Here is a 109,652-nt window from a genome sequence, read left to right on the forward strand (position 1 = left end):
CGAACTGTAATAACAATCAAGAGCCCATGCATTTGTTCGAATGTGGTGGGAAACTCCATGATAAGTCAAGATTTAACCGATAAAATACCAAAAATAATGTAAGATTAAGAATAAGTATTGTCTTGATATAACTAACCAACAACAGACTATATTTCAGCATAATAAGTTTCGAATAAACTATATAGAAATTTTCTACACTCTCTCTATCTATGGACAGAGAAGGTGGGTTGCTCTAGTGGTGAGATTGAGCCTCCCATCCAAACAAGAAGTTGTGAGGTTCTAGTCATCCCAAGAGCAAGGTGGGAGTTTTGAGGGACGGAGCCGAGATGGTACTATAGCTCGATAACAGCACTTATTCTGTCTCATCCAGGGTAAGGTAAGGCCCTATGCGTAACACATACCATCCTCACAGACCCCACTCAGAATGGGTGGCGGAGTTTCTTGGAATGGGAGGGAGCCGAGATTATCGGAACAAGCCTCTCTATCCCCAGATAGGGGTAAGGTCTGCCGTACACACTGGTGCTAATCGAAAACCTCTTCCTACATAAGGTAGGGGTAATATGTGGTACCATACATACCTTCCACAAACCACACTAGTGGCGATTATACTACGTCTATGCTTTGTTGTTTCTCTATACATGTAATCAAAAATAGTGAATATACGCAGGGCGGCTAGGCCAGTTTTCGATTAGTAATTGAAAAATTAGGCGCAGCGTTTTGCAAAGTCATTAACGAAATAGTGATTGTTATTACAAGTCAAATACCAGTCCAAGAGGTGGTGTGAGGGTCATTTGTGTGGTAGTACCATAATTTTCGCGAGAGTTAAGAAAGACTCTGGGTTCTTTCTAAGAGTATTACTACAGCAGTTGCGGAAATAATAAATACTAAAGTAAAGGTTGACAGGAGGATTTTCTACCGTGGAAAACAACCTTGGCATCAAAAAGGTGCAAAACCACGAACTACTACTCAGTAGGATTTTCCCCACTCCACTAAATCACTGAGTGTCTCAAAACTGCATTTACAACACTCTTTGTATAACCAAGGATCTAACTCTAGATCCCAGTAGTAGCACCAGCAACACTGATTGCGACATCTTTCAAGTTAACTCTAACTTGAATACTCAATGCACCAAACTACAATTGCTTCTAGAAAGCTGGAAAGGTAACATTGTTAAAACACCTACTACAATTGAACTAGAAATAAAGAAAAGACACACAGAATGATATGGTTTTCACACTTAGGTTCTTGTTAGCTTTCAGAAGTTTATGCCACATTGTATCGACATCACAAATTGTCTTGCAACAATCGCCTAGCTCTTTTGCTCGCTCAATTCTGGTTTAACTTCAGCTTATGTGCAATCACCTGTAAAGAGAGCAACATTGCGTTTAATTTATAGGAGTTACGAATCTATGCATGAATTTGAATAAAGCAATCGAATTGTGGTCCTTTGACAATTCGACGTCAGGAGCAACAATCTACTCTAATCATATTCTTGATACCGGATGTAATTCTCTTTTCATAAGGAGACTTCAACTCCTATCCTATATGCAATCTTTTCGATCAGTTCAGAAGATATTCATCAAGAATTGCCGCTTGATTCCAGGACTTCATTTCTTCCGTGCATCTATGTGTTATGGCCCATACAACTGTGTCTCCTATAGATAACCTGGTCCTTCAAGCTGATTCGTTTGTCCATTCTTCAAAAACTTCAACCCGATCTTGGCCAACAAATTCCACCTTTTTGATGATGACAACTTCTGTGCTTCTTACTGATTATAGACTGGAACTCAGCTAAAATCATCATATCCAAATTTTACTTATCATTAAGGGCGATTTACATTAGTATAAACATCACTGTTAGAAAAAATAGACACAATTCTTTATAAAGCACATATCCTCCCCCTTTTGGCATCAATCCAAAAGTTGCATAATATGTGAATCCAGAATATTAATCATTACTCTTGGCCACTGGGGCAACTGCAAGTGAAAGCAATGCTTTAGATATATCAAAAATCACTTGACAAAAATACTATCTAAAGGAAGCAGAATCATTCACAAAACAGAGAAATGCAAATTGTCATTTGATAAAGGCATTGCTTTCTAACACGTCAACAGTACAAAGAAAAGAACAAAAACTCCACACAGAGCAACAACAAGAAAAATAATATGGTCAGACTTGGCGCTAACTGATAATCGTTCCGGACTAGGACAACAAGATGCTAAGGCTTAGAGAACTGGAGGGTTGGATTCGGAGTAGGTTGAGTCATTGTTTGTAGCTCCACTTCACTCTTTTCCTTTTTTTTGCAAGTTTCTGCCTTCAGCCATTCTTTCTTCTGTGCCAATTCGGAAACTCGAGCCTGAAGCCTAGATTAAGCATCTTTGGTCCCACATTCTTGCTCATACGCTGTCTAACTTTTGCTATTCACTTGGAGTTTTTACGGATGAACTCAGGTCAAAGGGGCAACACTTAGCAGATAATCACAGGCCGTGGAGAGTCCTTGATTCCAAAAGTGCCTCCTTACTGGAGGGGTCATTTTCCACTTCTTCAAAGGGCATCTGCATCCTGTCCAGTACTAGTTGTCAAAAAGACATCCCAAAGGAGTAAACATGAGACTTTTGAATACCATTTATGACTCTGTCCAGCATTTGAACTATGAAAGCAGGCCAATTGATTTGTTTTACCCTCACAACAGACACTCAGCAGAGAACCAGGTCCATATATTTTTGCAGTGTGCCTCCTCTCTGTCTAGGCAACAGACATTGTTCATCAAACTCAAAGAGCCTTTATGCTCTGGCTTCTATTTACTCTTTTGAACAAATCGTGCTTCACGGCCACCTCTTCAGCATCCTTTATGTGTCACAGAGTTCTGGTAATTGGAAGTGCTGTGGGCCAGATCATCTAGACAAGGCCACCTTTGCCTAGTGGTAATCATTCTATAGGCCCTCACTTTGGTGATGTCTAGAACTCCTGCCCAGCTCTGTTGCATCAAACTCCATCCTTCACACCTTTACTATATCTCGGTTACATCGCTTCATTGTTCCACAGAGCCATGTCGCCATAAATTCATCAAACTCTCTTCTGGTAGTCTCCCATCCATCTGAAGGACCTGTCCTTGCCAGCCCTGTGCGCTAAAGCATCATCTACCAGCCTTAACCATGCCTGGCTCCTCCAGGTCTTTTCACAGCCTTCCCGCTTCAATATCTTCCTGCCTGCAAACATAACAAAGCGATCTTGCTCTTGTTCAGAGTCCTCTTTTTTCTTTCTCCACTACCACTCTATCTTCCTTCCTCAGTAATTTTCACTTTGTTTTTCCCTTTACAAAGCAAGACCTTGTTCTTTCCACAAGAAGTTGCGCAGGCACAGACTTTGAAGACTTCTTTGGCAGAGTCTTGGTTTTTTTGGTTTTGACAGTCGGGAACCACTTCTTCAGTTCGTGCCTCTCTCTTGATGGACCAGGTCCCATCTCCTCCTCCTCTTCTAACAGCAGCCTCCAAACTTTCTACTAACCTTTTCCTTTTCCTTTTCCTTCTTCTTTTCTTACTCTTCTCTAATGCTTTCATTGTAGTTCGCCTTCACTTTGCCTTACTTTACTCCTTGTAGTTCTCCCCTAGGTAAGAATGCAGCAGTCTTTGGGAGATGTTACTTTTTTTCTTTCTTTGAGTGGTTTGTCAGCGAGACTGAGGGTCTTTTTGTGAAAGACGCCTTGCGCTTCTTTGGGTCATAACTGAGCCCGTCACTTTCTTTAGAATTATCTGCCTAAAGTTCCTCCAAGAAGAACAAGTTCTTCTTGTTGCTGCATCAATCTTACAAGTCCTGAAGCTTGCTCCTGATCCGCTTCCCCTGACTTCAAAGAATTTCTCTCCAACCACATATAGCAATGAACCTCCCCTTTCTTTTTCTTTCTGCTCCTACTAGTCTCAGCCCTTCACATTTTTTCACAGACTCCACAAGCACAAACCTATTATCTACCTCTCAGCTATATCAGAAAACTACATAACAAGGTGTTTACCTCTCTTGGGTTTTCTTGATCTTGTCATTGTCACATGACCCAGGTTCTTCTCCTTCATGTAGAAGATTAACTTTCAGATTCAGAGCTTGAGTGAAATTCTTACAGATGAAGCTCTTTTTCTTGACTGGCCTTTAATTTCTCCGTTCAAGGCCTTTTTTGAGGGGCGGAAATGCCTACAGTTTTTCTGGCTAACAATCTTTTGCCTGCGTAACAATCTGGGTTTTGGACTTTCCTACTGGAGGTGTTGACTGGTATGAAGTGTATTAGTAGGAAATAGGCATGCCGGGGAGTTCCAGGATTTGTCTGAGGATTAGTCCATGGCGGATAATTTCTGGAAATCCTATTTGGGGGATTTTTGGAGAAGAAAAGGGTTTATGCAGAAGGATAGAGAAGTGAAATGACGGTTATGAGTGTATGAGTAGAGGGTTTGGAGTGTATTTAAATGAGGGATCATGAATTAAGCCTAGTTAACTGGACAGCTTTTTTCTCAGGGTCTATATAAGAAGTCCTCAAAATCTCAGAGTTCCGGTTCTTTAGTAGAAATGAGTGACCTAGTTTTTAGGAAAATAAAATCGGTTTTTAGTTAGACTCATAGGATAATGAAACTGGTTCAATGCTCAACGGATAGAATTTATGAAAGTTTGGGTGTAATTAGGACTTCTGCTCATGGTTATAATTTTCTTTATAATTGTGCAAAATAATAGAACATACCCTGAACTTTCTTATGAGCATCATACTGATGAACCAGGTTTCTTCAAGTAAAACTTCCCTTGATCAATAGTCTCAAATGTCAGAATAGAAAAACTTTATAAGAGATTAAGGATTCACATAAACACATGTCACAGGAGTATACTAATCAAAGTAATGAGACTGAGTAAGATTAGTCTAGATATTTACATTGAATTAAGAACTCTCTAACCAAAAAAAAAAAAATTTCATCTTTTTCATCATTTTTTTTTTCATTGTGCATTCTGAAATTGGACCTTTTAGTGAGTTCTTAATCATCCCTAATTTTAACCTGTTCCTTCAAACCGTTTTCTCTACTACTCAGTGCTTTAGTGAAGATGTCCAGCTATTTGTTTATCAGTTAGCAACAAATCTATGGAGATTAACCCCTTTTCTCAAGTATCTCTTAAGAAGTGGTGTCTAACATCTATGTGCTTGGTCCGCTTTTATGATGAACAAGGTTCTTTGTCATACCTTATAGCACTATGTTTATCACAGAATATTGGTATGCCATCCACTTCTATACCAAAGTCTACTAATTGTTGTTTGAATCCACAGTAGTCGAGCACAACAAGAAAGCTACAGTCACATACTCAGCTTCAGCAGTAGATAGGTCTACTGACTTTTGTTTCTTGGTTAGCTCCATGATACAAGAACATGAACCAAGAAAGTTGAGTCATACCTGAGGTGCTTTTTCTATTCCACTAGGAAACTGCCATAGTCAACATCAGCATAACCTACTAGATCGAAATATACCTTTAGGGTACCATAGGCAACAATTCAGTAGTCCCCTTCAGATAAATCTCAATATCCCTTGACGCAGTCAAGTGAGACTTTTAGGATTAGCTTTGAAAACGAGCACAAAGTCTACTACACTGAAACAATGTCAGGTCCTGATGGCAGTAAGATAGAAGAGTGAACCAATCATACCCCCTATAGCAACTTTTGATCACTGGATGAACCAGGGTTTCATCAGCATCTAATTTAGTGGCAGTTGCAATAGGTGTATCTATTTCTTTAGAGTCCCTCCATTTAAGCTTTTGATTAGTTCCTTTGTAGTATTTCTGTTGATGAATCAGTGGTTCCATTTGAGCTTTGTTTTATTTTGTAAGCCTAGGAGGGATAAGTTTGTAACGTGTTCGAGTAACCCATCATAACTGCATTTCAAACTCACTTTCCCATTTATTCAGCAAATTCCTTCGCTCAACCTATCTGTAGTGGCCCCAAATATTATATCATCAACATATATTTGTACAACAAGAAGATCTTTACCTTTTTCCCTTAGGAACAAAGTGCTGTCAATTTTACCTCTTTTGTACCCATGCTCCAGAAGGAATTTTGACAATCTTTCATACCAAGCTCTTGGGGCCTGCTTGAGACCATAGAGAGCTTTATCTAGCTTGTATACATGATCAGGACATTCTTTACTTTCGAATCCTGGAGGTTGTCTTACAAACACTTCTTCTTTGAGATAGCCATTTAGGAAGGCACTTTTGACATCCATTTGATGAAGAGTGAATTCCATATGTGCTGCAAAGGCTATGAGGAGTCTAATTGCTTCAAGTCTAGCCACTGGAGCAAAAGTCTCATCATAATCAATGCCTTCCTCTTGACTATAGCCTTGAACCACCAACCTTGCCTTATTTCTTGTAACTGTTCCATCTTCATCTAGTTTGTTCCTGAAGACCCATTTTGTCCCAATGACTGACCTGTCTTTTGGTTTTGGAACTAAGTGCCAGACTTGGCTTCTTTCAAACTGATTGAGCTCATCTTGCATAGCATTGACCCAATCTGCATCTTGTAGAGCTTCACTCACATTTTTAGTTTCAATGAGGGACAGAAAAGCATCAAATGCACACAGGTTCTTCAGTTGTGATCTTGTCTTGACCCCAGATGTTGGATCATTGATGATGTTCTTAATGGGGTGAGAACTCAGGTACTTGTAAGATTTCCCCACCATCTGGTTCCTGCTAGTTTCTCCTTCATAGTTATGCTGCAGAGGAACAGGTTCGGGTACAGGATCCTTCAGATTGGTTCCCCCTGTCAGGTTGCCCTGGGTGAGAGGACATGTTCCATCACCTACTCCTTCCTTTGATGCCACTTTGACTTGTGTTGTTGGCTTCAGTCAATTGTGTCACCGGTCCAATGGCTTCATCTTCATGTTCCTGTCTCTCAGAAAGAGTGTTAGATTCATCAAACACAACATGTACACTCTCTTCAACACATAGAGTTCTTTTATTAAACACTTTATATGCTTTGCTATGTGAAGAATATCCCAAGAATACTCCCTCATCACTTCTGGGATCAAACATACCTAGGGAGTCTTTGCCATTATTGTGCACATAGCACTTACCCCCAAAAGCCCTAAGATGGGATATGTTTGGTTTTCTCCCTTTAAGTAACTCATAGGGAGTTTTCTCTACAAGAGCTCTAGTCATGCATCTATTTATTGTATAACAAGCAGTGTTTATTGCCTCTGCCCAGAAGCTATGAGGTAGTTTACTGGAAAGTAGCATGGTCCTTGCCATATCCTCAAGGGTCCTGTTCTTCCTTTCAACAACCCCATTTTGCTGAGGAGTCCTAGGGGCAAAAAAATTATGATCTATTCCATTTTCATCACAAAATTTAGCAAACTTTGCATTTTCAAATTCAGTTCCATGATCAGACCTAATGGATGCAAGTTGATTTCCTAATTGTTTCTGGATTTTTCTAATAAAAGCGAACATTTCAAATGCTTCATCTTTAGAACTTAGAAACAATACCCAGGTAAATCTACAATAATCATCAACAGGCACCATTACATATCTTTTACCACCTCTGCTCATGGTTCTCATTGGACCACAAAGATCCATATGAACCAGTTCCAACGTCTTGGACGTACTTACCATTTTCTTAGGTTTGAAGGATGACCTTACTTGCTTCCCCCTTGCACATGCCTCACAAACTTTGTCTTCCTTGAACTTGATATTAGGTAACCCTATCACCAAGTCCTTGGAGACTAATTTGTTCAATTGATTTAGACTGGCATGGCCAAGTCTTTTGTGCCAAAGGAGGGGATCATTAATTAACACACTCAAGCAAGTTAGTTCATTTTCAGAGAGAGTTGACAGATCTACAATGTAAATATTGTTAACTCTCCTTCCCTGCAAAACAATCTTGTCAGTAGTAAGGCTAATCACAAAACATTTTGTGGAAGTGAAAGCCACAAGGTTACCTCTGTCACACAGTTGTGACACACTTATCAGGCTATATTTTAAGCCATCTATCAAATAGACATTCTCAATGGAATGAGAGTCTGTCTTTCCTACCTTTCCAACACCAATGATCTCACCTTTCTTTCCATTTCCAAAGGAGACATTACCTCCTTTTAGGTTCTCAAGTGAAAGGAACTGGTTCTTGTTACCAGTCATATGTTTTGAGCAGCCACTATCCATGTACCATATTTGGCTACTTCCCTTCACTTGGTCCTGCAAAAAGAAATCATGGGTTAGTCTTAGGAACCCAAACTAGTTTGGGTCCCTTTCTATGGGCAAAAGGATGAATTAAATTTTTCTTTGCCCAACCAGGCAGTTTGTGCTTTTCTTGAACAAAGGCTTTGTTCTTTTGACTGGTTTTCTTTTGCAATACATTCACTTTTATAGTAACCAGTTTTACCACAATGTGTGCAAATTTTGTTCTCAGGAAGTGTGAGGTACTTGCTTTTAGGGTCCCACTTTGGTGCTTGAGTCCCATAGCCAAGTCCTCTTTTGTTGCTACTGTGATGCTCTTGCAACCAAGAGAGTGCATCAGAGGCCTTGTTCCATTTGCAAGTTCTGTCTAATTCATGTTTCACCTTTCCTAGATCTTCTTTTAGGACTTTAATCTGCTCATCTCTTTTGTACAACTCATCTTTCATTTTTCCTACATTTTCTTCTAAAGTGAGTTGTGTGTGATCAGATTTCTTTTTACCAGTTCCTAATTTCAATTTTAGATTTTCAGATTTAAGCTCTAGGACTGTGGTGTCAAGTTCATGAACCTGGTTCTTCAACTCAGCATTTTGCCTATCACTCTCATTAGCCCTAAGTTTTAGGTTTTTGCACTTAGCTTTTAGAATCACACACTCCTTAGACAGTTGTTCCTTTTCATTGTTTATAACTTCAAATTCATCAATGAAATCTAGAAGTAATTCAGATAGACTTTCTTTAGACAAAAACTTAATCTTGTCTTTGAGATGAATTATACTTACCTCAGATTCCTCATCGGATTTCCCAATTGCCATAAGTGCTTGTTCATCTCCATCTTCGTCTTCTGAGTCATCATCTGAGCTTTCACCCAGCAGCAACCATAGCCTTTGNTCAGGAAGTGTGAGATACTTGTTTTTAGGGTCCCATTTTGGAGCTTGTGTCCCAAATCCAAGTCCTCTCTTGTTGCTACTATGATGTTCTTGCAGCCAGGAGAGTGCATCAGAAGCCTTGTTCCATTTGCATGTTCTGTCTAGTTCATGCTTTACCTTTCCTAAATCTTCTTTTAGGACTTTAATCAATTCATCTTTCTTGTACAGTTCATCTTTCATTTTTCCTAGATTTTCTTCTAGGTTGAGAAATGATTGATCAGCCCTTTTCTTTCCTGTCCCTAATTTCAGTTTAATATTTTCAAATCTAAGTTCTAGAATCTTATTTTCAAGTTGATGAACCTGGTTCTTCAACTCAGTATTTGTGTTGTCACTCTCATCAGCCCTAGACTCTAACCTTTTACATTTTTCTTCTAGGATAACACATTCCTTAGACAGAACATCCTTCTCACTGTTTATTATTTCAGACTCATCTATGAAGTCCATCAGCAGATCAGCCAGTTTTTCTTTAGACAAGAACTTAATCTTTTCTTTAAGGTGTAGAATACTTACCTCCTGTTCATCTTCTGATTCTCCGATGGCCATAAGAGCATGCTCATCTTCAGCTTCATTTTCTGAGTCCTCATCTGATGTTTCTCCCCATGCAGCAACCATAGCTTTAGTTGATCCCTTGTTCCTTTTTGGTTGAACATGTTCCTTCTTCCTGTTTCTTCTTTCTGCTCTTTCTTTCTTCCATTCAATCTCCTATTGAGGGCAGTTTCTGATGTGGTGATCAGTCTTACCACACTTGTAACACCCCTCATTGGTTTGTTTCTCAGGAGCCCTAGGTTTGCTGAATGTTGTTCCTTTTGAAGCACCCTTTCCTCTCATAAGATATTTCTTGAAATCTCTGGTTATCATAGCCATTTCATCATCTTCAAGATCTGATCCTTCTGAAATTCTGAGAGCCAGACTTCTTTCTTTCTTTGGAGCATCCATCTTCATTGTTTGCCTTCTCAATTCATAGGCAGTGAGATTTCCAATCAGTTCATCCAACTTTAAAGTAGCAATGTTCTTGGTTTCCTGAATGGCAGTGATTTTGCCTTCCCAGGAGATTGGCAGAACTCTAGTTAGAATCTTCTCCACCTTGTCTTCTTCCAAGAGACTCAAGTTCATTTGTCAGTGTAGTGAACCTGGTATACATTTCTTGGATAGTTTCTCCATCCTTCATAGTAAAATTCTCATATTGAGAATACAGCAGTGTTCCTCTTGACCTCTTCACCTGAGGTGTTCCTTCATGAGCCACTTGTAAAGTGTCCCAATTCTCCTTGGCTGTAGTACAGCCTTGAATCCTGCTGTACTCATCAGGACCAAGTCCACACACTAACCATTTCTTGGCTTTTGCATTTTTCTCCCATTTCCTTAGATCTTCAGTAGTACAATCTACTCTTGTCTTTGGAACATCCACTCCTTCAGCATTCTTCTTGGTTGTGGCTAAAGGACCATCAGTGATGATATCCCAAAGCTCATAGTCTTCGCCCATTATATGGTCCCTCATTCTGTTTTTCCACCAGGAGTAGTAGAGGCCATTGAAAAGAGGAGGCCTGGCAGTGGATTGCCCTTCCCAGTTCCCACGTGGTACACTCATGTTGATCTTTTCCTAAGGTGTTAGCCTCTTCAAGGATAACCCGCTCTGATACCAATTGATGTTATAAACGTCAATACCTCACAAGAGGGGGGGGGGTGATTTGTGTGGTACCTAATTTTCGCGTTAGAAGAACCTGGTTCTTCTAAGTGTTCTAACTACAGCAGTTTGCGGAATAATAAATACTGAAAGTAAAGTGCACAGAGATTTTTACGTGGAAAACACCTGGCTCAAAAGGTGAAAAAACCACGACCTACTACTCAGTAGGATTTTCCCAAACTCCACTAAAATCACTGAGCCAAAAACTGCATTTACAAAACTCTTTGTAAACCTAAGGATTAACTCTAATCCCAGTGTAGCACACAGCCTCAACTGTTGCGACACTTTCAAGTTAACTCTAACTTGAATACTCAATGCACCTAATACAATTGCTTCTGAGAAAGCTGGAAAGGTACAATGTTAAAACACCTACTACAATTGAACAAGAAATAAAGAAAGACAAAATGGAATTGGTTCTTCACACTTAGTTCTTGTAGCTTCAGATTTGCACACTTGTATCACACACAAATTGCTTGCAACAATCGCCTAGCTCTTTTGCTCTCAATTTGGTTTAACTTCAGCTTATGTGCAATCACCTGTAAAAGAGAACAATCGTTATATTTATAGAGTTAGTAATCAGAGTTTGATAAGAACTCGAATTGTGGATCCTTTGACAATTCGAGTCCAAGAACAACTCTAACTCCTAATCCATATTCTTGATCCAGATGTAATTCTCTTTTCATAAGGAGACTTCAACTCCTTATCCTATATGCAATCTTTTCGATCAGTTCAGAAGATATTCATCAAGATATTGCTGCTTGATCTCAAGGACTTATCTTCTTCACGTGCATCTCATGTGTATGGGCCATAACAACTGTGTCTCCTTAGATGAACCTGGTCCTTCACTGAGTTCGTTTGTCATTCTTCAAAACTTCAACTGATCTTGGGCCAACAAATAGCCACTATTTTACTGCAACACGGAAAGTTCCAGCATAATATACTGGACTTCCAGCATAATATGCGGAAGTTCATACAAAGGTGCTCCAATCTCAAGTATATTATGTTGGAATTTTATGTGTGCTGGAATTCCAGCATAATATGCTGGAAGTTCGTTCACGTGTAAAAAATTAGAATTCCAGTATATTATGCTGGAAGTTTACATATAAAAAATACGAACTCCAGCATATTATGCTAGAATATTTTCCAGATTTTGAACAGTATTTTCGTTCAGATTTATCTTTACATGAAAAGTGGCTAAATTTTAATTACTTTTAAAATTATGGCTATTTTTCAATTACCACTTGTAAATCTGGCTATTTTTTAATTTCACTCTAAATATAAGGGTGGACTTGCAAATAGTTATTGGGCACGTGGAAGAGGATTCAACATAGAAAACAGAAACTAACAAAACTTTTTTGTTTTCTTCTTAACAACCAACAATCTTCCATGTTAGCCTAACTCTTTTGTTCCATCAATCTGAATATTTATATTAAATAAATCATAGTTGATTAAATTAATAAATGGATCTTAGAGTTGAATATTATAACAGAGAGAAAATATTCCAACGCCAAACAAGTATGTAGGACTGTGGATCCATTTGTTTTATTAAAAGGTAGAAACAGAATTTTTCTTTAAACACGATAATCCAATACCCAACACTACACAATATATTAGTATATTTTTCGAAAATGACACTAAATTAGAATAATGTACTATGTGGTCACGTGTCTTCCTTTTTTTATTTGTGGCACCACGGAGTCAAAGATGTAGTCACGTGCCCCAGATTTTTTCAGATATGCTTTAAATTGCGGGACTTGCCCCCTCAATAATCGCTAATTATTAACTGACTTTTATACAATGTTCATTTTATTATGATTAATTAATATATATATATATATATATATATATGTATGTATATATATATATTTCTATATCAATTTATTACTCAAAATTATAATTTAATATGAATATCGAGTGTGAATAAATATTTTTTCTTTCTCCGCAACCATTGGTTAAGTTTGGAATGTTAGTTGTTCCTTTTTTATTTAAATTTCTTAACTTCTCATGGAATGGGCTAGACACGAACTTTAGTTTTAGACAAGTTGAAATGGGAAAGATTCAAATTTCTCAATCATTTGAATAACTTATGATAAGCTACGTTTTTTTTTTGTCTTTATATAGAATTATAGAACACTTTGACCAAAAAGAAATGGAAAAGCTATAGAACCAACGAGTAGTAACGCTAGAAAACTAAATGTGAGCAAAGGAAAAGTAGCGCACAATTGTGAGGATCATAATTAGATTTAAATAGGGTGACTAGGCGACAATAGAAAGTGAAACAATGAGTATAGATTTGTTTATATTATCGTAAACACCCTTTCGTTACATGATAATCGCACTAATAATTTGTTCATCAGGTACAGAAGAGGAAGAATATTATAGTAATATTTAAACTTAAGAAATAAGTAAAACTTCAAAGTATTACAATAGTAATATTTTTTTAACTTCATCGCTTTTAGGTATAGAGTAATAGCATGTCATAAAATACACAAGGGGAATTCCTTTCTTGTCCAATACAAAATTTAATATAAGAAAATACTTTCCAGAAAAACAAAAAAAAAAACAATTTATTTTTCTGGCTACGGATTTATGAAACCTCACTTACTAGTTTGAAGTTGAAAAATAGATTTCATGTAGGGACCGGAGGACTGACAGGATGCACTGCTAGATTTTAGATACGAGATATTCATCTTAGTCACTATGGACATATTTGCTCAATTGACACATATGAAGGAATTAATATTGGACTTATTGGATCCTTAGCAATTCATGCGAAGATTGATCATTGGGGATCTCTAGAAAGCCCTTTTTATGAAATTTTTTAGAAGTCAACGAGGGTAGCGACAGGAAATTCTTTACCCTTAAATCGGGATATTCAGGAAGAACAAGTTGTTCCCTTAAATGGTAGTAACATTTTTCTATTGAATACTAGTATTTTCGTGTACTTTCGATTTATCGGATTTCTAAAATGAAAATTTTGAGTAACCTTAGAAAAAAAACTTGTTTCTACTCACTCCGAAAGAAAAAAGAAAAAGGAGGTGACTTGGTGATAGGTTGATATAATTATATTGCGTAATTACTTTGTTACATCAATCCAATTACAAAGTGTCCTTCCAAACATGTTCTAAGTGAATTATGAAGAACAAAAGGGACAAAGGCATCCATTCGGCCATTTTCGGGAGTAAAACCTTACCAATATCGGGTATTTATACCAATTCAAAATATACATGATACAGATTTGCACAAATACAATTATTACTAAATCATAATTAATTAATAATATATTTTCACGTTAAAGGGTATATCTAATAAATGAAGGGCGAGGCAATGAAGAACTTGAAAGTTGAAACACGTGGATTTGCTTAAGAAAAATATCATCTGACAAAGTAAAAGCAGTAAACCACTTTGTTGACACTTTGGTTGCTTTCTTGATGACAATAATATGGACATAAGAACTATTGAATGGCTGAAATAAAATATACTCATGGAATAGGAAGAAAAATATGAAAAGAAATTGCTGGTAGATTTGCTGGGACTTAATATTAGAATTGGGTGCCCCCTTTTTTCATGCCACATTTTCAACAGGGCTACTAGATAAACCATCTCTATTTAGCGGCACAGTCAGGATTTCGAATTTTGGATTGTGAATTTGCTGCGGAACTTATAGCTCGTCTTGATTACAGATTCAACATTGAACGGAGAAGCATTCAATGGCCTATCGACATGGACGGAGCTAGAGGAATGTTTGACTCAAAAGTTATTAAACACTTTTTAAGCAAATCAATCAAAAAGAAATGAAGGGGTAAATCGTAATCGAAAATAATAAACCCTAGGATGATCTTGATAATCGGTTCTTGCAACAGTATTGTATATGAGAGAGAGCAAAAGAGATAATCTTAGAGAGATGAGAGAGAGATAATCTTAGAGAGATGAGAGAGTAAGAGAAAAGTTTATATCCAAAAAAAAAATGAATCCCTTTTTACAGAGCTCGGATCCCCTTTATATAGTAGGGGATCCTTATTTAAATATTAAAAGGTAAAACCAAAGTACATTCTATAGAGGGCCAACGAGGTTATGAAGTCGTTTCTCCCGTTACTCCTAAGTCGTCCTTCTGTCGGAGCTCACATATGTTCAGCGGTTGGTCGTGCTGACTTAGGGACGCTATCGGTCAAATTCGACCACATACAGTTAGTCCCTCCGCTCGTCGGGGTCGCAGCGAGATACGTCCTCGATGGGCGGAATCGATGCCTCCGTTCAGGGAGAGTTTGACTTTGTCAAAGGACTGTGACGTGACAGGTAGGAGACACTAATCATAACTGTCAGAGCGTCGAAACGAAACGCCTTTCTCTGTATGACGTCAGCGTTCGCATGCGTCATCATTGCGCGTATTCTCGAGGCAGGAAATCAGATGCTTTTGGCGCTTGGTTTCCCGCGCTGACTCGAAGCCTGCCTCTTCGATTCTGGCGCCACCCAACCCTATAAATAGGGGAAAGATTTAACCTGATTCGAACTTTGGCCATTTGTAAGAGTATTCCAACCCTTCAGTGTATATTTTCGCATTCTGGTACTTTTTCCTTCGATCGAAAATTTCCTTCTTCTTCGTTGTGCTGTGTGCAATTCTTTCTCAACCGAAATCATGCCTAAACCTCACCGAAACGATGAGAGGATCCCGGCGGCTGCTCCATCGAACGTGCCGCCGCCTTCCGATGGTGGAGAGGTGGAGGAAGAAGAGGACATCAGTCCTCTTACGGTGGAAGCGCTACTGCCAAAGCATCCTTCGTCTCGAAGCGATTTCAGCAAGGACTCTCCCACTCCGACTCCGGTGCTTTCCTAGTCGCTGCAAAATCACTTAGACGATCTCCGTATGAAGTACGGCATACCTGCCCACATAGGGACGGTTCCAGCGGGGAGAGATCACGTAGATGTTCACAGGCCAGGGTACTGTGCCTTTTATGAATACCCCTTTTTGATTGGTTATGGCCTTCCTGTTTTTCCTTTGGCGGAGGAGCTTTGCCGATTCAATAACGTGTGTCCGGCTCAATTTACGCCGTATACACTGAAGGTGCTTCGGCTACTGACCAAGTATGCGGAGTTGGTCGGATGTGAGGTCACGATTCATCACCTCTTACAACTGTTCAGTGTTGGTTATATGAGATGGACCATGGTGCATTTAAGAAGCCGTGGTACGAAAGGGTTGGTGGTCAAAACTGACGACCGAGTGAGTCGCGGATTCTGGCGTAAATATTTCTTCATTAGGACCGAGCATGTGGTCTCTAATCCTGCCGGATTCCCAGAGAGGTGGAATTCGAAACGTAAGTATTGCAGTTTGTTAAGTTCCTTGTTACTGTTGCAATTCTAACTTTTATATTGTAGCCATGGCTCGTCCGCCCCAGCCCGTCCCCAATCTCAGGAGATGGGTCGCCGGCTTGCTTCCCCATGCGGAAGAGACCCGTACGTGGCCTGCCTTCATGCAGCGGTATGGCCCCAAAGTCCCTTCAGGTAGATTTCTAATTTTTATCTTGTAAATTTTGCAACCCTGCTTACTTCTTTTTATGGCAACAGGTCAAGGTGCTTCTAGGAAGAGGGCGCCAGTCCCTACTCTCAAGCGATCCGATGTTGCCTCGGATGCTCATGATATATTAATCGAGTCTGTCCGAGAGGGTCTCCCTCCAGCTCCTTTACAGGGGGCTACGTCTGCGACCATGGTTATGGGGGAGTCGGCATCGTTGGCACCGGCCCTGCAACCCGTGGACGAGTCTTCCAATGGCGAGGAATCGTTAGAAAGAAAACGGAGGAGGCTTGAGAAGGGCAAGGGGGTGGCCACCGAAGCCGGAGGAAGTGGGGCACCTCGAACGACGCACAGACCTGCATTTATGGCCGACGCCATTCTATCTGGGAGGTCGGCTCGACAGAGGAGTGTCGCTCCCGGTACTAGTTCTGTGCGTGCCGTTGAGGGGGGGTCATCGACCAACGTCGAAGGACCTGGCGAGGAAGCCGAGAAGTCGGATTCTGACATCGCCCAGGGGGATGTTGATGAGTTTGTGGGTGGTCTTACCCATGTGGAGATGACGACGGATGGGTCCGACCGTCGTATTATGATTCCGGGGCTTACAGCTTGTTGCTGAACAGTGAGCAGGCTGTTTCGGCCCTTACCCTGCTATGTGTCGCCCCTGAGAGAAAGACGCTCAGTAATGTGAAAGATGCGGAGCTGTCACGAAGGGTTGCCGGCATGGCTTTACAGGTAATCTTTATCCCCTTTCTCTCTTCTGCGTATTGTAAGACTGACCTGAGGCGTGCTTATTTTTGCTTTTCTTTTTAGACCCTCGTTTTGGAGGTGGAGAGGGGACGCCGTGAGCAAAAAAGGACAGCCCTCTACAAAAAGATGCTGAAGAAGTATCGAAAATATCGCTCTAAGCACCGAGCGGTGGTCGACCCCTATCACCAGGACCCCGAATTCCAAGTGTTTCGCGAGGGGCTTGAACAGAGGCAGGCCCAGTTGGAGCGCAGGGGGGTTGAGCTGGAAGAGACGAATAGTGAGCTGATGAAGGTTGTGGCCCGTAACAACGAGTTAGAGGAGCTCCTTAGGGCGAAAGATGACGAGCTCGAACTGAGTCGTGGGGTGGCAGCAGAGAACGTCGACCTGCAGCGGAGGGTGGCGGATCTGACCGCCGAGCTCGACGCCAGGATGGTGGAAATTAATGGACTTTCTCAGCCTTCCCCATCTCGTCCCTCGTTTGGCCAGAATACGCGTCGTAGTGCGCATGAGATATGGATTTTTGCAGAGGCTAAACTCGACGTGTATAGAGAGCTTCATGCTGAGGGTCGGGCGACGGAGGAGGAAGTTCAAGCACGGCAAAACGAGGCTCGCACTGCTCGTGAAGCTTGTGGGTATTACCCTGACTCTCCCGATGGGGAGGGTCCTGCTTCTAAAGACGTCAATCACCTCGACTCAGGTTCTTGGTATAATGACGTTTATCTCCCAGAGGGTGACGAGTAGTTACAAATTTGTATAACGTATATTTTTGGCTTGTGGAATGTATTGGAGCCCGTCCGTGGGGGCGAATGTAAATATATTTTTGCTGTAATATAAACTTTACTTTTGCTACTTCGTCCATTTGTTACCTTTCCCTTCTTGGGTTTTCTTTTATATTGCTTAGCCTCCGTAGATGTTGCTTTTGTTGTTCGTTAAAAAGGTCGTGTCGTGGTTCGAGCGAGGTCGAACTGACATTGATGGTCTTAGCCAGTAGGATGTTGCTTCGACTGTCGTCGAAGTAGTATCCGTCGTAGTTTGAACGAGGTCGAACCGATGTCAATGGCCTTAGCCATTAGGATTTTGCTTCGATTGTCGTTGAAGCGGTATCCGTCGTGGTTCCAACGAGGTCGAAATACCAATGGCCTTGTCCATTAGGATGTTGCTTCGACTGTCGTCGAAGTGATATCCGTCGTGGTTCGAACGAGGTCGAACTGATGTCGATGGCCTTGGCCATTAGGATGTTGCTTCGACTGTCGTCGAAGTGATATCCGTCGTGGTTCGAACGAGGTCGAACTAATGTCGATGGCCTTGGCCATTAGGATGTTGCTTCGACTGTCGTAGAAGTGTTATCCGTCGTGGTTCGAACGAGGTCGAACTGATGTCGATGGCCTTGGCCATTAGGATGTTGCTTCGACTGTCGTCGAAGTGATATCCGTCGTAGAATGGAGATTAACTCTTGTTCGTGTAATGGAGATTAACTCTTGTTCGTGCAATGGAGATTTCCGCTCGTACAATGGAGGATTTTGTTCATTCAATGGAGATTTCTGTTCATTCAATGGAGATTTTTGTTCATTTAATGGAGAATTCTGTTCATTCAATGGAGAATTCTATACATACAATGGGGACCTGTTCATACAATGGAGAATAACTAGTATAGTCCCTTCATTATATTGGCCTACGGACCGTGTCGATTGGCCGGTATGATGAATCTGCGCTCTGGTGCCACCGGGTATCCCCTTTGCCGCCTCGTTAAAAACCTCCCCGAGAAAACCCAATTGGGACAAAACTCGGGTCAGGGAAAAAGAGTACGACTTAGGATATGCCTTTCAGAAGTGGAAATGTTTGAGGTGGGCGACGTTCCAATTGTTTTGGAGTGGTTTTCTCTCCATTGTTTCTAGTTGGAACGCTCCTTTGTTCGCCGCTGCTACGATTTTGTATGGTCCGTCCCAGTTGGTCCCCAATTTTCCCTCATNTCGCCGCCACCGACGATCATCTGTATGGTGCGTGCTGGAGAAGGTGGTTTTGGTGGTCCTTGGGATTGGTCGCGTCCTCTGGCGAAATTAGCCCTTCCTTTATCGCTGAGCAGCTCCTTCAGGTATCCCTGGTTCAGCATTCTGACCACCTCCTGTCGTGGACCTATGCAATCTTTGGTCTTGTGTCCTCTTTCCTAATGGAATTCGCATAGGACGTTCGACCTCCTTGCACTAGGGTCTGATTTCATTTTTTGTGGCCACTGCACCTTCGTGCCCGGCTTCTCCAGTGCGTACACTATTTCTGAAGGGGAGACATAAAAGTTATGAGCAGATAATAATGGGGGCATACCTCTTTCATTTCGAAACGGGGCGACATGTCGCGGCACGACATCTGGATGCCTTGGAGGAGGCGGATTGAGAGTTCTAACGTAGGGCAGATGCCTTTCTCTGTTGAAGCGTGGGAGCTGTTCCCATCGCCCGTCGTTGCGTCGATCCCTCCTTACCTCTGACTGTATTGACGTTAGTCATTGGGTTGGACCGTTTAGATCGTCTTCATCCGCTCTTACTTCGGCGTAGTAGGCATTGTGAATCTCTTCCCACGTGGTGGGAGGATACTTCATGAGTCTGTTGAGCAGCTTCTTGGTTGCTTTTGATCCGTCTCTGTTCAACCCGTTTTGGAAAGTTGCGACCGCCATTCCTTCTGATACATTTGGCAGTCCCATTCTTACCCTGTTGAATCGGGCCAGGAAGTCCCGGAGTCCTTCACATGTTGTTTGCTTGATGGCGAAGATATCATTGACCCTAGCTTCGGCCTTCTTCGCTCCTGCATGAGCGGTGGCGAATTTATCCGCCATCTCCTCGAACGTTGATATCGATCTAGCTGGTAGTTGAGAGTACCATGTTAACGCCCCTCCTGTCAAAGTTTCACCAAACTTTTTCAGCAACACGGATGACACTTGTTCTTTCGATAAGTCGTTGCCTTTTACAACGGTTACATAATGGATCAGATGGTCTTCCGGATCCGTGGTCCCGTCGTATATTTTCAAGTACGGTGGCATCTTGAAGGTTTTTGGGATTGGGTGAGGAGCAGCTTCCTCACTATATGGTTGGTCGACAAATCTTCCCACATCGCGTTTCAGCAATAGCTTAGGGGCGCCAAGTATCTTGTCCACCCTTTCCTGGTGCTCTTTCATTTGATCGCGAAGCACTTTATTCTCGTTCTCCATTTCTTCCATTTTCTTAAGGATGGTTGTGAGTGTACCATCACTTGCATTGATAGCGGCGTGGGCGTTGCTCGTTCGTACAACGCTAGGTTCACCGGCGGCAGCAGCGATTTCTGCCGTTGACGAATCTTTGGTATTTCCCTGAGGGGGTTTCTCGAGCATGTTGCTTAGAGCGCTCGTCAACCATTCCTCTAGCAGCTTTTTGACTGCTGGGGGTGTTTCCTTTACCGCAGATGTAGAAGCCCCTCTTTCATGCAAAATCGTTAGATCTTCGAGTGAAGAGGGTGAGATCTCCCCCTCTGGTACATTACTTGGTGTTACATTCGCGGTATTTTCCCTACCGGCTTCGTTGAGGGAGCCTATGAGGTTATTTGAGACATCTGCTATCATTTTCAACCTTGCTTCTTTCTCTGCCATTGTTAGTTTCTATATAGTATGAAGGACAATCTTCGAGTGAAGAGGGTGAGATCTCCCCCTCTGGTACATTACTTGGTGTTACATTCGCGGTATTTTCCCTACCGGCTTCGTTGAGGGAGCCTATGAGGTTATTTGAGACATCTGCTATCATTTTCAACCTTGCTTCTTTCTCTGCCATTGTTAGTTTCTATGGAGTATGAAGGACAGTGATTGTTGTTTTTCATATCCTAGGTGTGAACTACGATTTCGGCTACCGAAATCCCACAGACGGCGCCAAATTGTTTGACTCAAAAGTTATTAAACACTTTTTAAGCAAATCAATCAAAAAGAAATGAAGGAGTAAATCATAATCGAAAATAATAAACCCTAGGATGATCTTGATAATCGGTTCTTGCAACAGTATTGTATATGAGAGAGAGGAAAAGAGATAATCTTAGAGAGATGAGAGAGAGATAATCTTAGAGGGATGAGAGAGTAAGAGAAAAGTTTATATCCAAAAAAAATGAATCCCCTTTTACAGAGCTCGGATCCCCTTTGTATAGTAGGAGATCCTTATTGAAATATTAAAAGGTAAAACCAAAGTACATTCTATAGAGGGGCCGACGAGGTTATGAAGTCGTTTCTCCCGTTACTCCTAAGTCGTCCTTCTGTCGGAGCTCACATATGTTCAGCGGTTGGTCGTGCTGACTTAGGGACGCTATCGGTCAAATTCGACCCCATACAAGGACCGGAAGGGGATCATTCGAACTACTTTTATAGAAAAATTACATTGTATATATAAAGATAATATATTTTGATGTATTAGACGTTAAATGCTTTTGCCTTCTTCGCATATTTTTTAAAAATTCCCTAGATAACAATCATATTTCTTATTACCAAAAAACAATCATATTTCTTGCACTACCTATAGGTTACAATTCGAACTATATTGTCATGGGTTTAATATATTAATGACTCTGCCACCTTCCCTTCCAAAAATCGTTTCTAATACTTAATTACCTTCGGGAAAATATTTGTATTTTTAATTTCCCTATCGTGTATTGCATTTTCAGCATTAATGATTATTTTCTGGCCATGTGCAATTAGTGTGTGTTCCCATTACTTTCGTCCTCTGGAACCGCGTCCTACATCCAAAAGTCTCCTTTATAATAATGTAGTCTCAGATATGATTTAATATATAACATTATCTTTTTAGATTTATTTTTTTTAATTTTAAAAAGGACTTCCTCTGCACTCAAAGGCACGAGCCATTTTCCTTGACAATATATTTTAGGCGGCTACGTACGTCTGTTTGGTTGGGGGCAATATGTTCATTTAATACAAGAATTTAAAATTTTGCCATAATTTTTACTTGCAAATACATGCAACTGCTTAAGTAAATGATAGGAGCTAATAACTATACAATCATTAAAACTTAAGTTAATATATATTTGAACTATAATACTATGAGCTTGCATTTTAGTTTTAATCTAAGATAAAAAAAATAAAATAATAAGAGTTGTAATAGCTAGTAACGAGCGTAAACGTATGATTAATTGAGTAAATGCGATTTTCAAAATAAACAAACAAGCAGGATTTAGAATCAATACTAGTACCAATTTGGTACTATGAAGAGTACTTTTGATAAAAAATGTGCATCTAAATTATTCTTATTCTTTTTCTTTTTCTTACTTTAATTATTCTTTTCCTGTCTTTAACCAAAGTGGGAAAGCTAGTAGTAGCAAACTGGGACATGTGAACTGTGATAGTGACGACCAGAAAAAGATTGTGAACATTGGTGAGTTGTTTCCCCTTTTTTGTTTGTCATAAATTTCAGAACTCGACAACGGAAATTCAAAAAGTACTCAGCTATTTTTTTTTTTTACAAAATAAGTGTTCATTTATATAATTAAAATAATATTTAATTTATTTTTTCAAAATTATCTATTCCTAAAAATTCTTTTACTCCTCACATTAAATTATGCTGCAATATTTAATTAAGGGTCGTTTAGTTACACTAATTATTTTTATCTAGATTTTAGTATTTCCTTAATGGTGTGCCAAAAGCAAATTGATCACTTATTGAGACCGGAGGGAGTATATACTAACACGATGAGACATCCATAAATATACATTTATAGCTAGTGTTTGAATATAGATTTGGTTGAAACTTAAAAAAAAAAAAGTTTTTGAAGATGAGATGAAAAATAATTTTTTAAAGTTAAAATTATGTTTGAACATGCATTTTACTTGAAAAAAATTTAAAATTTTGCAAGTAGAAAAATTCAAAAACCACTCTAGAGCTGTTTTGGAATTCGAAGATTTTGTTTTCGTGTATGCGAAAACAAAATCAACCAAGTAATACTTCTTATAATTATTTTTATTGCGCGCGCGCGCGCGCACACACATATATATATATATATATATACCTTCAGTAAACCTTCTCAAATACTCCTTCCATACACTATTACTTGTCCACGTTGAGCTTTGCACGCCCCTTAAGAAATAATAAATAAAGCGTATAATTTACTATGATACCCATAATAATTGGTGTATAGTCTTAATGGATTTGAAAAATGATTTGGAATGAGTAAAAGTTCTAAGGGCAAATTATTTTTCTCTTGATATACGAAAAGCGACAAGTAAAAATAAAAATTTATTTTTAGAATACTTGACAGCTAAAAATTAAATGAACCGAGGGAGTTATATCAATTCGTGGGAAATTAATAATGCTACCTAACAATTAATATAAAATATATATATATATATATATAAGTGAGACTTTTAACTTTAATATTTTTCACGTTCTTATTAATCAAGTTGTTAAGTGTTAACCAATTAACTAATACATCAACAAATAGTTGGTTAGTTTTTGTTAATCCACTATTTGGGAACCCAATCTTGTCTAGTCCTACAATAATTAACTTTGCTTTCTTCATTTCTTATTAATGAATGAATACTTTACGTACGATTAGGTTAACCTAATAACATTTGGTTTTATCTACGAAAAGAAAAGATTCGATTTATACTATGGAAATCCTAGGTGGCTTGGGCTAGCCATCAGAAAACGAAATTTCACCCAAATTATTAAGGTTTTCTCTAATCTTAAAGTTATTTACGGCCTCTAACACATCTTGCTCAATATATATAATAGCGCTGACTCTTCACAAAATCCTCAGCATTCACGCAACTCCCGCTTCTTTCTCTCTTTTCAGCATCCCCAACATAATACAATATTATTATAGCACAGAAAATTGAGAGAATTCAAAGAAAATTGATTTCTTGGAAGTGGGGTTTATGTATAGATTCATGTACAGTAATATATAGAGAGAAAGAGGGTAATAATGGAAGATCAAGGTGATATAGAGAATGAAGGAGGAGGAATTGGGGTGATGATAATGGAGAATGGCAAAGATTTGGAGAGGAATATTTCAGCGGTTTCTGAGAGCGGTATTAGACAGCCATTGCTTAGTTCTAAAAGCAGAGTCAATAATACCTCACAAATTGCTATTATAGGAGCCAATGTTTGCCCCATTGAAAGTCTTGATTATGAGTATGATTCTGTTTTCTTCTATCTTTATCTGCTAATTTGTTATTTATTCCCAGTGTAAATAGTTATGGGGTTGTTTTTTTGCCCTCTAATTCTTCAATCTTTCTTGCATGTTGCATCTTTTTTTTTTTTTTTTGTTAAGTCAAAGATAAGTAGTACTTTGCATGGTGTTGTGTATTTTTGTTGAATGTCTGATTATTTTGTTCAAAATCATGGCCTTTTCTATTCAATTCTCTATCTCTTTTGCTATTTGGTTCTCCAAGTTTTTTTCCTTTTTGTTTAACTAGATCAGGGAATCCGACGTTGATAAAAGAATTTTGTAGCTTGGTGATGGCAGAGAAGAAAAAAAAGGGCAGCCCGGTGCACTAAGCTCCGGCTATGCGCGGGTCTGGGAAGGGCCGAACCACAAGGGAAAAATTAAATGCTTGCATTAGGGTAGATTGTCTACATCACACCCTTAGGTGTCGCCTTTCCTCGGGCCCGCGTGAACGCGCTATGCCTTGTGCACTGGACTACCTTTTTTAGTAGAGCTATAGCAAATTAAGAACCTTTATGCCTAAATCATAGTCTTACAAACCGGAGGGTTTGCTTATAGTTGGTCATCCTCATTGCTCTAACAAGGTAGTACTCTGTAAAATTTGAGGGTTGAAATTCTTGGTGAAGTGTGGTAACAGACACAGTCTCATTATGCATAGAGCTTTTGCTTTGAGGTCGTGCTGTCAAACATTCTGTTTGGATGGTATTGTCCCTCAGATACTGCTTGTAATTAACAAGTCGCTGATTCAGAGAAGAAAAATATCAACTTTCTAATAGCTTCACCCATTTTAACTAGGAAAAACCAAAATGCATAGAGCAGTAGCTTGCTAGGTAGAAATATACTTTAACTCAAGTTGTTTGCTTCTGTTATTGGTCAAAGAAGGTACAAAGTATCCGGCATTGATGTTTCCTAATTAAATATACAGTACCGTCAAAAGATCATTGTTCATATTCTAGTCAAGGGTTTTAACTAAATTTTTATCGGAGTTCTCTGATTTTGGCATTGCTAATTCATCGTTTTGCAGGATTATTGAAAATGACCTTTTCAAGCAAGATTGGAGATCTAGGAAAAAGGTCCAGATATTTCAATATATATTCTTAAAGTGGACACTTGTGCTTCTTATTGGATTGAGTGTAGGGCTTGTTGGTTTCTTTTTAAACATAGCAGTGGAAAATATTGCTGGCTTCAAGCTTCTGCTCATTAGTGACTTAATGCTTCAGGACAAGTATGTACAATTTCCATTCATGATAATAGCTTCTGTGGTAACTTTGAACTGAATTATCCTGAATTTCCGTAATATCAAAAGTTCAAAACTTGCAACCAACATTGTTCAAGTTATTTTACCAAACGGTGAAAGATACAGTTGAAGCTTTTTCAAGATTGAGTTGCAACGTTTGAGTGATGATGTCAATTGTAAGGTGTCTTAGGAACCTCGACCATCTATAAACTGCGCAATTGTTTCTGAGGCATGACACATTTATCAGTATGCAAACTTCACAACAAAACATTTAAGTAGTCCTGCACACTTTCTTAACTACTTTTAAAAAATAGTGGTGCATTAGGAATATGAGACTGATGAAAGAACGTGAAAAGAAAGCAAAAGTAGTTACCAATTGTAAGGTAGGATATTTACTTTTTGTCAAACTTTTCTTTGTCGTGCTTTTCATTTGAATCTTTAGGTGTTAATGAGTCTTTTATACTAGTAGTTCAGTTTTTTTTAAAAATTCGCGTCTGGATGGAAACTGGGTTTTGCTTTATTCCAGTTTTGTTATTAAGGTTAAAAAAGTAAAATGAAGTCATGGACTTGATGCCTGAAAAATTTGAGCTAATACAGATATCATGGATACTTTTGCTCATTGTTATGTGGGTGAAGTCCGAGCAACTTTTCTAGTTAGTAAGGATAGTGACTGGTTTAGTTCCTTTACTTTCAAGTAACTATAAGGTGATTTTAATTCCACTGCAGGTATTTCCGTGGATTTGCTGCTTATGCGTGTTGCAATCTGGTTCTTGCGACTTGTGCTGGAATCCTATGTGCATTTATTGCACCAGCAGCTGCAGGGTCAGGAATACCTGAAGTGAAAGCATATCTCAATGGTATCGATGCTCATTCCATTTTAGCTCCAAGTACTTTATTTGTGAAGGTCGGTCTCTCTCTCTCTCTCTCTCTCTCTCTCTCTCTCTCTCTCACACACACACACACACACACACACACACACACACACACACACACACACATCATGTTTCCATATTTGAGCACATTGTTGATATGGCATTCTTATCAAACTGAAGTAAGGCTTTTGACCTTACTAGTCACAATTCTGATATCTATGCTAAGTTTCTAGGCATGACAGACGAAAATTTAATGCACATAACTAAATTGGGATGGTTGCATGGGAGGATGCTGCAGAATATTATGCGATAGAAAGATATATATTCTTTAACATGGTAGCAATACGAACAGTGCTATATGATAGTGAATGATGTGCTGCTAAACTCAAGCATGTCCACAAAATGAGCATGGTAAAAATGCAGATTCTTTTTGATAAAGAGAAATGCAGATGTCAAAAGAAAACAATTGATGGAGCTAAAGGAGATGGGATGGCTGCGCCAGGTTGAGAGGCCAGAGGCTTGTGGTGGTTAGGCTCTGCATTGGAAAATCAGGGCCTCCAAATAATTGTTTTTCATCATTCATAAAAGCATTATATTCTAACACTCTATAAGCAGGCATATTTTTGTATGCTGCACTCCAGTCTATTCTTTGTTGTTTTGCCTAACTACGGCATCATGGCAGCAAATCAGCAATAATAGAATGACCCTCTGAAGAGAAAAAGTGATTGATTTACATTACATGTTTTTTATATTCATCAGTCAAACTGTTCCTTTGATTTCATAAACCCTCCATGATAGCATTTCATTTTTTTTCTTTTGGTTACGATGTCTGTTGTATTACATTGAACTATCAAAAATTTAAGGGTCGATGCTTTAATACCTTTGCTGTATATAAGCCAACTGTCATTCCTCTAGCAAACTCAAATGAACTTCTGCTTGTGGTTCTGTGGTTGGGAAGGCTTTAAATGCTGTTATGCTTTATGTTAGCATTAATTATCTCAGTTGCTGAAAATCATTCCTGGAAATGCTAATTCTTAAACATCTGACAGATATTTGGTTCTGCTTTGGGTGTTTCTGCTGGATTTGTTGTTGGCAAGGAAGGACCCATGGTCCATACTGGCGCTTGCATAGCAAACTTACTTGGACAGGGCGGCTCCCGCAAGTATCATCTGACTTGGAAGTGGCTGAAGTATTTCAAAAATGACCGTGACCGTAGAGATTTGATCACTTGTGGTGCTGCAGCTGGTGTTGCAGCTGCTTTCCGAGCCCCAGTCGGTGGTGTTCTTTTTGCTCTTGAAGAAGTAGCCTCATGGTCTCTTTCTCTCTCTCTCTCTCTCTCTCTCTCTCTCTCTCCCCCTCCCTCCCCCTCTCTCTCCCTGTGTGTGTGTATTTGATTTCTGAATGAGGTTAAATTGAAAAAGCTTGGTACTGCTAGTATCTTATTATATTTAATGGATGATCCAATAAATTGGCGCTAACTAGGAAGAATTTGTGACGTATCAAATTCTGCTTCAGAGGGGTTTTGCTTGGAATACTGTAAATTTAATGTCTCTCTCGACCCACTCAGGAAGAATGGGAGTTACCGTGTCAATAAGGTCTGAACTTAGGATTGCAGGAATTGTTTGCAACTATGGACCCCAAACTCATTCCCAAGGATACTGTCTTTAGATGAACCCGAAACTTAGATTGACGAATGTGTAAGGTGGTAGATGTTATGTGTCCTCAGGAGTGTCAAAAGGTTCAACATCATGTGGTTCTGTGGCTCTCATGAACCTTCTAAGGAAAACATACCTACCAATAATCCATTCGATGATGCTATTGTTTTCAAGTTCATTTGCTTATTGATTACTGGCTTGTAATTGTTGTAAGAAGGCTTGCAGTCTTAAATATTCAACTATTCTATTTCCTGTTTTAGGTGGCGAAGTGCTCTTCTTTGGAGGACCTTCTTCTCGACTGCTGTAGTAGCTATGGTGCTCAGATCTTTCATTGTATTCTGTCGGAGCGGGAAATGTGGACTATTTGGTCAAGGAGGTTTGATAATGTATGATGTGAATTCAGGAGCACCTAATTATAACACTATAGATGTACTGGCAGTGTTGTTAATTGGAGTTCTTGGAGGCCTTCTCGGAAGCCTTTATAATTATCTTGTGGACAAGGTCCTCCGGACTTACAGCATCATTAATGAGTAAGTATCTTAATTCTGCTACAAAATATGTTTAGTTACTTCAGCTTCTGTTACTAGTTATTACTACTAAACAACTCATCTTTGTGCATACACAATGTTTTCCTGAAGCATGTCTTGAGCTTCTTTAACGCTGCTACTTTACCCCTCCCTTTCATGCCATTATTTTTCAGATGGGATTTGGAGTAGATAAACGCAACTGTTATAAAAGCGTAACTTATGACATATAATCAGATCTCACGAACATTTGTCTGAAAAAGCTAATTTTAAAGGGATCCTTTGCTATTTCCATCAAAACCTATTTCTCAATGTTCTTCCCTTCCCAAGTAATTTGATGCTTGTCAAATATATGCTTTATTTACGAATTACCTCCATATTTTATCTATTTTTCTCTGGTTTTATCTACTTTTACTTCTACTATTTGAATTTTCTTGGGTGAATTAGTTTGGATTTCTCCTGTTTGCTTTTCCTTTCCAATAAGGAATGTGAGAATTTGAATATTCTTTGTGCTTGGGTTGCAGGAGGGGTCCTGCTTTCAAAGTCTTGCTCGTAATGACCATTTCAATCCTGAGTTCTCTTTGCTCGTATGGTCTACCGTGGTTTGCAACTTGCACACCATGTCCTGTAGGCTTGGAGGACAAGTGCCCTACTATAGGTCGCTCTGGAAACTATAAGAATTTCCAGTGTCCAGCGGGGCATTACAATGATCTAGCCTCCCTGTTTATGAATACCAACGACGATGCCATCCGCAATTTGTTTAGCTCAGATAATTCCAGCGAATTCCACCTCTCTTCGCTTTTTGTCTTCTTTGCTGGGGTATATTGCCTTGGCGTCGTTACTTATGGAATTGCTATTCCCTCTGGGCTATTCATTCCCGTCATACTTGCTGGTGCCTCCTATGGACGTTTTGTTGGGACTGTCTTGGGTTCGATATCCAATCTTAATAACGGCCTCTTTGCTCTCCTTGGTGCTGCTTCCTTCCTCGGGGGTACTATGAGGATGACTGTATCCATCTGTGTCATACTACTTGAGCTCACCGATGACCTGCTAATGCTTCCATTGGTGATGCTTGTGCTCCTTATTTCAAAGACTGTGGCTGATTGTTTTAACCATGGTGTCTACGACCAGATAGTGAAAATGAAAGGCTTGCCTTATTTGGAAGCACATGCGGAACCATATATGAGGCAATTGGTTGCAGGAGATGTTTGTTCAGGGCCTTTAATTACATTTTCAGGTGTTGAGAAGGTAGGGAACATAATACATGCTTTGAAGTTTACCAGACACAACGGGTTTCCCGTGATTGATGCACCGCCATTCTCAGACGCACCAGAGTTCTGTGGACTTGCTCTAAGATCGCACCTACTTGTTTTACTCAAAGCAAAGAAATTCACGAAACTAAGTGTATTGTGCGGCTCCAATATTTTGAGGAGTTTTCATGCGTTTGATTTCGCTAAGCCAGGATCGGGGAAGGGGCCTAAGCTCGAGGATTTGTCCTTCACCGATGAGGAGATGGAAATGTATGTAGATCTCCATCCTGTCACAAATACATCTCCATACACAGTAGTGGAAACCATGTCTCTGGCCAAAGCTGCAATCCTTTTTCGACAACTTGGTCTTAGACACTTGTGTGTTGTACCAAAAAAGACTACCGGGGTAAGTCGTTCTTTGCCCTTCTCATCCCCTGTCCTCCAAGATAATTATATGTAAATGTTCATAATAAGTAGGATTAGAATCTAAATAATAAGATAACTTACTTGCTACAACAGGTTAAGATTCTTAAGTTAAATCCGAAAAAATGACAATACAATCAGACTTCTCTATAGCAGCATCCCCATAAAACAGCCATTCATTATAAAAGCCAAATTTTATCGGAACTAATGTTTTATGTTATGTTATAATATATATCCTCTATAACAACACTTCACTATAGCATCCAGAAAATATTGGAACTAACACGGCTGTTATAGAGAAGTTTGACTGTACTTCCATAGCATAACAAAATTACCATATGATTGTTTTGACGGCCCATATAGTTTGATGTTTCTGATGTTTGTTTCTGCATTCAAATTCATAACACTGGTTCTAAAGATTTAGCTCTTTTGAATTTGCAGAGGGATCCAATAGTTGGAATTTTGACAAGGCATGACTTTATGCCAGAGCATATAAAGGGACTGTACCCACATTTGGTCCATCACAAGTAGCCAGAGAGAAACTAGCTCTTTTAACACAGGCAATGGGGCAACCATTATTTAGGGAGTGTTATACATCACTCCACATTGAGCTCTGTACACTATCTTGCCAAATTTTCTCATTGACAAAATTAAATTTAGTGGTCTCAATTAGAGCAAAAGTTCTCCTTTACTTTGAATTATTGAACTTTCTTGTTTTGATGGTTTAACATATAGTATTGCATAGATGATCTCAATAACACATCAAGTAATACAATGGTCTGTTTCTGATACATTAAATCAGTTTATGGCGGCTTACTTTCGTACATTCAAGAACAGTTGTGACTCCAAAAGAGGTGAACACAACTCCAAAAGAGGTGAACTTGAGAAGAGCAGTAAGAGTAAGCGTTCAAGTACTGGTGCTATGACCAACGAGGTGGAAGACCCTCATATGTTATAATAAACTTTCATGCATTCAATAGTTTGAGTGAGACAAAGATATACTAAGCTAAAGATAGTGTCGTGCTAACATATTGACCATTTGATGTCATATCAATTAGGAAGAATTCTAGTACATTTATTTGAGTTAATATAGAAAAGAAATCATTATTGAATTGAAGTATTAATAAATTGAAATTCGATTTAACGGTCTTATGTCAAGGTGTAGGTATGATCAAGAACATAAGCATCTTAAAAGGTGACGGCTAATTCTTTCCCGAACCACAATTCCACGAACATAGTACTAAATTTTGTTGGTGGAAACAAATAGTCAATAAAAGAAATATCAACGCTAAAATTTAAAAAACTTAGTCCTTGCGACGAAGCAAAAAGGGTTCTTCTTCGTTTCCCTTAATCTTTTTTTTTTTTTAATTTGTCATCCGACTTTTGCAAATTTTAATTTTTCCATCATCATGTTCAAGTAACATTGGTCCAACGGTCCTGAATTTCTAAGCAAAATTTGATGACGAAGCGATATTTAGTGAATCTAATATTAGCATGGGGTACTAATAAACGATACATTATTCGTGATAACAATGAATAGTAGGATTGATGCTTATAATAAAATTCAAAATATTTTTACAAACATCTACACTGTATTCAAAGTTTTCTGGGGTTGATAAAGTGAAATGGGATCACTCTAGCTCATTGAGCGTCTACTCTATTGGGGAAAAATAAACATTACACGTGGAATTAATTGTGTGGCTGACATGGCAAGACACGTGGATCATTAGAAAAGTGACAGCTGGAGAAGAGTACTTAAAAAGACGTGAGTCTTAATATGAACGAGCAAAACGTCTGAGGGACGTGAAGGAACGGCTGCTCGAGTCTCTCACTAATCTGGAAAGACACTGGTGGAATGAACCAAGACAGGAAAAAGGACAGATTCATTGGTCTTCAATTAATGGGCATGAATGATTACAAACGTCACAGAATCTTCACGAAACAGTTACGATTACCAATTATAACGTTCCATTAATATCATTAATGCTCATAATGACTTAGTCATAAAGGGGAAAAGACGTTGTACTTAGAAATGTCTATATAAGGAATAGAAATGTCATTTGTATGGACACGTTCTGATTATTATTGGAATACAATTATTTACTTCTGCTTTATATTGATTACTTTGCTATTTCATACTCTAATTTTCCTTTCTTATTACAAGAAAATTCTTTTTCTTGATTATCAGTAACCCGAGTGCTTCTAAAAATAGGCTTTGACCGAAATTCTTATTTTCTGGTTAAATAAATTGGTTCTGTTACCGGAATCTGATAATCTTTTCACTTTCCAAATCCATTCTTCTGCCAAAAAATCATGTCAAACGCCAACGACAACAACCAACAAAACTTGCAAAACCCACAAAATCAGCATAATCAACAGGGAAATGGAACTCCAGTCCACTCACCACGAAACTCTCCTCGACAATCACGAGAAGGGACACCTGATAGATCTGAATCGCATGTGAATGATCAATATGGGGACGATCAAGATATCGATGCAGCATTGAAACAGTTAATTGCAGAACAAGTCAGCAATGCTCTGCAAGCTTTTGTTAGTGGGTTGCCAACCGTACAATCGACTCCTCCTCCAAACAACACCGCTACCATAGAGAATCCACGCCCAGGGCTTGCTAATTCGGGCAGCGGAGGAACTCCCAACGAATCTCGTGATGGAGGGTCAAGTATCCTAGTTAGTTCTGATTTACAAACTCTAGTACTAACTTTGCAGAAACAGCTCAAGGAGCAAAACGAACGCATAGAACAGATACCTGGTGTTCCACTTATAATCAAAGGAGTGGATATGGACAAATACTCTCAACAACCTTGGAAGCCAAGTGTCGCTCCTTTGCCTATTCCGAAGAAGTTTAAAATTCCCGATATCCCAAAGTACGATGGGACAACCGATCCCCGAGATCATGTGACTGCATTTACAATTGGCGTAAAGGGCAACGATCTGACCAAGCAAGAGATTGAATCAGTACTAGTCAAAAAATTCGGTGAAACGCTCACAGAGGGAGCATTAACATGGTATTCTCTTTTAACTGAAAACTCTATTGATTCTTTTGCTGAGCTTGCAGATTCACACTCGGGAGCTCAGAAAGTTGAGAAGAAGATGGAAGACATCTTCAATATAAAATAAGGAGATACGGAGTTACTTAGGGAATTCGTAGAAAGGTTCCAACGTGAAAGGATGATGCTACCACGCGTACTTGACAATTGGGGGGCTATGGCATTTGCAAGCAATTTAAATGAAAAAAGATCAGAAGCCACAAGGAGACTCAAAGAAAGCTTACGAGAATTCCCTGCAACAACTTGGAATGATGTTTACAACAGGTACAACACGAAGTTGTGGATAGAAGAAGACACTATAACTCAGTCCCGGAGAGATGAAAGAGTAAGTTCAAGGCGGCCAGAAACTGAAGAAAGGTCTGGTAAAAACAGGTATAAACCTTATATGGGACCAACATGTAGGGATTCACGTTCAAAACAAGAAAACCCCAGGTATGATTCCAGATCAAGGGACAAAGATTCGGGTTCGTCGTCCAGGTTCGGAAAGGAGCGGGATATGCGAGATACGGGAGATAATGACAGAAGCTCAAAAGCAAAGATTGGTGGTTACAGCTTCAATGAACGTCTGAGTTGGCTATTTTAAGAAGCATGGGAGATAAAGTGCGGTGGCCAAAAGAAATGAGATCAAACCCGAACAGGAGAAACCCCGATTTCTGGTGCGAGTTTCACAATGATCACGGTCACGAAACAGCAGATTGCAGACTGCTACAAGGTGATGTTGAGCATTTATTAAAGCAAGGCTACTTAACCGAATTGATTAGTGAGAAAGGTAAGCAAGCATATATGAAGAATAGGCAGGAGCCACCAAAACCTCCATCACCAAAAAGAACAGTTAATGTCATAAGCGGAGGAGAGGAGGTCAACGACGTAACATATACGACAGCAAAAAAATATGTCAAAAATCACGGTTACCCATGGGAAGCGAGTTTGCCAAGTTTTGGAAGAAGACAATATAACATTTGATGATGCAGAGGCAGATGGCGTGTTGATCCCACACAATGATGCACTGGTAATATCTTTACTTGTACATGATACTAACGTAAAACGAGTTTTGATTGATCCAGGTAGCTCTGTAAATATCATTCTGCTAAGAGTGGTAAACGAGATGCAAGCCGATGGTAAATTGGTACCCAAAGGACGTACCTTGTCTGGTTTTGATAATTCGAGCGTTGTTACAAAATGGGAGATAATACTCACCACATTCACGGAAGGAGTAGTCAAAGATACTAAATTTCAAGTAACAGATATGGACATGGCGTACAATATGATTCTTGGCAGACCTTGGATTCATGAGATGAATGTTGTTCCATCTACCTTACATCAAGTAATCAAGTTCCCTTTGCAATGGGGAATAAGGAAAATCCGTGGAGATCAACAGACTTCCCGAAGCATTAACTCAGTGGCAGATTCAAGCGAAAAAATGATGTTGCATGTGAAAAATAACAATTATAGAATTCAGTTGATGGTTTAGCAATACAAGCCTCAATTGCTGATGGACAAACGGATGTAGACTCGAGGCCTGATACTATTCAAGAACCAGAAGAAAATAAAAACATCAAAACATCAATAGAGGAACTGGAAGCAGTGGTGTTGTTTGTGTATTGTCCTGACAGAAAAGTCTACATCGGAACCAACCTCAGCCTAGAGATGAAAAGTAAGTTAATTGAATTTTTAAAAGCTAACGCAGATTGCTTTGCCTGGTCCCATTCAGATATGACAGGTATACCACTGGAGGTAACGATCCATAAATAAATGAAGATCCGACGTATCCGCCTGTCAAATAGAAGAAAAGGAAGCAAGGATCCTTCAAAAACCAGGTGATTCAGGATAAAGTACAAAAGCTTTTAAATATTGGGTCTATCCGCGAGGTAAAGTATCCTAATTGGCTAGCTAACACTGTAGTGGTGCCCAAAAAGAATGGTAAGTAGCGATTTTGCGTAGACTATACTGATTTGAATAAAAGCTTGCCCTAAAGATTCTTTTCCATTACCGCACATAGATCAACTAATTAATGCTACTGCAGGGCACGAACAATTAAGTTTTTTTTAGACACCTATTCAGGTTATAATCAAATAAAAATGGACCCTTCAGAATGCTGGAGCCACGTACTAGAGGTTAGTAACTAAGATGTTTCAAGAACATCTGGGAAAAACCATAGTGGTTTATATTGATGATATGTTGGTAAAATCACAACAAGCGGAGGATCATATTCAATATATGTCAGATACGTTTCAGATTCTCCGCAAATTCAATATGAAGTTAAATCCCGAGAAATGTGCATTTGATGTATCGTCAAGTAAGTTCTTAGGTTTCCTTGTTTCTAAATTCTAATCGTGGAATTGAAGTAAATCCAGCGCAGATTAAAGCTATTGAAGAGATGCCGGATATACTTACGAGCAAAAAAGAAGTGCAGAGGTTAAGAGGTAGGATAGCAGCATTGGGGAGATTTATTTCTAAATCTTCGGAGAAAAGTGCTAAGCAGTGTTGAAAAATAAAAATCAATTTGAATGGACTGGAGAATGTCAACAAGCGCTCAAAAACTTAAAAGCGTACTTGTCAAATCCACCGTTGCTGGCTAAACCAAAGGATGGAGAAAGGCTACTCATCTACCTTGCTATTTCAGAAGTGGCGGTAAGTGTCGTATTAGTTCGGGAGGACAAAGGAAAACAATCTCCGATTTATTATGTTAGTAAGTCTTTATTAGATGCCGAAACTCGATATCCTCATTTAGAAAAACTTGCTTTAGCATTAATCATGGCATCTAGAAAACTAAGGCCTTATTTCAGTGTCACCCTATTTTTGTACTGACCGCCTACCCCTTACGTAATATATTGCATAAGCAAGAGTTATCATATAGGTTAGCCAAATGGGACATAGAACTAAGTGAATATGACATCACTTATCAACCTAGAACTGCAATAAAATCACAAGTTTTAGCAGATTTTGTGGCAGATTTTAGCCCAGGGATGGCAACAGAAGCAGAAAAAGAACTGCAGGTATTTAACGGGTCTAATCCAGGAACTTGGACCCTATTCACCGATGGCTCTTCAAATGTAAAAGGAGCGGGTTTAGGCATTGTCCTAATCCCACATGCGGTAGAGACTATACGGAAAGCCATAAAATGCCATCCTATTGCTAATATTGAAGCAGAATATGAAGCTGTGATTGCAGGTTTAGAATTGGCACGAGAGCTCGGAATAGAGCATGTCATAATCAAAAGCGACTCGCAGCTAGTGGTTAATCAAATGCAGGGGACTTATATAGCTAGAGAGGCGAGGATGCAGCAGTATTTGGAAAAGGCACGGAATTTGATTAGACAGTTCCAAACTTGGAAAATCGTGCAGATACCGAGAGACGAGAACGTCGAAGCAAGCGCGTTGGCTAACCTCGCATTCGCTGCAGAAGTGACAAATGCATCTGTAATACATTTGTTTCATTCGGCACTCGACCAAGATAAAAACGAGGTAAATTTCAATAATTTGACCTGGGATTGGAGAAACGAGATCGTCAATTTTTTGCAGTATGGAATAATACCTGAAGATAAGAAAAAGGCTCAGGCATTCCGTCAAAAGGCTGCCCGTTATTGTTGGACCGAGGTAATCTATATCGGAAAATGTTCGGCGGTCCTTTAGCAAGGTGTCTCGGACCTTCTCAAACGGATTATGTCATGAGAGAAGTACATGAAGGACATTGCAGAAATTACGCCGGAGGAAGATCCCTGGTAAAAACTCTAATTAGAGCAGGATATTTGGCCGAAAATGGAGGAAGAAGACGAATATTTTGTGGCCAAATGTGACAAGTGCCAAAGATATGGTAACAACATGCATCGACCAGCGGAGTTACTACATCCGGTTATTGCACCATGGCCTTTTATGAAATGGGGGGATGGATATCATGGGTCCATTACCACAAGCCAAAGGAAAGGTACGATTTTTGTTAGTGCTCACTGATTATTTTACTAAGTGGGTAGAAGCAGGTGCCTTCAAACAAGTACGAAAAAAAGAGGTCAGAGACTTCATTTGGCGAAACATCATATGCCAGTTTGGGGTTCCAAAAGAAATCGTGTGTGATAATGGCCCGCAGTTCATAGGTGCGCAAATTAAAGAATTCTTTTAGAGTTGGCAAATTAAAAGGATTACTGCAACACCTTATTATCCTATGGCCAATGGACAAGCTGAATAAACAAATAAAGTTATTATTAATATCTTGAAGAAAAGACTAGAGGAGTCAAAAGGTAAGTGGCCAGAAGTGCTACCTGGAGTCTTGTGGGCTTACCGAACAGCAACAAAAACAAGTATAGGAGAGATACCATTTTCACTTGTGCACGGTGCTGAAGCCTTAATTCCAGTTGAAATAGGAGAGCCAAGTACGAGATACACCCAAGCAACCGAAGACTCAAATGAGGAGGAGATGCGAGTAAATCTCGATTTGCTTGAAGAAAGGAGAGAACCAACTTTAATAAGGGTAGCTGCGCAGAAACAAATTAGTGAGCGATATTACAATCGGAAAGCACATCATAGGTATTTCAAGATTGAGGACTACGTACTCAAGAAAGTTTTCCAATCCAAGAGAGCAGCCAATGCAGGGAAGTTGAGTCCAAATTGGGAAGGACCTTACAGGGTTCGAGGTATCGCTGGGAAAGGAGCATATGAGTTGGAAACCATGGATGGCAAAGTTCTACCCTCGAGTTGGAATGTTGTTCATATGAAGAAGTACTATTTCTAAGAAAAGGAAATACCCACGGTCAGATACCCCTTACCTACGATTTTTATTTTGTATAGTTAAAATTATATTAACGATTTTAGATGATAGGCAAAAAAGCTAGCCCGTACCAAATGATGATATTATACCTGAAAGACACGTGGAAGCAACATAATTCCCGGCTAGGGTTACAACTTTTCTGATGGAAATATAAGGGCTTAAGCAGTCATCATCTAAATTATATCTGCCTTCGAGTCCCGCACGTTTTTCCTTTTTTAGGAAAAGGACCATATGAAAGGAATAATCAAGTGCTCGAGATTTCATGCTTCAAAGCTCGAACACTTGGGGTACTATATATATATATGAGAAAGACAAAGAAGACTGGAAAAAACAGAATTCAAGTCAAGCTTAAAGTCCACCCAACAACAAATTGAAAGTTCAGAGCAAAGCTAACGAGCAGTCAAAAATGCAAGCCTGATCCAAACCTATGAAGAATACACTCGTGGATGTAAATTTCAAAATCTTATGATTGTATAGGTCAAAAGCAATATTTAGTCATGGGTCTCCAAGATATACCCTTGAATTTTTCACAAATCTGTTGCAAAGAAAACAGTTACGAAAAAGTTAGGGATGATACTTAAATACATGTAAAGTATTATTTAAAGTACGGATAAAATACAAGACTTTCTTCAAAGTTATTCAAAGAAACATGTGTATTCCCATTTCTTCTTTCGTATGTTTACACCATTATGAAGTTGAGACGTCTTCTTTATTTAGTGTCATATATAAAAGGGACCTTTTTTTATAATTCGTGCTTGTTAAAAAAAAAGTCACAAAATTAACAAAGCATTTTTAATGCAGAAGTTAAAATAGCAAAGGGGAAAGCAAAAACCCAAACATTAGAGTTAAGTGGAAAATAAAGCCCCAAACTTATATAGAAAAAGGCAAGGGCAAACCATTAAGAGAGTAAAAAAGAAACTCGAAATAAGGATATCATAAAGGTTGGACAAAAAACTTTATAATATTTTAGTTAAAACTAAGTATGAACTTAGTTTCAACCTAATTGTCTTTACGAAAAAATCCGAACAAACTAGGGGCAAGATCTTCCAAAACATCACCCCAAATGAGACCAAGGGTAAAACTTCCAAGTGTTCCACCAATAAAAAAAACACAACAAAATAACACTTCACAAACTTTCACTAAGGGGCAGAATCTGAACCAGGAGGAACAACATCATCAGAAGCAGGAAGAGTAACTTGAGCGGAAGGAGATTGAACAACAGCCTCACCAGGAGTAATTTCATCACCCTCGGTAGTGTCAGTCCCGCGTGAAGAAAATCTTTGACTTTGTTGCGTTTTCTCAATGGTCTCCTTGATCTTTGTAATCTCAGCAGCCAAGTTAAAGCCTTCATGGCTTGCTTTCGTTAAAGTATCATAGCGTGCGTTCAAAAAAGCCCAATTTACTTTAACGATAGTCTTGTCCTCAAGGGCTTCATATTCTCTTTCCCAATGCTCAATCTCATTCGTAAGTTTTTCCTTCTCAGTTAAGGCAGCATCATAAGAAGCCTGCTCAGAAGACATTCGAAGATCCTCTTGAGCTTTGGGTGAGCGTTTGAACAAGCTCGCTAGCATAAACTTCTTTTTGATTCAATAGGTCTTTAAGACCTCTGATCTCTTCAGTAGCTCTAGAAAGCTGTTCAGCAAATGAAGATTCAAGAAGACTCTTGTCTTTGCTCGCCTGATTAGAAGAGGCTTTTTCAACCGCTAGTTCTGCTGCCAAAACCTTAACTTGCTGCTCCAAGGTACACTTGTTTTCCTCTAAAACCTCCATTTCAAGTTGAAGACTCTCGTACTGCTCTTTCCAATTATCTGCCTCAGTATGATAGTCATGCATCAGCTGCTTCGTATGAACGATCCTTTTCATCATCTCCGTACCGATGAGATTGATCTACAAGTAAGAAAAAGAAATGAGATACTGATAGAAGAAAAATCACATAAGATGAAAAAGCGAGGTTTATACCTTGAAGGAAAAATGCACAATATCATTCATCCAAGTTAGAGAGCTATGACTTTCCAGTTTTGACTTCTCAACTGGGCCTATCAGTGGTTTCAACCACACGTCAGCCTGGCCTGATTTCTTCAAAAGGTTACCATATGAGGGAATCTCAATGGTAACTTGTTTCATTGTCATACTTCCACTAGAGGAACCAATTTCAACGCGAGATGTTGTGGCAACAGGAACGTTTGAAGAAGTCAAAATAGCCACGGGCGGAGCAGTAGCGACAACAGTAGGAATAGGCAACTGAGTTTCCATTGGAGCAGACACAGAAAAAGAGGCAAGAGGCGCCTCCTCAGAAATTAAGCCAAAGTTTTCATCATCTAATTCACGAGAAAAGAGGTGTTCAGTAGAGTCACGGGGTGCTGCAGGCGTCTCTTCATCAGAACTCACTAAAGTAGCACTCTCAGGCTCAAACACAGAAATAGGATGAGGAGGAGGAGTAGCTTCATCATCAGATATGACCTGTCTTCTGGCTCGAGCTTACGAATCAAAGAGCCCTCATCCTTCTCCTCTTCATCCTCAGAATCCCGTGGCCTATCAGCTTTTGTTTTTGATGAGGAACTCAAAATTATTTCCTGAGCTTTTGCTAAAGAGAGCCTTGAGGCAGTAGTTGATTCATCACTCACACCCCGAATGGGAAACCCGAATAAAGAAAAAGGGTTAACAAGTTCTAGGATAAGAACAAAAATAAGAAAGAAAGTAAAAGAAATAGTTATCGTGAGTCTTAACCTTCTATCCAAATCTATTTGAAAGATACTTCCAAGACCTTACTTCAATAGGAGTAATTGTTAACAATTTTTCTACCCAACCACGGAAATCGGGTATCTCCTCAACGGTTTCCATAGTTGCTGAAAGAGGAAGCTAAAATAGTTATGAGAAGTACAAGCTCTATACAAAAAAGAGGAGAAATAAAGATTGAAAGAAAAACTTACGTGCAAAGTTCCACTTCTCAGGGAAGGGCATGTTCTCTTCACCTACTAACCCACTTGTGGGGGCAGCAACCAATCGGGCATACCAGCCACGATCTTTATCATCCTAACTCTCTTACTTCTTGCCACGAGAGTAAAAATCCCATGACGGAATAACTTGGGAGAGTAGAGATGGATTAGATGGTAAAAGATGAAGGGTAACTGAGCCAGATTTGCCAAATACCTAAGGCATGGCACAACCCTCCATACAATAGGGCCAATCTGTCCTAAACACACATCAAAGACACGGCAAAATTCAATGATGACCAGGTCAATAGGAGGCCTAAAACCTAATGTGAAGGGATACGTATACACAAAAGAAAAATCAGCTTTAAAGGAAGTGATTCTTTGATTTTCATTGGGAACCAAAATTGGGAAGTCAAATTTCCAATGGCAGTCTCTACGCACAACAGAAATTAAACCTTCAGTAATCTGAGAAGGGTAAACATCAGCACGATCATGAGAAGTCATGGAAGTGTCTTGATTCCTAATCGATTCCCTATCAGAATAGAAAGAAAGTTCAGCAGGGATGATCTCATCAACAGAAGGTTCACGAATTGGTTCATTGGAATCTCTACCTCTAACAGAAGATCTATGAGAAAAAGAGGCCCTAGTTCTAGAAGATGGTGGGGGAGTAGGACTAGGTTGAGAAGAAGAACCACGTACTTAAACTGACCCTAAACTACGTAGCCTACCACCTCTCCTACTGCTCGTGGGAGCAGAAGAAGGGGGGAGTTCGTCCACAATAAAAAATTTTCAGGGATCAAGATTTGAAGAAGACATGGTTGTATGAAGAAGTAGAATGTATTGAAGAGCAGGATATGGATAAAGAACTTTAAGGAAATTTTTTTCGTGAAAGTAAAGACAAAGGATGTATTTATATGCAGAAGCAACCGTCATGCAAAAAAGGTAATGATGGAAATGTCATCATGAAAACTGTCACTTCGTGATTGATGCAGCCGTAAAAAAATCCTAGAAATCGCTGAAAAGTTGCAGAACCAATCGATGACCGCCATGTGTCACGTGCATTAAATAGAAGTGACATGCGACGCGTCAGTTCAGAAGAAGGTATAATGGTATGTGAGAAACGGCGGGCAAAAGTTCTCGCTTTAAATGAGACCTACTTCCAAAATATTCAATTGTTAAATAATTGGAAAGTGGGGGCACTATCTGTATTGGGGAAAAATAAATATTACACGTGGAATTAATTGTGTGGCTGACATGGCAAGACACGTGGATCATTAGAAAAGTGACAGCTGGAGAAGAGTACTTAAAAAGACGTGAGTCTTAATAGGTACGAGCAAAACGTCTGAGGGACGTGAAGGAACGGTTGCTCGAGTCTCTTAGTAATTTGGAAAGACACCTGTGGAATGAACCAAGACAGGAAAAAGGATAGATTCATTGGTCTTCAATTAATGGGCATGAATGATTACAAACGTTACAGAATCTTCACGAAACAGTTACGATTACCAATTATAACGTTCCGTTAATATCATTAATACTCATAATGAGTTAGTCATAAAGGGAAAAGACGTTGTACTTAGAAATGTCTATATAAGGAATAGAAATGTCATTTGTATGGACACGTTCTGATTATCATTGGAATACAATTATTTACTTCCGCTTTATATTGATTACTTTGATATTTCATACTCTAATTTTCCTTTCTTATTACAAGAATATTCCTTTTCTTGATTACCACTAACCCGAGTACTTCTAAAAATATGCTCTGACTGAAATTCTTATTTTCTGGTTAAACATCTACCTCGAGCCATCGATATCATAGTTCTGTTGATATATATTTCACGAAACATCAACTATTTGATGTTGGTTGGCCTTTCACATGTGGGACTATTCATATTTACTGGAGGGGATTTAAACTAGCTCCTCCTTATCTGATTTTTCTCGAATAAAAGAAAAGTCTGGCTGATTTACTTCATATCCCAAAACGACTTAGGAGTAATCAGAAAGACGAAAATGTTGGGGTAAGCCAGAAAAGTTTGATCAAATCGGATTGAGCGTTGACTAGATAAACGCCCAATAGCAAGAGAAGTAATTATGAACCTTGTAGACTATCACTATAAATTTACGCGTTATAATTTGTATCATAATAATGCTACTCCCTCCGTTTCATATTGTTTGAGGTAGTTTGACTCGGCACGGAGTTTAAGAAAAAAGAAGAAGACTTTTGAAAGTTGTGGTCTTAAAAGCTTAAGGGGTAAAAGGTTTGTGGGGCCATGCCATTTGTGTGGCTATAAAAGCTTCTCATTAAGGGCAAAAAGGATAAAATGAAGACTTTAAAGTTGAATTATTTCCAAATTTTGAAATGTGTCATTTATTTTGGAACGGACTAAAAAGGAAAGTACCACATTTAATATGAAACGGAGGATTATTAGTTTAAATGCAGTATCAAGATTCAAGACCACCTTGAATCAGTTGGTTCTTCTATTTTTTCATATTAACTCTGTAAAAAAATAAAAAGAGATTAATTTTTAGAAGCACTAACATTTTTGCGAGAAAACCTTGAAATTTTGGAAATTTAGACGACCAATTAGCATAATTTAAAAAGTAGATGGGGCTCATTGTAATTAATTGGAATATAAAACAACAAAAGGAAGTTTTGGAAATCGTAAAAGCAAAATGCAGGTGGTGTTTCCCCCTTACGTACAGGCGCATATTAGTCGGTTGATATTTAATTTGTAGTAACTGCCGAGATGACAGTCCAACGATCCAATTCTCAGAAAAGAAAATTTTCTTTTCACATAATAAAATATAAAAAACGGAATATCAAATCAGAAAAGCATTCCCATTTTCGCCATTTTCGGTATCTGTTAAATCTCCAACAACTGTCCCCTTCATCGCCGTGAACGTCATGGCAAATTCCATCAACCAGCTCTAGTTCCACAAATTTTCGCATTCGCGAATCTTGAGACGATTCTTTGCATTAATTTTTCGCAATTGGCAAATGCATTGTTCTGTACGATTCGGTGATAATAAATTTTTATAAACGTATTTATGCATGTAATGTGTGATTTCTTTGGCGTACGAATGATCTGATTGTTATTGGTGAAAAAAACGGTGTAGTTTTGGTATTGTTTTTGTATCCGAGATTGTTTGATTTGGTGGTGAAGCGGATCGATGGAGGCGATCGAGGAATTGGAACAGCTCGGCGATGCGATGAGGCAAGCGGCTGCTCTGTTAGCTGACGAGGATGTCGATGACGCTGCGGCATCGTCTAAACGGCCTTCAACGTTCCTCAATGCAGTGGCGCTTGGCAATACCGTAAGTTTTCTGTGCAATTACCACGTGATTTGTGATTCTTCTGTATGTTCTGTGATATGTGTGATGTTATTCTTCCCTAGATACAATGCAACATATTTTGGAAGTACTACATACCTAATTTTTCTAGAAAGGATATGTGTTTGTCAACTTGATGTACAAATGCACTTGTTTTGCGTACTTGAGAATGGCGACATCCTATAGTTTGGACATCATAAATATTATACTATCAATGAATTTTAACTGTGACATTTGGTCAGTTACCATTTTTACCAGATTACCAATTAATGCTTATCAAGTAAGTGACCTTGTGTAAATAGTTTTTACGGCGTCAGTGTATAGAACTTAATATCTTATAGTATTTGCACTCACCTGCTCAAGGAACAAGCAGTTACATAATTATCTGACAATGACAAGCTATAATTGTCCAATAAATTTGCGAGCATTTGTCCTTTAGAGCTGGTACCTCTTGTTAAGTAGTATAACAGAGAATCAGAGATAAACAAGACACGCAGAGATTTTTTTCATGATAAGGTGACAGTCAACTTACCTTAAACAAGCAGTTACATAATTAAACAATTGGCTTTAATTGTTTTCCTTTTTTTCACTCTATTTATGTTCATCTGAGTTAGAATGTTGTATAAGAACCAAACATTTGCAGCATGACTGTTGAATCATTCCCAATATTGTGAAATGAATCTTCAGCTTAAGTCTTCATTCACTTCTGTTACTGTGTGGATAATATATCTAATCTTTGACAATTTTTCAGGGTGCTGGTAAATCAGCTGTATTGAATAGTCTTATAGGACATCCTGCTTTGGTTAGTTTCTTCTGCTTAAATTTTTCATTTTAGTTTCAGAGAGTACAAATTAGATTCATATGTAAGATATTGCTGCAACTCTTTGTTTATGTTTCCATTTCTTTTATCTTGATTTGGCCAGCCAACTGGGGAAGGAGGTGCTACTCGTGCTCCTATATGCATTGACCTTAAAAAGGACAGTTCCTTAAGCAGCAAGTCAATTATATTGCAAATTGACAGTAAATCCCAACAAGTCTCTGCAAGTGAGGCCTTTCCCCAGTTATTATAGTACAGTTCTCTATGATTCTATTCTCACTAAAAACTTATAAATAGGGCATACTCTGATCATACTTGTTCACTCTTTGGCCCAACAAAAGGTGCTCTTCGCCATTCTTTACAGGATAGACTAAGCAAAATCTCAAGCAAGAGCCGAGACGAGATATATTTGAAGCTTCGAACTAGTACAGGTGTGTCTTGGGATTGATGTTTACAGCTACTTTTGAAGTGGTATGGATGTTCACTTTGTTGCCGTGTTAACCTAGTAATAATATTCCACACTTTAGTAGGATATTAACCCCAATATCGGTTGACATTATTTTCCTATTGGAGTTTTTCAATCCTAGGATTCTTCCGCTGATATTTGTTGTTGGATTTAGTTGAACTTCAGTATAGTACCTGGTAGTTTCTCTCTGCACTTTAATTGTACTGGAGAAAATCTTTTTCTATTTTTTATTTTTTCCTATATTGTTTATTTATTTGATGTTGGATATCTGAAATTTGGATTGTCTTTTACTGTTGCTTCTCTGTCCAGATTGCATGAGCCAGACTGGTTTTCTGCTTTTCATTGTTGTTTCTGTGGAAAAAATTGTCTGTTTCAACTGTTTTTTTCCTTTTTTCTTGCCGTACAGCTCCTCCATTGAAGTTGGTTGATCTACCTGGAGTGGATAAGGGACATCTTGATGATGCCTTGGTTAGTGCAAAATTGAACATCATGGATTCCAATTATGAAATTCACTTTCTTATAGGAGTTTAAAGGCTGTTCCTTTTTCCTTACAGAGTACATATGTTGCACGCAGTGATGCCATATTACTTGTTGTGATTCCTGCTGCTCTAGCACCAGAAATTTCCTCGTATAAAGCACTTAGAATTGCAAAGGAGCATGATGGAGAATGTGAGTTGCACTATCAAATTTTGTTCTTCAATTATTAGTTTCACTTCTCCCTATCTCAAAATCGCTGAAAGCATATTTCGCTAATGTTTCAGGTACAAGAACTGTAGGTGTTATTAGCAAGGTAGATCAAGCAGCTTCAGATCCAAAAGTTCTTGCAGCTACCCAGGCCCTTTTGTTAAATCAGGGACCACCAAGCACATCCGATATACCATGGGTTGCTTTGATTGGTCAATCTGTTTCTATAGCCTCAGCACAGTCAGGAAATGTAGGCAATGATAATTCGCTAGAAACAGCATGGCGTGCTGAGAGTGAAAGTCTTAAATCCATTTTAACAAAGGCCCCTCAAAGCAAGCTTGGTAGGCTAGCACTAGTGGAGACCCTTGCTCAACAGATCCGTAATCGAATGAAAGTCAGACTTCCGAATCTCCTCTCAGGGTGATGTCCTATTCCATTGTTTTAATTTCCCATACTTGATTTACATTTGGTCAATTAGTTTCAAAAGCAAATGTTTCTGTTTTGTACCAATTTAGTTAACAAAGCAACACATTTCGATGATTTCTTTTTTTACATACTTTAGGCACCACAAATATGTAAATGTTGCAGCAAGTTGCTCACTGTTGTATAGTGCACGAGTTTCTAGTCACCGTCTCCTCCCTTTTAATTAATTTTTCTCATCGGCTACTTGTAAATACTTACATCATTTAATCCTTCCTTTATAACTCCTGCAGGCTCCAGGGAAAATCTCAAGCAGTAAAGGACGAACTAGTAAAGTATGGCGAACAAATGGTTAATAGTTCTGAAGGTACAAAAGCTTTAGCCCTTGAGCTTTGCCGTGAGTTCGAGGATAAGTTTCTCGAACATCTTACAACTGGAGAGGTGAGTCTTGGAGTAGGAAAGAGAATGAAAGCTAATGACAATCTTACAGTTTATAATCATGATAATGCTAAAGTGTTGCTTGAACTGTTTCTGTAAAAACAATTTGGCCAATTTCAAAGTCAATTATCCTTCAAGAAAACAAGTGCTACTATGTCTTATTGGAAGTGAATTCCACTATCTTTATTATTCCCTTCCTTCCAATTTATGTTTCGACTGAGTATCGAGTCTAAGTAAGAAAGAAAGACTTTTGAAGCTTTTGGTCTAAAACAAGCCATATACATTTGTGTGGCTACAAGCCATCTCTTGAAGGGTAAAATGAGAAGTTCAAAGTTAAATAGTTTTTAAATAAGGAAGTATATACTTCTTGGGACAGACTAAAAAAGAAAGTATACCACATAAATGGGACAGAGGGAGTAGTTTTTCCCCTTCTTGTTAGTATATGTTTATCAACAAGCCGGTGGAAAACCTTTCTTTTTCATTTCTTTGATAAGTCAAAATTATTTTATTGATGGAATACCAAGAGGGTGTCAAAATATGTCCAGATTGAGTGCGGTGCATCCATTTTCATCTGTCAAGTTTGCTCAACTACCTATACAAAGGAGAATTCCTACACTGCACAGCAACTGAAAAAACCTTCTCTTGGGTGATTAGCTTTCTAAATATTCTCCTACACCCCCTCATCTTATTCCCTTTAATAGCTCCAGGTAGTATGATTATACCATGAATGATTCCTCCTCCACCCCTCCATATATCACCTTGTTTGCCCTCTCGCCCTATTGGGCTGTCATATCTTTTCTAGGAACTTTTCAACCTCATCCTATTCCTAATCCTATATGGTCTAGCCGAAACTTAACATTCACATGGTTTCCTGGTCATCCTCTCTAAAAGAACGGCTAACATAGCTATCTAATATTTACCAGAGTGGGGGGTACACACCTCCATATAGTCTCATTGCATCATATACCCTTCTAGAAGCTTATCATGCCTCCTTCACCACCAGATACCCTTAGTGGATCTGTCGCTCCCCCTCTTATCTACTTCTACAGGCTTATCACATTAGAGAACCATTAATGGTTTGACATTCCCTAAAACCCTTCTTCATAGAGCCTTTCCTTGAGCAAATCTCTAGAACCATTTCCCCAACATGCTAGAGGTGGACAAGCTCTGAATCCCAGCCTCCTTTCCGCAATAAGGATCTTTATCCTTTCCACTCTACCAATTGAATTTTCTTTTTCTCCTCCTTAACTTTCCACAAAATTGTCTCTCATCATCTTTTTACAATCCGGGCATAGTTAGAGGCATATTAACTAAGGACATGTAATAATGTTAGAGAGGGTAGACTTCATAATGTTATATCCCCTCCTATTGACAAAGGCGACCTCCTTTATCCACCTGGTTTTTTCTAAATTTCTTGATTACTGGTTGCCACAGCATTCTATTTTTATCTCCCCAAGAGGCATCCTCGACTGTGAAATTGGAAAATTAGCCACCTTGCAGCCATGAATTCATACGCCAGGCTATGGCTTGAAATCTTAACTTTGTTCAGTTTTTCCGAAGTCTCCTTTCTGTAGTTAACCAGGTCTAAAATTTGGAACAAGTTGTTTTCTGGCTCATGAAGCATACCGTGAATTTCATTATGACATGAGTGCAACTTTCTGTTTCATTCGAGTTTTAAGGTGAAAAACAAGGTAAATGGTTGGTTGGGGTGGAGGAGATTCACACTCAAATTATTATAGAAATTTCTTTGTTAGAACTATCAAAAAAGGGGATTTCCTTGTTCTATATATTCAGTTGCTCAACAAATTGAAAATAACGAATTTATTGCGATTGAGTCATATTACAGGGGTGTTTAATGTTATTTACCCTAAAATAAATTTGAAAGGAGGATTCTGAGATTCTGATGCTCTTTAGTCAGTATTGTAATGGTACGTTTTATGATAATGCATGTGCGTTTAGTTGATGTTCATTTCAGGATTTATCTACATTGAACTTGCACAATTCCCCAACTTAGAATTTTGAAGTTCCATCTTTCCTTTCTAAAATTCCCCTACTAAGATTGTACTTCACGCTATATTTCAGTATATTGTTGAAGTCTCAATGAAAGATATTAGTCCAATAAAATTATCTACTTCAATTTGTAGTGACTGACAATTATTAACAATAGAGGATGTGAATGAGGAAGAAAGTCTTGTTTCTTATCGTTTTCTTACCAAAGAGGGAGCAAAGGCAGTACAGCATCCCATGAAAGAATAACAGCTAATTTAAGCTAGACAGAAATTAAGAGATAGGCAAATACTAAAGAAAAAGCACCTCTATGGGGAACAAAAAAATTTTGTTTACCCTTGCTTGAAACCGATGAGTGAGCAAGACCGCTTCATTGCTAAAATTTGCCGTACTCTTTTCTTGAGTTTGAGGTGTGTTTATCGCTTTAAACATGCACATTTTTGGTTGCTGGAGAAAATTCATTTTCTGTTTCAGTTCATGTTTTTTAGCAAATAAATTCTTCCACCCTATAATTTAAGAACTCATGTCGTGGATTCTCCCTTACAAAATTCAAAAGCTTCTTTCTGCTTGCTTTTAAGTCCCCCAAATTCTTCACTCAGATTTTGAATATAGCAAAAGGCGTATCTTTAACTCGTAAAATCATTTGGTATAATTCCTAGCTGTTTTGGTATAGGGTTAGCATGTGTAAAAGAGTTTGTCTCTATTTCATTTAAGTGATTTCGTGCTTTTGTAGATTCTTTTCACATTGTTGTTCATCAGAACCTCTAGGTTTTTTATGCCAATATGAGATATATGACTAGATCTTTGTGCACAACAGAATTTAGCCACTTCACCTTTTCCTGTTTCATTTTTTCCTTTATCATTTTAACCTAGAGGCCCCTCTGGCAAGTGGGATCAGTGATTGGTATACAGAACTATGTGCTACTTAGTTGTTATTTTGGCTAAAAATGTATTTTCTTTGGATACATACATACTGCTTGTGCACTAATTCTGTAGGGTGGTGGTTGGAAAGTAATTGCAAGTTTTGAAGGCAAATTCCCTGATAGAATTAAGCAGCTTCCTTTGGATAGACACTTTGAGTTAAAAAATGTGAAGAGGGTATGTTTCTTACTCCATCATGGCTACAGTCAAGTGCATATTACCTCTTCAATAAATACATCCTTACTCTTCATCTTTTCAAGTGACCCTTTCATGTTAATTGAAGGTTGTGCTAGAAGCAGATGGCTATCAACCTTACCTTATTTCTCCTGAAAAAGGGTTAAGGTCTCTAATAAAGGGTGTATTGGAGCTGGCTAAAGAACCTTCAACACTTTGTGTCGAAGAGGTGATCCCTATCCAATATTATATGCTTTAATCAAGGGAGTTATTTGTTTTTGCTTGACCTTTTCGGTCGTTTTCATTGTATCTCACTTCCCCTCTTCTCCAACTAGTTTCTTATTGAGTCATAGTGGTTGTTATCACTTTCCCCACTTATTGGCAATCACCAATAGGGAAAACATGTAGAAAATCTTCTTGCAACTTTTATGTCTTTTTCCTGGCTGCATGCAACACCTCAAGTATTATCCCCTTCCCTTTATGGTCCTTTAGCTTCTTTGCTCGTGGATCTCAATAATTTGGTTAACTGGGAAAAATGAAATTTTTTGATATCATGATGGACATCATAGCCATCATGAACCTTGGCGTAACTGGTAAAGTTGCTGCCATGTGACCAGGAGGTCATGGGTTCAAGCCGTGGAAACAGCCTCTTGCATATATGCAGAGTAAGGCTGCGTACAATAGACCCTTGTAGTCCGGCCCTTCCCCGGACCCCGCGCATAGCGGGAGCTTGGTGCACCGGGCTGCCCATGATGGACATCATAGCTCCTGCAAACATGATACTATTAAGGGAACAGTTGTGGTTAGTAGGACCTGTTGACAGTCACTGTCTGCAGCTCATTATATCCTTCCATTGTTTCATTAGGTGATTTTTTGGTAATATTAATTTACTCCTGTCAACTTGTTAATCGGAATATATGCAATTTTGGCCCTATACAATTGTGCATTTTGATTTTTTTCTTCTCCTTCAAATAGCCTGGCTGGCCTTTGGTAATACACTCATGCAAAATGAACCCAAGTTAATTGCTACATTTATCTGTGACTAAGACAGTTATGTTAATCAGAAATTATGCAATGGCACTATACAATTGTCTTGCAGAAGTATCTTGTTTTTGTTCTTCTCCTTTCAATAGCTTGGCTGGCCTTTGGCAATACTCTCATGCAAAATGAACCCAAGCTAATTGCAACATTTATCTGCCACCTGAGACAGTTAATGAGAATTATGCTTCCTTGAACTTCCTCTTTCTACATTCTAAGCTGCTTTAAAATTTTGGTAGGTGCACCGAGTACTTGTTGATATTGTCTCAAAAGCTGCTAATTCAACACCAGGTCTTGGAAAGTATCCTCCTTTTAAGCAAGAGGTGACCATTAAGTGGATCTGTTGTTTTACAAGTTGAATCTTGTGATTTTCTTGGCTTCTTATGGAAATAATTCATTTTAGGTAATTGCAATTGCGACTGCTGCTTTGGATAATTTTAGAACTGAAGCGAAGAATATGGTTATTGCCCTTGTTGACATGGAGCGGGTGTATGTTCCCCCACAACACTTTATCCGTTTGGTGCAAAGGCGGTATGCTCATAATCTAGCTCCTTTCATTGGTCTCCTTCCGATGTATTGTTATCACATTTTGGTTTGTATTTTCTTCTGTTAGCTCTGTATGTAAAGTTTGCCAGCAGTAATCTGGTTTATGTCAAAATATTTAATAATTGTATTTCCAAAATATTGTAGTGTGAGACAAATCAAGCACAGCCTTATCTACAGGTTTTACTAAATTGCAACCTGTTATTGTCGGTTAATTTGTTCTAGTGTATTTGTAAAGCTAGTGGACATTGAGCTTAACTCAACCTCAAAAGGCTCATGAGATGAGAATAGTCCAAGATTATATAAGGAGATAACAACATATGCTCAATTAATATGAGACTCTAAACCTATGCTCAATTAATATGAGACTCTAAACCTATGCTCAATTAATTAATATGAGACTCTAACACACTCCCGCACTTCCTGGCTGGACATTTGGAGCGTGAACATAATACAAGATCTAACATCACAACAATAGGGATCTGTCTGACTTTGATACCATGTAAAGAAAATAGACCTAAGGCCTAACTCAACCTCAAAAGCTAGCCTATGAGGTGAGGATTGTCCAAGAAAATATAAGGAAACAACAACATATATCCTCAACTAACGTTGGACTGCAACAATATTTTCGCTGCAAATCTTCCAAGAAAATGATTATTTCAGTTCTAGTGCTGTTTTTATTTCAAGGATAATTGTTTTCCTTCTATTTTCCTCGGGTAATTCTTTTTTTCCTCTAGGCTGATGACCAAAATACATAGTTGGGTTAGCTTGGTAAATGACTATGGACGAGCCACACTTTTTATAGATACTTTTGACGCTGTCTTGGTGTGCTATGAAAGAAACAGTTTTTCCTTTAGTCCAACAGGAAAAAAAAATCCAATTGTAAACCATATTAAATTTGCTTCCCGTGGATTAGGGAACCCTTTCCATGCAGTTGAGACAAGGCTACCATAATATCCCTGTATCATTGATTTTTGGATTCTTATTCATTTTCTTCTCTTTTTGGTGGATATGGTCGGGGTTCCTTAATCCATGAGATGATACTACTTATTCATGAGATAAGTGGGTAAGGTAGTGAATTTCTATTCGTCTTAACTGCAGCGGCGCAATGACCCAAACCTGCACAGATTTAAGACTTTAAGTTACTTGCTGAGAAGAGAAGCAAAATAGTTTATGCAGACCACATAAAGTGGTTAAATAGAACAGCTTGAACAGGAGTTCTCTTGTGCTTCCAAGAGTATTTAATCTCAAGTGCAGTTGACCTTTTTATGTTTATTATCATCATGAGGATACCGTCACTTTATCTGATAAAAATAAAATAAAACATCATTGATGTGCTGTTTCACATTGATGTTATCTCATCTTTAAAAATTGCTTTGAGACACAAACTGATTATGAAAGAAAAGAAATGTTAGAACGCTCATACTTTTACTGGGAGCTCCCTGTGAATAACCAAAAGAGGAACAAAAATGAGAAATCAAGGACTACGTTTTTGGAAAATACTGGGAGTGAGATGTTTGTTCTTTTTATGATGCATTTTCATTTTTCTCTGATGCTTCTGTCCTTAACTTCCTTGTTCCCAATTATTTGCTGTTTGGTGAATGCTACATTTTTGGTTTCTCCAGGATGGATAGGCAGCGGCGAGAGGACGACCTGAAGAACCGACCCTCCAAGAAGGCAGCAGAGGCAGAGCAATCTATATCGAATAGGGTAGGCCAATCTTTCCAATGAGTACAGTGTACTGATTGCCCGAGCTCTTTACCTTCTGCTGTCCTGAAGCGTTGGAACTTCTTGGATTTTCTCATTTATTTCTCTTTTTCCTTCCATGGCTATTTGAGTTGAAAACCTCTCCTAATTGCAACTAGTTTCTTATATAGGCATCCAGTTCCCAAACTGGAGGTGAACAAAGTGGTGGAAAGTCAGCGAAGGATAAATCAGTTCAGCAAGATAAGGATTCACAAGAAGGACCAGTCCTGAAGACTGCAGGACCCGATGGGGAAATCACAGCAGGTTTAACTTACTGAGTTTGTCTCCAATTTTTGTTGATCCAATACAAGATAACTAAGCTGATTTTTTTTGGAACCAAAGTGCTAGTTTTGTTTGTGTTCACACATAATTTTCCTGTACATGCAGGGTTTCTACTAAAGAAAAGTGATAAAAAAAGTGGCTGGAGCAAGCGATGGTTTGTTTTAAATGAGAAGACTGGAAAGGTCAGTATTGAAGCTTTTTAAGCCATTGTAACATCAGCTGGTGATAATCCATTACTTTACTTGAACTAATTTTATGTATGTGATCCTTTTATAGCATTTCCTGTCAACATTTAATGTTGTAACTTACCAGTTATTTTAGAGCAATAGTGGAGTCAATTGCTCATGGTAGAAAGGAAAAGTAGAAGTACAATACTTCCGAGTTATACTGCAAGTTAATGTCTTATTTGTGACAACTGAGGCTTGCTCAGTTGGTAAAGCACCTTCACCCACAACCGTTAGGTCCTGGGTTCGAGTCACGCTGGAGGGGAAGTGTGGAAACACTATAGATCCTCCTAAATTGGGAGGGAATTTTAAAAAAAGAAAAAAGAAAGTCTTATTTGTAGTTGCTTAATTTCGATTAAGCGGTGAAATGATGTTGCTGTTTGTATACCAAACCAAATGATTAGATTCTCTTCAGCTGTATTTGGGCATATTTAAATGGAAAATCTACTTTTCCGAAGGATTTCTTTTCTCTTTCTAAATCTTTCCAATTTTCCAAATTCAAAATTCATAAAATGTTTTGTTCGAAAACCCTAGAAGAAAACTTATATGTCCAAACTCAAACTTCAATAGGAAGAATTTGGAAGATGAACCATTCCCAAGTAGGGTATTATCTGTGCAGTAAGAGTGCGAACAGAGAAAAGCTGGAAGACTTTACCTGGACCGTTTAGTTGGACACTAATGTACCTGTGTACTACCAGTTTTAGATCTTCCAATATAAGATGACTCAATATTGTTCTCTTTGGTGGTACCTTTATATATTTCTTATACATGAGATTTGCCCCCCTAAAAATAAAAAGCTAAATTGAGCATGCACTAGTAGTTTAAAGATCTGTACAATATTTGTATCCATGTCTATGTAAGTAGTGGAAGATAAGCAAAAGAAAAAGAAAACAAGTATAATCGAACCCAATGACAAATTATGTGATAGAAAAGAGAACGAAAAGTTGCTCCAGGGATTTGAACATTTTTTATTTTTTTAGAATAGTTAAGAATCATTTTTATTTAGATTAGTGTGTAGTTAACAATAAGCTGATTATAGCTTTTCTTTACTTTTTGGTGAGATGTAGCTTTTCACCCTTTTATTTCATTATATAGGATGTATACTAGATGGCTATGTACAAGGCAATATCATCGATTTAAGTACTATTTATGTGCAAGTTAGAATGTTATTTTGGATATTTGTGCCTCATGAAGTAAATCAAAACTAAAACATTCTGTAAAATATACTCCTATGAGATATCATACTAATTAGTTCGCGCCACTGTCTCATAGCTTTTAGTTATTACTGTCTCATAGCTTTTAGTTATGCTTTTGCAGCTTGGATATACCAAGAAGCAAGAAGAGCGGCATTTCCATGGTGTAATTACGTTGGAGGTACCAAACTGCCAATTGGTGTTTTTGAGATCTGAGTGCTTTTGATACCTAACATTCAATTTTGGACAAGTAATTTGCATTCGTCTCTTTTATAGCTTTATTAGAAAGCCTTTAGTGAGTTCATTTTGTTTATTCAAATTGTTTCTCTGTTAAGCTTTCTGGGTAAGCCTTGACAATTAGGTGGTCGCCTTAATTGGGGGTTTTTAAATACCGAAAGTGTTTTCCAGCTGTTTTGACACTTGTGCACCGCTTCTCGTTTTCATTTGGCACATAGATATGTTTTCTGGCTTCACTTTGTTTCATCTAGATTGTTTCTTTCCATGTTAAAGTTTATGCAACAAACTACAAAAACCTATTACACGGCTCTTGCTATAACTGTTTGGGCATGTTATGCTTCATGGTTGTGTACATTATTGAAGGATTTTTTCCTTTTTATGCTCTCTTATGGCCCAGAAAGGTTGTCTTTAGTTGTGAGAAGAAAAAAAGATTACTTTACGAAAGTTTTTGTGCACTACATGTACAGTAGTGTTAGATCTAGGAGCCACAGCATGTGCATATCAAATATTGCTAGAGTCACCTGGCATATCAAAGTCAAGAAAATGAGATGAGCCCCCTCTAGAGATATATGAGTAACATTTAGGGTCTGCACCTGTTTAAGCATCAAGTCTTATGCGAACATTGCTTCTTTGAATAGTAGATTGAGACACCCCTATAGAATTTCCCGAGCAGTAATAAAATTTCACATTAACTTACAGCTGCAAAAATGGGTTTGATCATAGAGTCCAGGTATCTTCTACGAAGTCAGGTATAAGAAAATTCAAGGGCCAAACATTGAAGTTCACAACTCTCAAGCTTATGAATTAAAATCGTCGGACCTATTAGCCTAGTGGTGCTGCACTTGTCATAACTTTATATACATCTCTCTGCTTTTCTTTCTGGAAATTGCATCTATTATTTACTGTCATCTACATTTCAAGATTGAATATTATAGTTGTATTTTTGTCTTTTTAATCATGTGCAAGAGAATCCATAAATATTGATTTGAAACTCATGTCTGCTGGTGTTAGAGCTATCAAGTGAATCCTACTCAAAGGAAGAATCTGAAGAGAAAATAGATAGTCGTTTCCTTTCCGTGTATAGATTGCAGGGAATGAGTTCAAATTTTTTATTGTTGACTTGGTTTGTCGTGGTCATTCGCTTGCTGATATATGGATTATTTACCTCATCCTATTAATGACTTGGTGCTGTTTATCCCTGGGTTTGGTATCTACAATATTCCTTAGTTTGTATGGAGTCTCAACTTAGTTAATTTACTATCAGCAAGACAAAAATCTGTCAATCTAGTATGACCCATCCAAAGTCCCCTAGGTGATTTAAATATCTCGGCGCTCCAGGTAGAATTAGCAAGTCTTTACGGAACTATAGCTAAAAGTGTCATTGATTTGCTTTTCTTTTTTCCCTTATAATTTAGTTAGAGAGATGGGTTGGGTGGTAAAGGAAAAAATAATAAAAGGTCAAATGCAAGAGAGTCAATGAACTGTGTGGCCACCTAACAGCTTAAGTTGTTCGAGAGTGAACACTTTTATATACTACTTAATTTTTTATATACGTCATGCTCCTCACGTGGGGGTCTTGGTGCAAGCATGTAAAGATATTTTGTTGACAGTGGGATTTTTGAATCTAGGATGCTATTTTGGTACTATGTTGAAGTATACGACCACCTGTTGTAAAAGTTTAAATTATTAGCAAAGAAACAATTCTATTTTGTTATTTTAGATCTTCGACAAGGGCTAAAAGACAATTCATGTGCCAGTTTTAGCAGTCAATAAAGTATATCCATACAGGTCATATGGTCCTTATTGACATGACATGGGGGTGTAATAGTCATTGCTGATGCGGTGTGTTCTTTGATGGGTCACCTATGAATCTATGATCTCACTTGGCAAATGTAGTTTCATGTATATCTATGCGGTTTATGTTCTTTGATTCCTAGGGTACCAGTAGTTGAATGAGCTTTCTATCTAATTACCTGCCAGTGTTGCAACAATTTTCAAAACTGCTTTAAGCATAGTTAAGGGAGAAATGCCCAATAAACATCTCATTATTATTTTGATTTTTCGATTCCTTAGGATAGTGGAAATACTTGAAGCAAAATTCAATTCTGGTCACAGAAGTAATTCTTGGTACATATTCACCGAGAATTCTGAACATGATGCACTGGTCACCACATTTCGTGACCTTTCACTTTGGGACATGGGGAGCAGAGAAGAGACGATTTAACTGTGCATGAAAAGGTTAAATTGAAAGACCATAAATGACCCAAATCAGTATTTCTTCATGCTAGATATTGCATTCTATCTATTGGTATTCCTTAAAAACTTACAGTGGATGGCTGCATTTTTACATGGGTTTTGGGTCTATTAGAGAAGCTATACCTGTATTTGGCTTCGGTTCTGATTGTTGTTTTCAAATTTCATGAAGAAATATAAATTGTTGTACCGAGTTTGTGGAGCTTATCAAGTAACATCAATCAATAACTTTACCTCAATACAAAATTAGTCTGGGATGGTTATATGAATCTTCTGTATTCATTTCGCTCTATTTGACCTCATTTTATTCCAATACTAAATAACCTGTCTTTTAAGGAAAATTAGAGGTTCTCTAAAGCTAGAAGTTTTCTAAATCTCACACTTATCCTCATTAACAACAATTAAGCCTTCATTCCAAGTAGATGGTATCACTTGTATGATCTTTTTGCTTCCATTGTATCTGTTCTTAGCTAAGACCATTTTGAAAGATTGTAGGCCGTCTGAAACAATTTCCCCATTCCCTTAGCACCTTCAATTATCATAATGCTGCACCTACGGACCTACTCATATGGAGATTTATGTGGGAAATGTCCAAAAACTTCATCTTCTGTGTGTGCTGCTTGCATTCAGTTGAATATGATAATTTGTAATCTTGTCCAATCTTGTACGAGGGACTGGCTGCATATCCATCTTAATATTAACATTTCTATTACATTCATCTTGTGGATATGTTGCGCCTTTAGTTTATCGTGTAACATGCTATCCAAAACTTTCAGGAATGTAATCTTGAAGAGGTTTCTGAAGAAGATGAAGGATCATCGAAAAGTTTAAAAGACAAAAAGGCAAATGGACCTGATGGAGGAAAAGGACCTAGTCTATTGTTCAAATTAACAAGCAGGGTTCAATACAAGACTGTTCTTAAAGGTGGTGCATTCCTACACTCTTTGTAAGGGGATTATATGGTTTCTTCTTTCATTTTTTACAACTAAATTATGCTATATTGCAGCCCAAAGTGCTGTTATTTTGAAGGCAGAAAGTTTGGCTGAGAAGAATGAATGGATAAACAAATTGAAAAATGTCATAAGTTCTAAAGGAGGTCAGGTTATTGCTGATTCTGGTCCACCTGTGAGGCAAAGTTTATCTGAGGGGTCACTTGTAAGTAGCAAAATACGGTTATACTCACATAAATTCTTTTGCTGGTTCGGCCTATAATTGTTCGTTCAATTTACTTCAGCAGAAAAAAACTTCTTCACTTCATTACCACCATTGTTTTCAAATGTTTTTACTGCACAGCTGATTTTTAGTGCCAAAAGCATTCTTCTTGTTTTACCTATAAGGAATCTCTTCAAAATTTGACTTCTTGGTTTGAGATCATTTAATTTGTACGCCAGCATTTTATAGAATATTTCTCTTTCCACAATCTCTGTTTTCAAATATGTTACATGTCAAATGCTTGGATCATTTTCTATTTAGGACACGATGACTAGGAAGCCTGCGGATCCAGAAGAAGAACTCCGTTGGATGGCTCAAGAAGTACGTGGTTATGTTGAAGCTGTTCTCAACAGCCTTGCTGCTAATGTACCGAAGGTCAGTTTAATGCCACTGTTATGCCCTTCATTTTTGTTCCCCATACCCTGTTTAACTTTAGCTGGTTTTTCAGGCAGTTGTTCTTTGCCAAGTAGAAAAGGCCAGAGAGGATATGCTTAATAAGTTGTACAGTTCTGTCAGGTTAGCAGCAGCTGTATTTCCTTTTGAGGAATAATGGATATATATACTGAGGATGTTTTATATAAGAAACCAATCTCACAAATTTTACTTCTACTTGAAACTAATCAATCCAGAATATCTCTGGCATATGAAAAGTGTCATGCATACAACCTTGTGGTCTTCACAAAATTTTCTTTATTGTTTATCATCTTTGCTTCTTTCTAATTGTCTTCTGACTATCATCTACGTATCAAAATTTGACTGTAGTGCGCAAAGTAGAACAAGGATCGAAGAGCTACTCCTCGAAGACCAGAATGTGAAGCGTAGGAGGGAGCACTATCAGAAACAATCCTCTCTTCTTGCTAAGGTCACTCAGCAGCTTAGTGTTCATGATAGTCGAGCAGCTGCTGTGTCTAGCTACTCAGATAGTGATGGAGCTGGTATTTGGCAAATCCTTTGATAGCTTTTTAGTTGAAGCCTTAATCTTCAATTCTTTTACAGTTTTCCATCATTTTAATGTTGCCATCTTAAAGTATCAAAACGAACTCCTGTGGTAAAATATACGGCCTCCATAAAAATAAAAATAAAAATGAATTCCTGACATAGCACATGTATTCTCATATGAGTTGAATGACTGCTCTCAAATACGGCAACATAGTATTGCTGATGCAAAATATAAAGAAACATGAAATTCCAATGATGTGCCATCTGGTGAACTATGTTGGATATCAATGCCTAGACCATGATTTAGAGTGCATTTACCTACTAGGACATTTGCTGAAGTTATACGGAATTAAAGTGGTTGACACTTGCCCGTAGAAACTTAAGAAAGTATATTATTAAGATTATGCCCTAGAAGACGGATAAAATTTTAGTTCCACGGGACCACAATTCAATAAAAGATAGGTCTAGTGAACCTGGGACACAAACCTTAGTCAATGCCGCAAGCTGATGTAGCTGACTTCTAATTTTGCGGGCTTTTAAATAACAAATGCAGAAGAAATGCAGTGAAGTATTTAGATTTTAGACTTTTTATAATGTGAAAGTTAACATGGTTGAAGCATCATTAATTTGCAAACTTGTCAATGAATAAGCAGCATAAGAGAAATAGCTGAAACTTAGAGAGCCTTGAACTTATTGTTTATGATCCTTTTATTAACAATCAATACACATGAAGTGCATTCTACAAACTTAGTTTATCACCAACATTCTATTATATTGACATCTGCAGAAAGCACCCCAAGATCTGGAGGACAGTCATCAGGTGATGATTGGAGATCCGCATTTGATGCTGCGAATGGCGCCCAAAATGGTGATGCAGGGTCTAGAAGTCGACGAACACCTAGCCGGCTGCCACCTGCACCTCCTGGTTCTGGATTTAGATCCTAGGCATTTGATTCATATTCTTGGCAGCTGCGGAGGTTTTGGTTCTGCTCTCTTCTTGGACTCTTGAGGTGCTCGGATTTTGTCACGAGATCTTTGTATACATAGCTTTTACATTTTTAGGTAAAGTTTAGCTATTGGTCCAGCGGCCTCCCTTCTCACCAAAGAAAAAGTTTTCCAGATGCTGCTTGATCCTAACTACACATAGCTTTCAAATTTAGGAATTTCAGGACAATTTTCATGTATAATCTTGTTGGGTGGGTGGGTATCTCTACTGTTGGTTGAGCTTCAGCTGGGCTTAAGTTTTGACAAGGTTGCTTGCGAAAGTTGGTGAAACAATTCTGCCGTAGATAATACCTTGATTTATAACCTTATTTGATGCTATCAGATTGCAGTTGCATCCTTAGATTTGACCTTTAGCTTGAAACTTTCCACACCTTTCTCCAGCATTGTTGATCAAACTTCAGGATATAAGTTTTGAAGTGAGATTTTTTGTCACAGTTCTATAATTGAATCATTATATTCTTCTCCTTCCATAGCTTTTTTAATGATTTGCCCATGTTTTGAGCGGTTGCAACTTGTTCCTGCTGTGCTGGATCATCTCGTCTCTTGGTCTCAAGTTGGGGTGCAGACAAAGATATTCCCAGAAACTTTTATTTATATACGACTAAAGGAAGTGTTTAATACATGAAGACATGGCCACTTTGTGGTGCTTTTATAATTGGTAGTTGTATTTAAGCACAAGTAACCAGGAAAGAAAAACTCAAAAAAATGTTAAATACTTAGGCAAATTAACCTCAAAATGCGCTGTCATCTCTTTAATACTGATCTTTTCATAAATGAATACGGTAATAATTCATCTCTTAAACGCCTAAACAAGATAAACAATAAGTAGAACTTATGGTACGTGTATGACTAAGGTCCTGAAGAACTATTCTACAAAGGATGAACATTGATCATTTTTCTGTACATGGCTAAGATTCTTACAGCATTCTGATTGGATATTTACAGTTTCTCCAAATTTAGTCTTCGAATATTGGTGAATATGCTGCAGAACAGCTTGAATTGATCTTTTCTGTCCTTAGAAGATGATTATGCTACTCTGACTGGTGAATTATAATTTTTGAGAACCTTTCAACAGGGACCAGCTGGCGATTATAAACGTTGAATGTTAAACACGTAATCAACTCCATACATTCTCCTTGAAGGGACCATCATCCTGTAATAACTTCATAACAAGTTTAACCTGTAGGAAAATGCAAGCAGACAGATTAGTGAGAACTCCCCAAAGTTGCAGCATCCATATTGAAGTGGTTCCATCTTCAAAAATTTGGAGATAATCTTGAAAACAACCACAACAACACAACGAGCCAGTGAAATCCCATTAGTGGGGTCTGGGAAGGTTAGTGTGTATGCAGACCGGAGATAATCTTGAAAAGCAACTTAAAATCTTTATTTCATCAGCACATAAAGATAGTGTTTAACTGATTATGTAGAGAAATTTGTATAACAATCTAAACAAGGCTACGGCTGGAGGAATTTTTGGAGGGGAAGGAACACAACAAAAACAAACTTGTTCAGACTGACGGGGAGAGTCCATTAAAGAGTACCCACAAGGATCTGTTGTGAGACTCTTTCATCTGATATATATTCCCAGGATTATATGACCAAGGGAAGAGAAACTAATTATAGGAGTTCCCCAGAGAAACGCATATTGACCACTAAATTTTTACCCGTCAACCACGATAAAGTAGTGTTTTGTAATTGATTTACGGACTCATATCTTGATGAAGAGCTTCACTGCCTTGGGACTGCAGCAGAGCTCTTTATGTAGTCCTTCAAATCCAAACTTGGCAGATTTATCTGGACGATACCTTCTCTGTGAAAGATGACCCAAGATGGTCAGTTCGCATAATATGAGGCAACAAACTGGTCGGAATTATGTAGCACCTATTGGCTTAAAAGGACAGGAAATTATATTGACACTAAGAATGTGCCTTCCAGGCTTCCTGGATCTTCGGTTGGGGAAAGAAGTCTTATACAGCTATGCAATTCTATTTTTCTAAGTTCAAGACAACCTTGTGACCTTGTCATTTAGGTGCTTCTGCTCATAAAATATGTCCTCATCTATTATGTGAAGATAAGTTTTTATTTTCTAAGTTTCCTTTGAGAAGAAAAATTCTCTCTAGGAAAAGGTAGCTATCATCTGAAAGGCTTTTCATTGGGAAGAATAATCACCTGAGCAGATTCTCGTACCAAGAAATCATCAAAGACTCGCCTAAAATCCTCATCTAGAACATAGTGACAGCTGTAAGTAGTCACTGGCATATATCCCCTCTGAATTTTGTGTTCACCCTGAGCACCAGCCTCTACTGTGCCAAGATTAAGTTCAATTGCCGCTTCTATGGCCTGAGAAGCAGATCAAGAGAAATTAGATATCAATTTTCAAGCAGAAAACATTTAAGACTTAGAGGAGCCTGATTTACTTCTGAACCACTACAAGCTAATTCTTGAAACATACGAGTTTCTGCAATCAATACTGCAATCAAACTGAAATTCTACACTATGAAAAACACAACTAGCTATCTCTGTGGATAATGTTGTCATAAGTTAAGAAAACCTGCACGCAGCAAGACACATTCTTTTCTTTCTTCTAATTGATGGTTCAAAATACCTGGTAATAACATGCTTCAAAATGCAAATTCGCATAGTAGGCTCCTGGAAGACATCCCCATAGTCGTCCATACAAGGTATCTCCTCCAATAAGATTAAGGGCTGCAGCTACAAGCTCATCACCTTCTTCAGCAACAATAAGCAGTACATTGTCACCCATCCTTGCACCCATTTGATGAAAAAAATCTCTCGTTAAATAAGCAGTACCCCACCTAAAGAGACAGCGAATGCACATTAGATAATGCACGTACTAAAATACAGCTGTAAAGTACACCAAGTAGAATAATTTAGCTGACTAAAGTTTAGTTAAGATAGTACTTATTGTCCAAAGAAAGAACTCCTACTTGTTGTCGGTTGTATTTCTGTAGAACTTATAAAACGTGTCCCAATGGCTAGCCTGTCAGTACAATAGACAAACATGAAATGAGAATTTCAATCTTATTCACAGATATAATTGTAGCTGCACGTGACAGGGGGTTCATGTGTTTTTTTTTTTTTTTTTTGCGACGCGACAGGGGGTTCATATGCCTTAAAGCAAGAAATCAGCCGTTCACATAAAAACCATAATTAGGTTTGGGGGGGGGGGGGGTGAGTTGGGGTGGAGGGAGTCCAGCTGTAAAGGGCCTCACTTGTTCACAATGTGATTTAAAAGTGCCGAGCAGATTACACCAGGCCATCACAGGAAGATAGGGATAAATGATATGCACACAATATTTAATCCTTTAGGCAAAGGATAATAGTAGATGACATGATCATAATCAGGTAATTTATCCCAACGAAAAGAATAAGTAAAAACATTAACATATGAACAGATCAGGTTAGTAAAGGTACTGCTCCTTTTTTTTCTTTTGAGTATTTGCACAACTAGTCTATTTATGTTTAGAAAATAAAATTTAAACACCAGATACTGAAAAGAGAAGCTACAAAAAACAAATAGCTGTTCCAACAAAGTCACCTAAGCTCAAATAACTAATAAAATGGGAAGTCAAAAGCTTCAAAAGCAGACCTTGATTTCATATCCTCTTAAGCGTTTCATGGTCACGTTTTGAGCCGATATCTGAAATAAGAAAGGATCTTATCAGTATTTTGCAAATTTGAAGACATTGAGAAGCGAGAGGAGGTAGAAGCACTATTTAACTAATTATGCAACTAAAAGGAAATATTATACTCCTCTAAGAAAAATCTTGATGTACTAGATAGAAATAAGCAAGAACACAGGATGAAGAAAAGATAGCACTGCAGCAATATGCAACATGCCAATAGCCATGGCAATAAAGCGACGGTGCAGATGCCGCACAACTAAATAAACAATAGTAAAGCCTTGTTTATACAACAGTAATAGATTTGTTCTTGAATTTAAGAGAGTCAATATAAACATGCTCCCAGTAGGATTGAATTAATTTAGATTTAAGACCAAAGTGCTCCAGTCATTTGGTTTTCTGAAGCAGGGAACTTTATATGTTTGTGTACCACAGACGGGTTCTCTGCAATATATACTAACGAACTTCTCTATGATACGAGTTTCAGCATGGGCATGTGTGACTAAAAGGCATGTCTAATTGTTATTATACACCACGTTCACTTTTAATTTAGATCTTTTAGATTCAAATTCTTTTCTTTTTACAGCCTCTTTTAGAGAATCTTCTAGAGCTATTGACTGGACAAGCAATTTTCAAGGAAAAGGAACAACTACTTCTACAAACCTTCTTGCGTTCTTGACGAATGTTCTTCCTCTTACTCTGCTTCAAGTCCATCAAAAACTCATCAAAGCTGAACATTGCAAGAACAAACTTATAACAATCAAGAAGAGAAAAAACTCATTAACATGCTGTAGTGGTAAAATACAAACACATAAAACTGCAGACAAAATTCAAAGGTCTATCTGATGTTCTTCAGATGAAGCAGTTTCAATTACTTTGATGGCTTTTTCTTTTTTGAAGATTAGTGGTGGTGTTCCAGCCAGCTATTACATACCTCGACTAATCCACTGGGTACCTTCTACCTCCCAACCAGCACAAAAACAAGGTATCCCTACCTATCAAGGTTTAGATAGATAAAAATAATTCACCTAGTGTCACCTGTGGGAGATTCAAAACTTGGTTCCCAAGGATGTTACTCCAACCCTGAGATAGCGGCCACCCCCTTCCATTATGCTTTAGATAGAGGTACTACCAGCTCTAAAAGTAAACCCATTTAACCCAATTACCAATAAGGCTTTGCTTATCTCCAATTCTCCATAAGCATCAAGCTACTTCATTCCACACATCAACCACGAGATGAGGCATTCGGAATCTATAGTTCGATAGGATGTAATATGACCAAATGAAATAACACCTCCTACTAAGAAGAAGAAAAAGAATAAACTACAAGCTACAGCTATGTGAAATTCATACCTCTAAATCTCTGAGCAACTTATCTCAAGTAAGAAGTAGATCTACATACTCACCTTTTATAATTACGATTTTTCCAATGATACTGCATTCCAATCCTTTGCAGGAAACCTTTCTCCTCCAGCTTGTGCCACTCATTTGCGGTGGGAAAAGTAATATGTAGAGATGAAACGTTGAACTGTCAAGGTAAATGTCATCACAATACAGGAAAATGGATTACTTTTATGCATAAAAATATAGTGCATCCCAAACTATGATTCTTATAACTCACAAATCTTTATCAAGTCAGACTAGTAGAAATCACATCTTCCATTGAATAAGGATAATAGAAAAGTTGGCTTTAATATGCAGGATCTTCCATAATGAGCAACAATTAATAAAAATAAAAAGAACCAGATAGAGTTTACAACTGGACAATTTTAAAAAAGTATTTACGAAATTCAAAGTATTATGAATTATGTTGAACATAAATAAAAGCATACCTTGACGGCCAAAGCTTTCATTGCAGAGACCAGAATGTCAAAGACTTGATCTCTATTTGACGTGTTACGGACCAAGATCCTTGGGCCAGTAACAGGAGTGAAAGGTACAGAGCACTGCAGCTTCGGATAATAGCTCAAACCATAATTGTAGTAGGTATTTGCCCAAGAATGATCGAACACATATTCACCATAAGAATGGCTGCAGATTTGGATCAGAAGGAGTTAGCCAAGCATGTCATCAGAAACACGTCGAGATATTATCCAATAAAGGAAACAAACTAAAAGCATGGTCCACAAATAGCATGGCAGATGTTGAACCTTTTGAGATAGAGGGGAACAACACCTAAGATATTATTATTTTCATCCTTAGCAATGATGTGTTGTGGCATCCAGCCAGTTCCCTGAGAAAGAATATAAGTTTTTCTTCCATCAAAAAAGGTAATAACAATGACAGAGGCAGCAGTAAACAGATGATCATGAAGATAGAAAAGACACTTAACTAGTTACTTTCAAGAATTGGTGAAATGGGAGTTAGTAGCTGTCCCAACAATAGTATTGGCAGATATTGAAAGAATGGTATGCAACATTCATAATTACCCCCAAAACATTTGCGGATACCAACAGAGAATAAACAAGCAAAACCAGGAACATTCATTGTAATAGATAATAGGATGCAAACAAACAAAACCAGCTGTTAAATTAATAAAAACTAGCACGCAAAGACAGCGAGAGAAGAGAAATAATGGCAGGCGTACTTCTTTTAACCATGCAACAAAATAAACAATCAAGCAAAGGATTCTAAGCAGAAGTCATCAAAGTGATAGTTTATAACCTCCACCGCAGAGCCAGAGTCCTCTAAGCTCGAAAGGAAACCGTGTGACAGAAAGGGATTAAACTGCTGAGTTCCTGTGGAATCCAGACTGCAGGAATCCCATTCGTCTGGTGAAACTGCTAAGATTGAGGAAACCACAGAAATGGATATCTTTTCGGACGTTGACTTGTCCCCCTGGAAGAAAATAGAAACCCAATTACATTTGAATTAACATCACAAGAAACTGTCACTATAACTTTCCGGTGCGAAACCCCTTCATCCAGAACATAAAGAGGGTAAGGGCAGCGCGGTGCACTAAGCACCCACTATGCGCGGCCGGACCACAAGGGTCTATTGTACGCAGCCTTACCCTGCATTTCTGCAAAAGGTTGTTTCCACGGCTCGAATCCGCGACCTCCTGGTCAAATGGCAGCAACTTTACTAGTTAAGCCAATGCTCCCCTTCAGAACATAAAGAGGATAAAAACATATTTCTTGGTATATATATAAATTGTTGAATCCCCTATACTTAAGTGCATTCAAATTTGTATTTTTTTAAATCCCCGCCGCTGATTAACTACCATAACTTTCAAAAGGAACACGACTTAAATACTATAGTATATCTGTACGTTGTATACTTGATATGTTTGATAATATTAATACTAACAGGTTGTATATACAAAAGAAAAGAAAAAAAAAACCAAAGAAATACTACCTGTGAATCTGCAGCACCTGATAAAGTGAATTGCCCAAGTGAAAGAACATTGTCAGCAGCAGGCTGCACAGTTTTTTTAGAACCCCAAAACAATGCTTTGACTTTAAAAAAGCAAACAGAATTGTTGTGGGTAAACGAGGATTTCCCCTACAAATACAAAGATTGAAGCTGATTTGAATGAATAAAGCAATTTTAAAAATGGAAACCAAGTACTCAATTTCTAAAACCGAAGTGGAAATAACTAGCAGTTGGCAGAGAGAGAAGATTACAAGGTGAAAAGGAAGAATATTTCCTAAAAATGGTGAGGAAGGAGCTGTTGCTGCAATGGCCATAGCTTCCCACGAAGTAGGTGGTGCCCGTTCACGGACTGACTGAGCACTGTTATTATTTTTGCCAAAAAAATATATATAAGAAATAAATTTATTGCGTGAAATTGTAGCCACTAAAGTAGCCAACGTCAATTACAAAGGAAGATGATTGAGGACAAGTGAATATTGCCCGTGTATCATTAAATAGAGTTTTATTGTGTATTTTTACTTTACTTTATGATCTTCTAAATCTTTTTAATTTTTATTTATTTTTAGAAGTGAATAAGCAAGATAAAAGTAGTCTTTTATTTTATTGAACTTATCTATACTATATTAAAAGCACGAAGGCCCTTAGCGGAATGTCGTTCGTCTTTTTTGCTCTCTTAATTGCCCTCTTAAAATATAGTTCACACTATACAAAATAGTCATTTAATTATTTTCCTAAAATTGAGTTATTTAAAATCAACTAAAATTATGGCTATTAAATCTTTCTTTATTTGAATAATGTAGGAACTCCTAATATTTAGGAAATTAAAATTATTGAGTAAAATTATACTTACAAAAATACTTTCCTTAGCAATAATTTTGCAAAGTAAACTATGTTAAAAGTTGAACTTTTACGTTAATTATTTAAAACACGTAATATTAACCATATTAAAAGTTATATTAGATGTTAAACTCTTTGCATTATATGAGACTTATTAGATCAGCTAATATTGCTTTTTTGTGATTTTTTTAACGTGACTATTTTTTAGGAGTTTGAAATTTAAGAATATTTTGATCATTAACGCTTTCTTTATTTGAACTAAGTAAAAACTACTAATATGTAGCAACTCAAAATATATGTAAATCCCTAGCCCAACATTTTGAACTTCATAATATTTCTAAAATGTACTACTTACCAAGTTGCCACATTCATATTAACCGCTCAATTTTCTCTTCCTCTTCTAATTTCATAATGCTTATGAATGTTCTTTATAATGTTTGGTGATGAAAAGTTAATGATGTAAAGGTTAAACCTCAAGGTCTTTGAAATTGCATCCTTCCCAAACTCATGAAAGAAAATAACGAATAAGAAAATTTGTCCAAAAAGAATTAACTAACATAACTCTAAAGTTACATGATAATTTTACTATCAATAATAATCTTGAACTTATAGTAAAAAATATTTCAAAGTTTAAACGAGAAATAACGAGACGTGGTCGATAAGAGTCAATAGCACTAATAATTTCGAAAATATAACTGTCCAAAGTAAAATATTAGATCGATATTTTACCCTTTGAAAAGAGAGATTTTTTTTCAAAATCGTATATTTATGCATATAGGATACACGCACAAAGCGCGTACCGTAAGACTAGTAAATGAAAACAAGATTCTATTCTTGAAGAATTTTCGTTCTTCGCATTTTGTGTTACAAACAATTTTGTTACAACCTTTTTACAAAATTAAATAAGTGTTGTCCAGTCTTGGTTTGTTGCTGATTAAACAAATAAAAAATAAAAACTCAAAACAAAGAACTAGTATGTTTTTTCTTTAAACACAAGCAAGGTTCATATCGAGATACCAAAAACTCTGTCGATAAAAGCTTTTACCTTTTAATCCCCATTTTACTATTTATCTGTTGAAAAAGAATTAATTTTATTTCCAGAAAGAATATCCGCAAAATATGACAGTTTTCCAATATTATACTTATAATTTGTCAAAAAGAGCTCTTGTGGTAAACTATACTGCTTCCATAAAAATAAGAACAACAAAAATGAATTCCTCTAATGTGCAATTCACCGCGACCTATCACATTATATTCAAATGAGTTGAATGACTGCTTTCAGACATAGTATAGATGACGCAAAATAGCAAAAATGATACACTCTTGTGGCCTGGCCCTTCCCCGGACCCCGCACATAGCGGGAACTTAGTGCACCGGGCTGCCCTAAAATAGCAAAAATGAATGAAATCCCAAGATGTTGTGCCTTCTGGTGAATTATTTTGGATATCAATGCCTAGACCGTGGTTTATAGTACATTCACCTACTAGTAGGATATTTACTTAAGTTGTACAAAATTGAAGTGGTTGAGTTTGCCTTTAGAAACTTCAGTGAGCCATTAATCTTAGGAAGTGTATGATTAAGATTTCCAAGAATAGAAGATAGTTGATATTAGTTCCCCAATTCAGTAAAAGAAAAGTCGACTGAACCTAGGACACAGACCTAATATTTGGACTTCTAAATAACAAATGCAAGGTATTAAGACTCTTTGTACTTTGTAGTGTGAAATATAACATGATTGAAGCATCACTCTACACCAGGAAATAGCTGAAACAGTAGTTAGGGGAGCCTTGAACTTTTGTTTATGATCCTTGTATTAATCAACTCTTGTAAGCATATATTTGCACAAAAGAAATATGATGCACAATGGGGAACAGTTGCCCTGAGCTGTTTACTTCTACTTCCAATTCACTAGCCGTGCCAACTTAACAGCAAACTCGTCGTATTTTGAGGCATAACCTACTGGACACTCAAAAAGAGCATCCAAGACTGCCACACATAGTAACAATGCAATAAAAGATGTTTGCTAGATTCCTGAGATCTTTCACAAAAGACATCTGCTGCATAAGGAGAAGCACCTTCTCTGCAAAGCTTCCTGCACAAGACATGCACGGTGCGTAGCCAGCCATCCAAAACATGCAGCTCTAGAAGGAGCTCTTGATTTCCATAGCATTTCCTAGGCCACTAAACCTCCGTTTCCCCTGATTGTTTCAATAACAGATGATTAGTAGCATAGCTGGGAGAATTTCCCAATCATTAACAATTACCTGCCACCCTGAATTCGAATAGCAATCTGCAAATAAAAAATTCCTAGTTGTAGTCAAGCTAGTAGGAAATCTTTCCTTCAACCTGCCATCATCCAACCACATATCAGTCCAAAATTTAATTTTAACACCACTTCCAACTATTAGGATGATAGACTGCTGAAATTCATTCCATAATCCGCATATTTGGTTCCAAATTGCTAATGCGTTAGGTATTAACACAGGATAGGGGCATCAATTTCATATTTGACGTTAACCACCTCCTTCCATAACTCCCAACCATTACCCTTTAACATTCATAACCACTTCAAGAGCTTGTTATGCATCTTTAGATTTTTAACCCCCGTCCCCCTCCTTTTTCCTCCACCAGTACTGTTTGCCATTTCACCATATGAAAATTTTCTCCTATCACCACTTCCTTCCCAAAAAAGTTTGCTCCTTAAAGAATGTATCCTCGTTTCAACTTTATTGGGAATCGGAACAACCGACTCAGATAAGTCGGTATCCCATCCAAAACACTACTCACCGGTGGAAGTCTACCACCAAAAGATTGAAACTGTTTCTTCCAACCTGCCAGCTTCCTAACACATTTATCAATCACACCTTGCCACACACCTCTGATTATTATATTTGGCCCTAAAGGAAGCCCCAGATAAACCGACATATAAACATCAATTTCACAACCCATAATACTTGCCAAATCCATGATGCAGTCATTGGCATTGATAGAATTAATACAGACAAACCATTCAAGAATTGCTATAAGAATATAAGAAACAGAATTGAAAAGAAAACTGTAATTGCTAAACAAGCTATATAGTTTTTAAAATGAACTGAACACTAAAAAGTAACAGGCAAAGCCATTCACTACACAATCACTACAAAACAAGCTATATAGTTTTTAAAATGAACTGAACACTAAAAAGTAACAGGCAAAGCCATTCACTACACAATCACTACAAAACAAGCTATATAGTTTTTAAAATGAACTGAACACTAAAAAGTAACAGGCAAAGCCATTCACTACACAATCATATCGATACCTCATTTCTCACAGCATATTGATTTCAAGACAGGTAATGGAAGGAAGATTTCCTGGCAAGATAAATGGTTGGGTCATCTACCTCTCATAGAACTTTTCCCTGTAATATACACATTGGTACTCGACAATAATTCACTGTAGCACAATGCTGGGAAGATAATAGCTGGAATATAAAACTCAGAAGAGACATTAATGACTGGGAGCTAAAAAGGTATCTGAATTCTTCAGTATACTACCTACATCGGTAAGCCTAACCAGTAATGAAGACCGTTTGATATGGAGAGGACACAGCAAAGGGGTTTATACTGTCAAGACATGTTACAACATTTTAATGAAAGAAGTAAATCAGTTTTTTACTGGTCCCTGGAAGCAAATCTGGAAGTCGAAAGCTCCTATGAAAGTTAGTTGATTTGAATGGTTGGTAGCTAAGAAGGCCTGTTTAACTCAGGACAACTTACAAAGAAGGGGATTCCAATTAGTTAACGGGTGCTACATGTGTAAAGAGGAGACAGAAACTATCAACCATCTATTCTTACACTGCAGAGCTACCACACAATTGTGGCAATTATTTTTGAACATTGTGGGAATTAAATGGGTGATGCCAAACACTACTGCTGAGTTACTGCCATGCTGGAATAGAAAAGGAATGTCAAAGCAAAAGAAGAAGGATTGGAATACAATACCAGTAGCTATTTGGTGGTGTATATGGAAAGAAAGGAATAGGAGATGCTTTGAAGGACAGGAGAATTCATTCTTGAAGATCAAATCAGACTGCATCTTGTTGATATCTTTTTGGTGTAAACAGAATTGGATAGATGATAGTGAAACCCTACTAGAATTCATAGTCTTTTGTATAGACATAGAGGATTTTCTTTTCGTTTTTTGCTGTTTTCTGGGATGTAACCACAGCACTCTCTTAGTGCTGATATTTTTATATCTATAATACCTTACCATTTCAAAAAAAAAATATGGTGTCACCTGTGAATATGTAATCAGGCCACAACAATTTTGTCCAGACTCGAACCCCCAGAAGTGATTTAAGCTAGTTGGAAATCTAAATAAATTAGCTTTTTCATCACCCATTTAAATTATTAATCTGGTGATGAATCACATGCATGAAGTTCCTTCCTCATTAACTTCCAAATTTTGTAGTGCCAGTTTAAAAGTTCACATTTGAGACCCACAAATAATGCAACTTAGGTTCTTAAATGCTCAAAGGATCAATGTTTGAGTTCCATGGTCACCACAAATCATCTAGGGCAAATGTTCTCAACAGTCACCAACTTTACATAGCAAAATGAAGCTCATCAAGCATATTGACTTTTTGCATATTTTGAAATCCCTTAGTTATTAGGAAAAGATCCAAGAATTTATGACGTGGAACTCTAGAGACGTAAAATATGAGATCCGATGCACAGCTGGCGTACAAGAACCAATATTTTTGCACATCATCAGCAATATGATTAACAGATTAGAGTAATTAAAGGAATTACACTGGAAGCAAGAAATACTAAGGAATTAAAGGAACAAAGGAAGCATAACCAGAAGGGGATGAGAAGCCAGAGATACAGAAATAAAAAGGGGGTGAGAAGACAGACTCGGAGAAGGGGAAAGGAACTTCACAATGCAACGTCTGCTTTATTTTACTAACCTACTGTTATTTAAACATTCTCCAACCCGGGTCCAACACATAACTTGCTAAATTTTCCAATACCTCCTCCAAGATGTTATTTCCATTCATAACACAATCACATCTTGCCACACCCCCTGATTACTATATTTGGCCCCTAAAGGAAGCCCCATATAAACCGAGGGATAAACATCAATTTCACAACCCATAATACTTGCCAAATCCATGATGCAGTCACTAGCATTCAAGAAATGCTATAAAATATATTAAAAAAAACAGAATTGAAAAGAAAACTTTTAAGCACGAAACAAGCTATAGAAAGGTTTTGAATGAACTGAACTGTAAAAGGTAACAGATAAAGCTAGTCATTGCAAAATCACTACAAAGTACTAACGGATACTAGATAGTTGGCTAACTACACACAAAGCACTAAATACTAGTCAATTGGCTAACTAAACAGTCACTAAACACAATAACTACTTACAGCTACTAGTCAAGTCAACTACACACTGAAGTTACGAAGCAGTTTACTTGGCTGGGTTCTTCATTAGCTCACTTGGAGCAAAAAACTGCGTGGGAGACACCTGATAAAAAGGCGGCAACCACAAGAGATTTAAATGCGAATAAAACTATGAAGAACTGATAGTAAATAGGAACAGATGCAGAAATTGGCATTTGCGCCACCCTCTTCTCCATCATATCGAGATTCTCTCTGACCTTCTCCACTTTCTTCCTTGTATCAGCATTAATTTCCTGTTCCAGCCCGCTCAACTTAAGTATCTCAGCATTAATTTCATCCCCAAAAGCTGATAGCTTTTCAGCTAGATCTTTCACCTCAACTTCTTTCACAAATTTTATTTTCCTAAAGGCCAGATAGCAGCAAACAAAAGTCCCGCTTACTTGGACCAAACACTCACCACAGTAAAGTAAAATATGGGACATTTTAAAGCTTTGTTTGAAGTCAGGGAAAACACCAAAAGATAATTCATCGCAAAGAAAAGAGCAACGGCTTTTAGAGAGAATTTCAAAGGATTTAAAAGTTCACATTGTACCAGACTTTCGTCTTTGTTTAGAGATGACAGTTTGGCCGTCAAATTTTTTGATTCAGCTGTTACTTCTTCCACAACCTTCAGAACTTCAGCCATAGTGTTGGAGAGAGGAAGAGAGGGAGGGAAGGGGGCCTGCGTGGTGCACAATCGAGAAATTGAACGAAGAAAACCGTCGTTATATAAGGGAGGTAAGACCTAGGGTCAAAGCGACATAAATGTAAAGTAGAAACAGGATTCTAAAAATAATTAAACTCTGAATAACAAGCTAGTCCTCCATAATACTTGATTCGGAGCTTAAAATATTTATTTGACTTATATATTATATTACTAATAATAATAATAATTTAATAGGAGTAGTTGAAAGTTTAGTTTCTCATATCAAAGTTTAATATTTGAGTAATTCTGACCGTCCATTTTTCTTTAAATTATTTTATCTTCATGTTTTTTTTGTTATCAGAAATTTTCGGGGAAAAAAATGAACCTTTAACTTTAGGAGAGTAATCTTACGATTAAGGAGAACGAAGGTCGCTTCTTTTACACGACTACATCGAAAAGATTAGCGCATTCATGACTTAAACATCTCAAGTTAGCTTTTCTTTTTTTGTTTCTCAAGGATTGATTTTACTAATTTTTGTACAGAATTAACTCGTCTTTTTAAAAAAAATTGCAGAAATATCAGAAGTACAAGGTTTCAGACATTGATCACAGAAAAATTCGTCAAACAAATAGTTTGAAATGATCTTATCTAGTAATTAATTAATATGTGATTAGCAATGAAAACAAGAAAAATGCTCGGAAAATAGGACCTACTTTATCGAACAAATATACAAAATTTACATAAGCCTAAACTCCCTTCTGACTCTGTCTTAGTTGCTCAAAACATTCCAATTGTTTCAAATCTCCTAAACTCACAAAAACATAAGACAACTCTTGGGGGGTTTGGGGGAGACCGGGGGGGGGGGGGGGGGGGGTATGGTATCGTAATCGCTGGAGTTAAAAACTGGTAGTATCCGTCATTCTGCTGCNACTACCAACTTCCAAATTGCACAAAGCAAAGTGTGGCCAGAACATACCAGAGATAGCATGATGTAAAGTGGGAAATAAGGTGTCAGTGAAAGTTCCATTGGTTGAATGGTTTGGTTCAGATAAAAGGGTCAGGAATGTAAAAATAACGGTTTGGGTGTAGAACACTTGGGTCATTCAAGGTCCTGCGGTTGAGAGTCGGCTAGAAAGTCAAACAATTCTTGGCTAGTTCAAGGCAGCCAGTCAAAGCAACGCACAGCAATGGAAGGGCCACCCCCAGCAAGAATGCCGCAAGCTAACCACCATATTTTTAAACTGACAAGATTTTTCTTTGATTGAAACAGGGGCAGAAAATCTCGTTTGTTTCGGAGAAACCCTCCGTAAGGAAAGCAAGTGCCAGACAGACTCGCCAATAAGCTCCAGTACCCCCTTGGATAACAGGATTTAGTAAGTTTTGAGGACCTCACAAATGACAAGGTCTGACGAGAGGTCTACTTTTGGGAAATGTAATGTCACGACCCCAAATCCGGTCGTGATGGCGCCCAACACTAATGCTAGGCAAGCCCGACCATTCACTCTCTCAACCCGAGCATGAAGCTCAAAACCAATTAATTAAATACTTAAATCAACATCAATACTCATAGTTGAAATACTCAATTGATAACAATACGAAACTCTAACATAAACTGTAACTCCCAAAGACCTGGGGTCATGAGTCTAGAGCCTCTAACTAATACAGAGTCAAGAATCCTCAAAATAAGTATGTTCTAAAGTACGGAAATTGCAACCTGAAGTTCATCAAGCATGGTTCTTAGAATATTTTGAAATCCCTCAGTTATTAGGAAAAGATCCAAGATATTTATGACATGGAACTCCCTATGGACATAAAATAAGACCCGATGCACAGCTGGCATTCAAGAACCATCATTTTGTAAATCATCAGCAGAAACTGAGTTATACCTGTGCAGCGGCAGATCTTCCCCATGAAGAAGACATATTAATGATCACTCCTTGCTTCTTCTCAAGCATTAGGGGAATAAAGTGACGCAGAACATTTGCAGTTCCTTTTATGTTAGTATCAATCACAGAATCAAACTCCTCAGCTGGCACTTCCCAAAGTTTGTTGTTCCTATTAATAGTTCCTGCACTGTTCACTGAACAAGGTTCATATTTTAGGTTTGTTTGAATGTGAGATAACAAAGACCAGTGCAAACTATAGGGGTGTCAATTTAAAACCATAAAAGTGTAACCTGCCAATTCAGCAAACTTCAACAGGTTCGGTAAGTGGCAAAACCATTCAAGGATTAAATTAGGTTAACCAAAATTAACCCATTGAGAAGAATGGGTCAACTTGGGCTAGTTACCAGCCCATATAAACATGGAGCTGGGCACACTGTCACCCAAAAGAACAAGACAAACAAATGGTTTTTAAGAATGACAAAATTTTAACGTATTGCACAATGAAGCATTCTTAAGCTAATCAACTTTACAGCTATAAACTAGAAAAATATAAACAAATGGGAAAAAAATGTTGAGTTGGGCGGTTTGGATTATGAGCCGCTAGTCAACCCATCTTGATCCAACTCATTTTGACCCGAACAGACTTTGGGCAAATAGGATCCACTGACCCATTCATTGATTCAATCAATTTTTCTACCTATATCAACCCAACGTACCTATATGACACTCTTAGTTAAGAGTAAATATCCATCTGAACTTCCCACCTTTATTTTATTGCTACAAACTTACAGCCAATCTTGACCCAAAAAAAGATTTACAGCCAAATCACTCAATCAACTACATCTCCATCAGAATCTTGAAAGTGACCCTCATTCATTTATAAATTCTCAATTTATTACAAAACACGAACTTAGCTCCCCAGCAACTCGACTTGAGAGCTTATAATAATAACACAAATTTTTAAAGCATGTGTCAACAGACACATCAACTAGTGGTGCATGCATATACAGCTAGAAGCTGCAGGATTTAACTTTAAGTGCAGAAGTGTTCAGTATCATACTAAATAATGCACCGAATGCTAATGATGGCAAGAGAATGATGACACAATATGGCATAATACAGACTGATGAACAGCACAAAGCCTTCGGGTACACTGGGCAGTCTTGAAACAGCTCGGGAAATACAAATAGAGAATATAAGCCCCTTGTAAAATGAGAATCACTTGTTTTGCCCTCTTCTCTAAGTAGAAAGAACCAATATGCTCCCTTTATGCCGAGAAATTTGATTATCTTCAGAACAATTTTGCTATTCTTAAAGTAAAGATGTCATCAGGTGTTGCATAATCAAGCACAAAACATCAGATTCTCCGGTACCTAAATTTGTATGTATGTGAGGATTAATTCAGATCCTCAAGGACAAATAAACTTTCATCTATCACTGTGAAGATGTGACAGCAAACAGAGAAATAACAGCTTAAATAGGATTAATAAAAGAAACTTTCTCCAATTTTTAGTCGGACCATCGCAGAATGCTTTCACCTTCAAGATATTCTTCGTTTAAATTAGAAAACTCCCAAAGATCCAGGAAAAACTCATCTGAATTCTTAAATAAATAAGTCATTCAGTACGATTGCACTTCAATATTTGTAATGGGAGCAAATATATTAAGATCAATACATCTTTTTATAAAAAAGAATAGAAACTGTAAAGCAGCAGCAAGTTGTATATAACCAAATACCAATAATATCAGGAACACCCTTTTTCTCCATAACAGCACGTGCAAACTCTTCAACACTGCTATTTAGACTCTGAAATGCCAAGGAAGAAACAGAAACTATGTCAATGGATGCATGTAGGCTGATCAGCGATTTTGTGAAACAAATAATTAAACTATCAAAATATACACACAAACACAGATATATTCATTCTTGCAGTCAACCAATATGTTTATTCAGCACAATGACATTCAACTATGACAAACACCTGAGCTTTAAGTACGAGCGATATGGAAAGCAAGTAATTAGAAATATAAACAGGCTACAAAGTATTGATTGAGGAGGTGCAGAAAAGCTTGTACTTAACTTCAAACATGTACTCCATCTCTCCTTAACCAACAAGGGCTTTTAATCTTAGTCATAGTATCTTACAAACCATTCTTTTCTTTTTTGATATGTTGGGACACTTTCATCCCTCATTTATTTGGCAAAACTAGAGGATAGAAACACTAGATAAAAATTAAAAAAGAAATTTACATAGAAAGAGAAAATATAAAGGGTCTCTAGAGCTGAGCACACTCATAAAGCCCTTCCTCAATAATGGACATAAATTTTTTTAAGGAATTTCCGTATCTTCATTATACATCGGGTCATTCGTCATTTATATTCTTGTTCTCTTAGAAACTTGTCCCTATCTGTCCCACATCATTTTTGTCCAATCCTGGTTATAGCCCAGAAGTCAACCAATTTGTGTCATCAATTGAGCTTTGAGACTCAGTTTCTATCGAACTATATTCTCCATGAACTTTTCGTCGAATTAAATGAGTAACAGCAACACACTATTCCCCCTGAGAGAAATAGGCTTTTGCATTTTTCATGTCTTCCATTCAACTCATTCTACCAGTGTTCCACTCAATTCATCCTCATTGTTTATAAACTAACCACACCTCAGAATGGCCAAAACCCACTTCGACTCATGTATATTTCCTCTCCTTAGTCTCCAGCCCTTATTTTCAGCATATTCACTTGTGCATACTTTGGAACTCGGATTTATCCAACTATATTCCCCATGATGTCTTGCTCGGCTAAAGAAGTTAAAATAATGCAGCATTGAAGCTATTTTAGTATCCAGTTCAGAGAAAAAAACTTCTTCTGTCTTCTCAATCTTCTTCTATTCTTGGCTCCTCATTGCTTAAGCTAAACTACATGATGGATAATATAAAGTATAAACCCAACTCTAGATGAATAGACAATTACCAACTTGAATAAGCTCTATTGAATTATTTAACCAATTTTCCTAAGTGAACTAAACTGAAACAAAAAGAAATACTTAAGGTATACAAATGCAACTCCGTTGGAAGATTCTGGATGCAAATACAGTTCATGCAAAAAGGGCGACGCAAAGAGAAAAATGTGAAATTAGGGATTACCACGTCGACGTTCATGAGGAGGTGTTTGTTCTCAGAAGGAGGATTGGTAGCGGAGGCGAGATCGGGTTGAAGAGCATTGAGCTTGTCCTGGGAACGAGCGCAGCCGACGACGCAGTGGCCTCTCTTCGCCATTTCTAGAGCTAGGGCTTTGCCTAATCCTCGGCTCACGCCTGTAATTAACACCGTCCGAATCGCTCCTTCGGCTAATCGCATACTGGAAATTCCTGCCGTCGTCGGCATTGGCGTTAGTGTCATGTCTCAAACTAAGGAAAGCGGCAGAACTGAATTTAGTACTTTCCTTTCCCGGCTTATATAAAGTAGCACAAATAATACTTGGATAGAAATGTTTTACAAATAAATTATCTCAAATTAAAAATTATATCGGGTCTATCACAGAGAAAATAATAATCCTCCAATAAAGCAATAAAATAGACAATTTCAGAATTAATACAATATATCTAACCGTTAATAAAAAATAATATTACAATAACTAATATTAACATAATTAATTGATGATAGGCTATAATTGCGTATGTTAGTCGATTATTGCACTCTAATTTACTGCACTTTAGTTGAGTTTGCGCTTTAATAGCTAGTGTTTGGCACTAACAGTGTATTTTATGCCTTGTAGGAGTGATTCCGAGCTATATAGATGTTATGGAATGAATTCAAGTGATTTGGAGCTTTGAAGTCTGAGTAAAAGCCCAAGGAATTAAGCCGGGATCGTATTCGGGGATCAACGGATGATAGAGCAACAAAACGAAGAATCGAGTAGGCATATTGCGCAGTGTCTAGTAAAATGCACATAACTTTTTGCTCAATTAGCTGTGCCTATTTAGTATGTATTACTCGGGAGAGAGTGCATATTTAGGTAGTTGTTGAACAACATCACTCCCGACGTATGTGAGGAATCAATAACCAAGGGTTTAAAGGTAGGATTAGGGGTAACGAAACCTTGGGTGCGATCTAAGTGAGCTGTAATTAAAGCCAGCTAGCGTAACTCGTGAGAGTATGTCTAGTAAATTATCGTAATTACTCGGGAGAGAATTACAACACGCAGAGCGCTCATGATCGGTAGAGAATACTTAGGCGAAATTATAGAAGACATAGCGGGAAGGATTCCGACAATTGGGGAAATCATAACTCTAGACCTCTATCTTTAGTGTTAGTTTATTATTTTAATTTGTTAGTTAGTTGGTTAAACACAAGAGTCTTAATATCTATAAGTTAGGAATTGTTCAAGCTTGTGTTCTTGGTGATAGTGAACAATTGTAGCTAAGCCTTAGTTCTCCGTGGGATTCGACTCCGGACTTTTAGACCGGATTATATTTGCAGCGACCGCTTATCCTTTTTAGGACTAGAGTTGGGCGTGATCATTAATCTCAATATAAGCAATTCCAACATAACTTATCTTCAAACTAAAGGACCCCTAATCGGATCCCTACTCTCTTCTTTTTTGTTTCAATGGATAAAATGCCAGCACTTTACTCTTTGCGGGTCATTTGATTACAAAGATTAAAGGAATGCAACTATTTTGGGTTTGATTAAATTTTTTATTTCAATATTTGCATATTACGATTGTAGCATAATATTTTATAGGGAATAATTATGTATTATTAATCTCGAGAAGAAATATCAAAATAACATATTTACCAATTACCCTTTTCAAATCTCTTCCGCCGAAATCTTTTAATAAAATTAAGGCTAATATTGAAAATTAAAATTCTATCCAAGTTTATATAGTATTAAACCAAATGTACATAATTTATATTTATACATCATATATTCATTCTATTCCAACAAATTAAATATTTATCAATAAATTTACTAAATAATTCTCGTTATTATTTAATCTCGTTTTATGATCCGCACATTATAATGGAAGTGTTACTTAACAAACCGAACCTAATTTATTTGTAGCTTGTTTGGGTAAAGTTTTGAAAGATCAAAAGCACTTATTTTTGAAAAAAAAAATTAGTTATTTTAAGGAATTATCATTATATTTGGCCGGGTTTTTAGTGAGGAAATAGTATTTTTAAGTAATAGTCGAAAACGGTTTTCAACTTTTAGACAAAAGCAAACGAAGTTTTATTTTATTTTTCGACCAATTATAGTGTTCAAACACATTTTGTTATTTCTTCTTTGCCATCACTGTAATGAGAGTGCCAGTAATATACTAATATATTTTAATTGGATTTCTTTTTGTAATTTTTGAGTTCTTTGTAGTTTAGTTTTACTTGGCTTCTTATTTAGTATGCATGTTCGACTAGTTAGGTTAGAGTAAATAAGAAATTACAAATCACTACATTCAGACTCGTTTTTTATTTAAATAAATTTATCTTATGAAATATAAGATTGATTTACAAATAAATATAATTGTTTAACAAGTTTTTGGGAGTTATCTTGCTAATTGATAAATAGGCGACAATTTAAATGTATATAATTTTTCATAATTTGACAACATAAAAATTACTCTTTAAAAGAAGTAGCCAAATACAAGTTACTAATAAAATAGGCCAAATACATAGGCAGAGCCTTAAACTTGATTCTAATTTCTATTTAGACACTTTAACTAGGGTATGTACCTATTGAGCACTCCAACCCTAATAAAATTGTGCCAATTGAACACAATAGGCTGACATGGCAGAAGGAATGCATTTCACATCTCTTGCGCGTGAATTGATCCAAAAATATATCTTTATTTTCCTAAAGATCACTTTTTAAAACCATATCACCATCACTAAGCCACCTCAACCATCGCCGGAAAAATCACACATCACCTCATCGGAGCCATTGAAGATAACTACTGCCAGTTATTTCTCATCTTATGAAAGATTTACTCTTTACATTAATTTCAAGTATTTACAGTAGTTTTAGAGGCCTTACAGTGAATTCGTAATTCTTCGTCGTGGTATTTACAGATATTATTCAGTATTACTATTATCATCTCACCACCAATAAAATTTCTCTATTAAATACTGAAGATTAAAAAATACCATCCATCAATGGCGCCCACTTTATTCTCCGTTCTTGGATATCCAAACACTCCGAATAGTGGCCCTTATACTCTCTATATTGTGACATCGGAATTATTGAATTAAATACAACGATTCCATTGCCGCAAATGACCTTAATTTTGTACCAAAATGGAGATCGAAGATAAGTACCGGGTGATGAATAGTGATTAGGTGAAGAAAAGAGTTCAGTGATGTGAAATAAATCTTAGAAGACAAAAAGAAAGTAGGTAAAGCTGTAGGTTTTGGGCAGAGGTTTAGAAGATGAGAGGGGAAAGATGAAATGAAGAAGAGGAGGAAAGAAGAAAAAGAAAAAGCAGAAGAGTGAAAGGAAAGTAATGAAGAAGATAGATGAACGGTGGGAAGGGTATCCAATGTGGAGAAAGAGCTTCTTCTTTTTAACTTCCACGTGGCTATCATTTATTTATCTGATTTTCCACATCCGAATCAATTGTTGTCACACGCCTAACTTATTTATACATATTGTCTGAGGTGCTCAACAGGCACAATTTTGTAAGGGTTTGAGTGCTCAATAGGTACAAGTCCTAGTTAGAGTGTCTAAATGAAAATTAAAATCAAGTTTAAGGGGGCTGCCTATGTATTTGGCCAATAAAATAACTTCTCATATGTGCAGCACCCCGAAAATTTTCAAATGTTAAAGGCCTCATTAGAAGGTCATTACGAGCTAAACATATCAATTGCATGCTAACAACGACAAAAGATACGAACAAAATTTATTTGATATGTTATGTTGGACATGGTTTGAAGGGTTATAATAATATTTAGAAATGGGGTAAAGTAGTTTGGGACAAGTTAAAATTGTTACAAGAAAGGAGGCGCCCAAGGTCGCACATGACCTAACTTCAAACGACCATATATCCATGTGTATAACGAGTGGGTTCAACCTATAAAATTAAAGATCTTTGAATCTAGTTTCCAGCGGTTCAAACCCTTTGTCATTTGAACTTTTGTACACAAAGTTATGACAAATTTACTAAGCATTGTCCGATGCGCGGCAGCGCACCTGAAGAAGTCAACTGCTCCAAGTGCGCGCCCAAATGCACGGTAGCGCACCTGGGAAGGTTATAAATAAATCCTAGGTTGGGAAGAGATGATTTGGGGTCAAGTTTGGGAGTTCTTTGGGGCGTTTGAAGAGGATTTCGATCAAGGCTCACTAAGATCATACAAGGTGAGTTTTTATCCAAGTTTTAAGTTAATTCAAGTTGATTAACACCACCAGTAACAAGATTCAACCATGAAATTTGTTAGATTCTTCCAAATCCTCCTAGAGCACAAAAATGGAGATTTTCAAGATTTATCTTCAAGAGGTAATCCTACTACTCAATATTCATCTATTATGTATAAATAAGCATATAGAATGTGATTTGGAGTAAAAATCATGGTTTGGTTGAGTTGGGAGATGAACCCTAGAAATGGGTATTGTGAATAAGATTGACTAGTGGATAGAGACGATGAATAATGTCGATTTGGTGAAAATGAGTTAAATGATATTTTTTTTTTATCTTGTGAGCAATTCAATTATTGAATAATGTAATATTGTGTATGCAATGAGAAATTTAAAGTTAAAACTCAAGAACCGACTTCTATGTTAGGAACATCGATTTTTACTATACTTGTAAAGTTAGTCCTAAGTGTTGAACACTTAGTTGACTTAGTTGGTGTTATCATAACATGTCGTTGGTGAATATGAGTTGTTATATGGATATTGACTTGTAGGCGACGTTTGAGAGTTCTAAACGAATTGGAGCCTTATAGTGCTATTTTGGAGCTTGGACTTAAACTAGGTTGATTAAAACTTACTCTACTTGAGAGATTTTCTCTAAATATATGTTTTGACTTGATACATGAGATTGTTCGTAAGTGTGTATTCGTACTCGTGGGGACAAGTAGGAAAGGATGTCACCATGTGTTTTTGAGTCGGGTTGCATATGAAGTGGTGTCATGTTGTTTTGAAAAATCTTATTTTAAAAACTTGTTAGCAAATGATACTTGAGGCAAATGTTATAAGTTTAATTAATAACTTATGTTGAAGATAAAGGGAAACGTTTGAGTTATGTTGTTACCTTTATTTTATAAAATGAGAAATGTAATACTTTTAAAATATTTATATTTCGAAATAGCAGTTGCTAAATCTATAAAGATTGAAATCTCATTTTGTTAATTGCTTAATATGAAATGAGGGTGGATATTATTAGATTTTATTCAAACGATTTGGATTGACTATAAACATCTTGATTTGATAAAATAGATACTTTAAAGCTATTCGGCTATGAATCTATTTTTGGAGTATCAAATATTTGGGAGTTATTTGTGTTCACCGAGACTGGCTTTGGATATATCGTGTTTGTCGTAATGAAACTACACGTATCGGTGTAGGCGTAGCTGGTCACTTTTATGGTATAGACTATGGCAAAGTATCCTCATTGAGAGGTGTTATTTTATGCTATTAATAGCATGACTGAGTCGATTCATACGACACTACAATGAGACGACCCGAGCAAGCAGGGTATACGATACTTTCCACTAGGTACATAACCTAGTTGACCTTCTTGTGTCGGTGATGTTATAGTACTCCCTCTGAATAGTAAAAGATGATTTTGTTATATATAGGCCTAAGGAGCCGAAAGTGATTTTTATGACTTAATAAAGTTGAAGTGTTTTTGCATGATTTTATTAGAATCATGGGTTGATATCATGATTTACATTTTACTAGCCTTTTTATTTAAAATGATAAAGAGTATTAACTTGTGTAATGTTTATCGCTTCATATAAAATGTTGGTTGCATATGTTTTGTAAAGCCTTGTCCAAGGAACTCGAGTTAGAGAGAGTGTATGATACTTATTGAATACCATGGTGGTGTACTCAGCCCTCAGGGACCCCTCTCCAGGGCTCCACTTTCTTTACATGTTTTCAGGATGAACTGTGGCACGTGATGAGCGGATGACGCTAGGATGACTCTCTTTACAAGGTATATAGTGAGGTACCACTTCTATTTTGTGGTAATTGTCGTGTTGATATTACTTTCTTTTGGTTGGGGTTTGTCCCAACTATTTATTCTATCATTGTGATGGAGATTCCATAGATAGTTATTATTATTTTGGGTTGTAACCGGAAGTTATTCATATTGCATGCATGCAAGAAATATGGTTATGTATTTTCAATTATTGAAAATGGTGGATTTAAAGATTATGTTTCATTTATGGTTTAAATTTTTTTAAATGATTGTGTTTTCAAAATGACTTCCGCGTGCATCTATTATGCATATAAATGGGTATTCTTGTACGGGTTGGTACACCCGGATTGGGTAGTATGACATATGATAGTCACGTGGTCTTGGATCGTTATATAATTTAGTCAAACACACCTTATTACTGATTTTAAATACCTTTGATAACAAATACTTGTCAAAATGAGTTAGATTTTAATAATTTTGTCTAACAAACTCCCAATTTGTTTTGGATTATTCAGTATTTTATTTCAAAATAATAATAATTATTAAAACATTTTTAATCCACATTTTTTAATTTTACGTTAGATAATATAATATATTTTGTGGGTAAATTTCACTAATGGTTATATAGCTATGACATTGTTTCACTAAAGTCATATAACTTTGCTTTCTCACACAAAAGTCATAAAACTTTCACTACTTTACTCAAAAAGTCATAGTTAACCGGCAAAAGATAATTCTCTAGTAATTTTTTCGTATTCTACCATTTTTTTTTTAAATTCGGTCTAATAAATTATGACTCAATTAAAATAGAAAATTTTACCTTCTATAGCAAAGGTATACACCCTATTCAGAGGCAGATCTAGGATTTGAGGCTTATGGGTTTATACTGTAATTTTAAATTAATATGCAATAATAACTGGGTTCGCGGTTAGATATTTAATTATAAATATTTAGTGAATTTCTTAATATAAATACAGGGTCTACGCAGGAGTTATTGGATTCCGGAAACCCGTATTCAATGCTCTAGGTCCGCCTCTGACCCTATTTATTATAAACCAAAATTGTTTTAAAATATTATTTTCTATAGCTACCTTTTATATTTTATAGCAAAATAAGTATTTGTTGTATATACTACCATTGAGGCATGAAATTGTCAAGACCCAAGTTCTCCCTCTGTAAACCATCGTGACGGCACCTGGTCTCTACGACTAGGTAAGCCTAACATTTGCGAAAAAAGGAACGAAAACATAAAAGCTATTAACTAACAAGTAGATTTAAACAAGGAAATGAGATGCCGCTCGGCATATACAATAATCACTTCCGAACAGTACATAAACTCTCCCAAAACCCGGAATGTTATAAGTCACAAGCTAAAGAAAGAAACAATCCCATACTCCAGAGTCTAATAAAAGAAGAAAATACAAGAAGGGTTGACACGAGGTGGAATAGATAGGGACTTCGAGGTATGCGGACGCGACAGTTTTACCTTTGGATCTGCACACAAAAATATATGCAGGAAAAGCATGAGTATACCACAATGGTACCCAGTAAGTGCCAAGCCTAACCTCGGTCGAGTAGCGACGAGATCAGGTCAGGGCCCTGCTGTATAAATATAACGAAATAAGACAGAAGAATTTTACAGTAAAACAATACAGAAATCTAACAGGAATAGAACTCAATACAAGCTAACAACTCAGAACACAGTAATAGCAACATGGGGATCTCCTGGGATACCGTCCCGTAGTCCCAAACGTAAATGTGCAGGGGGATCTCCCAGAATACCGTTCCGTAGTCCCAAAGTAAATATGCAGTGCTCGGGGCCGTAGTTCCAAAGTAAATATGCAGTACAGGGGGATCTCCCCGGAAACCGTCCCGTAGTCCCAAACGTAAATATTAGCTCAATCAACATAAACAACAGTTTCAACAAGGAATTCTACAGTTTAGACTGAGTTCATATCAAAGAAAACAGGAAATTTTCACTAAACATGTTGCAAAGAGTTCAAATAAACACTTGAAACAAGTAGGCATGCTTTTCGAATCTAAAGAAGGTAATTAAATATACTAGAGTAGTTTCAACAACGAAAAACAAGTTAAGACTTAGTGAAAAATAGAGTTTTACAGCAAATAGACCGTGTACGTACTCGTTAACTCACGTACACGGCGCTCATATATCAAACAGTACCAAAATCCTAAGGGGAGTTCCCTCGCACAAGGTTAGGCAAGCCACTTACCTCGAACCACACTAAATGAATCCGTCACAAATGCTCTTTCCACGAATATCCGGCTCCGGATGGCCCAAATCTAGCCAAATCAATTACATAACGTAAATATAGCTACAAGCAAGTAATCTAGCAAATGAAATCAAAGATAAAGCAAGAAAATTGAAAAACGACCAAAAAATTTCCCCAGGCCCATGTCTTGAAATCGGGTAAAAGTCACAAATTATGAACACCCATTCACTCACGAGTTTACTCGTACCAAAATTATCCAAACCCGATGTCAAAATCCCACTCAAAACTCAGAAATTCGATTGGGAAACTATTTTCCCATTTTCCCAACTTTCTCACTCATATTTCTTGATTAAATGAAGAAAACAACAATACATTAATGAAATGCAACCAAAATCGTGTAAGGAATCGTTACCCACAAGCTTCCTCTGAGAATCCCTCGAAATTTCGTCTCAACCCGAGCTCTCTAGGTCAAAAAATAGAGAATGAAATCAAACCCTCGATTTTTGCCCTTTTTCTGCCAGTCAAACCGCACATGCGGACCCTTCTTCGCACCTGCAAAAACTTCATCACAGGTGCGGAATTCACTTAAGTGGGCTGGGACCGCGTCTGCGAGCATTGGGTCGCACCTGCGAGCCCGCTCCTCCAGTACCTAACCGCTTCTGTGCCTCCGCTTCTACGGACTCCTCACCGCATCTGCGGACCCAGCTGGACTAGGCCCAATTCCGCTTCTGCGGCCCAAAATGCGCAGGTGCGAAAACACCAGGTGCAGCAACTTCAGCAAATTGCATAAGTCTCAAACTAGTCCGTTAGGCACCCGAAACTCACCCGAGGAACATACCAACCAATCCTAAAACATCATACGTACTTAGTCGAGATCTCAAATCACATCAAACAACGCTAAAAACACAAATCACCCTCCAATCCAAACTTAATGAACTTCAAACTTCCAAATTTGACAATCGATGTCGAAACCAACCAAACCACGTCAGATTGACCTGAATTTTTGCACACAAGTCATAATTCACACTACAGACCTACTCCAACTTTCGGAATCAGATTCCGATCCCGATATAAAAAATTCCACTACTGGTCCGAATCTCCAAAAATTCGACTTTCGCCATTTCAAGCCTAAATAAGCTCCGGACCTCCAAAACACAATCCAGACATGCCCTTAAGCCCAAAATCACCCAACGGAGCTAACGAAATCGACGCAACTCCATTTCGGAGTCGTCTTCATACAGTTCCGACTACGGTCTAAATCTTAAGACTTAAGCTCCCATTTAGGTACTAAGTGTCCCAAAACACTCCGAAACTCAAAATGAATCATCTCGGCAAGTCACAATAGCAGAAAATAGATACGAGGAAAGCAATTAATAGGGGATTGGGGCTCTAACTCTCGAAACGACAGGCCGGGTCGTTACAGAAATACGCTATTTATGTTTTTCCTCTCTCTTAGACAGCTGGACATACCTATTTTTAAGGTGATTTCTGTTACTGTATTCATGAATACATGACACGAATACATGCGCGTATAGCTGGACTGCCCTGCTTTTAGGTGCTCTTTACTGCTGTATTCATGAATACAACACCGCGAATACATGTGAATACATGCGCGTACAGTTGGACTGCCCTGATTTTAGGTGCTTTTTGCTGGTGTATTCATGAACACATGACACGAATACATGTGAATACATGCGCGTACAACTGGACTGCTCTGATTTTAGGCATCTTTTACCGTTGTATTCATGAATACAACAACGCGAATATATGTGAATACATGCGCGTACAGTTGGACTGTCATGATTTTAGGCGCTTTTTGTTGTTGTATTCATGAATACATGGCGCGAATACATGTGACTACAATCGCGTACAGTTGGACTACCCTGATTTTTAGGCGTTTTTTGCTACTGTATTTTAATTGAGTCATAATATATTAGATTGTATTTAAAAAATAATAAAAAGGTAGAATACGAAAAATTACCGGAGAATTGTCTTTACCGGTTAACTATGACTTTATGAGTAAAGTAGTGAAAGTTCTTTAACTTTTGTGTGAGAAAATAAAGTTATATGACCCTTCCCTATATTTTGTGGATCAAACAATTAACTATACAGTCATTGACTTGAAGCACTCAAACAAGATTGTTACGGTAGTTGTTCTCTTGCAACTTAACTTTCATATACGTACCAAATAATGCTTTTTTCGTTACGCAAGGTATATACGGTGAGAGTTATCGCAAACTAAAAGGTTAGAACCTACGCTAATTTCTTTTTCGTGATGAATACTTAAAATAGATTAAAAATAGATTAAAGGTTAGAAGCTACTCTAATTAATTTCTCTTTGTCGATGAATACTTAAAATAGATAAATATGAAAAAGTAGATCAACAGCAAATGTATTGCTCTAGAGTCTAGAGGATTCTGTATGTTATTTGAATTTAGGCCTCGAATTTAAGAATGTGTACTCCTATTCTTGTCCTCAACAAGTTAGGATAGTAATCAAGAATGTTCCAAATGATTTGTAATTTTTGTTTTCTTTGTTATTCAATCTGTATTGATGTAATAACCAATAAAAACATTAAACTTTCTGAAATAGAAACAGAAATAGAAAGTTAGTAGAACCAGTTTGACGAAATAAATTTTGGAAAACAATATAGGAATAATTCGAGCCAACTGAATACACAGTGTATCCTTAAGGAAATTATTCCCCTCAAGTACCCGAGGTGCTGAAATTAGGGGTGTTCATGGTTCGGTTTGGATTGGTTTTTCCCTGAAAAGAAATCAAACCAAGTAAGTCGGTTTTTCAAATATTAGAACCAAACCAAACCAATTAAGTCGGTTTTTTCTCGATTTAGTTTATGTCGGGTTTTGTCGAGTTTTCGGTTTTTTCGGTTATTTGTCGGTTTTTTCTTAAATATAAGACATACACTACCCAACACATATTCCGGCGCCCACATTTTCAACGTAACACTATCATATCAATTGCCCTTTATGAAGTCTATTATTTACCAAGATATATTGATGATAATTGAATCAAATAGTGATGAATTATTTAAGGACTCAATTAAAAATATATTATTTTTAACACGAAATGGATTCTTACACTTTACAAAAGAAAACTACCAATCAAACTAGAATGTAAAGGTAAAGAACTATACTAAAAGTGCAAACCATTAATATTTACCATAAAATTTTTGAAACTTTGTATAAAACTATACATATATATAGGTGTAATAATAAATTTGAAATAGCTACTCCTATAGTCGGTTTGGTTCGGTTTTTTATTTTATTAAAACCAAAACCAAACCAAATTTGATCGGTTTTTAAAATTCAAAATCAAAACCAAACCAAACCAAAAAAGTATCGGTTTTTTTGGTCGGTTTGGTTTGATTTTTCGGGTTTTTATGAACACCCCTAGCTGGAATATATCCTCCCAAGATAGAATGATTTAACTCACCAGTGTATTGGTACCAAAAACTCCGTTGAACTTCGAACCACTCAATGATCGTAAAACACACTGAAAAATATTGTGCAGAAGAAGAAGAAGATAATCAGAAAATTTTGTAAGTAAAGATTCTGGGATTCAAGGCATATTTATAGATCATTTGGCACTGTTTCTGAAAAGGTTTGCAACCTTTCAGAAACAGCCATAGTTGTTGGAACAGGTGGGAAGAAATATTGCGGGAAAATAGAAAACGGGGTCATGGGTTATTCCGGATTGAATTTTCATTAATTAATTAAATAATTGAAAGGAATTTTGTCCAAAAAGATTAATCAATCAATCGATCTTTGACCAAATCCAAATCCAAATCCGAAGCCGAAGCCGAGCCGAGCGAGCGAGCGACGAAGACGACGCGGGGCTTGCCTTCTTCATAACTCTTTAAGAGCCAGAAGAAGAGCAATTGTATATATACCCATCAAAATTCTTTTCTTCCTCCAATATGGGACAATGTCCCTTTGCCAAGGAGGGAAACTCAAATATTTATTTTTCCTCCATTCCCATTCACCCCTTTAAGCTACATGATGTTAGGCTAGAAACCCGTGTTTTAGCCATAGTATTACATTCCAATTACTGCATTTTTACGTGTGCTTAAGCTCAAATGATAGTGAATTACACTTAGTACGTGTTTTATGCCTTGTAGGAAGTGATCCCGAGTTCAAAAGTTAATTTGGAGCTAAATCGATCAATCTGGAGCTTTGAAGTCTAAGTAAAAGCCCAATACATTAAGCNTACGATGCCGACAATTATAAAATCCTTCAGTCCCTAAATCATTTTCGATTTTTTTTCTTGTTTACTAGCCCTTACTAATTTCTATTACTCTGGAGGTCTAACTTAGCCTTCTAGTAATCATGTTGGGTTCACCAACTCATTTCCCGAAATAAGGACATAACTATATGGCTTATACTCTTTATTGTCTCAAAGGCCTGTCACCTCTTGTCTCTTCCTTCACTTGACTATAGACTCTGTCATCCTGTCATCTTTTGAATTACTGTTATCACCAATTTATCACATCTTACTCATAATACTTCATGTACTCTTTTCTTATTCTCCTGCTAATATCTCTGTCTATTACCTTATTCTGAAAACTTCAACAAAACATTCTTTCGCATTTAGCTCCCCTTGCTCCATCTACTGGCTCTTCGGGTCACCTAACATTCTCTCTTGACTAGGGACGGGAGCCATACTAAGGTAAATATTTATGGCTTCTAGGATTCCACCTCCTGTATTATGAAATTTCTGAACATTCTAGTATTCATATCTGACTGTTCTATTCTAGAGTGCACTATCTGGGTGTCTCACAAGGAGATCTATTACCACGTTTGCACTATCCTTCGCAAAATTTTAGCTAATGATAACAATCCATCCACCATTTAGGGTTACTCCACCTCTAGTTGGATCCTGATATCCCATCATTCTCTTAAACAATAAATGTTAGCTCCCATAGGGCGTAACTGAGATGAGTGTGGCCAATTGTATATATCTCTGTTACTGTGGAAAGTAACTCAGAATGCTTATATGTATCTGCCGGAATTGTAAATATTGATAATCTTCACTAACTGGGTACCACGTACCCTTCTTCGCCTTGCTTCTTTTACTTGACGAAAGTTGTGTCTACCTTCTAATTCTCTTATTGCTTTTTACCATATAGGTGGATAGATATTCATGCCTTAGGGTTCCTTATCAAGAAGCTTACACGTCTTAGTACACACATGGTCTGCTGAAGACCTCAAATTTACTCATTGTAAGCAAGATGAAAAATCGAGTTCTTCTTACTCAACTCTTCTACAGCCACATTCAATCCTTACCATCCGTCTTTCTGGATGTAGGTATCGTTGTATTACAAAAAAAATAAAAGTTAGGAGTTTGAATCTTACAACTGATCTCTACCATACGATCTAGAGTAAGAAGAAAGAGTGAAAGTCCTAAAGACAATCATAAACTAGACTCTACTAGACATGACATGTTGACTCCCTAGGATAGAACTGCTCTGATACCAAGTTTGTCACGCCCCAAACCTGAAGAGGCATGGCTGGAACCCGGTTCCATACTTGGCCCGAGCGTACCACTCTGTGACTATGAACTCTAGAGGGGTAACCCTCAACTTAGGCCGATGAGGCCATATTCTAAATCATCTGAAAATAATGTCTACATCTAGAAATACCAAACTAAACATGTACATAGGGCTGGTAAAGCAACAATACTGATATAAAAAATGTATAGGACTCGTCTACAGGCCTCTAAGGATAACTGAATTGTATCATGGTGACAGGGCCTCGACCTACCCATCAAACTTGTATATATAAAATGGACTCAACTGTATATAGCTGGTTACACTGAGGAAGTGGAGCTTGCCAACCAAGCTGATGTTTGACTTTGTCTACTGGTAAGGTCTATCCAGCTGTCTATCAGGACCGGCTGGCATGAAATGCGGCATCCCCAGCAAAAGGGACGTCAGTATGGGTATATTTACTATCCGGAGGAGCACATCCACACTATTCGGAGGCCTAGTGGTGAGTTGCTTTCATGCTCCGTTCTACAGCCCCGGGGTCTCCTCTTTTTATATTTACTATTTCTGCTTATTTTATTTCAGACAGTAGTAGTAGGGAGTTTTGTATATTCTATTAGATTGCTCGTGCACTTGTAACACCGTGTTGTGGAAATTGTTAGTGGATATTTATGATTTTTGCCTATTAATTTCACTACTTCACTCTTATGTTTTATTTTATGCTTTATATCACTATGACCATTTATTCTTGGTTTCTTTAGTGATAAAATTCATGATTTTAAAAGTAAATAAATAAATAATTAAATTTATGGTTCATCATTGGCTTGCCTGACGGCGACGTTGGGCGCCATCACGACCTATTGTAGAAATTGGGTCGTGACACCTTCTAAACTCATATCTATCTTTTGTTATTTAAATAAATACAACAAATCATAAATCTATATTATATTCATATGAGTCGGTAAAAAAGTTAAATTCGTAATTGAATCTTTTATTAATTAAGGTTTTAATTATTTGAAAAATACTCAAGTTATCGATTATTCTTTACTATATTAGTTACCAACTTATAATTACTTAATACTTTTCTTTTAAATAAAAAAATGTAATTCAAAACCGAGTTATTATAAATAATATCTAATATTTTTCACACACGCGCGCGCGCGCACACACACACACACACACACACACACACACACATATATATATATATATATATATATATATATATATCCTAACTGTTATGTATCATAGTTAACCCTTTTGAGCCTGAAATCTTGTTCTTTGGCAACCACATTACAAGCTTTACCCAATTGTTTGAATTGACCATATATTTGAACTTTTTCACCTCTCATGAGCACTTGAATTGTAATGAACCTTGAAAAGGTTAAAGTGTGGGGGTGGTTGGTTTGGCTTTTGAGTGGAGCTAACGAAATAAGGAGAAAAGATGCACTGTTTTGGAAAGTAAGAGCCACTTGAATTGAAAAAAAAAATATAGTTATATTGTTGTGAAAACTATTCTTTGATAGTGGTGACTCTCGATATAATTGTGCTTAAAAAAAAGTATGGGGTAATATACATTGAGGTGAAGGAAGAGTTTTGGTTTGACGTAAGGATGGGCTTGAGTTTTTAAGTATATGTATTAAAGTACTTAAGGGAGGTGTAGTCACTCATATCCAAATGTAACCTACCCGACCCTCATCCTATATTACAACCAATTAAAGTCCTACTTGATCCTAGACTGAATGAGCTCGATTAGTAGATTAATACACTACGGGCAAGCCTATGGTGCATCGTTTGTGGCATATGAATATTATTTCTGAGAGTGAGTGAATTCTTTCTATCTTTAGTTCCTAAGTGTCTTAAATTTTATTCTGTGGAACTACTCTCTTTTGTTGTGTGAGGGAACTTGGTTCATGAAGGAAAGGTCATGTCATTGACCTCTATGTTAGAGTGAGTGGGCGAGTTGTGAATAATGCATGGTACTTTTGAGTCGAATCTTGAGGGTGGGATGTTATGATAAGGTGCTCAGTCTACTTTAATTATTCTTGGCATGGTGTATCAGGGAGGTTGTTTGATGAAAGGTTATCCCTAGGTAAAGCGTAGCTTAAATGCTCGAGGACGAGCAATGGTTTAAGCGTGGGGTGTTGATGTTAGGCTAGAAACCTGTGTTTTAGTCATAGTATTACATTCCAATTACTGCATTTTTACGTGTGCTTAAGCTCAAATGATAGTGAATTATACTTAGTACGTGTTTTATGCCTTGCAGGAAGTGGTCCCCAGTTCAAAAGTTAATTTGGACTAAATCGATCAATCTGGAGCTTTGAAGTCTGAGTAAAAGCCCAATACATTAAGCCGGGATCGTGTTCGGAGGTCGTGTACCAAGTCTGGATGTCAAAATAGGATGAAATAATTTCACTCTGAGAAAATTACACTGCCGCGCCACACTACACCAAGCTTAAAAGCCCAACAATCCCCCCACATGAATGGAGAATGGCTATAAAATAAAGGAATACACGAACGGGTGTGTGTCTTACATGCAAGAATTAATTTCATCTGGATAAGTAGGTTTTCCTTTGAACTTTCTGTAGTGAACTTATATCGGATATACTCGGTCAATCAGTAGATTTGATATATTTGAACCATCGAGCTTTGTTGTACACCTAGACAACATAAGTCACACAATCAATCCTTAACCATCTATGGTTCTCACGGTTGTGTTCGTTTCAGCCATGAACACCCCCCGGTTTCATGAGTGCTGAGAGAATGGGATTTTACTTTCATCCCCCTTGAAGCGGCTTACACTTTACACTCACATAGGTGATTTCTAAACATATAATCCTATAGACACACTATCTGGTCATATCTTGGCAGACTTAACAAATCATTAAAAAGCTTTAAGCTTTATTGACTCATTAAAAAGCCTTAATGCTTTACCTCGATTCATGAACATTGTCTTCATCACGAGAATGGGTTGAGTTGTTCGACAATGTTGAACCGTCATTCATAACTTTGTTTGATCTCTTTGAAACTAGCTCATGGGATCTCTAGTCTGCTAGGTAGATTTACCGCCATGATGACTTGTCCTAGACCTTAACCCCATTATGTGATGATCTTTCAACTGCCTCTATAGATAAGCCTTTTGTAAGTGGATATGACACGTTATCTCTTGACTTTACGTAGTCAATCGTGATAATACCACTAGATAGTAGTTGTCTAACGGTATTGTGTCTCCGTCGTATATGACGAGATTTTCCGTTATACATAACGTTCCCTTCCCTGCCTATTGCCGCTTGACTATCACAATATATACAAATAGGTGCCAAAGGTTTGGGCCAAAATGGAATATCTTCCAATAAATTCCGGAGCCATCCAGCTTCTTCACCGGCCTTATCTAAAGCTATGAATTCAGATTCCATTGTAGAACGGGCGATGCACGTTTGTTTGGATGATTTCCAAGACACTTCTCCACCCCCCAATTGTGAAAACATATCCACTCGTGGATTTAACTTCAGATGATCCGGTGATCCAATTTGCATCACTATATCCCTCAATCACGGAGGGATATTTGTTATAATGCAAAGCATAATTTTGGGTACATTTCAGATACCCCAAAACTCGTTTCATTGCCATCCAATGTATTTGACTGGGATTACTTGTAAACCGACTCAGTTTGCTAATAGCACATGCTATATCTGGTCGCGTAAAATTCATGATATACATCAAACTTACCAATACTCTTGCATAGTCCAGTTGTGAGTCACTTTCACCTTCATTCTTTTGAAGTGCATAACTCACGTTAATCGGAGTCTTGACAATCTTGAAATCTAAATACTTGAACTTGTCAAGTAATTTTTCAATGTAGTGAGACTGTGATAATGCTAGACCTTGTGGAGTTTTATGAATTCTGATTCCTAAGATCACGTCAGCAGCTCCCAAGTCTTCCATGTCGAATTTGCTAGCCAACATGCGCTTAGTAGCATTTATATCTGCCATACTTTTGCTCATTATCAACATGTCATCAACATATAAACAAACACTGACTTCATGACCTGGAGTGCTTTTAATGTAAACACATTTGTCACACTCGTTGATTTTAAACCCACTCGCCAACATTGTTTGGTCAAATTTGGCATGCCATTATTTGGGTGCTTGTTTAAGTCCATAAAGCGACTTAACAAGTTTACACAATTTATTTTATTTACCAGGAATCACAAAACACTCAGGTTGTCCATGTAAATCTCTTCCTCCAATTCTCCATTTAAGAAAGTTGTTTTAACATCCATTCGATGGATTTCAAGACCATGCACGACCGCTAGTGCCACTAACATCCTAATAGATGTTATCCTTACTGGAGAGTAAGTGTCAAAGTAATCAAGGCCTTCCTTTTGTCTATAACCGTTGACAACAAGTCTTGCCTTATATTTGTCAATAGTGCCATCAGCTTTTATTTTCCTTTTAAAGATCCATTTTGAACCTAAAGGCTTATTTCCTGGAGGAAGATCAACCAATTCCCATGTATAGTTATCCAAAATTGATTGAATCTCATTATTGACTACCTCTTTCCAAAACGCTGAATCAGAAGATGACATAGCTGCTTTAAAAGTTTGAGGCTCGTTTTCAAGCAAGAATGTCACAAAATCTGGTCCAAAGGAAGTAGATGTTCTTTGACGTTTGCTACGCCTTGGATATTCTACACTTGGAGTATTTTCCTTTGGTTCTTCCCGAGGTCATTTAGGTCTTTCACTTAACGACTCGCATTCAGTTTTATATGGATAGATGCTTTCAAAAAATTTGGCATTATATGATTCTATTACCGTATTAACATGAATTTCGGGATTATCGGATTTATGAACCAAAAACCGACATGCTTTCTGTTTGTAACATATCCAATAAAAATGCAATCTACAGTTTTTGGTCCGATTTTAACCCTTTTAGGTAAAGGAACTTGTACCTTTGCAAGACACCCCACACTTTGAAATATTTCAAGTTGGGTTTTCTTCTTTTCTATTTTTCATATTGAATAGATTGTGTTTTGCTGTGGGGTGCTCTATTGAGTATCCGGTTAGCTGTAAGGATAGCTTACCCCCACCCCCACCCCACCCCCACCCCACCCCCCCAAACTGTGCGATAATCCGGAACTTATTAATAAAGAATTCATCATTTCCTTTAATGTCCGATTTTTCTTTCCGCAATTCCATTGGATTGAGGTGTGTAAGGTACAGTAGTTTGATGGATAATTCCATATTCCGAATATATTTCTGCAAACAGAAATTCATATTCTCCACCCCTATCACTTCTAATCATTTTGATCTTTTTATTCAATTGATTCTCCACTTTATTCTTGTATTGCTTAAATGCTTCAATTGCTTCGTTCTTACTATTAAGCAAATAAACATAGCAATACCGAGTGCAATCGTCAATAAAAGTAATAAAATACTTTTTTCCACCTCGAGACGGTGTCGACTTCATATCACAAATGTCAATATGAATTAAGTCTAAAGAACTTGAATTCCTTTCAACAGACTTATAAGAATGCTTTACAAACTTAGATTCAACACATATTTGACATTTTGATTTATTACACCCGAATTTAGGAAATACTTCTAAATTAATTAACTTACGCAAGGTTTTGTATGGACATGTCCTAAACGAATATGCCATAAATCATTTGACTCCAATAAATAAGAAGAAGCTGGAATTTTATTCATACTGTCAACAACCATTACATTGAGTTTGAAAAGGCCTGACGTAGCCTTTTCCAACATACATTTCATTCTTGCTTACAACAACTTTATCAGAAACAAATACACATTTGAATCCATTCTTCATAAGTAAAGAAATAGAAACTAAATTCTTCCTAATAGTAGGAACATGAAGAACGTTGTTGAGCGTTAACACTTTACCGGAAGTCATCTTCAGAAATATCTTCCCATAACCTTCAATCTTGGTTGTTGCATTATTTCCCATGGAAAGCTCTTCTTCGGGACCAGCAGTAGAGTAAGTCGCAAATGCTTCTTTGACAACACAAACATGTCGAGTGGCTCCAGAGTCAATCCACCGCTCCTTCGAATTTCCAACTAGGTTGCATTCTGAAAGTATTGCACACATATCATCAATGTCATCATTCTTCTCCACTATGTTGGCTTGTCCCTTGTTCTTATCCTTTTTCGGGAGACGACAATCAGGGCTTTGTGACCAACTTTTCCACAATTGTAGTAGTTGCCCTTTAATTTCTTTTTATTCTGCTCCTTAGTCTGTCCAGAAGACCTCTTCCTCTTCTTACTTTTTGGAGCAGTCTCCTCAACGATATTAGCTCCCATGATTGTTGAGTTTCCACGAGACTACTTCTCGATTGTTTTGTTGTCTTCCTCAATCTTGAGACGGGTCACGAGATCTTCCAACTTCATTTCTTTGCAATTGTGCTTAAGATAGTTCTTGAAATCTCTCCACGAATGAGGCAACTTTTCAATTATTGCAGCCACTTGAAATGCTTCATTCACGACCATACCTTCAGAAATAAGGTCGTGAAAAATAAGTTGAAGCTCCTGAACTTGGGATCCAACAGTTTTGCTGTTTATCATTTTATAGTCTAGAAACTTGGCAACCACGAACTTCTTCAAGCATGCATCTTCAGTCTTGTACTTCTTCTCAAGTGCGTCCCATAATTCTTTTGAAGTATTCATCGCACTGTACACATTGTAAAAGTCATCCTCTAAAGCGCTTAAGCTATAGCCTTTGCAAAGAAAATCTGCATGTTTCCACGCCTCAACAATCATGAATTTCTCGTTGTCCAGCATGTCCGCAACTGGCACTGGAGGTTCTTCGCCGGTGAATTTCTGCATACCAAGTGTGGTAAGCCAGAAGAATACCCTTTGCTGCCATCCCTTGAAGTTGGCTCCAGAAAATTTCTCCGGTTTCTCGACCAATGGAACAACAGTCCCGCTTGACGAGGCTATCGTCGTTGCCGCAACAGCGAAGAAGAATTTCCATTATCAATTGCCATTTCTCACTGTCAACAACAGAAGAGTTCAATCAATGGCAAAACCATAACAGTAAACAATACTGTAATTAACAATAAATAGTACGTATGATAAATAAATACCGAAGTTTTTATATACTGTTTCACATAAAACGATGAAGTTTTTATGTTCTTCAAGTCGTTTTCTGAATTTCAATATTCTGATGAAGTTTTTATATCTTCAAATCAGATAGTAAAATTCAGAAGAAGTAGAAAACCACACAGGTTTTTATCTCCACAAACAGAATACAGAATATAATAAACTAATTTCCTTAAGATTGTTATTCAATCTGTATTGCTGTAATAACCAATAAAAATATTAAACTTTCTGAAATAGAAATAGAAACAAAAAGTTAGTAGAACCAGTTTGACGAAATAAATTCTGGAAAACAGTATTGGAATAAATCGAGCCCACTGAATACACAGTGTGTCCTTAAGGAAATTATTTCCCTCAAGTACTCGAGGTGCAGGAATATATCCTCCCAGGATAGAACGATTTAACTCACCAGTGTATTGGTACCAAAAACTCCGGTAAACTTCGAACCACTCAATGGTCGTAAAACACATTGGAAAATATTGTGCAGAAAAAGAAGAAGATAATCAGAAAATTTTGTATGTAAAGATTCTGGGATTCAAGGCATATTTATAGACCATTTGACACTGTTTCTGAAAAGGTTTACAACCTTTCAAAAACAGCCATAGAATCGATCTTTGACCGAAGCCGAAGCCGAAGCCGAGCGAGCGACGACGGCGGCGGTGCGAGCAATTGTATATATACCCATCAAAATTATTTTTTTCCTCCAATATGGGATGATGTCCCTTTGCCAAGGAGAGAAACTCAAATATTTCATTTACCCTCCATTTTCCATTCACCCTCTTTAAGCTACAACAAGCTTAAAATCCCAACATTCTTTACCATTGTTTTTCAAGAAGATTAATAATGATTTTCCACATATCTAAACCGCAAATTCAAACTATCGACTTACCAATTGGATGTGGATGTATCTCATGAAACGAATTTACCACTACAATCATAAACTGCTCAAAAATGAAACTAATCTTTCTATATTAGTGTATTAACTTCTATACATACTGGTATTTAATTGGCAAAAGAATTGAGAAGAAAATTTATTCCACCTTTAGATGGAGCCATGAAGAATGATTTCGGAAAAAACACTAAAGGAAATGAAAAGGTAAATTAGTAATTTCCATTAATGGCAGCCTTTCTTCTAGCATGTTTGGCCAAGCTTCTAAAATCAGTTTATTTTGAGAAGTGTTTTTCTCAAAGGTGTCGAAAAGGGGTAGAGGAAGGCCGAAGAAGTATTGGGGAGAGGTGATTAGGCAAGATATGACGTTCATTGAGGACATGATCCAGGGTAGAAGAGTGTGGAGGTCGAAGATTAGGGTAGTTGGCTAGTAGGTAGTCGAGAGTTCCTCGTTCTTTTTAGTAGTATTAGTAGCTCCCTTATTTTTTTCGTTCGCTCTGTATATCGTATGTTCCAGTCTGCATTTGTTTGATGCTATTTTCTGTTACTGATTTTGTTGTTGTTGTTGTTACTATAGTTGTCTTTTCCCCCCTTTCATTATCGTCCTTCGTCCCTCTATTTTTTCTTTCTTCTTCCTCTTTCTTCTTCGTCTTCTTCCTTTCTCTCTTTTCACTTTTTCTTGAGCCGAGGGTCTATTGGAAACAGTCTCTCTACCTCGCCAGGTATGGGTAAGGTCTGCGTACACACTATCCTCCCCAGACCCCACTTGTGGAATTTTACTGGGCATGTTGTTGTTGCTTTTCTCAAAGGTACTTTTTAAAAAAGTATTTTTCGTGAGAAGCAGTTTGTGTTTGGCTAATTAATTTGAAAAGCACTTTTGAACAGTAATTAGTGTTTGGCCAAGCTTTTGAAAACTACTTGTAAGTGTCTTTTTCTCAAAAGTACTTATCAGAAAAGTATTTTTTGAGGGAAGATACTTTTTTTCGCTTCTCAAAAACTGCTTATGTTTCTCCTCAAAAATACTTTTTTTCCTTCTAAAAGCTTGGCGAATCATCACAAATTTTGGCCAAAAATTACTTTTGGCCCAAAAAAAAAGTTTGGCCAAACAGGCTATTATTCAGTCAATGTTCAAAAGGTTCTATATTGTGCACATTAACACACAGACCTACATGTTTGCTCAATAAGTAGTTACTAATAAGTCTATGTCTTATAGCCTGTTCGGCCAAGTTTCTAAAACCAGTTTATTTTGAGAAGTGCTTTTCTCAAAAGTACTTTTAAAAAAAATGCTTTTAATGAGAAGCAATTCATGACGCAAATACCAGAAGCACTCTACTCGGAAGCCATCTTAATCTGTCGAAGGACCAACCACCTAAGACATATAAAAAAAGAAGAAGTACGTGTTCCATATGCTTCAGCAGTAAGAAGTTTGTTGTATGCTATGGTTTGCACTAGATTTGGCATAGCCCGTGCAGTTAGAGTTGTTAGCAGATACATGTCAGATCTAGGAAAGGAGCATTGGGAAGGTGTAAAATAGATATTGTGATATCTCAAAGGCACATCAGGTATGACACTTTGTTTTAAAAGGAGCAATATTATTTTACAAGATTTTGCTGATGCAAATTTAGGCAGCGATCTGGATAGTCGAAAAAGTACCACAGGCTACGCGTTCACCTTGGGTGGTGGTACTGATTTTAGTTGGATGTCCAGACTTTAGAAAAATGTTGCGCTGTCTACCACTGAAACAGAGTACATGGCAATCTCAGAAGTTGGAAAAGAGATGATTTGGCTCAAAATTTTTCTTAAAGACCTGGGTAGAGAGCAGGACAATTGTGAGCTTTTCAGCGATAGCTAGAGTGCAATTCATCTTGCCAAGAATCTAGTGTTTCATGCAAGATCGAAGCATATCCAGTTGAGGTATCATCATATCCGAGAGTTGATAAGTGAATAAACTCTTTACTTACGAAAGATACCAGGATCGAAGAACCCGTCAAACATGTAGACCAAAGTTGTCGGTGTTGACAAATTGAGACTGTGCACTGCCTCAATTAGCCTTCAAGACTGATAATGTGAACGCGTCACCAGAGAATATCAAATCTTCTTTTAGTTTCTTTCTTGATGTAACATATGTTACGAGGGGGAGACTGATGGGAGCAAACCTTGTTGTATGTGAAAGAAAGAAAGTAGACAAAACAAAAGAAAGAAAAGTCAAAGAGAGAAGAAAAAGTAGTATGAAACATAATGATAGGCGGAAAAAGTCATCTTTGAATTCTTTTTTCTTATGACGTAAGTGATTACGTGGGTAGGGCATTCAAATACGTATAAAAGGGGTCTGCCTTTTCATTAGTAGATCATCTTTTCTTTTTTTTCAATTAATAAAGAGTTATTCTTTGTATGGCCGTGGAGTAAGCAAAAATTGCCAAACCACATAAATCTTGTCTTGTCTTGTATTATCTTGTGTAATTTTTTATTTTTCTCTTTTAAATATTTTTTACCTCCTACTTTGACACGCTTCCCAACAACCATTATTTCAAGAAGAATAATAACAGTGCTTTTCCACTAATCTAAACTGCACAGCCAAATTCTCGACTTACCAATTGAAAGTGGGTGTATCTCATGAACTGAATTTACCACTACAAGCAGAAATTGCTCAAACGATGAGACTAATCTTTCTATATTAGTTTATTAACTTCTATACATAATGGTATTTAATTGGCAAAAGAATTGAGAAGAAAATTTATTACACCTTTAGATGGAGCCGTGAAGTATGATTTCCGGAAAAAAACTAAAGGAAATGAAAAGGTAGTAAACTAGTAATTTCCATTAATGGCAACCTTTCTTACTCACTCGATGTTCAAAAGGAGAGTGTTTGTATTTCCCTAGATAAATGTTCTATACTATTTTGCACATTAACACACAGACCTACATGCTTGTTCAACAGGTAGTTACTAAGTATGTCTTAATGTTCTCTTTTGACCTGCCCAAAGATTATTAAGAGGAAAAAAATTGAAAAGTTTAAATAGTTTTGCACTTATAGAGGAAAGTACGTGATTTTATTTTTTATTTTTTAATAATAAATTATGAAATTAAAAATAGTGCATAAATAGTTAAAAAGTTTCTCTAAATTGGAACACAGTAATTTCTAAGAAGTATTTTCTCTTTTAAGATGGCAGATATCATGATGTCAAAAATAAAAAAAGAAATTATTAACGTGTCACCCACCCCCTTGCGGGCAAAGTGCAGCAATAGTTACGTTAAAGCCCACTATTTAAAATATATCCACAATTTACAATATATTTAAAGATTAATTAATTCATCGAAACTTCAGGACTAAGTATCATGAATTCGAAAATTCAGGACCTAATATCCTAAATTTTTGAGCTGCTAATTTAAAATTCAGGACTAAATATCCTAAATTTTTGAACCACTAATTTAAAATTCAGGATATAAAATTCTAACTTCAGGATATATTTTTCAAACACATAATGTCTTGAATTTAAAATACAGAATATAACTTCAAGATACAATTTAGAACTTGAGGAAACGATATTCCGAAGTTTGAATTTTATGTCCTAAAATTTAAGAAAAATTAGCTAATATTTTAATATATTTTAAATTATAAATATATTTTAAACAGAGTTGCTTAAAATTTACTCACGCATGTCATTTACAGCGGTGCGCTTCTCTCTGGGTTAATTTTCATGTCCGTGTCTTTTCCTTTTTTCATTGCAAATTCGGAAACCAAAGTACAACTTTAAGCAAAGGTGCTACTATGAAATGTATGTATTGATCAAATTTCAGAAGGTGAAACCAATTTCATTTCATACAAACCATTGTACTGGCACTCTATTGAAACCCTAGACGTATGACGGAACCGATATCAATCGAAGAAGACGACCAGCAAGTATCGGAACTTCAACAATGTGGCGCGGCGGCGGCGATATGCAAAAATCGAAAGGAGAAACGGAAGTTGACGAAGAAGGAGAAGCGGAAGCAGAAAAGGAAGGAACTCGCCGAGAAGGCGCGCCAGGAAGAGGAGGCTAAGCTGAATGATCCGGAGGAGCTTCGCAGGATTCAGCTGGAGGAGGAGAAAGAGAAGGAGAGATTAGAGAGAGAAAGGACAGAGTTTGAGGAGAGAGAAAGACTCTTCCTCGAAGAACTGGCTCGAAAGAAAGCTCAAGAGGAAGAAGAAGAAGAGCGACGGAGAACAGAAGATGAGGAAGAAAAGGCGAAACAAAGCCAGGTACAAATTCTTCTTGCCAAACGCACTTTCACATTCTCTCTGTTAGCTTAGAGAAATATATGCAGATGTATGCATCGAATAGTTATTTAGTTTTAGCAGTCAACTTTGAGTTATGTGGACTGTGCATTAACTTTATTGGTCATGTTTGCTCATTAACCTGGTTAGATCAAATAGGCCCCAAGGCTTTGGTCTAAGCGTCACACGTGATGTGTGGGTTATATGCGCATACAGGTTCAGGTGCCACTGGCCCTTAGGGATTTATCAGTTATAACAAATAAAATTTCGAATATAGTGCTAGCACGTTGGGAACTAAGGTTACTAGATGATTGTACAATGGACATTACGTGATGAATAACAAAATTGAGGTAGTAATGAAATTAGTCATAGGTTTGCTAGCATTTTTTTGTTTATAAAAGGAAATGCGTAGATCGTTGTACGACAGTTAATTTTAAGTCAAGCGTAGAGAATCTTGCATTGTGGGACTTGGTTGAAATTTGAAGCAGTAGGAAACATTTTGGTGGGTGCTTCATATTTTCTAGAGACGCAAAAATAGGCAGTAGTTTAACAATGACCATGGTGCAGAGAGAATGTGCATGGGAGTTGGTCGTTGCAGAAAAATTATAAAACCAAACTCTTCTATTTTGGTTTCAACATTTGGAACAAGAATATGTCTACATAAACCGAGTGGAAAATGTAGCATATCACGTGCTTCTTTGATTGCATAAATTAGTTTGTGCTTTCCAGATTATTGACCTTAGCATACAGCGCACAATTATGTGCACAGGTAGTTCTATTGTCGTTGTAGCAAGGTTTGGTGAGATATGTGTGTGAATGAGTGTCTTTTGTTTGACATGCATAACGATTCAGGTATTGGTCACTTGATCTAAATCATCACTGTCACCCTGTTTAACATGGTGAACAAACTATTGCTTGCTTAGTTGCAGACAGTTCTGACATCTTGTTTCGCTAACCTTTATTTTTTATTTTTTTAATCAAGTGAGGAGTAGTTTCGTTAAGAAATTGGAAACTCTCATATACAAGAGGTATACTGAAAAAGGAAGAACCTACAAAAAGACATGGATCTATACAAAAACTCCCGATCTTCAATTGTTTTGTAAATCTTTCACTGTGGGTGTTCGAAGAGTTTAGCAGCATATGCAAATGTCCCTTTGACTACCCCCCCCCCCCCCCCCCCCCCCCCCCCCACAATGTAGACCTGTTATGTCTGTCTTACATCTTTAAGTGCTGCGATTTTCACGATTCACTGATATTTTTGTATACATGCAATCCTAGCAGGTTGCTCTTGAGAATGAATCAGATGGAGATGACGAGTGGGAATATGTAGAAGATGGGCCTCCCGAAATTATATGGCAAGGAAATGAGATAACTGTGAAGAGGAATAAAGTGAAAGTAAAAAAGAAGGATCCCAATCATGTGATTGTTAAAGAGGTACTGATTTGTAGTTCTCTATACTATGTGTATTTCCCAAAGCCATCGTTTGTCCTCTTTCAAAATCCTATCACCTAGTGATTGCCAAAATAGATGGAACGTAAAAGCTGTCCTTTGCCGGTGCAGGATCCCAATAGGCCAACATCCAATCCACTGCTTCCACAATCTGAAGTCTTTGCTGACTACAAGAATGCTTCATCTCTTTCAGCACAGCAGTTGTTGGAGAATGTTGCTCTACAAACTCCGAATTTTGGAACTGAGCAGGTAGACATCTACAAATCCTAATTAGTAATTAGTATGTCCTTTACTGAATGTAGATCTGCCCAAGTAATGATGACATTTTGTTTCTATTTCTTTAACGTAAACTTCTATTATTCAAAATAATTACTCTCTTCTCTCCTCTCATTTTGTCTATCATGACCATCTGCTTTCTTGGTTATCACATGGCAGGATAAAGCTCATTGTCCTTTCCACCTAAAAACTGGGGCTTGTAGATTTGGTTCACGCTGCAGTAGGGTTCATTTTTATCCTGATAAATCCTGCACACTGCTCATGAAGAACATGTACGCTGGACCTGGTCTTGCTTGGGAGCAGGATGAGGGGCTTGAGGTCTGTTAGTGAAGTCTTCACGTGGCTCTAGTATCCTGATTTTGGTTGTTGTCAATCTTTAGTCGTTTTCAGTTACTGCATTTCTTTGGAACTTCTATTATTATTGGTCAGTTCTTACTTAGGCTTCTTATGCTTCTCAATACAAAAGCGAAAAAGCACTAATGTGAGTGGTAATAGATAAGTCTTTCAGTTTTTGGGTGTGTGTACCTTTTTACTTCTTTACTTGCATCAGTACTGGATCAATGTTGGTTGTCAATTGTCAGTAATGAAATATGATGTCAAGATGTGGCTGGAACACTAATCCTCTTTTTTTTTTTTCTGTGTGGCTATTTTCTTGTTTATCGAATTCACTCTTCTTTAAGTGTGTAGAAGTTTTCTGTTTGTTCTTTAACTCCCTTAAAACAGAATATCTACCCTGAAAATTATGGAGGTACGTGTTTCTTCCGCGCATCAGCTGGAGACTCTTATCGAGCTCTGTGTCCTGTTTTCCAAAGTGAGCCAAAGAATCATGAATGTAACAGTTGTTGTATGTTTTGTGATTTCTATATCTTGCATTTCTTCATGTTATTTACCCTTCTGTTTTTGGTAATAGAGAAAAGGAAGACCGACAAGAAATTATTTTTTAATTGTATTTGTGCTGCTTTTTTTGCATATATACAAGAGTACAAGGTATTACTACTGTATCCCATTGGTATTTTTAAAGATAATTTATGATTTTCCATGTGCTTGGCTCATGAAAAAGAATCAGGCCCGCATGTAAGGGATCATACTGTAGACTTGATTAAGTATAAATAATAGTGTGCTTTCTCGAACAACTTAAGTTTTCAAATGAGATGGTCACACACTTCAACAGAAGCTATTAGTTTTAGTAAAGTTGAGGGTTATTAATGATCTTTAGACAATAGTAGGCTGTCCAGGCTAAATGTTAAAATTCTGGATTTTCCTTTATTGGATTTAATTCTTTATACCTGCATAGTCTTTGTACGTACATGAGTGTGGCTACTAAATATTTTTGGGTAGTTTTATGTAGTTTTAATCCGCAAAACCTTAAGAGTCTTTCTGGTTTTGGCTTATCATAGAGCTTGTTGGTAATCCGTTGAATATTTAGTTGTTAAGTACTTGCTAGTTGTATTTGAACTTCTATTTATATTTCATATACTATGCATATGGTTATGCAATCAATTGTGGTCCACTGTTCTTTTTTCTACAGTCTACAGATGAGGAAGTTGAACGCAGTTATGAGGAATTCTATGAGGATGTTCACACGGAATTTTTGAAGTTTGGAGAAATTATAAATTTCAAGGTAGTTACTTCTCTTTCTTTCTGTTGTTGCTACTATGTCCTCAATTTAGGATGTAACTTCCAAATCAGTGACAGCGGGGATATTCTGTTTGAAGTGAGCAGTGTCCTTTCCTACTCTTTTAAAGCATTTTGCACATAGTAAAAACTTACAGTTTCACGACTCCTTGATGAAAGAAGGATGATTTCAAAAGCTGAGTTGTTGAGGTGCCTTACAATACTCTAGCCTTTTCTCTTAGGTATATTTGGTTGCCAAGGAAGCAAAAAAGAAGTATTAAAAAAGTTAGTTACTTTGCACTTTAGGTGCGTTTCATAAGCAGGAAAGTCATGGGAAATCGTAATGACCTTCCCATAGAAAAACTTCCCTCCAACATTAGTCCTGCAAAAGTTGCCGGATTTCTGAACGGAAGTGGTTCTCTCTTACTTTTCTTTTTGTTTGGCGAAACATGTGCATGAAAATTACACCCCCCCCCCGCCCCACACACAC

The 109,652-nt window shown here is 37.4% G+C and overlaps 5 protein-coding genes and 1 long non-coding RNA gene across 7 annotated transcripts in view; 3 read left to right on the forward strand and 3 right to left on the reverse strand.

The window, feature by feature from the left end:
* Positions 23,730 to 31,159, forward strand: LOC109223185 (chloride channel protein CLC-c-like). The gene is made up of 7 exons (XM_019387398.1): positions 23,730 to 24,187; positions 25,246 to 25,446; positions 26,185 to 26,362; positions 27,380 to 27,642; positions 28,246 to 28,515; positions 29,034 to 30,165; positions 30,624 to 31,159. Exons 1-7 carry the CDS (start codon positions 23,979 to 23,981, stop codon positions 30,711 to 30,713), a joined length of 2,343 nt encoding a protein of 780 aa, XP_019242943.1. The 5' UTR covers positions 23,730 to 23,978; the 3' UTR covers positions 30,714 to 31,159.
* Positions 43,622 to 61,307, forward strand: LOC109223192 (dynamin-2A). Its single transcript, XM_019387404.1, has 22 exons — positions 43,622 to 44,259; positions 45,026 to 45,076; positions 45,198 to 45,318; positions 45,433 to 45,522; positions 45,964 to 46,025; positions 46,112 to 46,226; positions 46,319 to 46,661; positions 46,955 to 47,102; positions 50,103 to 50,204; positions 50,311 to 50,430; positions 51,479 to 51,562; positions 51,643 to 51,770; positions 53,408 to 53,492; positions 53,660 to 53,792; positions 53,916 to 53,992; positions 55,352 to 55,408; positions 58,494 to 58,641; positions 58,724 to 58,872; positions 59,191 to 59,304; positions 59,378 to 59,445; positions 59,692 to 59,864; positions 60,656 to 61,307. Exons 1-22 carry the CDS (start codon positions 44,116 to 44,118, stop codon positions 60,811 to 60,813), a joined length of 2,670 nt encoding a protein of 889 aa, XP_019242949.1. The 5' UTR covers positions 43,622 to 44,115; the 3' UTR covers positions 60,814 to 61,307.
* Positions 61,599 to 68,275, reverse strand: LOC109223199. The gene is made up of 12 exons (XM_019387414.1): positions 68,147 to 68,275; positions 67,878 to 68,024; positions 67,185 to 67,358; positions 66,671 to 66,753; positions 66,353 to 66,551; positions 65,927 to 66,048; positions 65,184 to 65,250; positions 64,487 to 64,537; positions 63,825 to 63,877; positions 63,482 to 63,692; positions 63,046 to 63,216; positions 61,599 to 62,053 (listed from the first exon to the last, which is right to left on the reverse strand). Exons 1-12 carry the CDS (start codon positions 68,207 to 68,209, stop codon positions 61,991 to 61,993), a joined length of 1,404 nt encoding a protein of 467 aa, XP_019242959.1. The 5' UTR covers positions 68,210 to 68,275; the 3' UTR covers positions 61,599 to 61,990.
* LOC109223206 lies at positions 70,494 to 74,930 on the reverse strand. The gene is made up of 2 exons (XR_002067538.1): positions 74,718 to 74,930; positions 70,494 to 70,930 (listed from the first exon to the last, which is right to left on the reverse strand). It is a non-coding gene; the product is annotated as an uncharacterized LOC109223206 (long non-coding RNA).
* Positions 76,677 to 80,149, reverse strand: LOC109223213 (NADPH-dependent pterin aldehyde reductase). Its single transcript, XM_019387433.1, has 3 exons — positions 79,842 to 80,149; positions 78,435 to 78,504; positions 76,677 to 76,891 (listed from the first exon to the last, which is right to left on the reverse strand). The coding sequence occupies exons 1-3, from the start codon at positions 80,094 to 80,096 to the stop codon at positions 76,692 to 76,694; spliced, it is 525 nt and encodes a 174-aa protein (XP_019242978.1). The 5' UTR covers positions 80,097 to 80,149; the 3' UTR covers positions 76,677 to 76,691.
* Positions 105,238 to 109,652, forward strand: part of LOC109223223 (zinc finger CCCH domain-containing protein 5) — a 9,059-nt gene continuing 4,644 nt past the window's right edge. For both annotated transcript variants that reach the window (XM_019387443.1, XM_019387451.1), the window contains exons 1-5: positions 105,238 to 105,808; positions 107,105 to 107,257; positions 107,384 to 107,521; positions 107,708 to 107,866; positions 109,077 to 109,169. In XM_019387443.1, coding sequence (XP_019242988.1) covers positions 105,431 to 105,808; positions 107,105 to 107,257; positions 107,384 to 107,521; positions 107,708 to 107,866; positions 109,077 to 109,169 — 921 coding nt within the window. In that variant the 5' untranslated portion in view covers positions 105,238 to 105,430. The remainder of the gene's footprint in view (positions 105,809 to 107,104; positions 107,258 to 107,383; positions 107,522 to 107,707; positions 107,867 to 109,076; positions 109,170 to 109,652) is intronic.

This window comes from Nicotiana attenuata, chromosome 1 (assembly GCF_001879085.1).
Source record: "Nicotiana attenuata strain UT chromosome 1, NIATTr2, whole genome shotgun sequence".
Lineage (NCBI taxonomy): Eukaryota > Viridiplantae > Streptophyta > Magnoliopsida > Solanales > Solanaceae > Nicotiana > Nicotiana attenuata.

What these genes read in the sequence shown, in the direction of transcription:
- LOC109223192 (XM_019387404.1), top strand. Translation starts at nt 44,116, where the DNA reads ATGGAGGCGATCGAGGAATTGGAACAGCTCGGCGATGCGATGAGGCAA. An exon ending in ATCCGTTTGGTGCAAAGGCG is followed by an intron (nt 51,771 to 53,407) that starts GTATGCTCATAA and finishes TGGTTTCTCCAG; the next exon opens with GATGGATAGGCAGCGGCGAG. An exon ending in CGATGGGGAAATCACAGCAG is followed by an intron (nt 53,793 to 53,915) that starts GTTTAACTTACT and finishes CTGTACATGCAG; the next exon opens with GGTTTCTACTAAAGAAAAGT.
- LOC109223213 (XM_019387433.1), bottom strand. Translation starts at nt 80,096, where the DNA reads ATGACACTAACGCCAATGCCGACGACGGCAGGAATTTCCAGTATGCGA. An exon ending in TCCTCATGAACGTCGACGTG is followed by an intron (nt 78,505 to 79,841) that starts GTAATCCCTAAT and finishes TTGGCATTTCAG; the next exon opens with AGTCTAAATAGCAGTGTTGA. An exon ending in GGGTGTTCCTGATATTATTG is followed by an intron (nt 76,892 to 78,434) that starts GTATTTGGTTAT and finishes AACCTTGTTCAG; the next exon opens with TGAACAGTGCAGGAACTATT.
- LOC109223199 (XM_019387414.1), bottom strand. Translation starts at nt 68,209, where the DNA reads ATGGCCATTGCAGCAACAGCTCCTTCCTCACCATTTTTAGGAAATATT. An exon ending in TTCGTCAAGAACGCAAGAAG is followed by an intron (nt 64,538 to 65,183) that starts GTTTGTAGAAGT and finishes TTCTTATTTCAG; the next exon opens with ATATCGGCTCAAAACGTGAC. An exon ending in TAAGAGGATATGAAATCAAG is followed by an intron (nt 63,878 to 64,486) that starts GTCTGCTTTTGA and finishes TTGTACTGACAG; the next exon opens with GCTAGCCATTGGGACACGTT.
- LOC109223185 (XM_019387398.1), top strand. Translation starts at nt 23,979, where the DNA reads ATGGAAGATCAAGGTGATATAGAGAATGAAGGAGGAGGAATTGGGGTG. An exon ending in CTTGAAGAAGTAGCCTCATG is followed by an intron (nt 27,643 to 28,245) that starts GTCTCTTTCTCT and finishes TTCCTGTTTTAG; the next exon opens with GTGGCGAAGTGCTCTTCTTT. An exon ending in ACTTACAGCATCATTAATGA is followed by an intron (nt 28,516 to 29,033) that starts GTAAGTATCTTA and finishes CTTGGGTTGCAG; the next exon opens with GAGGGGTCCTGCTTTCAAAG.